Raw genomic sequence first — 144,001 nt, 5'->3', positions numbered from 1 at the left:
ATTTGTGATAGAAGAGTATCTGCAAGAATGAAAGGGAAAGTTTATAGGACTGTGGTGAGACCTGCGATGTTGTATGGATTAGAGACAGTGGCATTGAGTAAAAGACAGGAGGTGGAGCTGGAGGTAGCAGAGCTGAAGATGTTGAGTTTTTCGTTGGGAGTGACGAGGATGGACAAGATTAGAAATGAGTTTATTAAAGGGACAGCACATGTAGGATGTTGTGGTGACAAGGTGAGGGAGGCGAGATTGAGATGGTTTGGACATGTGCAGAGAAGGGACATGAATTATATTGGTAGAAAAATGCTGAAGATGGAGCCACCAGGTAGGAGGAAAAGAGGAAGGCCAAGGAGGAGGTTCATGGATGTGGTGAGGGAAGACATGCAGGTAGTTGGTGTAAAAGAGGCAGATATAGAGGACAGGGTGGTATGGAGACGGATGATCCGCTGTGGCGACCCCTAATGGGAGCAGCCGAAAGAAGAAGAAGAAGAAGTATTAATGTATCAAATTAAAGAAAAAACACTAAAGGAGAAGGTGTGTCCAAACTTTTGACTGGTACTAGCGTGTGTGCGCACGTGCGTGTGTTATTTAGAATACAACATAGGTGACATCAAATGTTTAGACTGAGAAAATGTATCAGTTCAAGGGAAAAATAATTTGATTTTAAATTTCATGGCATCACACTCAAGAAAGTTGGGACAAGGCCATGTTTACCACTGTGTGGCATCCTCTCTACTTTTTATAACAGTCTGCAAACGTCTGGGGACTGAGGAGACAAGTTGCTCAAGTTTAGGAATAGGAATGTTGTCCCATTCTTGTTTAATACACGCTTCTAGTTGCTTAACTGTCTTAGGTCTTCTTTGTCGCATCTTCCTCTTTATGATGCGCCAAATGTTTTCTATGGGTGAAAGATCTGGACTGCAGGTTGGCCATTTCAGTACCCGGATCCTTCTTCTACGCAGCCATGATGTTGTAATTGATGCAGTATGTGGTCTGGCATTGTCATGTAGAAAAACGCCCTTCCCTGAAAGAGACGACGTCTGGATGGGAGCATATGCTGTTCTAGAACTTGGATATACCTTTCAGCATTAATGGTGCCTTTCCAGATGTGTAAGCTGCCCATGCCACACGCACTCATGCAACTCCATACCATCAGAGATGTAGGCTTCTGAACTGAGCGCTGATAACAACTTGGGTTGTCCTTATCCTCTTTAGTCCGGATGACATGGCGTCCCAGTTTTCCAAAAAGAACTTCAAATTTAGATTTGTCTGACCACAGAACAGTTTTCCACTTTGCCACAGTCCATTTTAAATGAGCCTTGACCCAGAGAAAACGCCTGTGCTTCTGGATCATGTTTAGATATGGCTTCTTTTTTTAGCTATAGAGTTTTAGCCGGCAACGGTGAATGGCACAGTGGATTGTGTTCACCGACAATGTTTTCTGGAAGTATTCCTGAGCCCATGTTGTGATTTCCATTACAGTAGCATTCCTGTATGTGATGCAATGTTACTCTGCTCATCTTGACTTTTGAGAGACACTGCAACTCCGAGAGGCTCTTTTTATACCCAATAATGTTGCCAATTGACCTAATAAGTTGCAAATTGGTCCTCCAGCTGTTCCTTATATGTACATTTAACTTTTCTGCCTCTAATTGCTACCTGTCCCAACTTTTTTGGAATGTGATGCTCTTATGAAATCCAAAATGAGGCAATATTTGGCATGACATTTAAAAATGTCTCACTTTTAACATTTGATATGTTATCTATATTCTATTGTGAATAAAATATAAGTTTCTGAGATTTGTAAATTATTGCATTCTTTTTTTTATTCACAATTTGTACAGTGTCCCAACTTTTTTGTGTATTTTTTCGGAACTTTTTTATGGAAATATATATATTAGGGGTATAACGGTACACATATTTAAAAAAAAAAAACATTGTTAAAATCTGAGGAACGTATAAAGTGGCGGACTGCAAGTTAGTTTAGTCTCCGCCTCGCCTCGCACAAAAAAATATATATATTTATTTTTTATTTTTAGAATAGCACAACAATGCCAGAGGTATAAATAAGAATCTAGAGTTGGTGTAGTGGCACTGTCCCACTATTCCCTTACCAGAAATAATATTTGTTTGCGTATGTATGAAAACGTTAAAGAATCCATTTCACTAGCGATAGCCAATAACCAGGAAGTGTCTAGCGGCTCAGTCTAGCACTATGGATTCAATATTCAATATGTTTTATTTGTCACAAACATAGTTATATGCAGGAAACAACTTGCAGTGAAATGAAAAGTTGAAAAAAATAAACATCTTGAATCTTGCATCCATAGTGCTAGTGTTAGTCGTACTTCCTGGTTGGGCCAAGAAAAACTGAGGTACGTACCGAAACCGTGAATCCTGTGTACCGTTACACCTTTATGGTATACAGTATCTTACAAAAATGAGTTCATCACCTTACATTTCAGCAACCATTTTAGTATATCTTCTCGAGGGACAATACAATAGAAATGAAACTTGGTATATTTTAAAGTAGTCAGTGTGCAGTTTGTATAGCAGGACAGATTTACTGTCCTCTAAAAATAACTCAACACACAGTCATTGTTGTCTAAATAACTGCCAACAAAAGTAAGTACACCCTAAATAATAACAGCTGTACATGTGATTACAATTCTCTTTGGATGTTTAACATGGCATCTCATGGCAAAGACTCTCTGAGGATTTGAGAATTAGAATTGTTGTTCTCCCCAAAGATGGCCGAGGCTATATGAAGATCAGTAACACCCTAAAATTGAGTTACAGTACAGTGGGCAGGGTCATACTCGGAACAGGTCTCGCAAGGTTCGATCAAAGAAGTTGAGTTCTCGTGTTGTACGTCAGGTGCAGAAGTCTCTATTGCTTTAGGGTAGAGACCTGCACGGGACGGATTTGTCAGTCCCGCTCCCACGAAAAATAGGTTATTTTCTCCCACTCCCGCCCACAATTTTTAAGTTTTGTCCCACTCTTGCACGCAAAAGCCCGCAGGTAGTAAGTAGTTTTATTTTCAATGCACTGACTGCTTCTTCCTACTTCTTACTTAGGGTGTACTCACTTTGGTTGCCAGCTATTTTGACAATGATAGCTGTATGTTGAGTTATTTTCAGAGGACACTGCTACTGCTATATAAACTGCACATTGACTCCTCTACAATATAAGCTTCATTTCTATAGTATTGTCCATTACAAAAATGGTTGCTGAAATTTGAGGGGTGTATTCGCTTTTGTGAGATACTGTATATATATGCCCTAAAATAGTTGGCTCTATTTATGCATACTGAAATAACGGCTGTATTTTTGCATGTTAAACCTGTATGTACTACTTGTTAACTGATCTTTTTAAAATGGCAGTGATGCCACATACAGGTATTCTGTGTTGAGGCAGATGGAGGAGCAGAGACAGGAGGAATCTGATGAGGTACACATTTACACTGTTTTACTGATTCAGATCAGGAGGAACTAAAGAGATAGTTCTGCTCCGCATGCTAATTCTATGTCTCTGTGTTTATTTCTCTCAGGAGCTTTTGGAGTGAAACCAGGCATGGGGTGTTTTATTATTTTTTATTATTATTATTATTTTTGAGATTTTCTTCATAAACAGTTTGTCCTTTTCAGCCGTGGCTTCCTTGTGTCCTTAGTTTTAATGCCAAAACTATTATAGACTTCAAAAGGTCATATGGTTCTGGTAAACTGTAAACTCTGTAGCTGTAAATGGTAAGATGATTTATTAAGTCTGTCGTCAGAATCCATTCTAAAGCAACCGTAACATTAGAATCTATTACTATTACTTTTATTGTTGTTATGATGATGATGATGATGATGATGATGATATTACAGGAAACTAAAGCCCACTTTTTTGATGTTACTTTAAGGATTTGGATTGAGCAAAGCTCAAAAACAATTTAACTTGAACCTAATGTTTTCTACAGGTGGAAAGTTCAGGAATAAAAAATGTGTCACTGATAAATAGTCAAAATGTAACTGTATATCTTTAAAGATCTCTAATATTTGAATAGTTGAATCATGTTTAAAATGATCCCTGGCTGCAAAAGCTTTGCGAACTCCTGCTGCTCAGTATAATCACAATAATAAATTGGCTTGATCACATTATTATTTCTTTGTTTATTACCTCAGATTTTTAAGGAAGCTAATGCTGAAGGTTTTTCTTTCTTTATTCTTTATTGTGTGTTGTGTATTTACTATTCTTTTGCATTGTTCTGTCTCTGTTCACAATCAAGATTTGTGGACATTGTCTTATCAGGTGTCTTTATTTGGGGTTTTTGCACAAACTTGCTTTAGGTAAAGATTTTGCATTTCTGTCACTTTTGCTAACTGTGAAAACAGGCTGCTCTATGTCTTTGCTCCTCCAGTATTCTTATCCTTTAATATTAATTGTTAATTGAGATCCTGTATGGTTAGATAACTTACATATGGTTCTTTCTGTATTACTTTTGTCATTGTGTTTGTTTTATTATGTTTTACTAAGAATGTGAGTGTAGATTTAATGATGCTAGAATTGTATTGACTGATGTGCTATTGCTATAGATTGTATTAAATTGTTTGATATGTACATCTAAAACACTGAAAACTTTTATGACTTGAATATCAAATGTATAAACTCAGTAATGGCTGAGAATACTCAAGATTAAAGTTATTTGAAACCACATTGTTTATTTAAATGTTTAGTTAATCCAGTCTAATTAAATACAACTACTGTAATAAATGATGGTTGTTTATATACCGAGGCGGAGCCGCCGGGAGCGTTGCCACCTCACAGCTCCAGGGTCCTGGATACAATTCTGTTTGTAGGGTTTTTTCACATGCTGTTCCTGTGTTTCCATAGGTTTCATTTGGTTTCCTCCCACCTCCCAGAACAGTTTTAGCAGATGGATTGGCTAAGATATATTACCCCTAGGTTTCATTTAATGTGTGTGAATCAGAATAGGGATTTCCAGCCACTGCATCCCTGGTCAGGATAAAGCAGTTCCTTCAAGTGGATGAAAATGTTTGTATAGTACATAGATTGAAATATTAAATGATACAATATGTGAATGCAATTTAAATAACTAGACGAATGGCTATAAATTTGGCAGTTGGATCTCATGGACATGAAAAGACTCAAAACAAACAGTGGAGAAAAAGACCTGTTTGAGTTCAGGGTGTGTAACTTTTATGGTAGCTCCTGGTCTTATTGGTTTCTTACACTCAGACTTGTTGAAACGGCTCAATTCTGCCGGAAGCCCAGGTTCCTGAAATATGATATTTTTAAAGTAGTATTGAAGAGACCCAAGATGAAATATCAAGGTAAGGATCCTGTAACTTCTCTGGTTACTCAAGCTTTTGCTGCAGAAGCTTGTCGAAATCACCTTTTTGTATGTTTTTAGATTTGGCTTTTGCTGTCACTTTTGTAGTCATCATGGTCTTAGTATGGGACTTCTTTTATAAGGACACATTTGTTCAAGTGGAAGTGAAATGTTCGTATGTCACACACATCACACTTTTGGCTTATTGATTATTTTACAGAGATATTTTACAGTGTTTTCTTTCCCCTCTAAAACCTGCCTTTTCATTCAGGTGTGCACAAAATCGAAACTTCTCTTGGTGAGCTCTCTTGTAATGTAGCTCCCTGGTTTCCATGCGTAATGCCAGTGTGTTTGCATGTCGCTTTAACAATGTTTTGTTTGAGCTTCATCCAGGCTGCTGTCCGCATGACCACCAGTGCCCTGCAGACCACTTCCCCTTTTTTCTGCGCAGTGGGGCTGGCAGTATTGTCGGGCCAAAGATCTGCTTTAACAACCAGATGTATGTATTACGATTTTATGTTCCTTAATGGCATGTGCTGTATGCTTGTAATTTATATCTATAATTAAGTGCAAAAGAATAAAATGATAATTTATCTTCTACCTAAGTTTAAGTAACAGATATGTATGCTATGATATTGACAATGATTTCAAATGTGACAGTTCCCTGTAAAAAAAAATAATTCCACTACCCTTAAGTAGACAATGAATATCAATATGGCTCGTTTGCCCAAATTTCCTTTCAGTAACTGCTTGTGTATCTGGTGAACATCTTTTGGATAGATTATGGTTTCATGCTCTACCCCACATCACTATTTTTGCCATACCAGCAGGTCCACCCAGTGTCGTGTTAACTTCTCTCTTTTGAAACATCAAATTTTGGCATATCAGAATGCCATTTATTTTACCTGCTCCTTTTGAATTGACACTCCAGAAATTAAATTCACTATATTTTATGGCATGATGTATTAAGTGTTTAAATATTGTCTAAAAAACAAAATGATCTAAAAACACTGATAAATATTCACCTTATTGTTTGTGCAGCAGTTACAAATAGGTGTTGTTTCAGATGTCTATACTTTGCTGAGATTTACATTTGACATTCTAAATAGAAATTTGAAACTGGAATTATGGAATCTGGGCTTTGAATCATCCATTTAAAAACACAAACCTTGTTTTTTTTTTTCGTTTTTTTTTTTTTAAAGCCATTATAGTATTTGCCCTGTGCTCTCCCTTATTGTCCTGTTGGATCATATATTTTTCACCCTAAATGCAGATGTCCAGCTGACTGGAACCATTTCTGCAACAATTTACATATATTTGGTTCAATCCATTATATTTTCCATTTCCATAAAATCCTTTTTCTTACAAGGGCTTTCTTAGAACTGATTTCTTTCTGGTCATAGACACTGGATGTGTGAAGAGCTGATGATATTTCATCCAGTGAGCTCTGTATCCACATTAGTGTGGTGGCTGGACATTTCTTTGAGAATTCTTCTTCTTGCCTAAATACTCAATTCAGCCTTGGTTGTGCCTGGATTTCACAGTGCAAAGGCTCAAAGCTTTGCCTATGCATTTATAACCTTCACTTGCCTTTTTTTTTTTCTCCTAACAACTTCATCTCACAGTTTCGTGGGCAGTTACTTGCTCATGCTCTGCTGTTTAAGCTGCAAGACTTCCTAAAGTCAGTCATATTTATCGCACAGGCATTGGGCAAGTGGGTTTAAAATGAACACAGGTTTACCTTTTTCAACATATGTATGACTAGAGTTTAATTTGAAAAGGTTTTTCACTAAATTAGATTGCTAAAAGAAAAGCAGTGAATATACTGATCAATAATAATTTATTTATAACAAACAAAATACAGGTACATATAACACACAGAATGGTCAAGGATACAAACATATGCAATTAGCTATATGTCAATTTTTGTATTGTTCTCCAGTATCATGTCAGGAGCACAAAACAATGTTGGTTTGGGAGTGAACTTCGCAATAGTGGATGGTGAGTTTATAGATGTGAGCTTGATGATATGTGTAAGAGGTGCTTGTTGAATAATAAGAATATTTACTTAGGTATAATAATTATCATCATCATTTAAGCATTGTCTGTTTTTTTTGCAGGTGAAACTGGGAACATATTGAAGAGTGATTATTTTAAGATCCACTCTGATGGTATGTTTGCTGTGTCTACATGTTCTTGAAAAAATGTAGAATACCACAATAATAATTAGTACACATTGTTTTATTACTGTCACTACTGTTGCAGAATTGCTTGACTTTCTAAAGACAGTAAAAGAAGGAAATATAGTTTTAGTAGCCTCATATGAAGACCCTGCAGCACAGTGAGTATTACACTAAACACAGCCCACTACATTCAGATGCACAATAACACACGAGTTGATGTGCTTTTTAGCAATATGATCCTTGTGGTTATGTCGCCTCGCTCTGTGCTGCAGGTTGACAGATAAAGTCAGAGAGCTGTTTGCTGGAATGGGCAGCAGTATGGTCCACTCTGTGAAGTACAGGGACAGCTGGGTGTTTGCAGGGGAATGGAGACTAATTTGGGAGAGTCCATTTGAGAAGGTGTGACCCTTCTAGGATCAAATGTTTGGGGCATTTTTGTAACTCAGTACAGGGTTATTTTTGCTTATAGGAAGTAAAATGGTTTTTATTTCATTTTGTATTTAGTTTATTATTATAGTTTTTTTTTAAATACATTTTATAAACACACTATATGGAAAAGGTTTGTGGAAAATCTGTGATCCCACCCCACATTAAGCCCATTTTCAGTTCTTAAATCCTCCACTCTTCTGAGAACAGGTTCCAGATTTTGGAGTGTGTTTGTGTAGATTTGCCACAAGGGTGTTAAATTCAGGTTCTGATGAAACTTAAGGATACCTGAGGTGCATGCAGCATTGCAGTTCATTCCAAAGGGTTGAGGTCAGAGCTCTGTAGCAGGGCACTCAAGATCTTCCACTCCAGCCCGTGTAAACCATATCGTTATGGAGCCGTCTTGTTGTACAGGAGCATTTGGGTCTCCTAGATCATGTGAAGTTATGTTTTTTTTTTTTATATATGTGCCTCAAACTTTGTAGTAACAGTTTTGAAAATAAATCAGGGTGGAAAAATCAAGAGTTCCAATAATTTTCTCCATATGGTGTAGTTTCCCTTAAATTTTTATCTTTTGAACATCATTCATTTTTTATTTGCATATGGTTTTAGTTTTAGGTTCTAATATCTATATATATGGTAACACACTTTATATTTGTAAATGTGTTTTTGTAAGGTAGGATAAATGATAAAAAAAAAAATTTAAAAAAACAACACAAGACGACAAATTATCTTATATCAAGCTACAAAAATCACTCAGTAGTGATTTAATAGAGACCGCATGCAGTATTAAACAAATACCTTAAAATACTGAAACTGGAAAAATTACAGCTAGTTTTTATTTGACATACATATTTCATATACATATTTAGATTATGTATTTATTTCAATGTATTTAATAACATTTTTTATTTTTTGTGTTTATTCCTATTGCAGGTGGACAATTTTTCCTTTTTTTTTCATATATATATATATATATATATATATATATATATATATATATATATATATATATATATATATATATATAAAATTATTTTTTTTTTATTATTTTTTTTTTTTCATTTTTTTTTTTTTCATTTTTAACTATAATAAGTTAGATTTGGTAATGTTCTGCAGTGATCTTATACTCATAATGAAAGCGAATACACTGACAGCGTTTAGAGGCTGTGTAGTGTTTTGCTTTGAGCAGAAATGGGAATGAGATATTAACAGAATTCACATGAGATTACTGTGCATGCTGTTAAAATTGCCCGTGTGCACTGCCCGAAGGTGTTGGCAGTGTAGGAAGCATATTTACAACACGCTGGGCAAATTAATTATTGGACTGGTTATAATTTACTGATTAAAACATGTCGTTTCTTAAGACAAATGTTTTACAGATGGTGAGTAATGTGTGTTTAAAAGTTTATCCCAAAAAGTCTAAAGTCTTTCTTTAAACGTGCAGCTCATCGTGAATGATAAGAAGACGAATGCATATGGCGATTGGCCAGAGATGGTGGAGCTCAGTGGCTGCTTTCCCAGAAAGGTTTGATCAGCACTAAATGAGCCTGCTGCACCAGCCACCTGGAGACCATTAAAGCACAAAATATTACAACTGTGGGATGTAAATAATGACATTTTTAACGGTTATAAAATGTTCACATATGGATGCCTGTATGTATTAGCTATACATTGGCCTTCATTTAGTTCTTGATTTGTATCAGAAATAAACCCAAACAAAAACACAGTCCTGAGGCCATTGCTATCTTATTATTTTTTTTTGCTCAAATTTTTTTTCAAATTCTAAAGAGCTCTTATTCTTTTTTTCCCATACTATCATGAAAGTACAGTCATGATTTAGTGCTGCTTTTGGGTGTGTATTTTTTTTGTTTCCTGCAACTGCAGAATGAACCCTTAAACCTTAAATTCTGCAAGCAATCTAGACCAGTATCATTCATCCAGCACACACACACACACACACACACACACACACACACTACCTCTGCAAGTTTCTTTTCAGTACACTTTACTTCTGTCCTTTTTTTTGTTGTCAACTTTTACTTTAATTCTTGTAAAAAAAAAAAAAAAAGTATTTTGGAAAAGACTGAAAAGGCGAATACATAACCACCATTACAATAATGTCATTTGCATTAATGTAATGTGAGATACTTATTGTGATAAAAGCTTCCATTATGAGAAGAAAATGATCTGGAGAAAACCGCCATTCGTATATAAACATTTACTGCATCACGGATTACGCCCGGGGCAATTCACAAATTTCTGTAAAAAAAATAATAATAATAAATAAAAAATCTGAAACTTTTCCAAAATCCATTTGAGAAGTTGGAGTGATGCTGCTGTTCTCTGTCCCATATGTTATCCAACAGCAGATTATAGCCTTCAGCACCTGTGCTCAACCTGTGACCAAGTGATGCCATTTATTTGTTTTTATATTAAATATTCACGAATAAGTGTAAGACGGAATCTGCATAAAGAGCTCATCTCTCTGTCAGAAATACACAGCATAATGTACAGGTTCTAATCAGGTATTATATAATCACTCTTTTTCAGACTACTTCTTAGTTTTTGATTTAGACTGATCCGTTGTGAGATAGATGGAAGCATTTGGACCAAAATCACCTGCTGTTGCAGTGGACAGATGAGGGTTATTATGAAAAGCTCATTCAGCTAAAAAACAAAAAAAAAATCCCATGAAGGCCTCCAGGAGCTACTGGGAGTCCCCCTGGAGAACTGCGCATCACTCACAAAAGGTGCTAAACAGCCTAAATATGCAAAAGAACAGCCCAAAAAAAAAACCCTCATTGGTACAGTGCCTTGCGAAAGTATTCGGCCCCCTTGAACTTTGCGACCTACAGCTGTAAGTCGCTTGGGGTATGTCTCTATCAGTTTTGCACATCGAGACACTAAAATCTTTGCCCATTCCTCCTTGCGAAACAGCTCGAGCTCAGTGAGGTTGGATGGAGAGCATTTGTGAACAGCAGTTTTCAGTTCTTTCCACAGATTCTCGATTGGATTCAGGTCTGGACTTTGACTTGGCCATTCTAACACCTGGATATGTTTATTTGTGAACCATTCCATTGTAGATTTTGCTTTATGTTTTGGATCATTGTCTTGTTGGAAGACAAATCTCCGTCCCAGTCTCAGGTCTTTTACAGACTCTATCAGGTTTTCTTTCAGAATGGTCCTGTATTTGGCTCCATCCATCTTTCCATCAATTTTAACCAATTTTAACCATCTTCCCTGTCCCTGCTGAAGAAAAGCAGGCCCAAACCATGATGCTGCCACCATCATGTTTGACAGTGGGGATGGTGTGTTCAGGGTGATGAGCTGTGTTGCTTTTACGCCAAACATAACGTTTTGCATTGTTGCCAAAAAGTGCGATTTTGGTTTCATCTGACCAGAGCACCTTCTTCCACATGTTTGGTGTGTCTCCCAGGTGGGTTGTGTCAAACTTTAAACGACACTTTTTATGGATATCTTTAAGTAAGGGCTTTCTTCTTGCCACTCTTCCATAAAGGCCAGATTTGTGCAGTATATGACTGATTGTTGTCCTATGGACAGAGTCTCCCACCTCAGCTGTAGATCTCTGCAGTTCATCCAGAGTGATCATGGGCCTCATGGCTGCATCTCTGACCAGTCTTTTCCTTGTATGAGCTGAAAGTTTAAAGTTTGGGAAATTTTTGTATCCAAATCCGGCTTTAAACTTCTCCACAACAGTATCTCGGACCTGCCTGGTGTGTTCCTTGTTCTTCATGATGCTCTCTGCGCTTTAAACGGACCTCTGAGACTATCACAGTGCAGGTGCATTTATACGGAGACTTGATTACACACAGGTGGATTCTATTTATCATCATTAGTCATTTAGGTCAGCATTGGATCATTCAGAGATTCTCACTGAACTTCTGGAGAGAGTTTGCTGCACTGAAAGTAAAGGGGCTAAATAATTTTGCACGCCCAATTTTTCAGTTTTTTATTTGTTAAAAAAGTTTGAAATATCCAATAAATTTCGTTCCACTTCATGATTGTGTCCCACTTGTTGTTAATTCTTCACAAAAAATTACAGTTTCATATCCTTATGTTTGAAGCCTGAAATGTGGCAAAAGGTCGCAAAGTTCAAGGGGGCCGAATACTTTCGCAAGGCACTGTACCATCTTTCATTAATGCTGTTCATTTCTAAAACTTCGGGCTGTAAACAGAACTTTTAAAACTGTCAGTTACTTTTGGAGACCGTTGCCACACATTTGCTAAACATACCTGTTGCAATCTGCTCCAAATGGTGATAGAAGTTAAAGATTTTTCAAACTTAGTTTAGATTAGAAGAACTTGAATTCTGCTCTCTTTTTCCGCTAATGTCATGAAAGCACAGGATCCAGTAGCATTTCTTGGCTGTTGTTGGCCTCTAGGAGTTTTTTGTTACATGATTGGCTTCCTGCAACTGCAGATAGACACCTCCTAAACCCCCAATTCCACAAGATTGCCACACAGTTGCTAAACATACCTGTTGCAACATACTCAAGATGGGGGGGGGGGGGTGGGGGGGCTCATCCATTTTAGAATCGATTATTATTCCCTAAAATAAACCTGTGTTAGTGATAATGCATAATTCTAATGCAAATTTTCTATTCCACATATCAGAAGAACATGAATAACAGTAAGTGTGTATGACCTACAGTGAAAGGAAAACGTTAACATCTTTTCTCGCAGTTGGACCAACCCATTTTCTTCAACCGGAAGACAGCACTGAAGTAACCGCTTTAAGATCGACTAGACAATGTCTTTCATCAGATTCTGATGATGCGAAGTTCTCTTACTAGAGGGCAGTTGTGAAACTCTTGCACTGGATCTGGATCTGCCTGTGTGCTTTTATCTGATTCTTCTGAGGCTGATGAAAGTGTGGTTGTGAAGTCGTTGCAGAGGTAAAGCCTGCCTGAGCTGCACGGGTTTCTTGAGGCGTTTCCCCTCTCAGGAGCTGCTTAGAAGCTTCATACCTTGTAACAGTCATTCTACATGTATCCATTGTAGCAGGACAGACATGGTTTTTGAAAATCCTTAACAGGTTCCTTTTTTTTTTTTTTTTTACTTTGTATTTTTGACCTGTTCAATTTTGGTGTCAGTCACACTGATATCATTTAGAGATTGTGAGGTCCTGTAAGGGATGTTTATTTATGCAGATCAATTTAATTTATTCATGCGTTTAGTAAATAAGAAAACACTATGGATGAAAGGTTTAGACATCTGAGCATTAAACAAATATGTAGCTCTTCCTCAAACTGACAAAGTAAAGTTTGAAGCACACAAACCTCTTAGAAAAAGATTGTACTCCAGCCCCCATCACCCAATATCAGTACCTGACCTGACTAATGCTCTTGTTGATGAATAGGAATTCATCTCCACAGACATGTTTTAAAATCTTTTGATAAGTCTAAAGTTTCCTACAGCATAGAGAACACTAAATCAGGAATTGGAAATGAGTACATATGGTTGTGTTGATCAGATGTTGATCAGACACTTCTGGAACATCTGTTCCTGTCACTAACTTCTTTTTATAGCAAGATCTTCTGCTTTAAATAGTGTGAATTTTGTATTAAGGAGCTCTTACTAAATTGTGTCAAATAATGAATTGTCTATGTTTTGCTTTAAGCTGAATCTTGCTTAGTCTCAGTCTAGATGCTTTTGGCCGCACTCCTCACATTCACCAGAAACTGAACTGGACATTTGCTCAACAATAGTCTCCTCTCTTAATGTTAGTTTAGTATACACAGGGAATGTTCTACAACTATTTTCTTTTGTTAGTAAGGCATGTCAGAGAGACATAACTATGAAAACTATATATATATATATATATATATATATATATATATATATATATATATATATATATATATATATATATATATATATATATATATATATATACACAGTACAGACCAAAAGTTTGGACACACCTTCTCATTCAAAGAGTTTTCTTTATTTTCATGACTATGAAAATTGTAGAGTCACACTGAAGGCATCAAGGGCTATTTGACCAAGAAGGAGAGTGATGGGGTGCTGCGCCAGATGACCTGGCCTCCACAGTCACCGGACCTGAACCCAATCGAGATGGTTTAGGGGTGAGCTGTACCGCAGAGTGAAGGCAAAAGGGCCAACAAGTGCCAAGCATCTCTCGGGGAACTCCTTCAAGACTGTTGGAAGACCATTTCAGGTGACTACCTCTTGAAGCTCATCAAGAGAATGCCAAGAGTGTGCAAAGCAGTAATCAAAGCAAAAGGTTGAGACATGAGACAAATATATATATATATATATATATATATATATATATATATATATATATATATATATATATATATATATATATATACATATATTTGTCTCATGTCCATGTCATTTTCACTCACATATACTAACAACCATTGAAGATTAATAACTGACAAATGAGATTTGACAGATATGTTCCTCACGAGTATATTCATGGATGATGGATAAGATGTGCCTGTTTGTTGAATATGTTTGAAACACAGGAATGCCTGTTATACAGTTGAAAAGGTTTCCAAGACCTGCACCTTGAAACATTTTTTAATGTTTTTAGAAATCTGAAAGAAGTCATTAGTGCTTTGGATTTCTGAGCATTTAAACCTATTAACAGTAACAACGATTACAACACTGGTCTCCAGTAACTGATCAATGAATGAATAGGGTATCAACACTGCTCTGGTTGTTAACTAAATATAAGAACTAAGAAATAAGTTAAGTGGATCTTATCTTTAGAATATTAAATATTAAATGTAAAACACACACACACACACACACACACACACACACACACACACACACACACACACACACACTCACACATTTACCCAAATGGGGTCTAACAGATGTAAACAATTTCATTTTTTAATTTATTTAATTTAATTTAATCAATTTAATTTGTGCCAATTTATTAATAATTATAATTATACATAATAATACATATATTAAAATGTGTATTGCATTAATTTTGTTTATTTATTTTTTATTTTATTTTTTTTGTTTTTGTTTTTTTATTAAATATTATGTCATATATTATTTAACCAAGCAGGCATTTTATTTAAAATTGTTTTAAAAATGTCAAATGTTTAAATCTTTATCACAAATGTTAATAACAGTAAACTACATTAATAAAAAAAAAAAAAAAAAGACAAGGAATTTTATTCATTTTGTGTACCTTTACACCCTATTTCCATGAAAATAATAAGGTTATTGCCCTGTGTGCCTTTATTAGAATTATTGTTATAGCTCTGAATATTTACTCTTAAATAAAGCCCCTATACCAGCACATGGACACTTTAAGGAAAAATCACACTGGATTACTTTAATCTGTACTTCTGTCAATATCTGTCATACACATATTCATCCCCTTCTGTGCAATTTGTGTATATATACAGTATATATACAGTATATATAAAGTATATATATATATATATATATATATATATATATATATATATATATATATATATATATATATATATATATATATATATATATATATATATCCATTTTCTATTGTGTGTATATATTTATATATATTTATTTTATTATTATATTATTCCTAACATTAATTTCATACTTTTTAGCTACACTTATACTTTATATTTATTCTTTTATTTATTTATTTTTTATTCTTATATTATTCTATATATCCTATTTCAATTTTTTTATGTTTACATTGTAAAAAACCATTTCACTATATGTTGTACTCTGTATGAATGTGTGACAAATAAAATTTGAATTTAAATTTCAATAGGTTTCAACTGTGAAGTCTGCATTTACTATTGAAAAATATAAGCCAACATGAATTTCAGAGAATCATCTGTGGAAGAAAAGCAAGCCATTTTGAAACTAAGGAAAGAAAATACAATAAACAATACAACAATTGGACTGTCTTGAAAAATAAACCACTGCTGTACATGCAGCATGACATGAAATCTGTGAAGAATTTGACAGAGCGCAGGACTATAGAGGTATCACAATTCACTGTTCGAAGATGACTTCAAGAACAAAATTATAAAGGTCATATCGAAAGTTGCAAACTATTCACCATACCTCTACAAAAAGTTATGGGGAAAAAAAAAGATTGTTGGCTAATAATCCAAAATTCATTCATTTATTCATTTTCTCCCGCTTATCCGTAATTCGGGTCGCGGGGGCAGCAGTCTAAGCAGGCCCCCGCCTTCGACTGCTGCCCAATCCTCACAGCACCGTCCCTTACGGTCCCTCCTGCAGGTGGTGAGCCCACGGGAAGATAATCCAAAATATCTATTCAATTGATGTAGCTCATGACAGTAAGAGCAGGAAGGATTCAGAAATCTACAGAAACATTATGTCTGCCAATTTACAGAAAACGGCATCCAATCTAATTTGGAGGAACTACATCATGCAGCAAAACAATGAGCCAAAACACAAAAAAAGGACTCAAATAGAGGGAAAAAGGTTTTAGATTGGCTATGTCAATCACCAGACCTTAACTAATTGCAGTAGGAGTAGAGCAGCATTTCAAGAGACTTTAGGGGAAAATTTTAAAACAAACAACTGAAAGAATTTACGCCTGTAAAAGCACAAGCAAAAAGCAATATGCATAAGTTTAGTGATGGCAGTGGGTTGTAAGCTTGATGCAGTTATTACAGTTTTTCTCAAATGCTAAAACACAAAAGCCAATCCTCTAAACCAAATGACCAGTTGTCTAAACACATTTACTAAATCTAGCCATAATTTTCCAATATCATAAACACATTTCACATGAAGACACAATTCACAAAACACAATCCTCCGTTCTCATAAATCTTAACACATTTTTTTTTTTGCTAAAACACAAGTTGCAAAAGAACTCTGCTCATATTTTCAAATGAAAGCTCATGTGATGCAAAATGCTTGCCACAGTCAGCAATATTTGAACACAATGAACACACCTGGCGTCATTCATTACACACAACGACTCAAAATTGGAGACACTTGTTGCTAATGCTGTGACCACATGTTCAAAAGCAAGTTCAGAGTGCACAGTTTGCTGAAGATTCCAAACAAACACAATGGATGAAGGCAGAGTCAGGGGAAGAGGAATTCGAGTCAGAGGAGGGAGAAGAGCTGGCCATGGAAGAAGAGGAGCAGGCCAACGAGGAAGCGGAGTTCAAATCAGTGGAGGAAGAGGAGCAGGCCAACAAGGAAGAGGAGTTCGATTCAGAGGAGGAAGAGGAGCAGGCCAACGAGGAAGAGGAGTTCAAATCAGAGGAGGAAGAGGAGCAGGCCAACAAGGGAGAGGAGAAGGTCCAGGAGGGAGAGCAAGACAACCTCGCACCATCATTACGGACGAGATGCGAGCAACAGTCAATGACCATGTCATTGTCCATGGCATGACAATGGCTGAAGCAGGACTACGAGTCCGTCCAAACCTGAGTAGGTTCACCGTGGCCACCATTATCAGGGCATTCAGACAACACAACAGGTATTGTACTCTATTGCTTTCTTTGTCACAATACAATTTTACAAGCCTGTGAAAGTAGTCTATTGGTTTCAAATCAGTTGTTACTGTATTGTAAAACTGACAACACATGTTTCTTTCTTTAGTGTTGAAAGAATGCCACATAGAGGTGGGAGGGTTGCCATATTTACAGCGGCACAAGAAACCCTCATTGTGGATATGGTTCATGAGAACAACCTCATTAGACTCCGGAAGATCAGAGACAAAGTCATTGCCGATAATGTCAACTTTGAGAGCATTGATGATGTCAGCTTGGCCACAATAGACCGAGTTCTCCGGCGCCAAAAGATGCGGATGAAACAGGTCTATAGGGTTCCCTTTGAGCGCAACTCTGCGTGACACAAAGACCTACGTTACGAGTATGTGCAAGTAAGTATACATCAATGTTCACAGTACAGTTAGTGGACATACTGTGTTGCTCAGTGGCCTACATTACTTCTGGACAATACTGTGCTACCTGATTGACTGTTGTTCTGAACACCTGTGCACTTTCACATTTTCACAGAGGATATTACAGTTGGACACGATGGCCAGACCTCATGAGTACCTCTTCCTGTTTGGAGGGGCTTGTCCACCGGCATGCTGTCCTTGGGTCTTACAACACCCACCGTCTCCTCACATTCCTAGAGGAGCTAAAAGACATCCTCCTGGATCGCCAACAACACCATCCTGGGACCGCACATCAAATTTATGTGATCATTTGGGACAATGTCACTTCCACAAAACAAACCAAATCAGTGAGTGGTTCACCACCAACAGTAACCACTTTTTAAACATCTGCCACCCTACTCCCCTTTCCTGAACCCTATAGAGGAGTTCTTCTCATCATGGAGATGGAAGGTTTATGACAGACAACCATACACTAGAGAGAACCTCCTAAGGGCAATGGAGCTGGCCTGTGTTGACATTCCAGTGGAGGCCTTCCAAGGATGGATTTGCCATTCCAGGGCGTTTTTCCCACGGTGCCTGGCAATAGACAATATAGCCTGCGATGTGGATGAGGTGATGTGGCCCGATGCAGCTCAGCGTCATGATGCCGCACAGTGATTGTGGTGTGAATAAAGTAAATAAAAAAACTTCACACCCTGATCATGTTTTTAAGAGTACGGTTGTGTGCAATAGATTCTGTTTTTGCATTGAGTTGTGTTACAGTAGTGTACATGCAGAATTTACTATAGATTTATACTCTTCATATGAAACTCTCAAATCTAAATGCCTAATCCTCTGCAGAGATCTAAGAACATCCATTACTGTAAAGTTTCAAAAATATGCATTGGCAGTTATAAAACAAAGAACCTTCTAACAAATTGAGCATTGTGTTTTCAATTGTTTTGCTGTAGTGTGTAATGATGTGTATAGTGTTTACATTTTTGAAAGCTTCGAGCCGCTCTTTTGGTGTGAAAGTTTGAGTTTTGAAGTGAGAAGGTGTGGTTGTGTTTATGTAGCTTTAGAAGAGTGTTGTGTTTAGACATTGGGGAACATGGAGGAAACGTTTGTGAAATGTGTTTTAGCATTTGAGAAAAACTGTAAAAGCAATTGATATTCAACCAAATATAAAAACTTTAAGACTTTCTGGTTCTATCTGTTTACCTCAGAATTGCATAGTCTGCCTCCTACATTGTTTTTTTTTTATTTAACACGAGTTTATAAACTACAAGAAAAAATGACCTTGCTGTTTTAATATTTTCATAGGTGATGATGTGTTTGTTTAAGCATATTCTGTTTGACTTGAACACAGAAGCCACAGCGCTGCTTTGCATAGCACTTTGATGTGAACTTTATTTGTACTGTACATATAAAGTTTACAGAGTACACAATGCATAGACAAGAGGGTTTATTTTAGAACCTGCTACAAGATCCACAAGGATACAAATCTTTAACTTTTTCGTTAATCCATCAGTTTCCCATGATGCATTGCATCCATATATTGGTAGCTCAAAACAGCTTTTACAAAACAAAGAAAAGATAGTTTACAATATTCCAATGCATAACTAGCAAATAAATGGACATTTGCTTATTTTTAGATTTGAAATTGACCAGTGCAACAGACTTGTTAGAGTAGAATTGATCTTGGCAATTAAGACAAAATGAAACAACAGCGGTTGGCAAAAAAAGAACTTTGATAGTCGAGATGATAAAAGAAGACAGAAGTACAGTAATCCCCCGTTTATTGGTAAACGGACGCCACCCTGAAAAAATGATTTTATTTATACAGTATTGTACTGTATTAACATTTTACTCCATTTCATAATAAATAATTATATTTTTATTAATATATTTAATTATTTTAACATATGCAATTCTGCGATAAACAGGGGGCGCAAGATTCGAACCGCTGTAAAGCGGGGGATTACTGTACAAAGAAATACAGCTCAAGGTGAAGACAGAAGTGATGAAGGCTAAGGTTGGGGGAAAAAAAACTGGACTTTAATAAAGGACGAAATTACTTGAATCAGTTGGTACAGCAGGGAGACCAAGTGGGGACGCATTTGCTGCAGGTTCATTCAATGAACATACACTCGAAAATATTCTGACTACGGAGTCAGATAAAGAGTGTGTTGAGAAGGTTAATGCAGTACTTTGAGAAAATGAAGGAAATGACAGAGAGAGGGTTAGATGATGTGGATACATTGAATCAAGAACTGGGGGATTAGCAAGGATAAAGTGAGAACAGCTATGAAGAGGATAAAAAATGAAATGGGGGTTGGTCTACATGGCATCCCAATGGATGGATGGAGATGTTTAGGAAAACTGTACTTGTGCTGATTTTTAAGAATAAGGGCTATGTTCAGATTTCTGTTAACTCCAGAGGCATAAAACTAAACATAATGACCAAAACAGAACTCCATGCAGATATAGGACCAAAAAGTGGACTCTAGGCTGAGAGGAGATGATGGATGAGCAGCAAGGAAAAAAAAAAGGAGCACTACAGATGTGATGTTTGCTTTGACAATGTGAATGGAGATGTACAGATTGTATAAGTTTGTAGATTTGGAAAAAAAAGATGTGTTGTGGCACTATATGAAGAAATCAGAAGTATGTGGCAGAAATGTATATGAGGGTAGTGCAGGATACATATGAGGACAATGTGACAGCACTGAGGTGTGCGGTAGGAATAACAGACTCGCTCAAGCTGGAGGTGGTGATGGACTGGTTGACGGATGAGTTCAGACAGGGGTCTTTGAGGACTTTGATGTCGTTGTAATCTGTAGTGAGAGTAGGAAACAGGATAATATTAGCCAGGAGAGGAGGTCAACTGTCCATAATAATAGAGAGTGTGGTTGAGAAGTGCAGAAGAGAGTGTAGACAGTGTAGAGTGGGTAGAGAAGAATGGCAGGGTTGATTTATGAAAGGAGAACTTTTACAAGACGGCAGTGAGACCGGTTATGTTTTATAGTTTTGAGGCATTGGCACTGACAAAAGGAGAATGAGCTGGACGGGGCAGAGGTAAAGATGCTTTCATTTTTACTAGGAGTAATCGGGATAGACAGGATCAGATGTTAATACATAAGAAGAAAAGCCCAGGTAGGAGAGTTTGGAAACCAAGTAAGAGAAGAAAGATTGAGATGGTTTGGGCATGTGAGGGCATGAGGAATGCTGAGGCTGGAACTGTCAGAAGGAGAAGAGCAAAACCATGAAGGATGTTTATAGACGTGGTGAGGTAGGACAGGTGGGTGGCTGGTGTGACAAAGGAAGATGCAGTGGACGGAGTGACATGATGCAGAGGGAGATGGATGAGATGCCAGGAGAAGCTGGAAAAACGAAAGCGATAGTATAATTGATTTATACGTCTCGACACAATTTCTTGCTGGAGCATACTGGAGCAATAAATGTTGTTTTATGGAAATTTCCTAAATTGCTTCTTATACATAATAATATTCCAGGATACTGTGATTACAAATGCTAAGTATAACAACTTATTAATTAGCGTATTGATGTTTCAATGATTATGGAATTTTGCCTTTCTTTGTAGGTTAGACTATAAGCTGTAGGAACAGCTATCTGAGCACTTTTAACACTTCATCATTTTGAGCTATTAACTAATGACTGTTCTTTCCAAAACAAACAAAATATCAAGATAAAACTGTGCTAATTTTTTCACATTCGGAATCGCTTTGTATCTGCAAAAGTGGCCAGAGAATAGCTGAGACTTTCAAATCAGCATTGAAAACTTCAGTCAACAGTATACAAACAATTGTCCAAGTACTAAGGGGAAAATAAGACATGAATTCTAATTGCTTTTTACACCAAAATCAAAAGTGGCCCTCTATTAGTGGCAAAATACTTTGTATTTTTTTTTTTTTTTTTTTACATCATACAATAAAAGTTTCAATGCCTTGTTACATTAGCATAGTGATAATATCTAATGTTTGTCATCGCTTATGTAAACATTTATGAGGTCATGCAAATGTTAAACATCTTCTTTAAGGAGCACAGTACAGTACAATGACTCAAATCTGAGATCCCTGCTCAACACCAATGCCAACCAAATCCCTCAATACACCACTAGTCCCCCACAATATATGTATGACTGTATGGTCAATTACTCTGCAACACAAGTTGCTGTCTATCTTTCATTCACACACACAGAAAGCCTGCGTTCGGAAACAGTTGTAATATCTTGTGCTATATCTTTGTTAAAATTATATATCCTATTAGCTATAAACCCACAGGGATCTCATTCTGAGCCCTTCATGAAAGGACATCCATTTAGTTGCTCTCTTTTGACTTTGGAAAAGGGCTGCTGTCACACTAGATATTTTTTTTTATAGAGATCACTGGTTGAAGCACCTTCTTTGCTGAAAGGAAAAGAAAAGCTGATTTACACGACATGCACACAGTAACCATAACAACACTACCACCAATTCGTAGCTAGTAAAGGTTAACTAGCCAATAGTATTATTCATAATAAGAATAAAGACTGGATTTTTCTTAAACATGGTCTACAGAGGAGGCAGCTTGCCTGAGCTTTGGCTTGAGCAACAGTATTTGTGTGACTAGACAGCATTCAGACTATATATGCAAAGACTGGCATGTAAAGTTGTATATCAATGAATGTTGCAAAACCCAAATATTTGTTATCTCTAGTTAAACTGCAATATAAAAAACTGACATTAACTATCATAGATTGAAGATTACACTACATTATGTGGACAAACGTATTGGGACACCAGACCTTTCCAGCCTATGTGTTTTTTTTCTCCAAACTGTTACCACAAAATTGTAAGCGGAATTGTACAGTTGTCTTTGGATGCAGACCTTTTCCAGCATGACAATGCTCCTGTGCACAATCCATGACTTACATGGGTTAGAGCACAAATCTCTACAACTACATATTCCCAGAAGAGTGGAGTTTATATATATATATATATATATATATATATATATATATATATATATATATATATATATATATATATATATATATATACAGTACAGACCAAAAGTTTGTACACACCTTCTCATTCAAAGAGTTTTCTTTATTTTCATGACTATGAAAATTGTAGAGTCACACTGAAGGAATCAAGGGCTATTTGACCAAGAAGGAGAGTGATGGGGTGCTGCGCCAGATGACCTGGCCACCACAGTCACCGGACCTGAACCCAATCGAGATGGTTTAGGGGTAAGCTGTACCGCAGAGTGAAGGCAAAAGGGCCAACAAGTGCCAAGCATCTCTCGGGGAACTCCTTCAAGACTGTTGGAAGACCATTTCAGGTGACTACCTCTTGAAGCTCATCAAGAGAATGCCAAGAGTGTGCAAAGCAGTAATCAAAGCAAAAGGTGGCTACTTTGAAGAACCTACAATATGACATTTTTCAGTTGTTTCACACTTTTTTGTTATGTATATAATTCCATATATAATTCCACATGTGTTAATTTATAGTTTTGATGCCTTCAGTGTGAATCTACAATTTTCATAGTCATGAAAATAAAGAAAACTCTTTGAATGAGAAGGTGTGTCCAAACTTTTGGTCTGTACTGTGTATATATATATATATATATATATATATATATATATATATATATATATATATATATATATATATATATATATATATATATATATATATATATATATATATATATATATATATATATATGGGGACTAAATGTGGAATGGGATGTTTAGAAAACACATATGAATCTTATGGTCAGGTGTCCACAAACTTAGTCTATATAGTGTACAACATGCCCCAAAGTATGTGAATACCCAATTAGCATGCCCATATGTGTAGGTTGAACATCCCATTCTAGTTTTAGTTCCACTTTAGTCTCTCTTTCGCTGTTATGATAATCTCCACTCGTGCATGGAGGCACATTCAACCAATAAAGCATTAATAAGGTTAGCCACTGAGGATCATTTAAGAATTCCAGTCAGTATTCCAGTCCAGTATAGTGGGCTCAAGGTCAGGGTTCTTTGCAGGCCAAACGAGTTCTCCAACCATGACAAAACATCTCTATGGTTCTTAATTTGTTTTGCACAGTGGCTTTGTCAACAGATTTAAGCCCTTAAATCTAACAAAAGGGAAATGTAAGTACTACCGCCAAAAAAGACAATTCATTGCTTCAGAGTTTGTGGTCACAGTTGAAGAAAGGCCCAGATATAAGTATAATGCTCAGGTGTCCACATAATTTGGATTTTCCCAGGTTCTCTGGGTTCCAAAAAATACATGCAGGTGAACTGATTTTAAAGTGCCTTTATGTGTGAATGTGGGTGCATGATTATCTTCAATGAACCGGCATCCAATCCAGGGTCTGTTCCTGCTTTATGCCAGGATAGGCTTGGCATCCACCAATGATAAAGTGGTTACTGAAACTGAATGATTTTGGAATACTCCCTCACAATTTTTTCTCCGTGTCGTTTTTTTCTTCTTCTCGCTTACAGTTCCCTCCAGCTGCCCATTGATTGTTCAGGGGCTGAAAAGTGCTTGACGTCACTATGCATTTGTCTGAAAAGTTAATTTTCGACTTGGTTGAAAGCACTTTGCTGTGATCCAAAAACAGTGGCAGTGCCTATGGGGAATTGGGAAAAATGCCTAGTGTGAAAGCAGTCTAATGGAAACCTAGTCCCATGTACACATGAGGGAGTTCTAGCTTACAGCTTTGAATCACCATCCGGTGTTAAAGCCAGTCTGACACAAAATGCAGGGTCAAAGATGCGAACAGTGCACAAACCATTCAGCAAGGTTTTACACCATTGATTAAGGCAGGGGATTTAAGTGAAGCCTGATACTTTGTGGCATCCGAATTTCATAATCTCTCTTTTCAGTGCCAAGACTAACAAAAAAGACGTTTATTTTAGAAATGATATATCTGATATTCTCAACTACTTTCAGAGAATACAGTTGGAAAATAATCTTTCCATTCTTAGTAAAACACTATGATTTTCTTTGGCTGGGATACAAAATATAAAACATAAACCTGGACATAAACCTCAGTTAAAGGAACACTTGGTTCGGCAATGTTCAGTCCTCCCCAAGCCTCTGTTGCTGTCTTCCTCATTGCACGAGCTCCCTCTGGTGGACAGTTTGAATTCAGCTCTGGTGGTGATAGGCGTGTGTGTAATGGGATCTGCTGGCCTTCTGTAGGTTCTGCATGCTAGTAGGTCAGTCTCAGACCCTGCTGGTTGGTCTACAGCAGTATGCACAGCTTCTGACACTGTCCTGATCAGCACTGTTGCGCCGCTCATCAATATCCGGAGAGCCTAGTCAGAAATAACAGTATAACATCAAAGACAACAGCGATTCATATTCAATTTTGCTTAATTGTAGTTTCAGATTAAGCTAAAGATCTGGTACAGTATTTATAAGTTGTATGTGTGTATGCACAGATGTGTGGAAATTGTGTTCAAATCCAAAATGTGGGATTTAATGCACAAAATCCACATGCGTAAGCAAAGCAAAGGGGAAAATAATGAAATCTGGACTGGCTTTAATTTCAATTAATGTTAAATCGACTACAGTTTTGAGTGTAATTATTATTGTTTTATTATGTACTAACACAGTTGTGTTGTGTATTGTGATTTGTGGACATTTCTTAGCTGAAAGCTCTGATTTGTTTGTTAGCAACCACAGCCTATGCACTATTAAAACTAATAACAATGAATTTCAGTTGAAGCAGGAAACAAATTGCACATAGACAATCCCTGAACAGGTCTTTTAGTACAGTATTTTTAGTCATTTCTATTTTTCTTGGCCCAACCATGGATGGATCACCTATCAGGACTACTGGCAGTTATTTACAGGTTTCTATTATGCCAAGTCATGCACTATTACCCTTCCAGCAAGTTAATAAATTCCAGGCAAATGAGTGTGAATTCAGAATATAGAAGAAATTCTGAAATGTTTCTGGTGATTAATTTGGAATTTATAACCACTGGATTAGTCAAATAAGGTCATGATCGTTTTTAAACTGGAGCTAGTGAATAAGGGAAAAACACAGATAACTATAACACTGAATAAAGAGAAGAAATAGGGTCAAATTATTAAGCAAAATAAAATTGGCCGCAGAAGACTGCAGCCACTGCTGGCTAATGAGTCAGAAGCCTTCAATTCGATGCTTTCGGTTGATAGTGCTTAATGACTTATCACTTTACTAATCAAAATAAAACTCTGATTTAGAAAAAAAAAAAATTCTGTTTCTCAACAAGATGATGGAATCCCTTTATCAGGTGATGCAATGCTGCATATTTTCTGTGACCTGTTTGGATGGGAGACGAAAAAGAATATAGGCTTTTTTAATAAAAAAAAATAATAATAATAATTCATTCACACTATTGTGACTGATTGTTTCAGTTAACACTGGCAGCTAAAGGCAATGGAATGCCTTTTCAGTAAGTAAAAATACCTTGAAATACTGGTAACTATGCCATGTAAACACAGCAGGCTTTTTAGATTAAAATACATACTCATTTTCTCTGTTGAGTATTTATACTTTAATAAAATGTTACATCATGACATCCAGTTTTCAAAGCTGCTATTCTTGATTAAACACCATGGGCCACGAGATTAAGCAGAAAAACAATCATGTGCTGTACTTAGAATTGCTCCTCAAATTCTACTCAACAGTTAAACTCCTAAACAGTTAAACCACATCATTGTTTTTTTCAGATGTTAATGGACCAAAAGTACTTTTAACATCAAATTGTTTAAAGTGGTACTATCAGGTACAGCTGCCCACATCTCTGCTTAACCTGGTGAATGAATCATTAGCTATCTCACCATTCTCCTCCTCTTCATTGTCCTCATCTTCTTCCAGGTGGTGCTCTTTAGCAGGCAGGAGCAGATGTCTGTGGCAAGGGCTGGTGGTGGTGATTTGACTGGATCCCTCCAGGCTAGTCCCAAGCTGTAACCTTCTCATGTGCCTCACGACGGCTGTTGCATTAAAGGCTTGCTGGAAACACACCAGCATAAGATCAAAGGGATCAGAAATGATCACCTACAGTGATCCTTTAAAAGACTTTCCTGATGTATTTTTTTTTTTTCTTAATGATCAGGCATACAGTGCTTAGATTTATTTTATAATCTCTGCATTTCATAATCTCTGCAATATTTTGCTGCTCTTTTTTCAAAGTCTGTTGAGTCTATATTTAGTAGATGACACCTGGCCAATGTTATTATACTCTATCTAAATAAAAGTAAACTAGCAATATTTGAATTATAATCTATTCTACAGTACTATTGCTTGTGAAACTGATATTGTGGTACTGTAATTGCTGATTCCAGTAGATTACTTCAGGATCTTTGTTGCAGCCTAGTTAGTCTGTTATTGCATCATTAATTGTAAATCTAATACACAATTGTGGTAAATTAAAACCCTGTAAATATATACTTACCTTCCATTTACTCTTGGCAAAGTTCTTTTTAATCTGAGCACTGACAGATTCATGAATGTTCTTGTCGAGAGCAGTGTCTCCCGAGATCCTTCAAAACACAGACCGAAACACAGAGGAGAAGCTGGTGAGGGGGATTAGTATATGTACAAAGTGTTGTTTAACAAGTAGAGACAAAGCTTTCAGAAGCACTGTGAAATGGAAAGGGGGTTAGAGTCGTACCATGGGTGCTGTAATGCTTGTTCGCAAGTATATCTTAGCTCTGGATCTTTCTCCATTAGGTGGTATATAAAATCTTTAGCTGGAAGATGAAGAATGATCAACATTGGAATGTAAAACCCATTTATTAAATGCAAGACTGATCAAGAAAAAACATGTACTGAGGACAAATTAATAAAAAAAAATAAAAAAAACATTTAGTGTCAAGGTCCAGACGTATTGCACATTAGCATACACTGAACTTTGTACATTAGTAAACAACATTGTCTGAATACAGGAAAGCCATAAAAGTAAAAAAAACAACAACAACAACAACAACAACAACAACAGAGAATCACCTGAGTCTGATATATCATCCCAATATGGAGAATCAAACTCATATTCAGCCTTCAAGATTTGCTCAAACAGCTTGGCGTCATTTTCATCATAAAATGGTGGATATCCACATAACCTGCAAAATGCATTTGATAAAAAAACATGTTTTTGTACTTCATCGTTTCTTGACTTTAGAGGAAACTTTTTCCTAACGTGCTTTTTTATTAGAATGTATCCACATCTTTATACAGCATGTATAGTTACAGCAAGTTAACTGAGTTAACTGCAATACAATTAGTAAGACTTAAAATGACTTGTGTATTCAAACCACTTCAGTTTTTATTTGTCTTTTAAAAACGAATTTTACCTTTTTGCCCATGAGTTGAAATAAAGCTTTTAGGTTTGTTTTACAAAATCTATTAAAATTCAACAACTGAAATCTCTCATTTAGTTACACATTTAGACACTTTCTTGTAAATTACTGCTTCTTGTCATTATATTTCTGGCCCTTGTCATGCTGAATGGCCTCACTTCTCACCAGCTTCCCTGTCCCTACAATTTAAAAGCACCTCACAGCATCACGCTACCACCACCATGCTTCAATTTATAAATTGATGCAGGTGATAAGCTGTGCTTTTTTTTTTTGTTTTTTTTGTCCAGATGCAAGGAATTCAGACAGGAGAGTTTTACCCTTATGCACTCAGAGCTCTTTAAGTGTCTGCCCAATGTATTTTAGTCATGAGTGGCTTCTACCTAATGCTTTAAAAAAAATGTATATGTTTTCCCTATTTATGTCGCAATACGTTTCGATCACAAATCAAAGTAGAGTCGTTTGAACTGCACTTTGAATTGTAATACCTTATACACATAGTTGTATTTCTCTCTGAAACATGTTAAATCATTTGAATTTGATGGAGTTTGAATGAGATTTCTATCCCAAAATAATCAAAACCAATAGGATGCAACTAAAATCAACTTAGACCGCCTTAGTCAAGGATATAATTACGTAGTTAAATAAGATATTTCTGTTTTTGACAATATATTAAGTATAAAAAAATATATTAATGTAAATAAGTTAATATAATCTATTTTAAATTAAATCAAAAATTATGTGTAAAAAGTAAAGGGGTCTGAACACTTTCAAAAGCCATTGTATGTACAGTCTACCGTAGACATTTTAATTTAACTTCATGTTCAGCACGTGATTTGTGTTTGCAGACACCAACTCACAAAATGTACGAAATAACCCCTATAGACCAGCAATCCACTGCTTTGCTGTAGGGTTTCTGAGCCAGAACCTCAGGGGCTGATAAAGGAGAAAAGAAAAAGCGAAAGAGTAGAGTACCCAGAAGACCTTGCGATCAATATACACTCTACAATAATTTTCACTTCTGAAGAGAAGCAGCAAAGAGCTGCAGGCATAGAGAGCACTTCTGTATCACTAACAGCCTCACTCAAATCTCTTTGATTATTGCGTTTTCAGGAAAAGTGTGAATAAAGCTCAGAGAGACAGGCAACTCTTTATCATACCCACATATCCAGGCGTTCCACAGGCAGTTGACATCACAGTTCCAGAGTCCTCGATTTTTGAGAGTCCAAAGTCACTGATCATGATGTTGGAGTCTTCATCCATGCTACAATACAGAAGGTTCTCTGGCTGCACCAAGACATAGGAAGGTATGGTTTGAATTAGTTTTGAATTAGTTTTCATTTGCTATCAGTTTTTTTTTTTTTTAACTAAAATTCTTTTCTATCAGCTTTTTTTTTTTTATTTTTTTTTTTTTTTACGTATCATAGACAAAAGCCATTGAAGGGGTGAACTAGGTTGGATATTTTGGTTATACTTAGTGCCATATTGCTAGGATCATACTAATTCCTTGCGGCCAGCATTGTCAAACAGATGTTATTAGAGACCAGATAAAGAGTGATCTAAAAAAACAAGGTACAAAAATATAATTGTACCCTGCCCAAATTAGGATTACAGGGACAGATTACAGAGTCCCCGGCCCCCAGTATCCAATAAAACAGATATTCTGTTTTAGTCAGATGGATAAAGCAATGTGAATGCCTTTCAGACAGCAGGCATATGATAAACAGTCATATATGGACCAGATCTTTGCAATGAAAACTGTCACAATTTTCTCCGACGTCTGAAACAATGCAGTAAAATACATGAGTACAACACATGCATGGTCTAGCAGAAGTTTGAGCGAGAGATAAATGTAACCTCTTAAAGGACTGTCCATACTATGTATCGATTGAGGTTAGAGAGATAGTGTCTATATGGTACATGTCCAAGTCCTAAATCATATAGGAAGCTATGATGAATAGGCTGTTGGTGTCTGTTATGTCAGCAATCCTAAGATGCTCTGGTGGTCAATGTTGGTGAAAAAACCCCATCAAATTGACAAAGGTGGAAAAGGAGGTAAAGCTCACAGAAGATTTTTCTGATTCAATTAAAAAAGTCTAGAAAAGCCAGAAGGGCTGCATTAAAAGCTTCACACTTCAGGCCCTGTTGAAAAATCATTGCCAAGGTTCTGGCATTCTCCATCTGATAGTCACAAAGGAATTGCAAGCTTCAATCCAGAGATTAAGTGATTTCCTATTGGAGCTAGATGCTAGGCCGTTTGTGTAACTTGCCATTTTATCTAACAAAAGACAATGATAAAGTGTAGCTTCCACTTGAGATAGCTATTTGTTAGTCATCATTATACCCAGGATAGTTGGCAAATTGCACACATGGTTAAGAGCCAAAATACAAAGGTGCCATTTTGTGGCTTAAGCCAGCATTGCTGCTAGAGGTATTGACCTATCTGTTCTTGCAGATAAGACTGTGCCCAGGCCAGGTTATTGTTCAGAGAAGTCTCTTTTAAGTAGTTTGTGCTTGTGTGCTTTGGGAGTACCCTAAAAGGACCTCTCTGTCTAAAGACATGTTGCACACAGATACTGGAATACTAAAATGTACATATACTAAAATCATTCTTTCACTTTCCTTCACCAGCTTCTACATGAGTTTTATGACCCACTCCCTTGAGTGAATCCTTTGAGTGATTCTCATCTTTATTAAATAGAATCATAAATGGTACCATATGAAACCATAGTTCTACAATTAACTGGAAGGCTGACAGATCATCTGGGTCATTTCAGTTGATGCGAATGGCCAGAGGACAAGGCGCCGTTTTATAGCTATCATTGTCATGTGATCATGATTTTGCTATTAGTACTTGACATTGGAAACAAGCACACAGGAACACTCCATTGGTTCCAGACAGAAATCACCCTGGCAGTTCTTTAATTAGTGGACATAACTATAGTTATATACAGTATGAAGCCTATCATTTTTGCCCTATTATGAATTCTGTTTCCTGACAGGTGTCAGCATTTTAGTTGAAATAACCTAGCAGCCCTACCTTTAGATCCCTGTGCACAATGCCCACATCATGCAGATATTTTACTGCATCTAAAATCTGATGAATGAGTTTACTGGCATCTCTCTCTGTGTAGAAACCTTTCTCAACAATTCTGTCAAACAGCTCCCCACCAGATACCCTATAGACACACAGACACACAAATACACAATCAAGGTTATAGTTTCTAATATATGCAGAGCACTCTAGAGTTACTCAAGTACTCAATACTCACAATTGCATGACCAGGTACAGGTGTGTCTGACTCTCAAATGTGTCCTCCAGTGAAACAATGTTCTTATGTTTTATCCTGCAATAGACAGACATGTTTTTATTTTTTTCTAATTATATTTTATTAGCAAATAATTATTGCTATTTAAATTATTACAATTCAGACTAACTGTTAAATAATACTTATTTCTATTCCTATACCTTTGACATGAATGTACTGAGATTTCTTGTCAAGGCCATGATCATCCAGCATTAGCATGTTTATATGTGCCTTGCTCTTCTTCATCAAAAATCATAAACTATTTTTGCTTTTCTTATTTTGCACAGCATTTACCATGCATATAGGAAATCTCAGGTTTCATTAAGGCTAATTGGCTATAAATGTAGGCTTGAATATTAGAATAATAATTGCATATTATGATGTGCCTTGTACACGTTTTTTTTTACATTTGGTATGGCTGTCTTTTTAAAATGAAGGAGGTGTAGTAGGTACCTTAATTTCACTGCTGCCAATACTGATTTGTGCTTTAAGTTCTTATTTTATTCAAGTCATCATTAGACCTCACCTCATTTTCTTTCCTCAATATTGCAGTCTTGTTCAGTTGCCTTTATTGGTATGTACCACAGCCCCTAATCTGTTTACCTCTGTCTCCTATTTTCTTTTTCTTTCTATCTGTCTTTAATTACAGTATTTCTCCCAGCATCAGTAAACTCTAACTCTCTCTCTCTCTCTCTCTCTCTCTCTCTCTCTCTCTCTCTCTCTCTCTCTCTCTCTCTTTCTCTCTCTCTCTCTCTCACACACACACACACACACACACACACACACACACACACACACACACACACACACACACACACAGTGTCTATCTTTCTGTCTATTTTACCTGACCCCCTTCACTGTTTTTCTCCCGCCGCTTCCCTGAAGTGCTGAGGGAACCCTTCATACCATCTCAACCCCAGTGTGTTCTGTTTCCCCAGCAACTGAGACACTAAAAATAGGCCTGACTCCAATACTCCTGACATTTCTGGTGCATGCTTCCTCCAGTTCTACAAGGCAACACCACACTGTTTACCCCTGACATGTGCTCTTAGAAACAGCTTATCTCTCTCCAGAGTCAGGCCTTACTGGTGTTAAATGAAACAGCATGAATATGAGCCTGTATTAAGTGACATTACACCAAATCATTATCACAATCTAATTTTTTACATATGTTTTGTATTTTAAATGTTTCTTTATCATTTTAATTTGTATTTTGGATATATTTGTAACTTGTAACCCAGAAATGAAACTTTTTTACATGTTGTTTTGTCCTTTTTAAACCATCCTTCCAACTACTGCACCTCCAAAGACAGCATATGGAACATCTCAGATTGCCTCCCCAGACTGAAACGTTGTGCACCTCCACTTTATCATGAAAAGAGATCATCAGATATGTTTTGCCTCATAATAAAATATAGCCCTATAACATACTGCGTACCTGGGTGTTTTGCATCATTTTATACATCACCTGTGTAGCACAACAATCTCATTTTCGATACTGTTCTCTTTGCCCTCCAGTGCTTTCTTGGGGATGCACTTGACAGCAACCAGGCGCTGAGTATTCTTCTCTTCAGCCAGCACCACCTCAGAGAATGCCCCCCTGTAAAATTGCCAAGATGATGGGTGAAGGAAAGAACTCATGTGAGACCAGTTCGGCTGTTATGACTGTGCTGGTTTTGGATAATAGAGCTGGCCGTGGGGGCTGCATTAAAGGATGCCAATGACAGCCTGCAGTATATATGGGTACTGTAATATCTGTGGGCTGATATTCTGTTGATAAGTTCATTTACTTATCACTTTTGCATAAGCCGTGACAACTGTTCTGCCTGTCTCTACAGTATCAATTTGTAGATAAGGACCTTGGCTACAGATACACAAGCAAACACAGAGTAAGCATAAAAGTAAAGAAAGCAAACCGCATAATGACACATAATAACACTGTAAATGTACAGTAGCAAATAATTAATAATGAATAATTTTCCACAGCACACACATTATATGTATTATATATAATCATACATAATAAAAGAGTGACAAACAATAACTGCAAAAACTGTTGTTATTATTAATGTTCTATATAAAACAACAGATCATAAACTCTGACTGAAATTGATCTTAGACTGATTTATTAAAACACATTTAATAAACCTTCACAAAGAATAATTGTAGTTCAGTGCCAACATTAAAATTAATGTTCACCCGAAGTTAATGTGGAACAAAAAAAAGCTTATTTACAAACTTTTGGGGTTTGGCCTGAAACCATTTCTGACTTTAATCTCTTGGCGAAATATCTCAGTCAGTACGGTATATTAACTTGCATTGTTGACTACATGCCACTTTGTAATTGGTTATGTGTTGAAAGAGAGCTTTACATCAGCTTACACAGCAAAAACATCCTACAAACAACCTAGAGGATCAACAGACATGTTTTGAATGTAGTACTGTTGAAGGCCTGTTTATTCTCCAATAGCCTGAAATGTCAGATTATTAAAATCGATAATGCAGATCAAATGTGTGTGTGTGTGTGTGTGTGTGTGTGTGTGTGTGTGTGTGTGTGTGTGTGTGTGTGTGTGTGTGTGTGTGTGTGTGTGTGAGAGAGAGAGAGAGAGAGAGAGAGAGAGAGAGAGAGAGAGAGAGAGAGAGAGAGAGTTAGAGTTTACTGATGCTGGGAGAAATACTGTAATTAAAGACAGATAGAAAGAAAAAGAAAACAGGAGACAGAGGTAAACAGATTAGGGGCTGTGGTACATACCAATAAAGGCAACTGAACAAGACTGCAATATTAAGGAAAGAAAATGAGGTGAGGTCTAATGATGACTTGAATATAGCTGCAGACTGTTACAAATTCAGAATTATACACTGTAGAGGACAAGGACCGTTATCACATATACAGTGCTGTTAAAAAGTATTTGCCCCCTTCCTTATTTTTTTGTTTCTTTGTTTTATTTATTTGCATAAATTGTTACAAATAAATGCTTCAGATCATCAAGCAAATTATAACCTCAAGTAAATACAAAATGCAGTTTAATGATGATGAAGGGTAAAAATATTATCTAAAAATAATCTGTTTCCATCTGCCTGGCCCTATGTTACAAAGTATTTGCCCCCTAAACTTAACAACTGGTTGTACCATAATAACTGACAATAAGTCTTACACATCACTGTGGAGGAAAACTTTTTTACAGAGCTGTATGTTTTGGTTTGATGTATGAAAAAAGTCTACAATGTTCTGAGCATGCTAGATTTATCCTTAAAATATCACCGGGGTACTGTTCTCCCCATGACAACTACCAAACTGTCTACACACTAAAGCAAATGGATCTCTACAATAAAAGAACTACAGAACAAGCAGGATATGTGCAGACTGACCTTTCAGCACATGATGAATTTGCAGAAAGGTCATTCATCAGTGTTTAATACTGTTGGTGACTGGAGCAATCAATCAATGGGAGTGTTACTCCTACACTTATCTGTGCGCTTTATCCTTACCTTTATTTCATTTATTTATTGTTGCTTATTGCAATTACTGAAATAATGATTGAGCAGCAGCCTATTCAGAATGTATTCCCAGCTCTCACCCTGGTTCTGGTATAGGCTTTGGATCCACAATGACCCTGACCCTGACTCTGACCCTGACCCTGACCCTGACCCTGACCCTGACTGACTGACTGACTGACTGACTGACTGACTGACTGACTGACTGACTGATTGAATGAATTAATGAATTAATGAAATAATTATAATTATAAGCATTCTAAATGTGCAGTGAGTTTTCAAAATAATTTATTTATGCAGTGTACCTCATGGTGAATTGTGTAAATTTAAAGTTAATTCAGCCTAAATAATGAATCAACTCAATTACATCACAATGTTATTATGAATAATAATTAATAATTTTAACTTTTTTATGTTCTATGTTTAAGAACATACAGTGAATTTTTTTTTTCTTTTTCTAAGAAACACTTGGCAGACTGTTTTGGGAGCTAAGTTCCACAGTGAGGCTATGCAAATTATGCCGGAAACGACATCCATATATCATCACCCAGGACCCTAAAAAACTTTGGTCTCTACAGCTACCATTCCAGCCCTATAAGAAATCTCCTATACTGCCACCAGGGCAAACAGTCCTCTATGACCCCATCATGATTGTTCCATAAACATACTGAGTCCGCTGATTGGTCTGGCACAAAAGCAAAACAACAATGTGAATGTTTTTTCCAAAATCTGAGAGCATTGTGAGATCCCAAAGCATTTTGTTTCCTTAATTGTCCCTAATAGAAGAAGCACTGCTAGTTAAACACCTTATATGGTGTTTCACTGGTACTAAAATAATATTTGAAAGATGTGTAGACAATGGTGCCCTTTTGAACTTCTTCTTCTTTCGGCTTCTCCCATTAGGTGTTGCCACACCAATAATGAGTTATTATTCCCATACTCTCATTTGTCTTGTGTAGACAAAAGAAAACCCTTGGATTGTCTTTCCAAAAAAAAAAAAAAAAGATTTTCTACAATAAATCAATAAATCAATTTACCAAAATGAAATACATCCTGGGATGGCAGTTAATTGCAGGTCGCTATGCATACCCAATCAAACACTTATTCTCACCTTGGGGCGTTTCACTTTCGGTGGAATGAAATCAGAGAAACCAAGAAAATCACTTAGACATGGGCAGAACTCCATACTCCACAACTAAACCTAAGTTTAGAATTAAACCATTGCCCCTAAGCTATACCAAAGTTCAGCTGCACCACCTTATATACATAGTCACTTGCGTATGTACAAACAACATCTCTTCTCTGCATATTATTACAATGTAATGATATATTTTTTTTTTTTTGTATGATGTTTTTAAGCTTTAATCTGCACTCTGCCCATTTTTAATTTTGAAAGATTCTGCCTCTCTAAGATACTGTTGTTGTTGTTTTTTCACCAATCATGTTACTGACCTGTTTCCAATTAACATAATTGTTTATATAAAAACACCTGGTAGTGGCACCCAACCACAGTGGCAACTTAATTAATATCTATGCATCTGTATGGTGACATATTATAAAGCTTAATTTAAATGCTTCTACCCTAAGCCACAGACAGGAGACAACAGCATGCCCTTTTTAGTTCTGCAATCTTGCATCCCCTTGTACGTCTGCACTATCAGACACTGGGTGAGTTCCAGAAAAAAACTAGTATGCAGGAAAAACAACAAGCACACACATACAAACAAACACACTCACACAAACACAGACACACACATACGAGCACACGCGGCCCCTTTCTGTCTCATATGTCCTCATGCAGACACTAACATGCTGTGAGGATGCAGAGCGAAACGACAGAAAATGGGTATTCACCCACACACTCTGCAGTATAAATATAGCCACAGTGACTGAGGGCCGGTGCAGTGTTCAGGAGAATTGTAAGCGTGGCTCTCCTTATCTGAGTGCTGAGAGCAAGCTTCAGCTTCACTAATCACAATAATCAAAATGTCAACATGTCCCATAATATAGAATGATAAAAGACTGCTACAGCATCTGGAATATTACAGAACCTTTTAAAGCCAGAAAACTATGATGTGACATCATTATGCACCACTGCCATGCATGCAATGCTTGTGAGTATGGTTCACTATCTGAACCATAAAAAACATTTGTTCTTAATCCCAATCTGTCACATTGCAGTTCCAATACTGACTCTCAAACAAAACCATGCACTTCAGAAAGATAAAGGCTTAGAACAAAATAAAATCATTTGAAAAAATAATGGAAGGAAATTAACTATCTATTTGGATTCATAAGCAAATGGTTTATTTTATAAAACACTTACGTTCCCAAAACTTCTTTGAAGTCATAATTTTCCTTGATGTCAGTTGTCTTCTTTTTCCAGCCTTTTCCTTCTTCTAAGGGCATTGTACAGCTGGGCTGATGCTCCACTTGGAAGCTGAAAAGAGAGGATTAGGGATAGCCCAATGGATAACACAGGGGGGGAAAAAGCATGATAAGAGAGTGTGCCAATTCACACTGTATTCACATAAAGGAATATAATTGGGATTCAGGATTGAGTACCAGTCATACCATAAAATGTTTGACCAGAGCTAGTCAAAACCTCTGCTTTCCATAATTGCGTCGTGTGGAAAGATTTATTTTAAGGAGCTTGATAACCCTTCCACCAATTCCTGACTGACACTTGACAGCCAGGAGGAAAGTAGATCATATCAAGCTACTTCAGGTTAATGTGGCTCTGCTTTTTACAATATTTTGAGTTTTCTCATGGGTTCTCATGGGTTCAGGTTAAAGATGTAAATTACCCACAAGAAAAGCAGAATGAATTAGAGGAGCCAAAAAGCTCTTAGAGCTTATAGTCTAAGTTGGACGGTTGAGTGAGAATGTGAAATTCTCTAATTTGCATCGAACGACCATGCATAACTGATATTTGATTCACGATATTTAATGGAGTTTTGAACTCTGAAGAGCTATGGAAGGTTCAGTAGGCAAACACAATATCTAATGTGCCATATCTTAAGTACTTTGCACATCTGTGCTGCATATCTGCAGCGCCATAGCTTTCGTTCTGCAGCATTTGCAACTTACTCTACACCAATCATTCATTTTCCCTGGGGTTAGAAATACAATTTATTACTGCAGTAATACTTCCTCTTTTCACTCAGAGGAAGAAAAAAAAAACATCTTTATAAAGCTATACACTTTGCATTTTACTTTATACTGTTTTATACTGTTTTATACTTTAATTCAAAAGACTTGTGTTTACAATATAAGTTTTTTTATAATATTAGCATATATAAATTAGTACTTAATGTAATTTATTTTGTATTTTATATGTTTAATGTATTTTGTGAGTTTTAATATGTGTTCACATTTAAGTTTTTGGATTGCAGCTTGAATTTCCCTCTGGGATTAACAAAGTGATCTATCTATCTATCTATCTATCTATCTATCTATCTATCTATCTATCTATCTATCTATCTATCTATCTATCTATCTATCTATCTATCTATCTATCTGTCTGTTTAAAATTTGTGATATATGGGTGATAAAATGTGCAATGCATTTAAAGAAATGATGATGTCCTCTAATTATTACTTTATTTCAATTGACTTTGCTTCATGATAAAGCATGGTGTGAAACTTGATGTTGGGAGATCCCTCATGTAAAGCTTGAGCCAAATCCTGCATCTTTGGGTATGCGGGTTGCCAGGTCGATGAATTATCCGTCTATTTTTCTCCGCGCTAACTGAAAAGGATTAAAACATATATCTTGTGTTAGTTAACAGTTACTTCCAAACGTGTATAACGACTACCATAGTTTTAATGTGACCTGGTCTGTTTGCGTGGATTTTGTATCGTTCATTGAAAAGCGATTACGTGTTCGTTTTTTCTTCCTGGCAAACTTGATACGCGACTTAGGGGTTGTGTTAGTGGAGGCGCGCGCAGGGATTCCTAGGACATGAAGCTGTGAGCGCCCGCAATAGACCCTCATTGTGCAAATTTCTAAATGCTTCAGCCTCGGGAGAACATTTATAAAGATTTAAATACAAAATATACAGAGAGAAAAAAGAGAACAAGAATGATAAAGAAATGCCTAAATAGTACCACTGAATACCTTCAGCAATCTCAAACATCCAATAAGGATTGAAGAGGATGCAGTGAAAATGGCATCTAAGATAATGCATGAACCAGTAAATGAATCGATGTACTGTAAATTGTGCCATGGGGCATTGTGGTTGAGATGTGGAATGATCTTGGAATCTTTTTTCTATTCTGTAGTTGCGTGTGCAGAAGTGTCCCTTAAGAATGAAAAACATCATAAAACCTCTATTATAATACGCGATATTTGTAGAAACAAAGACAATGCTTATATAAACCCAGTTTTGGTCAATGCACCAAATCCCGCTCCCACCTCGTGAAGCCCAACTCACTAGATGCAGGATGGAAATCAGTGCTGGCAATGCGCAACTCATTTCTGCAAAACTCTGCTGTCATGCATTCAGGTGCAGCAATGTAGTAATGCCATGCTGCCTATGTAAGGACCCTTTGCCCGGTTAAACTGCTGATGCAAGATTGACCAAATGCAGGACTAAAGGATTTAAAAATGCCTAGTGTTTTAAAAATGTATAGTTTTTTATGAGAGGATGGTTTCTAAATGCCTACCTGTTCGCCTGATCTCGGAGCTGAATGCTTTGCGTGCGGTCTTTAGAGCTGATGTCGCGCTCGCGCTGCTCAGCCAGACCTGCTCTGACGTCACATGCGCTGCTGCAGGGATCCTAAAATCAGCAAGTTCCTCCGACATCCGGCAGCTGAGAGAACGTACAACATCTGGAGCAATGAGCACAGTCCCACAACTTGGAACTTAGAATCCAAAACAAGTCTTAATGTCTCGCATTGTGAAAGACTTGTTTTGCTAAGATTAACCTTTAATCGGTCCTTGGGGTCTATATGACCCCCAATCGACTTTTCCTTGATTAAAAAAAAAGGGTTCCCTTCATCTGAGTGGAATAATATTTTGTGACTTTTCCTACATAATCTATCTATACACACACAAAAAAACTGGGCTTGATTCGGTTGTTCTGAAGGTATGTAAAAAAATTTTTTACACTTCTGGTCTTCGGGGTCAATATGACCCCACATTGAAATGAATGGGAAATGTAAAAAAAACTCAATATTTTTTCTTCATTTGTCAAAAAAAAATCTATAAATCCAGCATAAATCAAAAATTTAGATCATCATTTAAGTGATTTTTTCATAAAAAATTAATATTTCATATGCAAGCTTATGGTGTAGTTGAGGAATTGTGTGGTAAATAGGTACAAAAGTACTTCATATCTCCCAAAACACAGCATTAATGAATAGATGAGAAGTAAACAAAAAAATATATATATTATTTGTATAATTAAAAATGTATATTTTTTGTATAATTTCTCTATCAATTGTTGGGGTCATATAGACCCCAAAGACCAGATTTGTAAACAGGAAACGAAGACCTTATGAGGGTTAATGTACAAGATACAAAGTGGAACAAAGCATCTGAGATGAAATGGCATGCTGACTACTCCAAAAATATACTGTCTACTACTGTCTGATTCATTAATAACCTTGTGAAGCAAATCCCACAATCATGCTCCAAAATCTAGAAACCCCCCCCCCCTCCCAGAAGAGTGAGATTATTCTAGCAACAACGGAGAACTAAAGCTAGAATGGGATGTTCATCAAGCGTATAAATGAAATGGTAATTTTTCCACAAACTATAAAAATAAATGGCCTAATGAGCCCACATGTGCGCATGACTAACTTTCCATTAAACAACATATTGTTACTGATGGTCTACTTATTCAATTTTTTGTTTTAGATGACTAGTTTCTTCAGATAACTATGCATATAATCGCAGACTGCATATTATAATTGGTTATTCATTACAATAACCGGCTTTTTTTCTGTTGTTTTTCTAACCACTGATAGATTTTTTTGTCTCCATACTTTATTCATGACAAAAACAACTTATATAAAATGGTGTTAACAAATACAAACACACTTGTAAAAAGTTTTGATGCTGTGTAAATTGTAAATTAAAAAAGTATGCAATGATTTGATAAACCCATATTTTATTCACAATAGAACACAGAAAACATATTAAATGTTTAAACTGAAGACGTGTATCATTTTAAGAAAAAAATAAGTTAATAGTGAATTTGATGACCACAACACATTTCAAAAAAGTTGGGATGGGGCAACAAAAGCTGGAAAAGCAAGTAATACTGTTGAGTGGCATCAGGTCAGAAACATGATTGGGTTTTGAAAGAGTATCTCAGACAGATTATTATTATTAATACATAATTCAAAAGTTTTTTTTAGAATCTGTGCAAGAGAAGCCATATGTGAACATAATCCAGAACTGCCACCATGTTACCACCATCTTTGGGTCAAAGCAAATTAAAAAAATACTCTGGCAAAAAAAACCTGGAAAGATGTTCTGTAGTCTAACATATTGGAATTTCAAATTTCATTTTGCACATTAATGGATGCCACATCTTATTGACTAAAAAGAAGAGGGGGTCATCTGTTTTTTTTTTATCAATGCCCATTTTAAATGCCTGCATCTCTGATGGTATGGAATTGCATTATTGCCTGTGGAATGGGTAGCTTTTACATATAGGAAGAAACCATCATGCTGAAAAGTATATACAGGTTTAAGAGTAAGATATGCATCTTTCCAAGTCAAGTCAAGTTTATTTCTATAGCGCTTTTTACACTTGACATTGTCTCAAAGCATCCAGATGACATCTGTTTTTAGGAAAGGCCTTGCATATTTCAAGAAGGCAATGCTTAACCACATACTGCAACATATTACAACAGCACCATGGAATAGAATAGAATAGAATAGAATAGAATAGAATAGAATAGAATAGAATAGAATAGAATAGAATAGAATAGAATAGAATAGAATAGAATTGTTTATTGTCATTGCACAGGGTAAATTAATAAATAAATAAATAAATAAATATATATATATATATATATATATATATATATATATATATATATATATATATATATATATATATATATATATATATATATATATATATATATTGCACATTTAAATATTAGGTATTGCACAGTCAATGTCTTTGTACAGATTGTGGTTGGGAAAATATAAATGAGAGGTAGAAGTGTCTGAAGTGTATAAACGAGTGTGTGTACTGCAAATAGTTCCAAGCATTCACTGACAGTGTTTCTTGGTGTTCAGCGTTCTAATAGCCCTGGGGTAAAAACTGTTTTAAAAACTACAGTAAAAAAAAAACCCTCTCAATAGATCAGCGATTGTAAGACAACAGCAGATTCTCTTGTACGTTTTTTTTCTTGAGAATCCTCAAGAACTGATGTTGTGCCTTTTGTACCAATTATGTAGTGTTTGTATTCCAGGTGAAATCATCAGTAATATGTGTACCAAAGAACTCGAAAGTAAAGTCCTTTTCCACACAGTCACCTTTGACGTAGTTCGGATCATGAACAGTGCTATGTTCACGGAATTCTATGATCATTTCCTTTGTTTTTGTGGTATTCAGAATGAGATTGTTTTCTGAGTGTTTTTACCACACTGACAGTTTTTGGACTGTTTCATTAACCTCTAAGATGAGACCAATCACCATTGTGTCATCTGCAAACTTGATTATGCTGTTGGTGGGATGCGTTGATGCAGTCCTGAGTATAAATGGCATAAAGAATAGGACTCAACATACACCCCTGTGCTATTATTATACCAATGCTAATTAGACGTCCCCATCGGAAGTTCATGTAGTAGTTAGTTTTGTGCTGAATACCTTGCCACACCTGTCATGGGTTGTTGTTGGTGAAGTAATCCTTGATTTTTCTCTTGTAGACCATTTTAGCCTCCTTGATGCCTCTTTTTAGGTTGGATCTAGCAGCACTGTAAAGGGCTCTGTCTCTGTCTCTGTCAATATTTAAGGCCTTTGGGGAGTGTTTTGAGCTCAACCAGGCTTTTGATTGGGGTACACCCAGATTCGTTTGTCCATCGTGACATTGTCAACACAGTTTTTCATATAGCAGAGCACTGTTGATGTATACACCTCCAGGTTGTTATCTATGGAGATCTATGATCGAGCAACTGTGAGGAACGCCCTTCAGACCAGATTTTAACAGTCATTGTGGTGGGGTGAGCTTTTCATTGTGGGGGCGGGGTATGTTGGAGTTAGAAGAATTGAGAGGTGGTCTGACAGGCCTAGATGTGGTCGTTGTATTGTTGTAAAACCATTTTCAATATATGATTTTGACTTTTCTCCAGCGTTTTTTTCCCTTAAGTGGCAGATTTTATGTGTTGTTCAAACTTGCCTTTAAGTCCACATGATTAAAATCCCCATCTATGATATGAACTGCTTTATGATGGTTTCTTTGATGTAAACTAATAGGTATGCTAATGCTATGCTAGCAGTGGCATCTGGTGGGATGTGAAAAGATGTAACTTTCCTCTTACTGGAGTCTTTGTTTCTATCCCAACGAAATGCTGTGCAGCCCGCTAGCTTAATGACTACATCTGGAATGGATAGGTGTAGCCATGACTCTGTTATTAGCAGAAACATTGGATGAGGGTTTAAGCTGTTTTATAATGGTGTGGATGGAAAGAGCAATGGTGTAGGGGTGATCCTGAGAGAAGAATTTAGACAGAGTGCAGTGGAGGTGAGGAGAGTTTCTGATTGGGTGATGAACATGAAGCTGGAAGTTGAAGGGGTGATGATAAATGTCATTGGTGTCTATAGTCTATGGAGGAGAACGAAAAATTTGTTAGATGAAGTGGTAGATGGTGTACCTAGGAAAAAATTGTGATTGGGGAAGACTTCAATTTGCATGTAGGTGAAGGGAACAGAGGTGATGAGGAGGTGATGGGTATGTATGGTCATAGGGAGAAGAAAGTGGAAGTGCAGATGTGTTAGATTTTGCTAAAAGGATAGAAATAGCGGTATATTTTAAGAAGAAGGAGGATCATAGGGTGACGTATAAAAGTGGAGGAAGGTGCACACATGTGGACTATGTTCTATGCAGGAGATGCAACCTGAAGGATATTGGAGACTGTAAAGTGTTGGCAGGGGACAGTGCAGCTAGACATCATCAGTTAGTGGTCTGTAGAATGGCTTTGAAGGTGAGGAAGAAGAGGAGGAGAGTGAGGTTTAAAAAAAGGTTAAGATGGTGGAAACTAAAAGAAGAAGACTGTAGTGTGAGATTCAGGGAAGAGGTTAGACGTGTCACTTGGTGTGACACGTGAAAATAGAAATTAAGACAAAGAGACGTGGTCTAGGAATTAGGAAGTGCAGGAAAGCATAAGGAAAAAGAGGTTGGCAAAACCTTTTTTGCCGAATTGGGATCGGCAAAAAAATTAGAAAAGTATGCAGGAGTACAAAGAGATCCGGCAGCAGTTAAAGAGGGATGTGGTGAAAGCAAAGGAAAAGGCATATGAGGAGCTGTATGAAAAGTTGGACACTAAGGAAGGAGAAAAGGATTTTAACCGATTGGCCAGGCAGAGGGACCGACCTGGGAAGGATGTGTTGCAAGTTAGAGCAAAAAAAAAGGATGGAGATGGAAATGTATTGACTAGTGAGGAGAAAAGGTGGATGGAGTATTTTAAGCAGCTGATGAACGAGGAAAAAGAGAGAGAGAGAGAGAGAGAGAGAGAGAGAGAGAGAGAGAGAGAGAGAGAGAGAGAGAGAGAGAAGGGTGGCTGATGTGGAGATGGTGAAGCAGGAAGTGGATAGGATTAGTAAGGAGGAAGTGAGAGCAGCAATTAAGAGGATGAAGAGTGGAAATTTGGTTGGACCAGATGACATACCAGTAAAAGCCTATAGATGTTTAGGAGAAATGGCAGTAGAGTTTTTAGCGAAGGATGTTCAACAAAATTTTGGAAGGTAAGAGGATGCCTGAGGAATGGAGAAGGAGTGTGCTGGTACCGTTTTTTAAGAATAAGGGAGATGTGCAGACCTGCAGTAACTACAGGGAAATCAATCACGCAATGATTAGTCACACCATGAAATTATGGGAAAGAGTAGGGAAGAGGTGACCATCTGTGAGCAACAGTATAATGCTACAGATGCATTATTTGCTTTTAGAATGTAGATGGAGAAGTATAGAGAAGGTCAGAAGGAGTTTCATTGTGTGTTTGTGGATTTAGAGAAAGCGTACGACAGGGTGCCGAGAGAGGAGTTGTGGTATTGTATAAGAAAGTCAGGTGTGCCAGAGAAGTATGTGAGGGTGGTGCAGGACATGTATGAGGACAGTGTGACAGCAGTGAAGTGTGAATGACAGACTGGATTGAAGTGAAGGTTAGATTGCATTGAGGATCAGCTCTGATCCCTTTCCTGTTTGCAGTGGTGATGGACAGGTTGATGGACAAGGTCAGACGGGAGTCTCCATGGACTATGATGTTTGCGGATGATGTTGTGATATGTGGTGAGAGTAGGGAGCAGGTTGAGAAGAGCTTGGAGAGGTGGAGGTACACGCTGGAAGGAAGGGGAATGAAAGTGAGTAGGAGTAAGAGAGTACATGTGTGTGAATTAGAGGGAGGGTTATAATATGGACTGTTAAAAGAATAAGAGATGCTACATAGTAGTAAACATAGCCCTGTCCCAACTAATTTGAGACACACTGCAGACATCATATTCAAGATTAACGTACATTGTTTCCATTAAATAATACATATCCTCAGTTTTATCATTTGTATATTTTTTTTCTATATTCTATTGTGAATAAAATGTGGATTCATGAGATTTGCAAATCCTTGCATTTTGTTTTAAGACTCTATTTTACACAACATTTTTTTGGAATTAAGGTTGTACAAAATATAAAAAGATAAATAAAAATATTATGTGTTAAATGCGAATAAATGCAAAGTGTGCATTAAATTTGGTAGTGAACATATTAGTAATAGATCATACCATTTTAAGATGTAAATGCAAGTATACTTTTAGATATGAGAAAATTAGACAATAAAAACTGTATGCATCTGTTCCTTGTTTTTCTTTTCATTTTCTATTATTATTAAAAACATTTAACCAACAAACTCCCCCCTTTTTGCTGAACCCCCTTTATAAACCCTTTAAGAAAAAAAAGAAAGAAAAAACGACATATAAATAATGAATGGTTGTATGAATACTCGACACGCGGAAGGCAGCAAATGTGAAGACTTTTAGCTGAGCGTACTTCCGGTGATGGAAAGGGGCGGGGTTTAAAATAAACGTTAGCTCGCTGGCTAACATTAGTAGCTGTTGCTGTGTTTTGTGGTGGAGAATTATCAACTGATTAAAGAAAACCATACATTTTTTACGGGTGAGTTTCGGTGAAGGGTTTTGTTTCTAACGCGAGGAAAGTAAATGTAGTTTTCGGTTCCGTTAGTGAGCAGAAGTGCTAAGCGAGGGCAGTAATGGTGTAGACCGGGCGCTCTTTTGTTTGAGAAGTGAGAGTAGGGGAAGTGTGTTAGGATTGGTGGAGTGTGTAGCACGAGCGCAAACGAAGAAAAGTGAAACCCAGGAGGCGAGTGAATGAAATAAAACACGAAAGCGTAGAAGTTCGTCATAATTCGAGAATTATCTTCACGTTGTCTCGATGAACAACCTGCATCCCACCGAGAGTATGCACACGTGAAAGAAAATGTGTCATAGTGACTGATCAGCAGCCTCAATCCTGATCCTTCTGTAGAATTGATCTCAACCAAGAAATCATGAACCAATCACTAGTAATGTTCACACACTTCTAGCTGTGTCACTTGTGTTACCATCATATCATTCATCCAGTGACATCCTTGTTTTTGCTTCCCCCCCTCTCCTCCTTTCATGGAAACCACTGATATTATTTATGTTAGATGTTCTGCATTAACCACCATGGCATATTTCCATTCCAACAGTATACACAAAGGTCAGGGGAGTTGGACCTCTACTAACCAGGCTGCTCTGTCTGTGAAAAAACGACTCCAGGTACTTTTTCTATGGGCTCCAAGAGACGACGCATCGCTTCTCCCTCCAGCAGTGTGAGTGGAGACTTTGACGATGCCACTTCATCGACTCCAGCCGGTAGCTGGAAAAGGAAAAGGACTTCTAATGCCACTGCTGTCGATCAAGTAAGTTCAAATGGGTTTTAAGTGCCAGATGCACAATATTGGGAAAAATGAAATCGCCCTATTTCGGCTGACTTTCACTGAATCAATTATATAAAGTGGGGAAGCAGTTCTTATTTAGTCTCAGCATGTTTAACGTTATATTTGTTTATTACAGTAGGGTATTTATTGTCGTTTCTTCCAAATTGCACTACTTTTCATGCAAACTCACACTTCTGTATACAATATTTATTTCATTCTATTCTAGATTGTGTACGTATTTAATCTCTGTGTATATGTTTGGACGGTCAATTTAACTTTTACATTCTAAATCGCACTCCTTCTCATGCAGAGCCACTTTGTGTATACGGAATTTATTTATTATAGTTTATTTAAATACTGTGTACACATTTTTGTATCCGTGTATATGTTTACACCTGACACCAAGACAAATTCCTATTTCTGTAAAGTGCTCTTTGCTGTACCTAGCAATAAAATCTTTTCTGATTCTTATTTTGCTTTTATGAGTGTGTAAGTAATGTTTTTTTTTATTATTATTTTTAAATCAAGTGGTCCAAAGCAGTGGTCCTCAACCCCCGGGCTGTGGGTCAATTGGTACTCGGCCGCACAGAAAGAATACATTATTTCCGTTTTATTTAAAATCTGAATTATTCTCTCCAACACATCTGTCTATGACTCCCTCTTGATGCATGTAAAGATGCCTCAGTCACATGTCTTACCTCCATCCGCTTCCTTCTTAAAGGGGCAGCTCTGGCCGTTAACACATAATACATTACCGCTTAATTCAAACCCCCAAGCTAACAAAATGAACAGAAATCAACACAGTGGATTCACATTTTTTTATTATATTTAGAAAATACCATCTTTTTTTGTATTGTGTTGTATTTATCCGCCACTCCTTAAAGGCCTGTCCGTGAAAATATTGTCCGACATTAAACTGGTCCGTGGTGAAAGAAAGGTTTGAGGACCGCTGATCTAAAGCACTTGATCAGCATCAGATTAGATTTGACTTTTTCCCCCCACTGATATTTTACCAGAACATCACTGATTAAAGGACACACACTGTCTTTTAAATTTGCATCCCTGTTTCTCGATGTCTTTTCAGTGTATATGTTGTTATTACCTTGGAGACTAACCACGTTCTGATTTTGTTTCAGATTGCTATTTGCAATGAATTGTACAACACAGTCAGGGACTACAAAGATGAGCAGGGAAGGCAAATCTGTGAGATATTTGTGCGTGCTCCAAAAAGAAGGTAAAAGGAAGTGTTCACAGATTGTTGATTTATTTATTTATTTTTATGTTTAAACACACACATTTTTAGCTCCAGGCATTAAAGGAACTAATGCAGTGAAGTGAATAGTTGGTGGTGGTCTTTGCCTAGTGATTCTAGTTATTTCGTTTGCATTTTAGGAATCAGCCGGATTACTACGAGGTAGTGAGCCAGCCCATTGACATGACGAAGATCCTGCAGAAGCTCAGGACAGAAGATTACCAAAATGCGGAGCAGTTCTCTGAAGATTTTAAGCTACTCATTAACAATGCCAAAGCTTACTATCCGGTAGCACTCACAATATTTATGGTTGTTTTGTTTGTCAAATGAGTTTTATTTTTGCCTATAGGCACATAAATATCTACTCTTATTACTGTACAACTGTAATAGATTGTACAACTGGGACTGATTGTCTTCTCAAACCCCCCCCAATTCTAGGCTGAGAGTCCGGAGTTCAGGGCTGCATGTACGCTGTGGGATTTGTTTTTAGCCACAAAGAGTAGCCTTCTTGGTAGAGGAGATGCAGAGGATGATGAGGACGAAGAGGAAAGTGAAGACGCTGACAACCCTGGGGTCTCTACAGAGGAGGAGGTAAAAGTTCCTCGTAATCCATTGCCCAGGTCAAAACTGAGAAAAAACTGTACATGAGATGTTTTATAGTGTTAAGACGTCTGTGTATGTTGGGCACAAATGCTGAATTATTGCACCATCTCTCTTCAATTGTGCTCAGATATCACCTAACTATATTAAGGGGGTCCTAGAGCAGCTGTTGGAGGCTCTTGTGTCTTCTACTGATCCTTCAGGGAGATTAGTCAGTGAACTATTCCAGAAGCTGCCCTCTAAACTGGTAAGAAATTTAGCTTTGATCTTTGTTTAATTACAATATGTTTGTTAGGGGGTAAACATAATGTTAAACATTGTTGTTGTTTTTTTTTTTTGTCTGTATGCAGCAATATCCAGACTACTATGCCATAATTAAAGAGCCAATCGATTTGCGAACAATAGCTCAGAGGATACAGGTGTGTGTTTCCTATTACCACTAATCATTGCAGTTAAAGAATTTCACAAAAAATTGCAAAATGAATAATATTTTATCGTTTCCTCACAGATGGGACATTATAAATCCATCAGTGCAATGGCTAAGGACATTGATCTTTTAACCAAAAATGCCAAAGCCTACAATGAACCTGGATCACAAGTTTATAAGGTAATTATTGTTAAATCAGTGGTGTCCCTCACATCAGGTTTAATGTCCAGCTGTAAACAGGACAATCCAATTTTGGTTTATTTTTCATGTTTGGAGTAACAGGTTCTCTTCTTTCGTTTAAAGGATGCAAACACTATCAAGAAGGTCTTTTTGCAGAGAAGGACTGAACTTGAACAGGCAGAACCAACAAAATCCAGCCTCCGCATCAGGTATCTTTATTACCCAGGTTTTGATCTTGATGCAATTAGCTGCCTGGTTCGATCCTGCGCTCTGTTTACTGTCCGTGAAAGTGTGTTTTTCTCATTCCGGGTTCTCTGATTTCCCGCTACTATCCATAAATGTGCTGGTAGGTGCATCGGTGGCGTTAAATTGTAGGTGTGCATGTCGTGCCCCATTCTCAAGTGTTCTTCTGATACAACATGATACAACCAGATACTATTGAAGAGTGAATGTTTTGAGCTTATAGTTTGTCTCTATCTGTGGCAGGAATCGGAGGTCTGCTCAGGGCGAACGAATGTCTGCTATTACCATGTCTCTGCAGCCTGGATCAGAGAGCGACGAAGACTCCATCCTCTCAGGTATTTTTTTCTTTTCTGACTGGTTTTATTTTTCTGCTATATTTAATGTCTTTAATCAAAAACTTTTTGTTCATTGAGATTTTTTTTTCAAATACTATGCTTGCATCTGCACTTCAGGTTCTGTGCGGTATGATGTCGGGGAGATGGAGTCTGAAAGTGGGCACACTCGACTAGCTACAGGGGACCCGATCTTCCAGTTGTACCAAGCTGTCCGAGGGGGCCGTAACACTCAGGGTCAGCTCCTCGCTGAGCCATTCCTCCAGCTGCCTTCACGTAGAGAGTATCCTGATTACTTCCAGCAGATCAAACACCCTATTTCTCTCCAGCAAATCAGGTATTAGAAAAGGGTGTAAACTATATCTTCAACGTCATCAAAATGCCATTTCACTCCAAAGCACCAGACCAGATGTGGAGCTTTGCATCTGCATTTTTGGGAAGTTGATTGATTTAGTTTTCTTGTGAAATCGCTGTAACATCATTTAAACTGTTGTTCACAGAGAAAAAATGCGAAACGGGGAATATGAGGGAGTCGAGCAGATGGAATCGGACCTTAACGTTATGTTTGAGAATGCTAAACGCTACAACGTCCCCAATTCTGCCATTTATAAGCGTGCTCAAAAATTACACCAAATAATGCAGGTGCGTATATATTTCATTTTTTTTTTGTATGATGAATGGAGAAAACATGCTTTTATTTGTGAAGCGTAATCTGTTGTACTTACAGATTTACACAATTGTCTGATAAAAGGTTTCAGTCTTTAAACTGTGTGTACATTATAATTTTACAATTGATATGTATCTCTTTTTTACCAAAAATGTACAATTTAATTAAGTATGATTCAAATATAAATTGCATATAGAAATGTTGCTTAGTGACATCAATTGTGGCTTTTAATGTGCATTTGCGCTGCTAAACTATTTATTTATTTGATATCCCATGTAGCATTAAAGTAATTTAACACCACCTTGCTTGTTTTGTCCAATACGCATGTGATAGAACTTTGTATCACAGTGTGTTGCTGTAAAAATCAGCTTATCTCCTTTCCAGTTGAAAAGGAGAGAACTTCGAGATGATGATGAAAGAGACAACTTGCTCTCCACCCTGACCCCTGACACAGGAAGCGCTAAGAGAAAAAGGTTATTATTATTGTGATCTGTAAACTTTTTTTATGCCCTTTTATAATGTTGGTAAAGATAGTTTTTCTTCTATCTAATAATTAATTTTCCAACATTATAGTCATAAGAAAAACACCAAGAAAAACAGGATGAAAGCGTTGTATGCAGCAGTGACCGAGGCACGAGAGGCAGGTACAGGCCGACGCCTCTGTGACCTATTCATGGTGAAGCCATTAAAGAAGGACTACCCTGATTACTACCAGGTTATCGTTGAGCCCATGGACCTGCGCACCATTGAGAGCAATATTCGCGCCGAACGCTACGTCAGCGACGACGCTCTCATGAACGACATGAAGCTAATGTTCCGCAACGCTCGCCACTACAACGAGGAAGGCTCTCAGGTGATTTTTATCATGTGATTTTCCTTTTTTTTTTTTTTTTTTTTTTTGTGTAAGAAAAACCATAATGTTCTCATTTTATTTTGTCACACCTTTTCCATTTCAGTTTGTTAGAGGGTAATGCGTATTTGTTTTTTAATTTGACTGCTATGTACAGGTTTACAATGATGCAAACATTCTGGAAAAGATTGTAAAGGAAAAACAGAAGGAACTTGGACCTTTACCTGAGGAAGAGGATGTTGGCTCACCCAAACTCAAGCTACGTACGTCACGTAACTAAAAAAAAAAAAAAAAAAAAAAAAAAAACTCGGGTTCTAGTTTCACAAATACAGTTATATGGTGATGGCGTGATGTGATGGCGCTTTCTGTATTATTGACGTTGTTGTTGTGGTCAACATTATTATTATTATTATTATAATTATTACCATCTGTTATGTATCCAGGGAGAAGTGGGGGTGCTGCATCACCCAAGAAGTCCCGTCCCCAGTCGTCCCTGCAGCAGAAACTGAGTGAGCTCTATGAAGCAGTTCGCAGTTTCACAGACAGCCGTGGACGCCGCCTGAGCACGGTGTTTCTGCGGCTCCCGTCACGCTCTGAGCTGCCTGATTACTACGCTGCTATCAAGCGTCCTATTGACATGGAGCGTGTGCGCAGCTACATGGTCCAGGGCCGCTACCAGGACATAGATTCGATGGCTGAGGATTTCATCCTCATGTTCAACAACGCCTGTACATACAACGAGCCTGAGTCTCTCATCTACCGCGATGCACTGCTGCTTCACAGAGCCTTCCTAGATGCACGCCGCAACCTAGAGAAGGAGGAAGACGAGAAGGAGGAACGAATGGGATCTAAGGTGGCCGTAGGCCCACTGGTTTGCGAGCTCATTCGAAACCTCTTTGTGTCAGTGATGGGCCATCAGGACGACGAGGGCCGCTGCTATAGTGACTCTCTCGCAGAGGTGCCCGCTGTGGACCCTGCCAACTTGGAGGACCCGCCTCTTAACTTGGAGATAATCCGCAACAATGTTGAGCGTGGACGCTATCGGAGGCTGGATGTGTTTCAGGAGCATTTCTTTGAGGTTCTGGAGAAAGCCAGGCGACTCAACAGGTTAGTAGCAGACATTTAACTGTCTCTCTCTGTTCACTGCTCATTATGTTTCTTCTGTTGATTTTAATTGTTAACAAAGAGAAATTCTTACAATTTATTAAAAAAAAAAGATAAATAAAAATAAATGAAAAAACTGTGATTAGCAATTTTATTTCATATTGCTAAAGTTGCAGTTATTTTTAAACACATTAATAATTATGTTTAAGTCTATATTAATAATATTAATAATTAAGTCCTAGTGTATATTTACATTTATGGCATTTGGCCGATGTCTTTATCCAGAGCGACTTACAATGATCATATTAATGCTACTGAGCAGTTTCGGGTTAAGTGCCCTTCAAAGGGCCTCAAGTGGTGCTGGGATTTGAACTCCTGACCTTCTGATCAGAAGTCTTAATCAGTGAGCCAACATTTTCTGTAAATTGGATGATATTTATTTTAATGTTAATGCTTTTCTAAAATTGTTTTGGAAAATGTATACAAATGTTTATTGGGCATTTTAAATACTGATATCCTTTTCATTAAAACATTTTAATCATAGTCTGGTGGTATAATCCAGCTATCAGGAGCCAGCACAATATTTGCTTATTAGAATTGCTAAGAATGTAAGCCCAAAAGTGCTCGACTGAAATTTTTTTATACTTAAAAAAAAGTGCACTGAAATGAGCTACTGTGCCAACAGAACTGACTCTGAGATCTTTGAGGATTCAATCGAGCTGCAGCAGTTCTTTATGAAGATCCGAGATGAGCTATGCAAGAATGGTGAGATCCTACTCTCCCCAGCACTGAGCTACACTTCCAGACATCTACATGCAGATGTGGATCAGGAGAAGAGAGAAAAGTTACCTCAGGAAATAGAGGAAGATCGACTTAAAGTTGAAGAAGACAGGAAAGGTATGGCATTCTTTAAATAATTTTTTTATTGTGTTTTCTTACATTGACTCATTGCACTAATAGTATAACTTATTTTATTATTAAAATGTTGTATGGATTACTGTATTATTGTAAAAATATAAAGTAGATCCTAATCCTTATCATCACACTGTTAATGCTTAAGTCCATCTGCACTCTTCTGTGAAGGCATTCCAATGGAGTTCACTTTGTGCCCAGGAGCATTATTTTTGCTGCTGGAATATGTTTGGGCTGTATGGTTGCTATGTTGTAAAACTTTACATCTACAGCAAACCAAAACATTGTAGACAATTATGTACTTTCAACTTTGTTGCACCAAGTTATGGGCATGATCTCAAGAATCCACAAAATATTTGGCCATATAGTGCATCTCTCTGCAATACGGTTCTTATGAAGGAGACACTAATGCCTTCAATCACGGCAAGTTTTTGCATTGATTAATGATTGTTCTTCCAGAGAAAGAAAAGGCAGAGGGCCTCCAGAACACCTATAGCCAAGACTGCAGCTTTGAGAACAGCACCTACAGTGTAGGAGACTATGTGTATGTGCAGCCATCTGAAGCCAACCTGCAGCCCCACATTGTAAGCATCGAGAAACTGTGGAAAGATGAGGCTGGTGAGTAAAGAAAAATCCTATTAAACAAATGTAGGTCTTGAGAATTTATTTGCACAACTAATTATTAGACAATATACAGACTGCAATAATGCATCAAGAACAACCGCAAATTTATTCTTGAAATTCAAAACACACACACACTGTTTAGGTTTTGAATGGTTTGCTTTTTATTGGCAGGTTATAGTGATTATATATATATTTTTTATATATCATCAGCGAACATTTTAGAGCAGGGGTGTCAAACTCAGGCCCGCGGGCCAAATCCCAGAATGCTTTTAGTGCGCGGGCGCGTCAGTCGAGACCGCTGAAAAACTCTGCCTACTCAGCGCTGAATTTACACGGTGATTTACCGATTTTGAAGCCCAGAAATGCAGATTTGAACTGCTCAGTAATCCGTTTGTAGTTGACGTGGGACGCGCACCAACCAACCTCCCAATAGAGACGATTGAACTCCAGTGTAGAGACACGCTCGCGTCAAAGTACGACTCTGTGTGTGCTGCACAGTTTCCATGTTTTCTTCCCGACACACTGCTCCAACTCCGTGTCCAAGCTGCTCAAATCTCTCTGTGTTCACCAGCACATATCTGTGTGTGTAACTGTTCTCTTTAATGAAGATGAACAAAACACCACTCAGGAGTCTCACTGATGAACACCTTCACTTAATCCTGAGGATTTCCTCAGCTCAGAGCCTAAACCCAGACATGATGTAGCTACTGAGCTTGAATGAATGCTGTCTTTATGCACTTTTTCTACTCCAAGGCATGGACTGTTAATAGCTGAAAGATTGTTTTTTTAATTGAAGGAAATTATTATTATTTTTGGTTGTTTTGTGGTTGGCCTGTGAAAAAATTTTTTACATAACAGGTAGTCGTCGACTTACGACCACGATTGGGACCGACAAATCGGTCGCAACACGTAACATTTGGTCGTAAGTAGAGTAGGCAATATGTACAGTACTGTGAAATGATGCCGGGAAGCTGGTACGCACTGTCGTACGCCGCGGCTAGTGATTGTGGTCGTAATGGTTGAATGGTCGTAAGTTGACGACTACCTGTATAAAGGAATTAGAAAGTCTATAGATAGACAGACAGACAGACAGACAGACAGACAGACAGACAGACATAAGAAACGAATACCACTGATGTGTGTGTTATTTTAAATGTAATTTCTCATGTTTTTATAATATTACACTTTGGTTGTTCCAGATTCAATGTTTATGCAAAACTAAAGTTTGTATCCATATAAAAGGGTTCAAGAAACTTCTGGATAGACGGAAAACATGCACAGTTGCAGTAAATTTTTCAATAAATATTGAGTTTGGCCCGTGACATCGTCCCAGTTTTTAATTTTGGCTCATTGTGAATTTGAGTTTGACACCCCTGTTTTAGAGTCAATTAAAGTCAACTTAAGCTCATTAAATTCGAAGTGAAAGTCTGAGTTGCAAGGCGGATCAAGTAAAATCAGACGAAATGAAACCTGATGTTAAAATAGCGATTTAATCTTCTATATATACACATCCAAATGCGTTATATGTGGCGTCTTTGTTTGTTTGATGCAGGTGAGCAGTGGCTGTATGGCTGTTGGTTTTACCGACCAGGCGAGACCTTCCACCTGGCAACACGCAAGTTCCTGGAAAAGGAAGTTTTCAAGAGTGATTACTACAACAAAGTTCCTTTCAGTAAGATACTGGGGAAATGCATGGTCGTATTTGTAAAGGTAAACAAACGAAACAAAAATGTTCCCTTTTGTATTTTTGCTGAAATTTATATGGATTTAATGTTTGCCTGCATTCCATAAGAGATTTTTTTTTTTTTTTTTTTTTTTTTCTCTAAGGATTTTTTTAAGCTTCAGCCTGAAGGCTTCAAGCCTGAGGACGTCTTCGTTTGTGAGTCTCGTTACACAACTAGGACCAAGGCCTTCAAGAAGATCAAGATGTGGACAATCCCACCAAGCTCTGTGAAATTAATTACTCGTGATGTAGCGTTACCTGTAGTCCGAGTTGCGTCAATGTTTGTCAGTGCTGCAAGTCGGGACCAGGACAAGATAGCAGACATTGCTGATGGCAGCTTCATTGAGAAAGTATGTATTTTTTTTGTTTTCTATTGACAGCTTCATGTCAGATTTCAAGTGTTTGTTACTTACAATTGTTGTACTTGCTACTTATAGGGAAGGGAGGCAGTTCCTGTAGAAGTGACAAGTGGTGAATCCGGATGTCAGTACTACGAACAGCTATGCTATAATAACATGTGGCTCAAAGTGGGTGATTGTGTCTACATCAGATCGCATGGATTGATACGGCCACGAATTTGCAGGCAAGCGAATCAAAACAGTTTTCATCCTTCTTTCCAATCTCATACCTATTCTTGCTGAATGTTTTCTGTTTTGGTCATTATGGGCAGGATTGAAAAAATTTGGGAGCAGGACGGAGTTCCCTTTTTCTTTGGGCCCGTATTCCTGCACCCTGAGGAGACAGAACATGAGCCCACAAGGATGTTCTACCAGCGTGAAGTGTTCCTGAGCAACCTGGAGGAGGCCTCCCCTATGAGGTGCATTTTAGGTACAAACCTCCCTTTTGCTGTATGTTCCGTTATGTTCAGTGATTTCTAAAACAATAAAGGTATGTTTAGAAAGTGTAAGATCTTGTGCTGAACCACATACTACAAACATCATTATTTATGATGTTCTGCTACATTTTTATAATTGTATCTGGTATTCTGTCTTCTCTCTCCATAGGAAAGTGTTTTGTCTCCTCCTTCAAGGACTTTATTTCCTGTAGACCCACCGAGTTTGTAGAGGAGAATGTACACGTGTGTGAGAGTCGCTACATTGAGAGTGAGAGGCAGATGAAAAAATTTAAAGGCCTCAAACGATTTTCCCTTTCAGCCAAAGTGGTGGATGATGAGATCTACTACTTCAGGTACTTAAGCATTTAATTTCTTAGTCAAAGCCAAGATAAGAAATATGTATTAGCTTTTTCAGTGTACAGACTACATGATATGAGCTATGCCATTAAAGTGTGCTTCTTCCTTTTATAGAAAGCCACTTGTGCCTTCCAAGGAGCCATCTCCCCTCCTGGATAAAAAGATTGAAGAGCTAGAGGCCAAATTTGCAGATATTGAAGACCTGGATGAAGATCTAGATGAGATGGAGGAGGATGATGACGAAGCACCAGCAACGCCCTCCATGACCCCGCATCAGGCTTCAATGACTAGCGATATGGACCTTCCTAACATACCATTGCAGGTCTCAACCTCATTGAGCTGTATACACACACTAAGCCTTCACATAAACATTATAGGCAGTGACTGTCTACACCTAAATGTAGCATGAGTTTCAGGTGAAGATTAACAGTAAAATAATTGTTACATAATGTTGATTATTGCACATTCCTTTTTTTATACACAGTCCACGCCGAAGATGATGAAAGGTCTGTCCAAGAAAGAAGGAGCCAAGCGCAAGATCAACATGAGTGGCTACATTCTGTTTAGCAGCGAGATGCGTGCTGTCATCAAAGCACGACATCCAGATTTCTCCTTCGGAGAGCTGAGTCGTCTAGTGGGTACCGAGTGGAGGAATCTGGAATCTACTAAGAAGTCAGAGTATGAAGGTAAATTCAACTCTTGGTTATTTTAAATAGTGACCGCCCGAGTGTTTCTTAAACACAATAAACGTACGTGGACTCCTGCATGGAGACCAAAGATTCCTTTCCTAATCAGTTTGCGTTTTTAATACTGTGTGTGATCCTGAATCTTCAGAACGGGCAGCTAAACTGGTAGAACAGCAAGAGCGAGAAAGGGCCCTCCAGCAGCAGCAGCAGCAAGCGGCCTCTTCCCCGAGATCAGGTACCTCAGTCACGTCTCTGATGGTGCCTCCCACAAGCTCTATGGGGATGCTAAACCAAGCCTTGGCACCTGTGCCACGTAACAGCAAACCCCCCCCTTATACCCTCTCCTCAAGACAATCAAGATGCAGCATCCGGGCACCCTACACATCTGTCATTACCTACTGACCCCATCCATACCCCGACTCATCTTCATCAGTTACCTGTCATTTCCCACCTCAGGAGCCCCATATATTTTAAATCATATTTCCAACTGTAGTTTCATTGTTGTGAATGTAATAGTATAATAATGCTTGTTGTATTGATTTATTTGCATGATTACTATTTTTATTAACCTCCACACATGGAAGCACTACAGCTACATCTTCATTCATAACTTTATTGACACCTTTACTTGTATTACTCTTCTCTCTCTCTCTCTCTCTCTCTAACTTGCTCTAGAGATTGCAGTGTCTTATGTTGTAGTGCATGACCAAACCCATTTGCATGTCACATATGCATGGATTCTTTTGTGTTTTCTCCTTTTTCACCCAAGGCATGATGGGAAATTATGGCCCACCCTTCATGCCTATGCAGGGTCCTCCTGATAGCATGATGGGTATGGGTGGCACACCTCCTCACCCCATGGGGGTGCCCGCGTTGCCACCTCAACACTACTATGCATCAGGCATGGCTGGGTATCCTGGTATGCTTCCTCTTGGTAAGATGCATTCACGTGTGTGCAACTTCACCCACCAACCAGAGGCCAGTATGTTCTGGCAAGGAACATTCACGATAATTATATCTGCATTTGGTTGAAATTTGCAGGTGGTGTGTTAGTGATGACATAATGGTAGTTCAATGGCAGGGATCTTTTTACTGTGACAAAGAGAAAGAGGGTCAGTCATTGATGCTATGATGGTTTCTGGTTTTCCATATGGCATTGAACAACTGTTTCACCAAACATTTATTTTTTTAAGTTGTTTACATAAATATTATGAAACTTTTGCAATTTTATGTATCATTAGAATTAAAATAATTATGATATATTTCATGTGGATAGTTGTTGAATTGTTGGTGAGGTATTTCTAAGTAAGAGATCATTATACACTTAATTTAGATGCTGTACTTCAAAAGAATAACAACTGATGTACCACAGCTACACAGTCAAGCTACAAAATCCATAAATGCCAATAAAAAAAAAACATTTACATGATTTGACATGTAAACACATGATTGTAACTAGACAGCTACATCCTTTGCTTCTTTCTCTACAGGGGGAATGGGACCTGGTATTAATGGTATGGCTGGAAGTCCTGGTCCAGGAAACCCTTACGGGCTACAGGTGAAAATCACATTCACTTTTATTTCATCTCTACTTTTAAACTAAGTTGTGTTGTGAGCTGTAATCCTAATGGTGTTTCCTCTTTAGATGGGTGCATATGGCCCTGGGCAGGTGGCTCCACCTCCATACCCAGGCCAGAGTCAGTTGGGTCAGTCTGCCCACCAACCACAAGGCGCACCCATGTTCGTAGCCCCGCCTCCCAGGCCACAGCGCCTCCTGCATTCAGAAGCCTACCTGAAATATATAGAAGGGCTCAATGCTGATTGCCCCACTATCAGCAAATGGGACCAGAGTCTTAAGGGTGAGATGTATTTTTTTATTTACATTTTTTTTTTAATGGCAAGATGTTTCTAAAATGACAATTCTGTTTTCTAACATATTTACTGTTACATTTTACAGCTCAAAGGAAAGATTCTCGCCTCACTAGAGAGCAGGAGAGCCGCCTTCCCTCTCATTGGCTGAAAAGCAAAGGCGCTCACACCACAATGGTTGACGCATTGTGGCGACTGAGAGATTTAATGACGAGAGACACTCTTAGCATCCGCCAAGCGTACAACCTTTAACCCTTACACTTAACACCCTGATACTCAGGACCCCCTATTTATGCAAGACGATACTTCAGCCAAATCGAATATAATTGTAAAGCAGCTGATTGTTCAGTATGTTCCACAGCAATAAAAAATGTCTGCTTCTTTTTTTTAATGTATGTATAAGATTTTAGTCATTTATATGGTTTCATATTGATGCACTGGAATGATCACAAATGCATTAGGTAACTTATAACTACTGAAATGATGGATAATCATGTTCCTGATGAACTTTTAGGACTGTTTAGATGAAATGCTAATGCTTAGCTAAATACGTCTGTTACAACTATCCCAGTTGAATGGATGTCTAGAGGAATCAAACACTGATTTAATGGAAAAGAAATTCTGGCTTTAACCACTTTTAGGTCTTATTTATGGTACAAAATCTCATTAGGTGGACTAACTGTAAAACAGTTGTATGTTACCAATATTTTATAATGTCAATAAGCTTTGTTTGTCTTTATTTTATTGAGAAATATTGTCATTTTGTTTGGTAAAATTATATATATATAAAAAAAAAAAAAAAAAAAAAGTGCTACTTTGTATTTTTGAGTTGATTTATTATCCCATAAATTTTGACATCCAAATAATAAATTGTTGATTTGATTTTATTAAACAAGAATGCATTGTGGAATTTGTTGCTGTGCTGATAGATATATGTGGGAAGGGAAAGGGTCAAATCGCTGTTTCTGGTAGTTTGAGGGTCTGGATGTTCACAAATATTATAAATATTCTTATGATGATGAAGATTTGCCTTTTTTAATGAGCAATTCCAAAGTATATCAGTCAATGAAGGAATTGCAAAAAAAAAAAAAAAAAAGAATTACACAAAAAATAGCGTAATATTTCAATATTGTTAACGTATTGGTAATTTATTTGGAGGATGAGGGGGAAAAAAAAAAAAAAATATATATATATATATATATATATATATATATATATATATAAATATTGCCGTCAAAAAGGGGTCTGAAGTTTAAGGTTTTAAATCAGGATTTATTCCAAGCACCATCAGCTTTCCGAAACCAAGCCCGGAAGTGATGTAATTACCGGAAGTGGCTGGACCATTTGGCGATTCTCTTTAGTGTTTGCCCTGTCTACTTTCTCTGCTCTACCTCACCTATAATTTAATTTCAACCCGCACTATATCACTCCCCAAAACCCGGAAGCTAATGTCAACGTGCTTTCTCATGGAGTAATTTCCCCGTGGAGCGAAATAAGGCGAGGTGAGGTGCTGTGACGGGGAAAGCAGGATGCACCGCTCTGCTCTGCAAACCAGCTAGCAGTTACTATTAGCTGTATCTTCTGCTCCATTTTTGGCTTTAATGATAACATGTTAAATTGTCCTTTCAATATAAAACCTGTTCGGTCTGTGTGTTTTGGGCGTGTGTCAGACATGCACACAATTGCGTTTGTTGTTTATTTTTCATTCCGGTAAACCCGTGCAGGTGTAACAATGACTTCCGATTACCGGTTTCGCCTCTGTGTACTGGCTAATGTTAGCTAGCGGAGGCTACACTTCATTCTCAGCTACGTTTTATTGATCCACCGCCGTCACTTTTCTGATAAACTGAAAGAGCCTTCCTCTTATCAACTCATCTCTATAAGAATACAGAAATGTCTGTTAGAAAAAGAGATTGTACTTACAGGATCAGCCTGAGACTGTCAAAGCATTCCTGTCATTGGCAGTGCTCCAATATACGATCTTTATATCTCACATTATGGAGTTTATTAGAGTTTATTATTTTACCTTGGCTCATTGAGAAAACGCGGTGATAAAGATTTCTTGTATTCTTTTTTTTATTTATGTTTTTTATTTCGCTTCTCTTGACAGGCAGGGCTTTGGAATCTTCTACGTGTCGGAAACACCCAGTCGCCTTTTCCTGAACCCGGGTCATTGTAAGAACTCCGACTGCTTAAGCGTCTTTCTGATCATCTGCCAAAATGTCCCAGCTTCAGTTCCAGTCTCCTGGCAGCCCTGCGCCCAGTTCTGCTCCATTACAGCTAGCACAGCCCCAACCCGGCTTCAGCATCCCTCCTGCTACTGGCTCCTTACCTTCAGAAAGTGCCAGTCACCCGCTCCGAAGCTCTGCCCTGCCCTCCGCCTCAGTCACACCCTTCTGCAACCCTACAGGTAGGTGTACGTTTGTTGGAAAACAAAGTGCATTCCAAATATTTGCATCTCCTCCGATCAATTTATTTTACCCTAAAGCCGTACACTAAAGTGGATTCAAATGGATGCAAATAGCTTTTTACACTTGTGTCCAGATTTTGCACCTTTTTTTTTAAACTTACACACTTCAGTCTTCTTAAAGAATTTTGGCACAGCTGGATTTTGCAGCCACTCCCGAAAGGTTTTTTCAGGCTGGAGAGAATGATGCTGTACTGCTTATTTTCTGATAGGTCTCTACCTAGAGATGTTCACTGTATGGTAACGGAGTGTGGCAGCCTAATATGTATATGTTCAGTTAGTGAGAAAAATGGTGTAATGGTAAATTGGTAAACTGGTGAGTGGGTAGGGAGTGATTTCTAATCATAAGGTTGTGAGTTCAAACTCCAGCACCATCAAGCTGCCCCTGCTGGACCTTTGAGCTTAATTATTATGGATAATGACATCTGCCAAATGCTATAAATGTTTGTCATTACGTTTACAAAATTGGCTAAAAGGAAAGTGTTCGAAATCTGTGTTAACCTGAAGCTGCACAGTCCTGGAATATGGAAGTCCTATTTTGCATGCGCATGTTGCGCATCGGTGTTTCGAAGAACAGGATGAAGGCCTGCCGTTCAAAGAGTCATCTTTGCATCCGACCACATCCTCGCAGTCTTATTCAGTGATTAGAGAAAGTTATTTCCAGTTTCTCTTGAAAATGTGCCTGCAGCCAAACGTGTTCATTTGAATGTAGAAAGGATTTACACAGGCATTGCATTTGTGCACCTTGTTTTCTTTCTCCTGCGCCAAACTCATCTGATTTCACCGATTTATCAGTATTGGTTTTCAGAATTGGTATCTGCTGACATGCATCTCAGAGAAGCAAATCGTAAGTTAATGTGTTAGCAGTTGATTTCTCCAACATGATCTGACAAGCCGTCACCTGAGTGAGCTTGTGTGCATAGTGAAAGGTGTGTGCAGCTGTTCACAAATGTAAGAAGTAGTTCATTTCGCTACATCCCAGAGTTTCTATCAAAAGCATTTGTTTAAAAGATTTGTGCAATCACTTTAAAAAAAAAAGCTAGTCATCATTTCAGAACGTGAACTTCATAAATGTTGTTGCGTTTGAGAAAAATGTGTTCATCTTTCTCTCAAACATCCAGTTCCTGCTGTTTAAATACTTTTTCACAACCCCGGTGCTGCCACCATCATGCTTCACCATATGAATATGATGGCCAAGGTTAAGAGGGGTGTCTGGTCGTTTTTAAGATGCAACAATGGACACTAATTAAATGATGGCCAAATTATTTTGCAATCAAATGTTTTCTGTGGCCTGTAGATGACTTGTATCAAGCTTGCTGCCTTGTTTTCAAAAATTGGCTATTGGCTATATGACCAACTGTAGGAAGAGTCTCAGGTCACAAACTTCCATTTAAACATTCATGGAAGCAACTGTGTTCATTTTTGTTTTTTGACACGGTTTTGTTTCGAAGGACTGGACACAATTCTTTGACTGCTTGGCTATTTGTGCTGGTTTGCACCGTCAGCTGTGGGACTTTATATCAGCAGAGATCGGTCTTTCTAAAGCATGTCACGATTAGAAGAATTTCTCACAAATGAGCTTTGGTTGAGAAACATCTCAAGGATGAACAATAGAAACTCAGTTTTGAGTTTTCTAATATACAGTGGTGTGAAAGTGTTTGGCATTTGTGAATAATGGCTCTCACTGTGGTTCGCTGGAGTCCCAAAGCTTTAGACTTTTATAACCTTTTCCAGACTGATAGATCTCCATTACTTTCTTTCTCATTTGTTTCTGAATTTCTTCGGATCTCAGCATGATTTCTAGCTTTTGTGGATCTTTTGGTCTACTTCACTCAGGTCCTATTTAAGAGATTTCTTGATTGTGAACAGGTGTGGCAGTAATCAGGCCTGGGTGTGGGTAGAGAAATTGAACTCTGGTGTGATAAACCCAAGTTTTAACAGGGGGGCAAAAACTTTTTTCACACAGGGCCATGTAGTTTTGGATTCAGTTTTCCCTCAATAATAAAGAAATTCATTTAAAAACTGCATGTTGTGTTCACTTGTGTTAACTTTAACTAATATTTAAATTAGTTCAATGATCTGAAACATTTAAGTGTGACAAACATGCAAAACAATAAGAAATCTGGAAGGGGCAAACACTTTTTCACACCACTGTATGCTATGGAATAAGGTGAATGTCATTAATTTTATTTATTTTTTTACATTGTATATAGTAGGTAATATAATAAAACTGTGAATGGATTCTGTGATGTGATCAGTAATAGCTCACAGATTATAATAAACGGACAAAAAAAATTTTTTTCTTGTTGCAGCTTCTAACATGGCAAACCCTAAAGAGAAGACCCCCATGTGTTTGGTGAATGAGTTAGCCCGTTACAATAAGATCCAGCCTGAGTACAAGCTGCTCAGCGAGCAAGGACCAGCCCATTCCAAGGTACACTTCTACCTCTTTTTGTTCTTCTTTCTGTCTTGGTGTACCTCCTTTTCTCCCTGCCCCAGTTACAGGTATTCTTCTCCTGCTCTTTCTTTCTGTCTAGATATTTACTGTGCAGTTGTCTCTGGGGGAGCAGCACTGGGATGCAGAGGGCACGAGTATAAAGAAAGCTCAGCACTCTGCAGCAGCCTGTGCTCTCACCCAGACCACGCTGCCCAAACCCAATAGCAGAATCCCACGACACCAAGGCAGGAACCCAGGTGGGTTCTACAGAGGCCCAGAGTGTATGTTCTGATACTTCTTTTTTCTTTGTTTAATATTGACCTGCATGTGTAACATTTCACTGTAGAGTCTGATCAGTATTCTGCACATAAAGCACTATGCCAGCTCTTTGACTAGTTTTTCTCTTAGCAGATAGCATGACCCACACTGTGGAGCTGAATGCACTTTGTATGAAGTTGGGGAAAAAGCCAATCTATAAGCTTATAGACCCCTACCAAGGAATGAGACCCACATTCAACTACAATATCAGAGCACCGGGGCCTTACGCACGCTCCATGCAACAGTATGTACACCTTCACAGTATAGGATTGAGTTGTAGGACAAAAGAAGTACACAACATAGTCTAAAAAGTTTTTGCCGTTTGCTATCCTGAGAAATAAAAACTGTGTGCTGATACTGTATGCAAAGTGAATTAACTACGCTTTAGAAATTATTTTCATAAACAAAATACAAATAAATCTGAGCACATATACAATACAAATAAATGAGGATTTCCTGCCATGTGTTTGACCACTGGGCTTTTACCTGATCAGGTATTATTATCCGTTTCCTCCCGTGGCGCCAGTGATGTATCACATGGAGCTGTCCATTGGAGGACATCAATTCCATGGAAAGGGCCGCACACGCCAGGCGGCTAAACATGATGCTGCTGCTAAAGCTATCAAATCACTGCAGAAAGAGCCACTGTTACAGCAGCTAGTAGTGGTAGGTCATTTAGGCCATTGAGTACTGAATTTGGTTGCTCTTCACTTTTTGCCCATCTGTGATGCGGGACATAATATCACTAATCGGTTGGTCGAGCAAAATTGTCACACAATCAAATATGTTTAAGAATATATATAAATAAGTGTATATATATATATATATAGGTCTTCTTTGGACATAAGCTTTAGCAGTAGTATAGTGACGGATATTTCTTTCTTTATTTACCCACAGTAATGTTGCTTGCATATTTTGTTTCCTACCATAGGTTGTATTATAATGCTATATCAACAGTGAATTGTTAAAAAAAAAAAAATTAATGTTTAATATTAGTGTAAATGAAATAAAAATATATGTATTCTGTTTATTGGTTAACTATTTTCTTTCATGCACTATGATTACCACTTTTTGTGCATAGATAAAAAAAACTGAAGAAGAAAACCTCAACAAATCTGAGATCAGCCAAGTGTTTGAGATTGCACTGAAGCGGAACATGCCTGTAAACTTTGACGTATACAGCAACCTTCAATTTCTTTCCTCACACAATTCAATATGTAAGATTTTAGCTTGGCACAGTAATGAACCCAATCGTCTGATCAGGTGCTGAAGGAGGCAGGACCACCTCATATGAAGAGTTTTGTGGTGAAAGTGACTGTTGGAGAGTTCACTGGAGAAGGGGAGGGCAAGAGCAAGAAGATCGCTAAGAAACTAGCCGCCATTGCTGTTTTGGAGGAGCTGCGGAAGTTGCCACAACTACCGGTCATGGACAAGATGCCACCTCGCATTAAAAAGAAAACCAAATCCATCATTAAGGTTTGTGTGGTGTTCATTTAATAACATTTTCCTTTATATCTATATACAGTACACACAAAAACACGAACATGATAAATAGAACATGTGGCTTTCCACGTTGTACAACTGTTATTATTTAGGGTGTACTCGCTTTTGTTGGCAGTTATTTAGACAATAATGGCTGTATGTTAAGTTATTTTTTAGAGGACAGTAAATCTGTACTGCTACACAAACTGCACATTGACTCCTCTAAAATATACCCAAGTTTCATTTTTATTGTATTGTCCCTCAATAAGATAAACTAAAATGATTGCTGAAATGTAATGGGGTGTACTAACTTTTGTAAGCTACTGTAAACATTAGAGGTGTAACGATACACAGAATTCACTGTTCGGTACGTACCTCAAGTCACGTTTTTTTTAAGTCACGGTTTGGTTTAATTTCAGTGCGGTTAAGCAGAAGAAATGCAAAACATAAAATTTCTTTTTTTTTTTATAACATTAATAAAAGAAGTTTATTATTATTAACATTTATGATCAACATTAAAACAGTTTACATTTTTTAAACAAATTTTAAATAAATGCTTGAATAAATCTTCTTCTTCTTTCGGCTATATGAGATATATGAAGTAGGCGTGTCCCTGACTAAGGATTTTTATAGACGAAAGGCAATCAGAAATGTAATTTACACAATGAAATTAGAAAAGAATAAGCCTGTACAGAATATTCCAGACATTGTTAAATATTTCAATCTGCCACCAAGATGCTCCTGTTTCAGTCACGGATCATGGAACGTGAAACTTAAATCTGTCAATGGGGGGGGGTAGATTTATTCATGCACGTAAAAAATATATTAAAAGTGTCTTTTTTTCACATTTGTATTTACAGCATTATCGTACCTGGCTGTATATTAACTTATTGTGAGAAAACCGGTAGTTTGATGCTAATTTCATATCACCTCTGCAAAGATTTGACTGTGAGATTGGTAGCCGAATCGGACTTCTTCTATATAAGCCTGGAGTCTTGAATTGAAGTAAATTGTTCCTAATTAAAACACATCAATGAATAATTAATGCTTGAATTTAAATGATTTTGGTTGTAAAATGTACTCAACTACATTTAGGGTCATTTTTTAGCTAGTGTAAATGCTAAAAGCTCTACGTCTTATATAGGTGTTGCCATGTTTTTTTTTTTTTTTTTTTTTTATTGATTAATTTAGTTTAATTAAAGCTGGAAGTATTAAACAACACCTTTGTTTTTAGCTGCAGACCAGTCCAGAATATGGGCAAGGAATAAACCCAATCAGCAGACTGGCTCAGATCCAGCAAGCCAAGAAAGTAAAAGAGCCAGAGTACATCCTGGTGACCGAGAGAGGACTGCCTCGCCGTAGAGAGTTTGTCATGCAGGTTTGTCATTTAATCTTTTTTTTTTTTTTTTTTTTTTTTGGTCATAAAGTAGCTATGAACTCATTTATCCATCTGGCTCCATCAGGTGTCAGTCACTGGTCAGACTGCAGAAGGTATGGGTCCAAGTAAAAAGGTGGCCAAGAGGAATGCGGCAGAGAAGATGCTGGAGCTCTTGGGATTTAAAGTGCCTCAACCTCAGCCTCCCAAACCAGCACTGAAAACAGAGGAGAAGGTTAATTCTCAAACATTTATGCACTTTTTGTGTGTCATAGAGAGGGGCAGAGATTGGAGATAAAACTCGGCCATGGTGGAAAGGGTCAGATTTTAGTCGGTTATGAATCTTTCATGCCTTGTTCAAACACTTGCCTTCCTTTTGTACCACTTGTAAAGCCTCCTCTGAAAAAAACTGGAGATGGACGTAAAGTGACCTTTTTTGAGCCGGGCTCTGTGGAGGAGGGGGGTTTGGGTAAGTGGCATTCAATTTTTCAAATGTTTTTACGTACTATAACTCTTCGGATTTCTTTTACTACAAATGTCCTCTTTATAGTCCCGAAGGAGGAGGATTTCCGTGTCCCCTTCCTTAGCCATCAGCAGCTTCCTGCTGGCATTCTACCCATGGTGCCTGAGGTGGCACAAGCGGTTGGTGCCAGTCAAGCACCACATGCCAAGGACTACGGCCGCCTCAACCAGGCCATGGCAACACTGACGGCAACGATTGCCAACGAGCTTCTGTATTCTGGTAATTCTCCCACAGCTGAAGGAATACTAAAGGGGAGTAAAAACCTAGCAATGAGACCCCACGGCCCCTTCACAAGACCATCTGAACGGCTTGGCTACCTGGCCACCGTACAAGGCCTACAGGTGGGCAATTAACAGCAACATACTTGTTTATCACAAACGTACAAGTAACTCCAGCAGAGTAAGAAATCATTATTGTACTCTGCTCACTACAGGTAGAATACAAAGACTTTCCAAAAAACAACAAGAACGAATTTGTCTCTCTCATCAACTGCTCTTCTCAGCCACCTCTTATAAGCCATGGGATCGGGAAAGATGTGGAGTCCTGTCACGACATGGTGAGCTTGGATGCTAAACCAAGAGAATATGAATTATGTTGAAGTAGTTATTAAAAAGCCTTTTAGCGATTCTCCTGAGTTCAGAGACACAATGATATTCCTATTGGAATTTTTTATTTAGCTACTAGGGATTTAGTCAACTAAAAAGTTTTGGTAAATTCCTAGACAACTACTGAGGGGATTTTAGTTCAATTAGAACCATGCAATTTGGTGCAGTCTTGTTATATTATATTTAACTTTAATGCATTGCTTTCTTCCACAGGCTGCATTTAACATATTGAAGCTGCTCTCAGAAATGGACCAACAGTCCAGTGAACGGCCAGCCAACGGACCAATTTCTGGGTCAGTCTGTTCGGTTGTAAGGTTTTGAGTCAGATAAAGGATTCCATACAACAGTTTGTTTATCAGTTCGGATATTAGGACAAATAAAACGCGTCCAAGAAAAAGATCCATTAGAACTGTTTGTCTATACTGTTACTGTAATAAACTGTTACTAACAGTTTATATGTAATAGGGTAATTGTCTTGTACCACAGTCTGTACTTGGTTTCATAACTATGGTCAGTTTAGTCACTATTCTATACGGTTTAGAAAAATTAAAGAACACTTTGAAAACACATTAGACCTCAAAAGGAAAAGAAAACATGCCAGATACCTATATTGATATAGACAGGGTAATGTGTTAGGAACGTGTGTTAATTAATGTTTTACTGTGTTCCATCGTTTGATAGAAATGAAAATGGTCAACCTACAGAGGACGCTAGTACAGCGGGCACGCTAATCAGTTTTGCTGAAATTTCAATGCAGCAACTCAAAATGGTACTCGGTAGTTTGTATACATGCATGCCAATGTCGGGGCATGCTCTTAATGAGACGACGGATGGTGTCATGGAGTATCTCCTCCCAGATCTGGACCAGGGCATCACTGAGCTCCTGGACAGTCTGAGATGTAACCTGGCAGTGTCGGATTGACCAGACATGATGACCCAGAGGTGTTCTTTTGGAATTAGGTTAAGGCGAGCATATGGGCCAGTCAATTGTATCAATTCCTTTATCCTTCAGGAACTGCCTGCATACTGTCACCACATGAGGCGGGCATTGTTGTGCACCAGGAGGAACCCAGGACCCACTGCACCAGCATAGGGTGTGACAATGGGTTGCAGGATTTCATCCCGATAGCTAATGGAAGTCAGGTGACGTTGTCTAGCATCTAGAGGTCTGTACGTTCCTTAATGGATATGCCTCTCCAGACCATCACTGACCCACTACTAAACCACCATGCTGAACGATGTTACAAGCAGCATAACATTCTCCACTGCTTCTTCAGACCCTTTCAACTCTGTTTTTTACAGATGAGAGCAGGTTCACCCTGAGCACATGTGACACAGCGCACCAGTGGCGGACCTGCCAATTCTGACGTGCTAGGGCAAATGCTAGTTGCGCTTCCCGGTACCGGGCAGTTAACACTGCCCACTAGAGGAGGTCGGGTCCACCAGAGGACGTTGGGTCCTCGGGCGACCCTCGTGAAGTCTGTTTGTGATTGTTTGGTCGGAGGCATTCATAGCTGCTGGAGGATATTTTGTAGGGCTATTGCAGTGTTCATCCTGTTCCCCCTTGCACAAAGGAGCAGATACCATTCCTGCTGATGCTAAAGACCTTCTATGTCCCTGTCCAGCTCTTCTAGAGTAACTGCCTGTCTCCTGGAATCTCCTTCATGCTCTTTAGACTGTGCTGGAAACACAGTAAACCTTCTGGCAATGGCACGTGTTGATGTGCCGTCCTGGAGTAGTTGGACTGCCTGTGCAACCTCTGTAGGGTCCAGGTATCGCTTCATGTTAAAAGTAGTGACACCGAACCTAGCCAAATGTAAAACTAGTAAAAAAATAGTAAGAAAAGATAGGGGGGGGGGGGGGGGTGTCTGTGGCCTCCCATAAAACCCATTCCTTTTATGAGGTAGATCAATATCCCAGAGGTTTAATAGACTTGATGCTATACTCTGAGCAAAAAGTGTTCCTTAAATTTTTTTGAGCAGTGTAAGTTACTTATAAGTAATCAGAGTAACACGGTCACATACAGAATGAGACTGTGATAAACAGCTCATTTTTACAACTACGAGAATAACGTTGTAGCAGCACTGACTGAAGTACTGCCCGAATGCATCTTTAAATTGATCATCCAGAAAAGTTCTTTAAGTTCATTAAATGTGCGTGCGAGAACAAGCTCTGGGCCGTGCACGTCACCCTGAACTGCAGAGAAACAGATGTGCGAATTGAACTGTACAAAAAAAAAAAAAGACTCATTTCCATATTTCAGCAATAGCGCCCTCTAAGGTCACAAAATGCGATGGTCACAGAAACTGCCAGTGTATCATCCTTTTGAAAAACATTTCCTCTTCGAATAGCACACAGATATAACTAACCATGGCGACTTTAAGGATACCAATGTTTCGTCTGCGTGCTTTTTGGAGAAATATCGGGGAGGTGTTTCTCGAGAAATAAGATACACCGGCAGACCAGTACTTCAGCCGGTAGAACTATACATTTATTCTCGTAGTGCTACCACTTTATTCTCGTAAACTTAGATTTAGCACTAAAACGCCATCATACATTTTTGCATGTCATTTAAATTATTTGGTAAATTTTGATAAGTTCAGTTTGAGGAACAGCAGGCGTTAACATTACCATGAAAGTATTGCAATGAGTTAATACAATCAGCTTCATTATTGGTAGAAAGTCTGTGACCATGATATAAGAAGGATAAGCCAAGCTGTGGACTATTCCTTACATAAAGGGAAGGTGTTGTAAGTTTGAAATAAAAAAAAAACTAAATGTCTTTTTGTTTGTTCTTTCTATCGTAGGTGCAGCAAACCTGATCTTGAAAGTGACACAATGCTCAAACCGGCTAACTCAAGCACCATGGGGAAAACTCTGGATGGCGCTGTGTAGAATATCTCATTGATGGCACCACTTAGGAAACACTAGAGAAAAGACAGGAGCAGAGTTCTTAGAGGCTGCTTTCCAAAGCCTTGTTCACACTGAATTTTAACCTTTCTAAAGTGTTCCCGCTTCACAGTTAAACAAGATTAACTGCGAGTGTTCTCCTTACTTGATGTTTAATTGTAATCCTAGTTGTTTTGCTTCATCATATCCAGTGGTCCTTTTTTTTTTTTTTTTTGGATTGCAAAAACAATGTGACCTATAACATGAATAGAGAGCTTTTTTTTATTTGTTAAAAGTAAGTAAGCCATTCAAATGTATTAAAAAAAATTTTTATGCATAATGAGAACATATAGAGGCTGTGCAGCTATTGTGATATGCAGTTTGAAATGATAGGTAGGATATGATGAAGCAAAGGCAAGAGCTCTCTGTCATATTTCTCCAGTGCTTTTAAGGTGGCAACCGTAAAAAAGCATTAATTTGCATTTCCATGTTGGACTGGGAAAGTATTTTCTTAATCCCTGTTTGATGTTTGTGAGTGAGAGTGAGAGAGAGAGAGAGAGAGAGAGAGTTGTTAATGTCCAGTTGTTGTGGTTAAAGCACGGTTCAAAACTCTCTCCTACAGTCAAAGTCTCACACCTTCCCTTCAGTGTAAACCTGTTTTTCTGCCAGTCTGGTCCCCTTTTTCATTCCCTCATGAAATGCAAGTAAAATTCTATTCTAAAATTGGTCTATGCGTGTCGCTATTATTTGTTACAGTCTTGGGCTATTTATTTTATTCAATAGTCTGTGATTTCAGAAAATGTTTGTTCTTCAGGATTTCACATTTTGTTACTTCACCCTGTTGTTACATCAGTGTTACGTTTCACTTCCCTCGTGTTCTTGAATATACTCATTTAGGATCGACAGAATTGTAGGAGTTTCAGCACAACCCGACAATCAATTACCGTAATTTCCGGACTATTAAGCGCACCCTAATATAAGCTGCACCCACTGAATTGTACAAAGATTTTTATTTTAAACATAAATACGCCGCACCTGTCTATAAGCCGCAGGTGCCTACACTGAAACTAATGAACTTTTCACAGGCTTTAATCAAAGACAGTGCCTGTTACACAACTTGTATCTAAACAGTGGCCTACCAAGAAAGTCATTGTTCACTGTCTTTCTCCTTCCTTTCACAACAATTTCTCTCAGGAGTTTACCTTTTGGCATCGTTGTGCATTTAAAAATCACCATCGGTGAAGTTTTTCTCCCGATGCTGCGGCCCGATTCAGTGGGAGCGCATCTGATTTAATATAAAGAGTTTTATTGGTTCACCTGAACCCGTTCGGCAATTTCATTGGTCTAATGTCATGGGGCTCAGTTTTTTTGGCTTGAAGTTTGTGAAACCGGGAAAAACCCAGGAAAAATCCATAAATTAGCCGCTTCATTGTTTAAGACGCGGGGTTCAAAGCGTGGGGAAAAAAGTAGCGGCTTATAGTCCGGAAAATATGGTACTCTCATCACGAGAATTACAGACTCGATTATGGGGATGTGGGTTGTGCAGGCATTTCTATGTTCCAAGACTTTGGTCTTATTAAAGTGTTGTCTTCACCATACAGGCATAGGGAAGGTTGTCATGGCTCAATGAAAGATTCCTGAGTACTTCATCAATGCACCAGACTTTATTTATTGTCTTCCACCAATCCATTAATAATTCGCTAATGATTCAAGTGTACAATAGATTCTCTAAACTAAACTTTCTTTTCGGCTTCTCCCGTTAGGGGTCGCCACAGCGGATCCTCCGCACGTTTGATTTGGCACATGTTTTACGCTGGATGCCCTTCCTAACGCAACCCTCCCCAATTTATCCGGGCTTGGGACCGGCACTAAGAGTGGCTGGGGATGGTTCCCTGACCGGGAATCGGTGGGAGCGCTGCGTCTTAACCACTAGACCACCAGGGGACAATAGATTCTCTAAACTGGTGAAGGAAAAAGCCCGATGTCCCACTAGAGGGCACAGGAAGACAATTCTTTCATACGAAGATAATTATTATACGCCATAAAGTGGTATAAATCCAAACTTCATTTAATAAGTTTGGAATAATTTAGAGAAATTGGAGCTGAGGTTTAATGTGTTTTTAACCATCATTCCACACTCCAAAGACTTTGCAAGGCTTGTTAATGAAAAAGTGGAAGTGTTTTATCAGACCCAAATCGAACATCAAAATGAAGCACATCATTTCATTTATGTCTTCAAATTTTTTTCCCCTCAGGCTGTAGCACGTGTATAATTTGTGAACAATTTATGTCAAGGCAGTAGAGAGTAGTACTTGGGGTTAATAAAAAGGTTTTATGTTTCCGGGAATGTGCACTCGAGAAATGAAAGAACTTTAATGCGTTCCCTTTTCTCCATTCTCTCAGATAGTTTTTTAAAGATACAGCTTTCTTTGTTATTCAGAAGCACTAGCAAGAGGTTTTATGTACTACATATATATACACAGGCATAACATTATAACCACATGCCTAATATTGTGTTGGTCCCTGTTTTTGCTGCCAAAACAGTTCTGCCCTATAAAGAAATAACAGCATTCACTTCTTCAGAAATTTGTTGGACCCCACGGTCCAGCCTTTACTCCTTACATGCATCAGTGAGCCCCTGGCTCAGGTTCACCACTGTTCCTTCTTGGGACAACTTTTAATAGATTTTGACCACTGCAGACTGGGAATAGCCCACAAGAGCTGCAGTTTTGGAGATTCTCGGACCCAGGTGTCTAGCAATCAGAATTTGGCCATAATCAAACTCACTCAAATCCTTACGCTTGCCCATTTTTCCTGCTTCTAACACATCAGCTTTAAGCAACAAAATGTTCCCTTGCTGACTAATATATCCCACCCACTAACATGTGGCATGATGAAGAGATAATCAGTGTTATTCACTCACCGGTCATAATGTTATGCCTGATCGGTGTATATTGGGTGAACAGATATCACATAGAAACTAAATTTGATGAATAATAGTGGCACAGCTGGTAGAATTGTCACATATCAGCTCCAGGGTCCTTGATTCTCCCCAACACTTCCTACCTACAAAAAAGCATGCCAGTATTAAGATGTAACTACTTAGTGTTCCTGGGATATGCTTCAGATATACTGGGGCCCTGACCAGAAAAAAGTGATTATAGTGAATAATAATAGTCTCAGTAGTCTGGCATTTGTTTTTTATTACTCCATACAATATTTGCAATAAACAACAATAAAAAAAAAACCAACACATTTTTGATTTTATATTTTATTCAATGTTCAGCCAGTCAAAATGGGGAATTGGGAAAAGGTTTCTTTTTGCTGGAAAGAAACTGAAAGAGGATCGGACATTTCGACAATTTTTTTTCCCATTTCATTACAAGACAAAGTATTATCACATATAGAACAAGATAGAACTCCAGAAGTACAACATGCTTCAAATGACATACTGTAACACATACAGAAACAACAGCATAGAAAGTTGACAGGTAGAAAGTTTACAAAACACACAGCCTTTAGACCTACAAACAACACCATAAAGGATTTTAGAGGACTCAGGGTCTAAACAATTTTTTGATTTTTGTTTATGTAAATTCCCTGGAAATTAAATAATGCTGATTTTACATTTATCAAATGCATATTCAAATTATTAGCCTACCTAACAATTGCCTGTGTAAGAATGGATAAAAATAACTAAAAGAAATTTAAAGGAAAGCTCCCAAGTACAGCTTTTATGGGCCAAGACAAAAATATGTTTTAAAAAAACTGAATTAAAAACAATGTATTAAATAGGCTAAATCTATGAAATATGATAAAACAATTAAAGTTTATGATTTTATTTGTGATTATGATTTTATCACAGTTGGATCCATGAAAGAGATGAATGTTTTCATATCCTTTACAATGTTTTGATTGTCATTACTGTTTGTTGACTGTTACCTCAAACATTTTCACACTGAAAATATTTATATGCAGTGTCTGACAAAATTCTGATTTGTTTTTTTGATCAATATTAAAAACAGCTGTAAAAGATCCACTACAGAACTCAAATCAAATGTCTCATAATAAAATAATGCTCTGCCAATAAGCATGGAGACATTAGAATTACAGTAGAAACATTATCAGGGACGGTTGAATTGCATTATCATTTCAGTATTTATAATTACAAACAAACAAACAAACATAATTCGAGTTTGGATCTCTGCCCTTGATATTAGGATATTGAGCTACTTTGCACAATGTACAAAACCTTTTTTTTAGCTTCTCATCTACAAATTTTATTAAATCTTCAAGAATATTTGCTCAAAGCATCACTTTTTTTTAAAGGATAATGCGTTGTCAAAACTTTAGTTTGTCAAAACTAGTTTAACAGACTTATGATTATGATAGCAAAGACCAAACAGGAAGTGAGGGCAACAAGTCTGCCTCTTTACACCAAATTTGATATACATGAATTTGAGGTAGTCATTTTGACACACGTCTTAGTAGGGGGCACTATAACATACCACTAGTGGTTTCCCTGGAACTGCTGTGTGAGTTGGGTACGCTACATCTGTCTGCTAGTCTGACTCACTCGATTGGTTGAAAAATATTTTGTCTGACAAAAGTCTGAAATGCTGTCTTTTGGTAAGGCTTAGGGATTCAGAATTCAGATCAAAGAAGACATAAAATAGTTCTCGACCAATGACTATGGACTACATACGAAGCAATTTCCTATTACCCATACACAAGAAACATTGAACAAATGGTATTTGTTGATTAGTAATAAAAGGAAGAAACTTACAAACTAATAGTAACAATAATGCAATTGAAGTGCATGTGGGTGCCCTATTAAAGGAAAGTAGTAGTTCTGTTATGCTTAAGGGGCATTTTGCTGGTATGGTTCGGGTTCACTCATACAGAGGAAGCGACGCTACAAATTTCCTAACAAATGAATTATCTTAAAATGAAACATGTTTCTTCAAGGATGACAATGTCCATTTTAACAAAACATGGGGGTATGCGACATGGATTTATCATATCTCAACCCACTTGAACACCTATGAGATGATTTGGATTGATATCTTAGATGTTCTAATATAAAAAATCATCAAAACACCAAATATGGGAAGATTTTTGCTTTTCATGCCTTCAGTACAGATCCAAATACTTATAGAATCTATGCCAAGGTGAACGTTTAATATCTTAGCAAGACGTGTAACACAATGGTTGACAATGGTTTGTGTTTACCATATATACATACTATAAATATGTGATGTCCTGACCGTTAGCCCCATATTTGCTTTTGGAACATCCCATTCCAAATTTAGACCCCTCATTGCTGTTATAATAATCTTCAATCTTATTGGATGTTTCTCCAAAATATTCTGTACTGTGTCTATGTAGATTTGTTGCCCATTCATCTATAAGAACATTAATGTGCTCGGGCATTGATGTCGATTGAGGAGGTCTGGTGGGTAAGTAAGTACGCGCAGTAAGCGTTCCAATCCAACAAAAAACACATAGGTGATTGTTGAGATCAAAACCTTCTTTAGATCACACCGAACTTGGCACTCCATATCTTTATAAACCTCGTTTTGTGTACAGGTGCATTGTCGTGCTGGAACAGGCTTGAATTAGACGCCATAGCTCAGGTAAAGAGAAATCTTAATCCTAAAACATTCAAAGACCTTCTAGACAATTGTAGGGATCAAACTTTTCCAGCAGTTTGTAGAAGACCCACATATTTCCATAGTGGCCAGGTATCCACACACTCTTAGCATTATCGTATAAGTAGAAATAGAAGTCATACTACATATAAGTTTCAATTAGACAAGTATGAAAGGTAATGCAATCATCTGACCAGAACTTTTTTAATAGGCTGACCCAGGATTCTGCATTCCTAGTTGCAATAATAGTGATTAGATGCTACTTTGTGGCCAGTCATCTTTATAAAATAAATCTTTTTGCTAATTTGCCCAGTGCAAAATAAAATAAGGCATTAAAAAAACAGAAGAATAAAAACAACAATGACTTAAGCAAGCTTGCATCCCCACAGTGTAAATGTCCATTATGGTTGTTACACAATTGACTGGCCCAACACAATCGATAATAATAAATGGTTCAATTTCTAGATATCTACAATGTTCAAGTCTATATAAAAATAAATCAGTTACACTGTATGTGTACAACTTTAAGAGTGTGTGCAGAAATGTAAAACATCACATATTACCATAAAGACAAACTCCCCGTATTGAACCCATTCACACACTCAGGCATCGTTGCTGTTCAGACATTCATACCTGCAATTAAGTAAGGCTAGTTTCTTTATAGGGATTGGGAATGGGATTGGGTTGCTCTTATAAACAGATTGTAATTTTAACTTGCTTGGTCTAAAGCCTAATCATGAAAGTGGATTCTGGGCAATGGCTGGATGACTTTGGCAGTGAATGACTGTCCCTGTCTGTTCTTTACAGTTATTTTCTGTCCGTTTAGTGTTGATTTTTTTTTTCATTCCTACTTGACTGCACAAAACTAATCATGTCAGATAAGTCAATTTTGTTTTCAGTTTACCTTTGGGTTTGCCAGTACAGGCTACCTAACACCAATGCAGCAAAGACACAAAAGTAGAGAGAGACAGGAAGAAAAATAAACTGTGGTACAATTGTGGACACTGCACTGAGCATTCAGGTTTACTATCTCATTTGCCTTTGCCTCCCTCCATGGTCTTTAATCTCTGTAGTCACTAAATGCAGTCAAATGTCTTAGAGGCCTTCATCAAAGGTGTTAGAACGTCCTTTGCCACCTCTACATCTGTGGAAAGCATCTAACGCCAAATGATTATCGTGACTTCCACTTGAATTGTTTCCCAGTGGGAATCGACAGTTCTGACCCAACAGCCTCTGTGCTGCCTCCAAGTGGTTGGTGCCCCTCTGGTAACTAATATTTAGATGAGGCTTGGTTCCCAGACCTCCAAGCAGACGGTCTGATGGACTGCTTTCTCTGAGATGTTCTTCATCATCAGTATCAGCATCAATGTACCTGTTGATAGAGGAATCGTGAAATGTGAAAATGGTGGGTGTAAGTGCAACTCCCTCTGGAGTTTTTGGTGGAGTCCTGCTGCTAGCTGTAGTGTAAATAGATACTTCTGGGCTGATCAAGGAGCGATCTGAAGGAGCGGAGCAGTCTGATAAAAGGCCACCAGCTGGACTCGAATCCCCGTAACTGTGATGATTCACTCTAAGAGAACAGGTTTTCAGACGATTTTCACTCTGATGTGAACCCTCTTTATCAGGAGGTTTTGCAGCTGAACACGGTGGAGTAAGCATGGATTCATGTTCCATGGTGGTCTGAAGGCTTGGATTAGCACTGACCCGTCCCGATAATCCAGAACTGTGTGAAAAACGAGAACTCTCTGGCAGGGACAATGGCAGGGACACTGCTGGACTAAAAGGGAATCGTGCATTTTCTTGGAAGTCTGTGGCACAGCTGATGTAGCTGTCAATACTGGACAGACTTTTCATATCCACCACTCCTTCATGAGCACCAAATGGACCAACTCTTTGACCTGGCAAAGTACCAAGCTCAATCTCATCCCTTCTGTTACCTGCTCGGTTTGAACTCCTGTCTTTGGTGTTGAGGTTGGGTTGTGACTGAGTCTTGGTCATCTGGTTGTACACTTCCTCCAATTTTTGTGAATTAAGCCTCTGAGGGCTGGAGGCCCTGGCTTTGCTTGGGGAACCCTGTTCTTGATTAAATGTGTGATTGGAACTGGTGTCTGAAGCAGCTCTCTTAGAGGACCATTTCCAGCGACTAGGTGAAAGATGGTTGTCTTGAAGCTTCTCTGCTTTCTCCATCACCACCACATCAAGAAGCTCTGCACCACGGGAAAAGGCATCCCTGACATTCATAGACACTATGCTGCCATTTCGTTTAGCTCGTTCTAAAGCCTCACGTCTCTTGACGGCTTTTTCTTGTCTCTTTTGCTCCTTATAGAACTCAGAGAAGTTGTTCACAATAATAGGTATAGGGAGTGCAATGACCAGCACTCCAGCAATGCAGCAGAGACCACCAATTATCTTGCCTAACAATGTCTTTGGATAAATGTCCCCATATCCCACTGTAGTCATGGTTATAGTAGCCCACCAGAAGGAGGCAGGTATGCTTTTGAACTTTGTGTCATCTTCATCCTTTTCAGCAAAGAAGACCAAACTTGAGAAGATCATGATGCCCATTGCTAAAAAGAGTATTAGCAGGCCAAGTTCATTGTAACTACGTCGTAACGTGAAGCCGAGTGACTGTAGCCCAGTAGAGTGACGAGCTAATTTTAGGATTCGCAAAATTCTCATAATCCGAAAGATCTGCACCACTCGCCGCACATTCTGAAACTGCAGTACACTTTTGTTGGACTCTGTGAGGAAGATGGTAACATAGTATGGAAGAATAGCCAACAGGTCAATGACATTGAGTGGACCTTTGAAAAACTTCCATTTATTGGGTGCAGAGAGAAAGCGAAGGAGATACTCCATTGTAAACCAAGCAATACAAACCGCCTCAACATGGGCCAGTTGAGGGTTGTCTGTGCTCTGGCCAAACTCATCTGTGTCCTGCAGTTCTGGAAGTGTGTTGAGAGACAGAGCGATGGTAGACAGCACAATAAACAATATAGAGATGATGGCCAATATCTGTAGATATGAAAAATCAGAAAACACAAATAGAGAAAATTTAATTAATGAGGGTTATGTTCTACAATTCATAGAGATTGCATATATAATTGTTTTATATGTTTAGATCAATGGTTCTTTGTCATGCAGATGTGTACACACAATGTCCACTTTAACAGGAACACCAGCTATGGGTTAAAAAAAAAAAGAAAAAAAGTGGGATCTCTGTGACAAACTGTGGCGTGGTAGCTGGTGCCAGTTAAGCTGGTTTGAGTATTTCAGAAACTGCTGATCGCCTGCGATTTTCACACACAACAGTGTGAAAAACAAAAATTATTGAGTGAGCAACAGTTCTAAAGAGTGAAAAAGCCTTGTTAAAAAAAGAGTCAGAGGAAAAGGGCCACATTGTTTTGAGCTGTCAGGAAGAATATAGTAACTCGTGTTAGAATTAGAATCGTAGGGAACAAAAAATGATCTCAGAATGCACTTTGAGGTGTATGGGATAGAAATACCAAAATGGTTTTACTTCTGTCAACCAAGAACAGAAACCTGATTGCATAATGGGCATGGAGGAATGCAAAGTGAAAAATTTAAGATTATAAAAAAAAACCTTCTGTCAGCCCAAACCATGATCCTCTGCAGCTATGATATACACATATATTTATATTGTTGCACCATTTTAAGGTAAACTATCTGTATAAAAACATAAAAGTCCCAGAAGATTTGTACTTCTTTTTAAGGATAGTCATAATTAGGGATACATACAATTCGTATAACCTGAGCTGAGAGCTCCACTAAGGTTCTGACAAATTCAGTGGACCAAACTTTACCTTCAACTAAAGTATACAGTATAGTAACGACTTACAAACATATATAAAGTCAGCAGCAGTGTCAGTTAATGTCAGTAAGGTCCACAAACAGTATATAATAATGTGATTTTGGGTGTTAGAATAAAAAGACAAACTAATTTATTTAAATAAAACACTTATTCACTCTCTTAAAAACTTATAGGATTGATACCTTTTTTTTAAAATCTTTTTTTGTGCATTCACTACCGAAATTACCGATCCCGTTTAAGTGATAATACAATAATATTTTCCTCAGAAAACAAATCTATCTAAAAAAAAACCCTGAAAAAACATGGCAGAATAACAGGCACTCAGAATATTATATATAGTGCTCTGGGTAGACAGAAGAGTTGACATGTATATTTTTAGGCACATTGCACAATTTTTTTTATGACAAAATACATTCTGTCAAAGGAGTGTAGATACACTGTATTTGGAATGGTTTTACTGTGCTGCTTGTCAGAGGTGGGAAGTAACGAGGTACAAATACTTCGTTATTGTAGATTTTTCTGGTATCAGTACTTGATTTCACTACTTATTTTTCAGACTTTTTACTTTCACTCATTACATTTTTACACAAATTACCGGATCTTTCTTTTTACATTTTCAAAACAGACTCGTTACTTTAGTTTGAATCTGTTTGGTGACATGATCAATATTGTTTCTTCTTACTGTGTGCCTTTTTTTTAGCACTTCAACCTATTTCCTGTCATTGCGTGGCTTTTTTAACCACCACTGGTGTAGGCAGAAAGCAGAAGGCAGCAAGAAATATGGGGCTAACGTGGATGAGACAGAGGGAGTCAGTGATGTAAACATGATTGAGAACAGAGAGATACCAGATCACCTGATCATCTTTTCTTTGCTTGTGTTTTATATGGTGGATGTTGAGCCAGGATACATTCATTAGGTAACAAAATTTAAAATTAGTTTTTTGTGTTAATATATTAACTAGGACCGTCAATATTCAAATCCATTTAACGGCACCAATTTTTCTTAATGCGTGATTAATGTAGCACGCATTTATATATATATATATATATATATATATATATATATATATATATATATATATATATATATATATATATATATATTTTTTTTTATATATATATATTTTATATATATATATATATATATATATATATATATATATATATATATATATATATATATATATATATATATATATATAAAAGAGGGGCGCAACATACATTTATTCATGACGTCCTATCTTCATGGGGATATACAGTATATATATGAAACTAACTTATAATTACTGTCTTTTTTTCATCGTACAGATAAAATCGATACATAATTCGAATCTGTAAAAAGTCAACTTTTTTTTGTATACACATTATAACAACAAAACTGTGTTTTGTAATATAAAGAAAAAAGACAGGGGGCGCTCTTTGCCATCTCTGTGGTCTCTTTACAGAGACATAAACAAAAAACATGGATCTCAGTGAATATATATATATATATATATATATATATATATATATATATATATATATATATATATATATATATATATATATATAAAATATTTTAATCAATTGACAGCCCTTATATTATTATGACATGAGGTCCAGTTACCAGCATGACACTAAAACAGGTAGTAGTAACGGCTACTTTTTACTTAACTACATGTCAGAGCTCAAAATTCTTTATTTTAACTTGAGTAAAAAGTATAATCAGTACTTGAACTTTTACTAGAGTCTTTAAAACATGAGTATCTGCACTTCTTCTTAAGTGAAGGATGTGTGTACTTTTGCCATCTCTGCTGCTTGGTATTATAATGGTTGCAAAATGCATTTAAAGGTCTGTTGCTAATAACAAAAGATCCTTATTAAAATGAACATTAAATTGATTAAATGCACATCTGTTCAAAGTTCCCCCACCTCTGCCCATGCAGAAACATTCTTATAAAAAAATGTTCTCTCTAACACATTCAGAAGAAAGCATCTCTCTCAGATGCAATTCACCTTTTAGCCACAACCAATCAGAGAAGAACAGCCCAGTTGCCATGGCAGCATGGCAAGATGTGAATGAAGAGCCTCACTGTTTACCTCTGCTTCACTATCTACTCGTTAAATTTTTTGGCCTTGTTTATAATAATTTTCAAATAATTATAAATGATAAACCCTTCTATTGCTTGTTTCATGTAACTTATTTTTCGTTCTTTATTTTTACAGTTCAAAACAATACATTTATAGCTAACGAACACTGCATATTATGGCATTTTGTATGCAGTAATAAATAGTCCTGAATCATATATGAACCAAAAAAAAAAAATCGGAACTGGTTGAATCAAACAAAGAGTTCTTTTTTTCTGAATTTTTGGCAAGTGTGTGTGTGTGTGTGTGTGTGTGTGTGTGTGTGTGTTCCTGTTTTAACAAACAATAAAACCAGCATGCATATTTGTAAGTACGTGCTAAAAAGGCTTACCCTCACCTTTGGCCATTCTATGCCTTTCTCTAGGAATTCTTCCTCTGACCTTGAACATGTTACTGCAGATCTGTCTCTATAGCAACCATGTCTATCCTACACATAAGGTCTAAGGCTTGTAAGTTCATAAAGATTTCATTCCCTGCCAGAGTATCTTCTATGTGTAGTCATCTGTATCCCAGTTTTGTGTCTGTATCTTGTATTCGTTGAAAAACACACACACCTTGAGTTCAGAAGTCGAAATACTTGTGTCTTGAATGACTGGCAGCTGTATGCTATGATGATGCCCTCATATTTTTGACTTCAGTTACCATCTTAATACTTACACAACTGGGAGCAGCCGACTGCTATCAATCCTTTTTAGCACAGTCTCAAATTGCAGATTAATAGAATTAATTCTGAAGGTTTATAGTAGGAAAAAATTGGTATTAAGTTAGGAAACTGTAAATGTATGGAGTTTAAGTTTATTTTGTAGTCAGGACATTCACATTGCGCATGACAGTCAGTGTGTTAGCAGACTGTTTCTAAGTATGCCTCCAAGCCCTTCAAAAAGTGACACAGTCTCCATGGTTACCAAGTAAAGACCATATTTTCCCCATTTTCCACAACATTTGAATGACAACGCATTCACACACGTACGCAAACGATCGTGGCAGTTCACAAAACCTTTTGAATGTCAATACTTCCAAGTCTTCACACTGCTTCATAATGCCAGAAAAATTAGATTTCTGTTTTGTTTTCTTGCCCTTGAGACATGAACCAAAAATGCAGCTGTGCACTGCAAACACACACACACACACACACACACACACACACACACACACACACACACACACACACACACAGCTGACCTAAATGACAGGTCTTTGGCATAGCCTTTTTCTCATATATTATTCATGTCACTGAGTGCTGGGGGAGAATCCTGTCTTGGGGTCTATATTTAAACCCACCCAGACAGTTAGAAAGCTATTTATAGTACAGTAGAGGGGACAACAGCAGTCTAGAAAAGAAAAGAAAATCTAGAAACTCTTTTTTCATGCATACACACACACACACACACACACACACACACACACACACACACACACACACACACACACACACACACACACACACACTGTTTTTATTCCCGTGTGAAGAATAATTATTAATTCAACTTATTATTATATTATATTTATATATTATATAAGGAATATCATGTAATATATGAGTAACTGATGGCACAGTACCAACATGCCAACATGTATGCGTTACTGTATCAAAAATGGCAAAAGTACACACATACTTCACTCAAGTGAAAGTACAGATACTTATGTTTAAAAAGACTGAAAGTTTTCACTCAAGTTAAAGTAAAGAAGTTTGGGCTCAGACATGTACTTAAGTAAAAAGCATTCATTTCTACTCCCTGTTTTATTGTCTTGCTGGTAACTGGACCTTTTATCATTTTAACATATTAATATGAAATTAATTACAAATTTTGTTACCTAAAGTATTTAGGTGGAACAACCACCATAAAAATCACAAGCAAAGAAAAGATGATGAGGATCAGGTGATCAGGAATGTCTCTTTTCTCAATCATGTTTACATCACTGACTCCCTTTGTCTCATCCATGTTAGCTATACTTCTTGTTGTCTTCTGACTTGCTTGTTGTTAGCTTCGAAAACTAGTCTACGTCGGTGGTGCGTGAGAGCCGGGAAATGATACACCAGTGGTATGTTGAAAAAACAGCTCAATGACAAGAAATCGGTTGATGGGCTGAAAACGGTGTAATAAGAAGAAAAATATTGATCACGTCACCAAATAGATTCAAAATAAAGTAACAAGCCTGTTTTAAAAATGTAAGAAGTATTAAGTACAGATATTTGTGTAAAAATGTAGAGAGAAAGTGAAAAGTTGTCTGAAAAATAAATAGTAAAGTAAAGTACTGATACCAGAAAAATCTACTTAAGTACAGTGAAGTATTTGTACATCATTACTTCCCATCTCTGTAATGTATTTTTGTTCGAGTGTGCAGAGATGTATGTACATAGAACAGAAAACATGCCTCATTCATGCTAACAGACTCTGAAAGAACTCACAAAAAACAAACACACCAGCAACATGCACGATATTTAAGTCATACATATCATCCCAACCCTACATACACGCAAGCTAATCTTGGTAGAGACAGCTGTGCGTCCAAGCATACGACACTGTTGCTATGGCGACACTGACGACAGGCTTTTTAGCATTGCAGAGATAGAAGTGTGCGTGTGTGCATGCATGCGTGTGTGCGCGCATGTGTGTGTGTGTGTGTGTGTGTGTGTGTGTGTGTGTGTGTGTGTGTGTGTGTGTGTGCGGTGAACGAGTGTGAGTGTGAAGATGAAGGCATTGATGAAAAACCAGAACAAAACCACTCCAGTTAAAAGGTGTAGGCAAGAGTGGTGTAAACATATAACACCAGAAAATATTTACATTTACTTGTATCTTAGCAGTTCACAATAACAAGAATACGTGTACATACTTTTCTTTACACGTCTTGTGCTACGATTATTCATGCACACTTACTTCTCCTATCTTACAGGTGTGACAATATAATAGTATGTCTCATATCTTGTTTGGTGAGTGTAGAACACATTTTTATACCAGGGCCAAAACAAAACCCACCTGCTGTGTTCAGGTCTAATGTGTTATTTTCTTCTAAATATCAGATAAATGCATAAATAGTTGAATCAGATTTAATGACCTCACCAAGGCAATGCGCATGAACACTTTCATAACTGGTGTTGTTGAGAATTCGATTGTCCAAATTACCACTAGGGCAATATGCGAATATAAGTATATAAGTATAGAATATAAGACTGTGTTTTCCGATGGACTAAAGTGCTCGTGGGGAAAGGTTCCGGATTTACCATGACCCTGACCAAAACCAAACAGTTATTCAAGATGAATGGTTTTGCTTACTCTAGGTTGTTGTTGTTTTTTTTTTTTTCAGATTTGGGGTTTTAGTCCAATCTGACCAGCCATAAAAAAATTAAACTTGTGTGAATACAATACACAAACAATATATGATTGAATATATAATTAATACACATACAATATATGATTAAAAGCTTATTAACAACTATCTATCACTCCCAAGTATAGACATTTGGCAAATCTTTTGACCCTAAAGTTGGAAACATACAGTAGTATAGATTGCTTTTGTATGGTGGACCATTACAATTTCCCTTCACTGGAACTACGAGTCCCAAACATTGTTTAGCACAGGTGGCATAGTCTTGTGCAATGGCCAATGAAGACATGGTTCACCTAACTTGGTGAAGGAGAGCTTGAGATGCCCTGTCAAAGGCCTGACCTCAACCCCATTTGAATGCTTTTGGGATGAATTGGAATGCTAACTGCACTTTTTTGCCTTACACCAGTACCTGAGGAAGCAAAACTACCCTCTGTACCGCCAAGCCTTCCACTGACCACAATGCATCAAATCTAGCTGTATTTAAAATGACCCTTGTTGACCTTTATATACTTTCTGAGTCACTGGTCTCCCTTAGCACACTACTAGAGAAAAATCCCATTCAGTGAAAGAAATGCACAAGTAAGTAAATGGCTGATGTAATATAAACCTTTGTAGTCAGACATTCTAGTCATTTTAAGAGAAAATATGACACTATGATAATATGCAAAAAATAGTGGTACATTTTAATTCCAGCAACATATTGGTATTCCAAAAACAAAGACAAAAACCATTATTATATCAAAACACTTTAATTGTAGAAATACTGACTGTACTGTCCTGTCATTTCAAATGACAGGACAAGGTTTTAAGGTTTAAGGTTTTATACTTTACTGCTTTGCTGATCCCATTTACTTATTAAATCACAAATAATTGAGTATAACCTTGAGAGGCAGTTATGTAAGAATTTGGACTCTGCAGCTTCTGTAGCAATAGCTGTCTTCACTATTTTCACTTGCAACCACATTTCTTTTTGAATGGCATTTTGAAATAATGTTATACACAAAATAAATTATTTAACAGCAGCAAACATACTGCATTGTATCTTTGGCTATGTTTTGCTCCAAATTCTTTTCTCACTCCCATGACGTCACAAAGAAACACTGAGAGTCACATTATAGACTCAGCACACACACTGCACACTCTTACTTCAGCACCAAAACACAAGGCATCACCATGGAAACCAGTGTAGTTCACCATGGAAACATGACTTGCATGTCAATGGTGGCGGTGAATGGAATTGCTGCGATTAAAGGTGCAAGTATTCACACAGCATTCATGCATATATTATGTGCACTTCAAAACCTTGTCAGCACTGACACAAATCAGCCATAACATCAAAACCACTAACATTGATTATCTTATTACAATGGCACCTGACAAGGTGTGGGCTATTAATGAATTATTGATTTTATTATTTATTTAATTATTTAATGTGAATTATACAAATTTTAAATGCAAAAAAACCCAAAAACAATTAACACCAGTATTGTGAGTCAGCTAAATACCATCTTGTGAGCATGCCCAAACATGACAATAGATTTCAACAACTCACAAAGTGGTACATCATTTAGGAAAAAAACACTATTAACATAAAGCCATCTTTCCCTGGAACCTCCTGAACAAGTTCTTGTCAGATTGATGCTGGATCTGGATGAAACGCCACCTAGGCATTTCACCGAACAACCGTTGCAAATGTGGTGGAAAGAATCACTTTGATGCCACATTATCTCAACATCTTAAGATTCACTGGAAAGATAAGTTAACTGCCAAGATAACTGTTCCAATCTCACAACTCTAACAGGTGGTGTTAAATTTTGTAGATGTTAAAAGTAGTACTTTATTTTTATGGATTTTCTGGTACAACAAAACTATATGTAATGCCCAAGAAGTAATTACATTGTGTATAGACACATCGCCTACACGCAGTCTAAATCTGCTGGACCTGTATATTATAATTTGCAGCCCTCACACTGAATCTGTGCATTCTGTCCCACATAGTTTTTCAAGATATCTACTGGTGGAGGCCTTCATGATGCAGAACTCTCTAGAGATTTCCATCAACCTACACTAAACCTCGGACCAATAATTGAAGCCCTTTTAATACCTTTTTAATTAAAGCCACAGTAATTACACATAGGAATATATGCCCAATGGAAAAACAATGCATTCATGGTGGCCTGGGAAAACACTTCATGGTGAAATTATGACATTCTATCACAATATCTGGAAACTGGTGTTGCTCTTTAGCATCTCAATCGCAAATAATGTAAAAACACTTTAAATTCTGGCTTTGCTAAAAGTAAAAAGTAAAAACAAACTGTGGAGACAAGCATTCATTCCATGTTTTGTAATAAAGTTCTCAATTGCAAAAAACATTTTATAGGTAAAATGAATGAATACATCAGAGTAAAATATTGTCCAAAAAAAAAGGCTATAACAAAGCAAGCACCATATCTTCTCCAGATTTATAATCTAATAAATTTGGTGGCACTTTGATTGAAAATAAGCAATCATTTTTATCACATCTTTCATCCACATCGACAGTGTCTCTGATCTCACGGATATCCGAATGAAAATCTTGTAGTTGTAGTAGAATACAAAGGAAGTACATCAGTTCTAGTGGACTGTTCAAGATCTTTTATAAAAACAGAGGCTTTGATAACAGAGGCATCTTTCCTTAGAACCTGCTCACCGAGCTCTTATAAGATTGATGGTGGATTAGGAGGCAACGCAGGCATTTCACTGAACAAACTTTTCAAATGTTGTGGGAGAAGGGCTTGGATGACACAATATGAGGAACCTTTTTTCTTAGGAATCACTGGAAACATATTGAAGATAACTGTTCTTTTTAAACAGCTTGGACAGGTGGTGTTAAACTTGTTGATAAAGAAAGAAGTACTCTATGTTTATGAACCTTCCGAAACAATAAGTCTATATGTTCACCATCTATTCACCAAACCAGAGAATGCGCTTCTCCTGCTTTTTTTGCTGAAATTTTCCAAAACACTTAAAATTCCTTTGCCAGCAACAGACTGGCAAGTCGAAACCTTAATGGACAGCAAAAGTGTGGAATCTCACTCCAGGCTCTTGAGAAATTGCGGCAGATAAAGGTGACTCGCTTTCAGAAAGGCTGTAATAAGTTTACGTGCCCCTAGAGAGATGCCATTTATTGTGTTGTGATGCGCTCCATATACACATTTAGCGTAGTCAGGGACTTGCTGCTGTCTAGCAGTCCCTGAAGAAAAGTTTGCAATTTGTCCCAGACCCATTTGCTGAGCAGCATTCGTGGAACAGCTTCCATTAAAGAAAATGTTGCCCTAGGAGCTCTTGCATTCAAATGTTTCCTGGAAATAAAAATACATATCGGAGCACCATTAGACTCTATACAAAATGGCAAAACTGACTGTAGATGTTTAGCTGCTACTAAAAGCAATAATGAGTGAAAGCAGATTGTTTACAGGTTTTTTCCCCCTAGATTTATTCTGACAGAATCTGTGCCATCATTGCTCTAAGATGCCTAAATGTACTCGTAATACAATTTCGGGTTATATATGCATATGATATAAAAGTCTGATATAATGCTGGTGGAAAGAAACATGATTAGTTGTAACTGTAGATCTGAAAGAAGAAATTGCACATTTAATTGCTGTTTGAGAAAGGAAATGTATTTACTTGCTCAACAGCAGACTGATGTATGCTTCCCTTTGGGTAGTAACCTAGGTGTTCCCAAAGTGTGTCTGAGCTGCATTAGAGAACCTGCATCAACAGCACCTGTGTATGTTCCATTATCAGGACAACTGGCTTCGGGGAAGGATAGCAGATGTTTAGCCAGACAAATGTCTTGATCATGCATGTGGAAATGCTAGGTCTTAAAGGTAATCACAATTCTTTGCAGACTGTTCAGTGGCTTAAGGCTTGACATTCATGCCAAACAACCCTTCTTGATAAAGCACTGGGACATTTCAATTATGAATGCAGGCAATAATTGCTAGAGGCCAAACATCGCTCAGTAAAGGTTTAGAAGGAATCTATATGTTATGTGTACATATAAAATAATGAAAGCGTGTATATAGCTGTTATTAATTTATTATTCATTACGTGAAAAAAATCTGGATTAAGTGATGAAATTGCAAGTGGCCACACATCGCCTATGCACAGCTATAAATCTGCTTGGACAGAATATTATAATTTGCAGCCCTCACAGTGAACCTGGGTATTCTGTCCCACATACTTTTTCAATGTCACCCAAATGTCCTGTTCCTGTCAGCCATATCACACAAGCATGTTCTGCAAAATTTCAGTAGCCCATAAGTGGTGTCAAACATAATGGAGCAAATCAATCCCATGGAAGAGTTTTACATTAACCACTGTGAGGCTACAAAATAGCAGATTAGGCAAGAATTCTCTGGAAGTGGAGAGTTAAACACCCGTTTTAAAAGTTGCCTACCTTTTATCATTTTACACTTAGGTAGTTTAGCTAAGGTGAAAACATATACAAAAGAGTGGACGTTAATCTGTTTGCTAACTCACTCACTCTTTGATGTGATTTAATAGACAGGGTAAAGACAAGCGCTTTAGGCCAGGATGCATTGGAACACAATTCCCCAACAGTGGGTGTATGCTAATACAGCTGTTTTGGATGAAGCTTCAGCATGCTCCATTGTTAATTGCCCCATTCTGTCTAAATACACCAGTCTTACCATAACTATATCTCAACCAAACACTGCAGTTTTATGCAGACGAATGTGATGAGAAACACTGGACCTGAAACTTTCATCTTGTAAAGATAATGTTCTGGAGCTTTTGCAAAGTCAAAAAGAATGATCCATTTCTGCGTCTACCTTAAAAATAGGTGCTGTAATCTATACACAAGGAGGTAACTACTGGAAGCTCATAAACTGCTCAAAACCTCTTGTGTGGAACATCACCTGCTGTTTGTGTGCTTTGTAAAACACCATAAAGGGTAACAGCACCATAAAGAAAACAGCTGCACAAGCATAATTCAATGAAGGTCGAGAGGTGCCTTTCTCTATTAAATGCCGATTGAAGCATGACCTCTTATAGCTGCCTCCTGGATGGTACTTAGTAGAGTGTCATATTTTACATTATTAATTGCACCATATACCTTTTCTATATTTTGCAAACTGGATGTTTTGAATGTGCTTAATCATATAGCCCATATGCTATGTGGAAATAAGAGCCATTTTTTCCTACTGCAAAAGACATATATTTTGCTGGTACTACTTGACAGTGTTGCTTCTATGATTTCAGTTTTTAAGTGTATGATTGCATCCCTGTACTAAAAGCTCAGCATACAAGAAAAGGAAATGCATTTTGATTGAATGAGGCTAGAACACATGATTTAAGGCTGAAATAAAAAAATAAAAAAACAAAAGCATGCAAAAATAGTAGCAATTATAATAATTATCATGTGAAATAATTATTGTAGTCAACAATGAGACAAACTTAAATAATCTTTCATACTTTCAAGAATCTTTCTATGAGCCAGGTGGGCTAACAGAGAATGTGGAGCCCTAGTAAAGTCGAGTTAAGGCAATGGATGAGACATTAGATATAGTCTTATTCTTCGTTATTCATATCATCTGCTTAATAATGTTCACACTCAAAATATCTGTAAAAATGTATGCATAAAATGCCCCTCATCCTCCCCACCCACTTCTAAGGTTATTTAGATCTGTGATAAACACTTCATGAAACTGAGAAAATGAGGCATTTAATAATTAGCAGTGTAGATAATTTAAGTCCCTTTCTAATTGCGTAACTGTCAAATTAAGATCAGTGGTTGTGATGGCTCAGCTTAAGCTATTTGTTCAAAAGACAGAGCATACTTAGTTCTCTGGCTTGTTGATTTACCTCAACACAACTAATGAAAATCAAGATATCTACTGGTTGAGGCCTTTATATTCCAGACCTCTCTAGAGATTTCTAAGTCTGATTCTATGTCTGACAACAACCTACAATGAAACCCTGGATAAATAATTGCAGCCCTTTTTATTACCTATTTAATTAAAGCCACAGTAATTACACTTTGAAATATATGTAATAATATTCCTAATTGCAAAAACCTTTTTAAAATAATGAATTCAAAATTTTTGAATAAAACTGGGATTATCTTAAGTTTATATTATTTTTAGAAAGCACACTACAGCAAGCAAATCCCATAGAATTATAACCTAATCAAATTGGTGGCATTTTGAAGAAAAACAATTAATCAATGTGATCACATGTCATCCGTCTCAGTCATATCTGGATGAAAAGCCTATAGTTGTAGTACTATACAAAGGGACTACATCCAGTTCTAGTGGATTGTTGAAGATATTTCGGGAAAACAGAGGCTTTCAGATTGGAGAGTGAGACCCTTTTTGGTCATGTAGGTTTCCTGGTCTTTTAACAAAAGCATGTTCAGCATGTTCATTTTCAAGCTGTTCAGGACACTGTTACCACATTTGAATTTATTAGACTTTCTTTTTAAACTTTCTGTTGTTGCTGAAAAATGACCAGGTATGATGATAGAATGTCTGTGAGCTCATCTAAGTCAAATGCAGTTGGAAAAAAAAAACTTCAGTCAATGATTCCAGTTCAATTATGCAGCTTCAGCGTTGTCTCTCAATTCAAATATCTTCTTGATCATAAACACCAAGTGAGAATATTTTACTTTTTGCTATTAGATTTGAATGCTTTCAATTTAATTTAAGCACTTTCCACAAAGCAGATTGAATGTGATACAGATGTGAATAGATTACAAATATAAATTTTAAATGTTTGAATCATCAAGATATATCCACGATAAACAAGCCAGTGGCAACAGTGACAAGGAAAAACTTCCTGAGATGGAATAAGGAAGATACCTTGAGAGGAACCAGACTGGGTGGACCTAAAGTTCATTCATTATAATTCCATCATTGTTGAGGTTATCAGCTTTTCACTGATGGACACTTGAGTGCAAAAACAGTTAATGACAGTTACAGTTAATGACAACTGTAGTCTTAAGCTAATGTTTAACTCTGCTCAGTATTATTTACTCATTTCTCCATAATAATTAAAAGAGCATCAAGAGCAAAAATGTAAACTTGGATTGGACTCATCACAATTCTTTTGCCAGTACCTCATAATTATCCAAAAGAGCACTACTGATACTTCTGCTACAACACTGTATGCCATTCTGTCTATAGTGTAACTGAATCATGGATTTTTGTCAGCTGGAATTTACACCACTTACCAACTGGATCTATTCATTTAATATCAATTTCATTATGGCATATAAACCCCTTGATCACCTAACATCCACTGATAAGGAAAGCACACTTAGCTAACAACTAAAACAATGTTATCAATTTCACTGCTAGGTTTTTAGGTTGGAATTGGGTGAAATAAATATTTACTACTTTAAACTATTTTACATGAAGAAAACCCAATATTTTGTCATTTTTACCTGTTTGCCAGACTCAGTGACTGAAAGGTTCTCTCAGGCCACCACACATATGGCAAAGGTGTCTATCCATTTACTAATAAATATCAATATATTATTCAGTAATCTATTAGCCACTGCTCTATAGTATTTACCATGTTCCATCCCAACTATCTCAATCAGCCAGTTTGCCTTACCTAAAGAATATTAAGTATATAAAAACCGAGCAGTCTGTTCAATGAAATCCTATTGAAAAGCAAATGAAAGCCACTTGACTGACCCACTGACACAAATGAGGTGCTGCGGTGAGATGATTAGACTTAATTGTACAATAACATGCCTTATGGCTTCCAGAAGCATTTGTGTTTAAAAGTGACTCAAAACATTACATGACTCATAAACATTGTAATATTTTGCACTAAAGTGTTGCCAGAAGTCAGAAGTCACCAAGAAAAAGATCTCATAGGTCATTATTGTTTGAAGTGGTTAGGCCAATTAAACCACTTACTTGGTAATTTACAGTGTTTAAACCAAATAAAAAATCAAATCTAATCTAATTTTATTTGTCACATACACATATTAAATGCAGTGAAATGCTTTGTCCAACTGTCCAACATCTAAGCATAAAAAAGGAGTGGAATTTAAGGGTACAAAAAATAAAGGAAAATTATTATTATAAATAAAATGTAAAAACTATAAAAAATATATGGAAAATATATGTATATACATGAATGAGTATGGCAGATCTTGACAGTACAAATTAAACTGATTTAGTTTAATTAGCCTTAAAGTGTCTATGTGCAGTATGGTGTGGCATAAAGCAGGGGTCCCCAAACATTTTTTGAGCCACGGACCGGATTAATGTCAGACAATATTTTCACGGACCGACCTTTAAGGTGTGGCGTATAAATACAACAAAATATATGATACGACCAGGATAAAAACTGGTATTTTTTTAATATAATAATAAACGTGAATCCACTGTGTAGTTTTTTTGTTTATTTTGTTAGCTTGGGGGTTTCAATTTAGCGGTAATGTATTATGTGTTAGCGGCCGGAGCAGCCCCTTTAAGAAGGTAGCGGATGTAAGTAAGATGTGACAGAGGCAAACATCTTCACATGCATCAAGAGTGAGTCATAGACAGATGTGGAGGAGAGAATCCTGTAATTTTCCAAAATAAAACATCGCTCAGAATCAGATAATAAATAATATGGAAACAATGTAAGTTATGTATTCTTTCTGTGCGTCCCGGTAACAATTGACCCACAGACCGGGGGTTGGGGACCACTGGTATAAAGTGACACTGTGCTGTGCAAGTTCAGAGTTGAAGTGACAATTCAGAGTTAAGGTGTCATAATACAGAGTTAAGGTGTCATAATAAACCACATGCAATGATATGTTTGTTCACATTCTTTATACTTTATTCTGATCAAAATCATATTGGATCTGGAATTTACTTCAGTAGACACTGGGGGCAAAGCAGGAAACTTAATTTCAAGAGCGATTTTACATAGTCAATCCATTTACGTTTTTTGGATAGTGGGATCAAACCTGGGACTCTGTGGCTATGTGGCACTAACAGTTTCTATGCAATTGTTTTGACCAGAAAAGCATCTCAGAAGGCTCAATACATTAAACCTTGAGATAAATAGGCTACAACAGCAGACTATGCAAAAGACTATATTGGGATTTACTTATTTATTGGGACTTACTTACATAAGAATAGAACCACTTGAATGTTGCTGACCATATGCATTTCTTTAGGGCCATAATTGACCCATCATTTAATGGCTACTTCCAACATGATAAATCCTATATTAAAAATCTCATAAACTGATTTCATGACCATGGCAATAAGTGGCCTGCTGAATTACTGCAGCTGAATCTAATTTACCACCTTTAAGATGTGGGAGAATGATTCACTTCAGGAACATGCACCTAAAACATCAGCAGGAATTGTGTTATGTGATCATGTCAGCATGGACCAGAATCTCAAAGTAATATTTCCTACATCTTTTCCTACATGTTTTGAGAGCAGTGGCATGCTCTATCCGGTATTAGTATAGTGTTTCTTATAAAGTGTTCAGTAATTGTGTACATTTGTTTTACTGATGTGGCAAGTCTCAATTCAAGAAACAAAATAAAAAAAAGCAAAAGTTCTGTTTCGTGTCCTGATGATTTACCAAATTTAAAACACCATAATTACTTTAAAACATTTACAAGAATATTTGGTCTTCATGCTCCATGTTAAGTAAGGTTTTACTAACAATAAACATACATTTGCATAAATCATCCATATTTGTCCATGCCCATGTTAATTAGAGAATTAAAAACTTGAAAAGTATTAATTTAAGGTACATTTAGAACAGAAGAAATGTGCAAATGATGTGCAAATGTGCGATTAATTGTGAGTTAAATCATGACAATCATGGAATTAAATCTTTGAATCGATTGACAGCACTAATATATACACTTTATTAGGTACACCTTACTAGTACCGGGTTGGACCCCCTTTTGCCTTCAGAACTGCCTTAATCCTTCGTGGCATAGATTCAACAAGGTACTGGAAACATCCTCAGAGATTTTGGTCCATATTGACATGATAGCATCACGCAGTTGCTGCAGATTTGTCGGCTGCACATCCATGATGCGAATCTCCCGTTCCACCACATCCCAAAGCTGCTCTATTGGATTGAGATCTGGTGACTGTGGAGGCCATTTGAGTACAGTGAACTCATTGTCATGTTCAAGAAACCAGTCTGATGATTCACGCTTTATGACATGGCACGTTATCCTGCTGGAAGTAGCCATCAGAAGATGGGTACACTGTGGTCATAAAGGAATGGACATGGCCAGCAACAATACTCAGGTAGGCTGTGGCGTTGACACGATGCTCAATGGGTACTAATGGGCCCAAAGTGTGCCAAGAAAATATCCCCCACACCATTACACCACCACCACCAGCCTGAACCGTTAATACAAGAAAAGATGGATCCATGCTTTCATGTTGTTGACGGCAAATTCTGACCCTACCATCCGAATGTCCAACAGAAATCGTGACTCATCAGACCAGGCAACGTTTTTCCAATCTTCTATTGTCCAATTTTGCTGAGCCTGTGCGAATTGTAGCCTCCGTTTCCTGTTCTTAGCTGTCAGGAGTGGCACCCGGTGTGGTCTTCTGCTGCCCATCCGCCCATCCGCCTCAAGGTTCGACGTGTTGTGCGTTCAGAGATGCTCTTCTGCATACCTCGGTTGTAACGATTGGTTATTTGAGTTACTGTTGCCTTTCTATCAGCTCGAACCAGTCTGGCCATTCTCCTCTGACCTCTGGCATCAACAAGGCATTTGCGCCCACAGAACTGCCGCTCACTGGATATTTTCTCTTATTCGGACCATTCTCTGTAAACCCTAGAGATGGTTGTGTGTGAAAATCCCAGTAGATCAGCAGTCTCTGAAATACTCAGACCAGCCCGTTTGCCAACAACCATTCCATGTTCAGAGTCACTTAAATCACCTTTCTTCCCCATTCTGACGCTCGGTTTGAACTGCAGCAGTCTTGACCATGTCTATATTTGAGTTGCTGCCATGTGATTGGCTGATTGGAAATTTGCGTTAACGAGCAGTCGGACAGGTGTACCTAATAAAGTGGCCGGTGAGTGTGTGTGTGTGTGTGTGTGTGTGTGTGTGTATATAAATATATATATATATATATATATATATATATATATATATATATATATATATATATATATATATATATATATATATAGAGAGAGAATTATTTTAGAAATAAGATCTGAATATCTGGAGATTGCAGTTGGAATGCACAACAGCTTTTACTTTGCACAACACAGTGGCTTTCTTTAGAAACACATGTATCTATTGTGAGTAAAGAGGCATCTGAACTGCATTGTGACATTAATATTAAATGATTACTAAAAATTTAATGATAAAATAAAAGCTGGAAGATTTGTAAGAATAAGAATAAAATCTGTACTTCCTTTCACTCTAAAAATCTAATATTGCAGTTTAATTAGCTTATAGACCAAATAATCATCTGTCTCTCCCAAATTGTTTATTTGTTCTGGTCCATCAAGCAAAGCAAATATGAATGAATAAAGACAACTTCAATATTTCTGTCTGTAATTAGAGTGAATATGCAATTGGTATTTGTCAGTGTAGCAACATACAAGCCAACATTCCTTTCATTCATCTAAGTTTTTGCATGATTCCTTGCCTCTTTACATTGAGTCCATGTGAAAGGCATTTCCCATTTAATCAAGGCCATCATAATTTCCACGATTTTGGATGACTCTTAAGGTGAACCTATGTACAGTAAGATTCAATGGCAGCAATTTAGCTGAGCTATACAGTGGCACAGTCTCAACACTGCATATGACTGCACCTAGAGACGGTGTCTCAGATATGGAAGCTTGACAAATACATGTGGACTTATTTTGCTTAAACTAACTTGATACAAAATTGTGATCTTTCCTTGTTGAGCTCTGCACCACCCTGCTAGCATATAGACCACAGACTCCTATTTGTGACTCTAAGATACCCAATTGAGGCCTTGGTTCCACCTTATCAACTAGATCTGCCACACAGCCCGATTCCCAAAATACTGGCCTTGTTTCAGCCAGCCGTTGCATGACAGCACTCTACCTGGCATATATCTGGGGTTATTGTGACCAGCATGTGTCCAATGGTGCTACCTTTACTGAACATTGGTCATCATTCCATTTACATAATGCCTATATGGCCATAAATATGGCATTAGCATCACACTTACTGTATATGTGGATCTTCCCCAAGCTGTTACCTCAAAGTTTGTAGCACAGATTTGTCTAAAATGTCTCTGCATGCTTCAGCATCTTAGATTTTAGATTCCATTAATGATTCTAAGGTGGTCTAAATATGTTCCAGTATTACAATGTCCCTCTGCATGAAACAAGAACCACAATGACATGGCTTGTCAAGGTTGGTGTGGAAGAAATTGAGCCCTGACCTTAATTCAAATAAATTGCAATGCTGACTTGTCCCATGACTCCTTACCCAAGATCAGTGCCAGACCACATTAAAACTCTTGTGCATAAATCCCATAGCCACACTCCAAAAAAGCACTCAAAAAGGATATAATTACGGCTAAAGTGTGACAGCAACTGTAACAGGATTTTCAACAAACATGAGAATGATAGGACAGGTGTCCACGTACTTACACATATTATGCAAGTGATTCTCTCCACTATTGGTTGTTTTACAAGGTGAAACTGAACTTTGCTTTTCTTTATATCTATAATACATGTGTAAAAGGGGGTGTTTATTTATTGCAATTCCTACAATAAAAGACACTCCTGCTTTCTAGCGAAAAGTTAATAGTGTCCAGTACCAGTCAAGACTCTGCCATGTAAGTGCACAGAAGAAAAACGTCAGCGATGAAATATGAGCAGACAGTAATTAGCAGAGATAGGCTGGTGGTCAGATGTAATCGCATTGTGCGGTATAGCCATCCAGTAAAATGTGATTTGAGACAGATGTAGACAGAGCTGGCCTGAATATGGACAGGATAGAAAGAAGAAGTTAAAAAAAAACAAAAAAAAAACAGAATGCAACACAAAGTCTCAGGGAGGATAATTAATGTGACATTTCCTTGACATTTAGCTGGAGATGCAGTGTAGAAGACTGGATGAAGGGAGATTGGGACACAAGGAGGGAATTGGAAAAAAAGAACAGAGAGCGAAGAGGAGTTATAAGAACAACAAAGATATATTCAAGTCAATGTGGTACATTGATCATATCTGTAGTGTGGAATGTTTAATAGAGTTTAATGAACACCCACAGTAATGAATCATGGGGCCCATTTTGGGTCAATCTAGATTAACATTAATCACACTGTAAGTTTTCCTTTAACATTTTGATTTTTGTATGTATATCAGTGAAAGAAGCCTGCAGTGATGAATCACCTACTTCAGTAAACAAACAATCTAACAAATCCCCTGCATTGTATCATCATTGTCAATACTTTGCTTGGGCTATTACTACCTCACACACAGTGATCAACAATCAACACCAGAATTATTGGCACCCTTTATTAACAATAACTAAAAATAGTTATTAGGAAACTTATATATAATACTGGATAGAACTATCTCAAAACAGCCTCGTTTCCTGGCATAGATTCCATAGATTAAAAACATTTCTAAGTAATTCTGGACCATGTTGATATGATTGCATAACACCATTACCTGCTGCTTTTGCAGGTGTGTTTTCCTGAAGTGAAACTTCCATTCTCTCATACAATAAAGGTGTTACATGAGATTTAGATTCAGTGATTGGGAAGGCCACTAAAGAAAAGCGAACTCATTGTCATGTCCATGAAACCAGGTTGCGATGGCTTTTATAAGTTGACATAACGCATAATCAGGCTGGATGGAGCCATTATGAGATGGTCAATTCTGGCCATGAAGGTATGCACATGGTGAGTACGAATACTCAAATATGCTGTGACATTCAAGCAATAATTGATGGGTATTTACAGTCATGCCAAGAAAACATTCTCCACACCAATAAACCACCTCCATTTCATTTACCATTCATTAACTATCAGGTTTCAGTGAGCTTGTACCCACTGAAGCTTTAATTTAACATAAACTTCTGCTGTTGTAGCCCATCTGTCTAAAAGTTTAACATGCATATCTGTTCTATAGGCCAATTTCTGACCTCTCTCATCATTAAGACCTATTTGGCTAAAAATGTGTTTTTTTTACTTCTTCATTCTGAATAAATTCTAGAGATTGTAATGTGTGAAAAATCCAAAAGATCAGCAGTTATTGCATGAATGAGTAGGTGTGCAGAAGTTCCTAAAAAAGTGTTTGGTGAGTACAATCTCTTTAGCAAAGACCTGCAAAGCTGATGACCTGCAGTCATCGTAACAGCTATTACATACAAAAGATGGTCAATAAAAATCCACAGGAGCACAAATCATATTTAAAAAGTTTCCAAAATTGTTAACAACTGAGCATTTGTTAAATTCTTGTTAAAAATTTGACCCCACAATACTGTCAAAACAGGATCTGGCACCTTTCATACAGAACTTATTTACCTGCAGAACTTATAACCTTTTTTCCCTTTAATTAACATGACATTAAATGATGAAATAATAAAATAATTTTATTAATATGGCCATACTTTATGTGGCACCTTCTTCCAAAAATAGTCACTTATATCCTTAATGACTAATTGGTAACTGGTAATTACAGAATACTTGTATTATGAGTCACTTGTGATCATGCATCACAGATATGGCCAAATTAAATTTTTCCTTTAAAAAAAAATGTTTTGTACTTTTTCTGAAACATGCTGGTCTATTAAGCCTAATATTCTTTGCAGGCAAGATTGATTTGAAGTTGGCTTTAGATCCCCAGGGACCTCGACTTATGCGTTATTGACGCTAGCTTTATGATGACATTCACTGAAACTATATTGCACAGAGAGCTTGAAGCACTATTGTGTACTATATATTCCAAGATTCCATTTCCCACCCTGTCCACTCAATATTTCACCTCCCCCTTGGTGATCCAGTACCTTATTTTTATTTAACTTATATTATATATGACTTTATATTATGTTTAGAATTTAGCATGGTCAGTAAATTGAAGAGGTCAGTCCACTCATGTTATAAGCACATATAGTATGATGCTAAAAGGGCTGCAACAGTATAATCTTGCCTGTATGTGAATTAGTATTTTGTCCCACCCTAATGAAGCCACTGGACACCGAACATTGGAGGGCTTTACCGGAATGCTGAGCATTTAAAACCTGATACCTTTACAAGCACATTATAACAACTATTTAAGATGTTCTTGTTTGAGCTGTTATTTATTTTTTTACACATATTGTTTTGCTTATTTTCTTTAAGTGTGTCAACAAATTGAGTTATCTATGTCCTGTGTCCCAAACTATTCTTAATGTCCTTTAGTTGGGAAGCATGTATTTTTATTTTTCATGGAACAGAATGACCTCAGTATTGAGAGTATCGTGACCACAATTGCATGTTAAACTGGTATCTACAAAATGCTAATGCAGTTTTGTTGTAGTATTTACCCCCAAAACACTCTAGATGTTTCTACTGCTAAAGAGCTTTACTCTGATGTGATTTCCACTACAACAGCAGTAATGAGAATTGCACTTTTTATATGCCCTTTTAAGCTAATTGCTGGGTTATAAATGTGCCAACAGATATGTGGACGTTGCGATTTTAGCTTGGCAGCGAGCATGATTTGACAAGGAATCAGGTCTAATGGTATTAGAAAATGGCATTATTGGATGCCTTGAATGAAAAAAGGAAAAACCCATCCTTAATTCTTATGAAGTCCATAACCACAGTCAAGCACTGCAGAAGTTGGGCAAAAGTGCATGATATTAAATCTCAGTTACGCACTGCTACTGGCCTATTGCCAGCAAACCCTATAATTGTGAAAGCCTTGGGTTTGCTTTATCCACGAGTGTGTATTTGTTCTCAGTGTGTATTTATGTATTTTAATGTAGGCATATATATATATATATATATATATATATATATATATATATATATATATATATATATATATATATATATATATATATATATATATATATATAGGGGGCGTGTGTGTGTATCCGTGCATGCTTGTGTAACTATGTGTCAGTCTGATCCTGATTCCTACACACACATGCACACAAGCAGACACACTTGTACATTGGTGCACTAGCCGGTTACTCTTATAGCTACCTTGGCTGCTACAGAAGAGCCGGGCTTCTCCAGCAGGTCCCACAGTTTCTTGCGCTTCTCCGAGCAGCAAGCGTTATCCAGCTCCTCACCCTCGCGCTCCTTCAGCGTGTCAGCCTCGCGCCGCAGCTCCTCATTCATCTGCTCCTTCTTCTGGTGGTAGCGCGCCTGGCAGCACGACTCCAGGTAGATCTCGTCCACGCCCCAGTAGTCCAGCTCCTGGCTAAACGAGAGCGCGCACATCTCCTCCATCATGTGCAACTTTCCCGTGCGGTAGAAGTTCAGGATGGACGTGAACGCTCCCGGATGCCGGTCAAAGAAGTACTCGTTCTCGTCCAGGTTGTAGTCGTCGCAAATATCCATGAGCGCCTCGTGCGTGGTGCACGCGCGGAGCTTGCCGAGGCGCGTACGCGGCAGCCGCTCCAGCGTGCGCCAGAGCACCTCGTGCGGCAGGCCGCCCACGTTCAGACGCACGCGCCGGTAACACGCCATGCTCCGGATGATCTCCACCGGCTCCGGGGGGAGAGAGACCGCCGACCGAGAGGCTGCTTTGCTGATCATGGCTGTCCGTTGGTTTTTGTGATTCGGCCGCAGTTTCGTAGGCTATGGCTTACTCCGGGCGGGCCGCGGAACCTGCGTTACCTCTCGAAGTCAGAAGCGCTTTCTTCCATCGCTGGAGGGAAAAGAAACACACACACACACACACACACACACACACACACACACACACACACACACACACACACACACACACACACACAGATGCGTCACGCAAATAGTGCCGCTCCAATGATTCAATAGCAAATGGTCAGGAAATTCGAGACGAATCAGAAGCACGCATGCACTTCACCCCCAGGAGTAGCAGCTACGCGTCTGAACGGAAAGATGCTCGAGATGAATCAGTGCTGGGCATTCCCATTCACTGCTCTCATTCAATGAAGTAGTAGACAACTGGTGGTTTTAAGCACGCGCCAGAATGTATAGTAACCGGAAGCTTTCCATTAGAGAAGTGCGCACGTGGTGATTTTGTTGGTATCAAACGCAAGCCGTCTCGTCTGAGGACCTGTCCGTAATTCAGCCGCTTATATCCAGGTAAAGTGCTTCTGCTTCAGCGTGTTTGGCGAAGAAACATAATGTCCCAAAAGCATTATGGCGCTAAATAGTTGACATCAGCTGTCCTCCCGCGCAGTCTATCCAGCCTGTAAAACCAGGAGGAAATAATCACAAAAAACACACATGCGTGTCACCTATACCATCATTACAGCCATTTAGACCCCCAACGCACACAAACCCCCGTTAGACTCAATCCGACTGAACACACACACACACACACACACACACACACACACACACACACACACACACACACACACACACACACACACACACACACACACACACAAAATCATTTGCGTAAATAATCCAGTGGGCAAATTCGGTGTTTTGAGTGACATCCGTCAAATCCAGGCGTTACGTTACCTAATTGCGTTGTTTTTTTATTTATTTTTTATTTCTGATTATTCAGAAAGAAGGATCAGGATCAAACCAAAGTGTGCACGGAAACAAATGTGCACAAGGAAGTCAATACAGGCTTTGATTTGTGCATTTGTTCGGCGTGTATAATAATAATAATAATAATAATAATGATGATAATAATAATAACAATGATAATAATAATGATTAATAATAATGATTAATAATAATAATAATAATAATAATAATAATAATAATAATAATAGCTTAAACCATACCTCTGTAGCTGAAGGATGAGAATGACGGAAAAGCCCATAAATGAGAAGGAAAACAGGAGGAGCGTCACTGCTTTACTCTCATGTCTAGTATTAAATAAAGCCCACGCGGAGGACCGCTATCTTCCAGTCTGGGCATATATGTCTGGTATAAGACAAATCGTCGCTGTTGTTTTTTTTTTCTATTGGAAGAGGAATAAATCAACAAGTCCAGCGGTAAATCTGTGGCGCTGATTTGGCGGCAGCGGTTTTAGTGTGCAGAAAAGGCAGGATCAGGGATTAACCCTTCACTAACCTGCACAGCGTCTTCCTCCCTCCTGCGCCACGGCCCACTGACCTCGGGCAAAATGGCGAACAGCATCTTTACACTGACTCGCCGTTTCTCCTGGATGGAAAAAGCACTGCTCATAGTTACCCCCTATTAGTGAACACCTGGAGGTAAACATTGAATTTACTCCAGTGTTCATGCACTATGGTGGGGTTTATCAGGCGCTAATACAGCACAGTTGAGTCTTTTTTGTGCTCCCATCTGTGAGTGATTAAATAGGACTTAAAGACGAGTTGCATATTTTGCCTCAAATTCGAAAAGCTGCCAGTAAAATATCAGCTAGGACTAACCCGACTTAATCCACCTCTTAATACCACTACTATGTCGCAATTACAGAAACCATCAATACTATACAAAAACACAACATAACAATGAGGGTGATTTTACTAAAGCAAGAAACCCACTTAAGAAAACTCCAAACCTCTACACTACCACCGCAACTGTGTCACCTACATCATCTGGATCAATCAATATTTGTCTAATAACATGACAAAAACATAAAAATGTAAATAAAATACAACCTACACAACAGAGATGCAGACTCATAATTTGCAGCGATCCTCAGAGGCTGTAGTCCAGTGGTACAGCTCGTATTCACTGGTCTGGAAGTGGTGAACAAACCTTTTTCTGGGCTGAAACAAGCTAGCTAGCTTTGGGGTTGGCCGACCTCTTCTAGCCATCTAGCTTTTCTTCAAAATGATTTTTAAGTATGTCCACGACCAAATAAATTTCTCTTCCTCCGTAGGAATAAAAATGTCTAACTCGGATGTATTCATGTGTGCAGAGCTACACACGTGTTTTGCAAGTCGAACTTGGCTGTAACGGGGGAGTGGTGGCTCCAGCGGTTATGGCGCTGGGTTGCCGATCGGAAGGTCGAGGGTTCAAGCCCCGGTATCGCCAAGCTGCCACTCTTGGGCCCTTGAGCAAGGCCCTTAACCCTCTATGCTCCGGGGGTCCCTTACGAGGGAAATATCAAGGTCCGTGACGTCGGAGTGACGTGGGGCCGCCTTCCCGTGGGCTCACCACCTGCAGGAGGGACCGTAAGGGACGGTGCTGTGATGATTGGGCAGCAGTCGAAGGCGGGGGCCTGCTTAGACTGCTGCCCCCGCGACCCGAATTACGGATAAGCGGGAGAAAATGAATGAATGAATGAATGAACTTGGCTGTAACATTTCCCTCTGACCAACCAATCAGAGGACGGAAAAATGCTGACGCTATTCTGGGCTAGCTAGCTGCCCTGTGGGGTGAATTTGAAATCTCATTGGTTAAAGAAACAGAGTTATTTATCAAGGAGACTAGGGTAAAAAGGCCAGCAGTACTGACTTTAAAGGCCCTGGGCTGATTAGATTGACATGGCAACACATAGCTGAAATCTGATTAGACAAAACATCTAACATCCACAGACACGTACTGGAAGCAGTGCAGCAAAAAAAAAAAAAAAAAAAAAAAAAGCTCCAAAATAAAGAGAATAAACTGTTGGGAATAAATTTATAAAATTTCATGGAACAAATATTAGAATTTAGGTTGTAAAAGTAGGTCAGTGCTTCTGATAATGTTTAGGCCAGCAGAGAAGGCTTTGCTGGCCCTGACTGCCTGCCACTGGCTCTGTGAACAGAAGAATAAACTAATGATGTGACTAACTATAATGAGGTCAGGTATTTGGTTGTTAATTTAGACCTACACCCCAGTCCACACATGCATTTGTGTCATACGGGAGTATAATTTATACCTTATGTCTTTATTTGTATAAAGTGAACTGAAATCCAAATACACTTCCCTTGCTTGTACACATTTGTGTGCACTTTTGTTTCAGTTAATTTACTGGGATTTACTTACGGTGGGCTGTACGTTTATATTCAATGCTTCATTTCCCCCAAATTTTTCTCTTTTAACACTGCCTGGTCAGAAAAAGTCACTTACTCAAATAAATAATTGGATCTCCTTTTGCTTTGACTACAGAACACATTCGCCATGCAGTATTTCAATAAGCGTATAAAATGTCATTTGCAACACTGCAACATTTATTTTCCTATTCAGAGTTGCACTAATCTTCGGCCAAAATCTTGTACTGATGTCGGGAGATTCAGACTGCTGTGTAAAATGTTCTCCAGCACATCTCAAATATTCTCATTGGGTTAATGGTCTGGATTCTTTGGTGATTTATTTGTGTGTGTAAAAATAATGTCTCATGCTTTCTGAACCACGCTTTCATCATTTGAGCCTGATAAATGCCTGGCATTGCTATCTTGAAATATGACTGTGCCATCAAAGAAAAATAATCCATTGTTGAAAAAATCTTATCACTCATGTAGTCAGGCAATTTTGGGCAAATAATATTGCTCAACCCAAATCTGACCAAATAATTCAATCCCAGATAACACTGCCCCCACAGGCTTGAACTGTAATTACTTGTCATGATTGCAACACTTCATCTGCCTCTTTTCTTACACTGATCTGCACATCACTCTGGAACAGGGTAAATCTGAACTCATCAAAAAACATGTCCACTCTGTATGCTCCCAAACAAGGATTTTTTTTTACTCCTATTAGCTTCATTAATAAGAGGTTTTCTTAAGGCTACACAGCTGCATTGTGTTGGAGAAAATGCTCTTACTTTCAGTTATAAAAATTTTGGTTTTGATTACACTAAACATTTAAATGATCTTCAATCACAACCATTCAAGATTTTTTTTAAATAAAGGAATTATGGTTCCCCACTATCCTTCCTGGTTTTAATAATGTGTTGGACAGTGGTATTTAGTTGTATTAGTAGTTTCAGTAATCTCCTTAGTTGTTGTTTTTTTCTTCTTTGCTTAACGTAGGCTAATAATTAGACCCTTCTGAAACAGAGTAGCATATTTTCCATGACCACATGATATGTCTTCTGACTGTTTAAGAATTGAGAAGCTCACTGCATAAGTTAGGGTTTAATCACTTGCTGCCAGATGAAACAATCACAGGCAGAAATTATTCCGATGTAAGTTTTAACTATGTGCTTGGTTAAATCCAGGTGGTGCCATTTTTTGGTGAAACAGTGTAAACGATTTGGTCAATAGTTTTTTTTATTGAATCTGAAAAGTTTGCAATACTTCATCATGAACAATGCACGCAATTGAAATTCTAAAACAGCAACACTTTTATTAAAAATTATAAAAAAGTGCAAAACACTGTCAGCAGTATAGCATCTTAAAAACTGTACATTAGAAATTAGAGAATGAATGACCTGTTTTATTTGAATAAATAACAGGTGATATAATGGAGATGCAAAGTAATGGAGAGTGTGTTAGAGAAGTAAAGAAAAGAGTGCAGGCAGGGTGGAGTGGGTGGAGAAGAGTGGGAGGAGTGATTTGTGATAGAAGAGTATCTGCTAGGGTGAAAGGAAAAGTTTATAGGACTGTGGTGAGACCTGATATGTTGTATGGTTTAGAGACAGTGGCATTGAGTAAAAGACAGGAGGTGGAGCTGGAGGTAGCAGAGCTGAAGATGTTGAGGTTTTTGTTGGGAGTGACGAGGATGGACAGAATTAGAAACAAATTTATTAGAGGAACCACGCATGTAGGACGTTTTGGAGACAAGGTGAGGGAGGCGAGATTGAGATGGTTTGGACATGTGCAGAGGTCATGGAGGATGTTTATGGATGTGGTGAGGGAAGACATGCAGGTAGTTGGTTTGAAAAAGACAGATGTAGAGTACAGGGGGGTATGGAGACGGATGATCCGCTGTGGTGACCCCAAATGGGAGAAGCCGAAAGAAGAAGAAGAAGAACAGGTGATATAATGACGTCACAAAAACAGCAAGTAGCAATAATATCAGATGCTTAAATACAATGATGCTACATTATTTTAATTAGTTTTAATTAGTTCTTTTAGTTTATAGCGGATTTCCAAATCCCCATCTGGTTGGAGAATTCCAAAACCATAACAGTTGGGGTCCACTTGTGGCATGAGTGCATTACAGTCACACAGCTCCAGGTCAAAGTGTGTAAGAATCATGAGCACAAACCTAAAAAAAAAGTAGGTTAAGAAGTTTAGAAATGAATAGTAATAAAATAAAACATCTGAGGGTAAATCTCATGGAAGTGTTTTTTATTTTGTTGTATGTAAGAACTGTTAAAGAATCAAATATACAATCATACTGTTGGAGAAAATAGTACTGAAAAGCACTGAAAAACATGAAAAAATCACAGTGTGTTTTCTTAATACTGACCTTTTTAAAGTACAAGAAGCAAAATCACGTGCTGGGCACAAATTGCTCCCTGCTCCCCATGGCAAGCTACCATCAATCTGCTTTCCCTCTTTACTGAAATTGCTCTTCTTTTTTCCATCAGAATTTAAGAAGCGGTCAAACTTGAACTTCTGAAACAAGCAAAAGCAGATATACAGACTCAAATATAGCTCTTCAGAAAGTGTCTGATCATTCTGAAGAAGGCTGACTGCATCTCAAAAGTGATTATATGAGTATCGTACAGAATGTAGGCTCTTGATATACACTCTGAGCACTTTATTTGGAACAGCTGTTCTCAAAACACATTCAGTGCAAATATCTACATCGGTCGTGTGGCAGCAATGCAATGCATACAAACATCATGCAGACATGTTTTTCTACAACTTCTGATCTCCAGGGATTTTCACACACACAACAGTCTCTAGATTTTACACAATAAATTGGAGGAGCTGGTGTAATGTGTTACATAGGGCCTGTTATTACCAATCAGTCATGGCTTCAATGCCACAGCGTATTTAAATGCTACAGTATTGTTGCACAGTGAATCTGAATCCAAAACCTTTGGGATATAGAGAAATTGAGAAGATCTGAGAGGGCTCCTCAAAAAATCTGCAAATATTGTGTGACGCAGTCATGTCAACATGTACCAGAATCTTAAGGAACCTTTCCTATGTATTCTGAAATCCGTGCCATTGGAACTGAATTGAATTGAAGCTGCTTTGAGAGCAATGGCAGGTTCTACCCAGTGTTATTGAAGTTTTCAGTGAGTGTATGTTATTGTTTGGATGTTGTAACATGTCAGAATCATTATAGCAAAACTGATTTGGCCTTTGGGAATGTTTGAAAAATTTATGTTGCTTAGACAGATCGTAGCAATTAATTATGTATTATAAAATGACACGAAGCATACAAATGTAGCACTCATTTACATTTAGCAGACACCCTTCTGCAGAGCGAAGTACAAAAGTGCTTTGAAGTCTGTATTAATGAATAAATCAACACTGGTTGAACATTCAAGTCATGGCAAAATGTAACCTTTGTTAAGGGAAGCAGTGGCCCTGATGATAAGTCGAGTGTTCATCCTATCTATTTTTTTCTAGCCTATGCTCTATGGCTTATACAGACTTCATCTATTATCCACAATTCAATTAAACTAGTTACATAATTATTTACAATATCTTGGTTCAGTTCATTTGATTTTAAAACAACCATGGCTTTTCATATTCAACTCAATTTCTTTTAAAGTTATAGCATATTATGGAGTTAATTATGCTAATTATGCTATAGATCATGATATATCTATTTGAATATAACTCTAAAGTATTTTATTCACATGTAATTTAAGATATGTTGCAACTATTTGATGTATTCTGCTTATTTTCATTTTAGATACCTCAGTAATTGCGGCAATGCATATCACAAAAGCAACCATCAAATTATATAGTTGATGGCTGTAGGACATCCATTTCTGTAGCCTGATGTTTTTTTAAATCGGTGTCTTCCTTGTTTTTAGGTATAAGTCATCCAACCAAATGTTAAATCTTTGCCTCATGGCCTAAGGCCAGCTTAAAGTGTCAGACTAAAATTTGAAACTTTTTGGTCAGAAAGTATGAATTAGTTTTGTATACCTGCAAGATTCAGAAAACAGTTTTGGCTGTAACACGAGCGATGGATTTATATCAAGATGCTTGTTCTAATATGTTATTATTTCTATGGTAACAGCTTATAATTAGAACACTTATAAATCAGACTCTTTACATAATCTACCACGAATACATTTTCTTTTAAATCTGTTGCTGAACAAACGAAGACATTTGGTTAGTTTATGCCATAAACTAACCAAATGTCTTCGTTTGTTCAGCAACAGATAAAAAAAAATTCTTTATGCTTGCTCTGCTATGTTTTTTTTTTACTTGCATAGAGAAACTGAAAGCGAAAAGGTTGATAATAGCACCCCGCTTAAAGGTGTGCCACATGACACCAGCCTGGTGTTACTTCCTATATAGTGCCAGACCTGCAAACTTTAAACTAAACTTTTTAGCCATCGTGCACTGTGTATGATATTCTGACAGGATTTCTTTCAATTACATAAAAAAAAAACTATACTGATTGTTTGATCGAAGTTTGATCGGGGTTCAACCCAGAAAACAGAAAAGAAGAGGACAGCTAAGTGTTGAGATGCTTTACCTCTGGCTCATAATGGATCTGAGGATCCATCTGAGGACTAAGTAAAGGGAAGATACAAAGGCGATCTCCATGCCGTAGAGTATATTCTTGACCGCTGCTCAATTGAACAATTTTGTCCTGCATCACATCTCTGGTAATAAGGGCAGCTGCTCTGAGGCGCAGCGTCTCGCTCAGAACACTGTCTGTAAAAGCAAACAATTAAATGGATTTTAAAAGAATGCAGACATTATTATAAAATCATATAAAAATAAACCATTAGAATAAAGTATGTTATTTTATTACACAAAATATCTACACATAAATCTTCAACAATTGTTTAAACAAGTTGCTTGAGTGGTATGGAATGAGCATTTTTGTTAAAATGTGGATTAATTCTTGTACCAACGCCTCTGAAACTTACCTAATACTGGTGTTTCTCTTTTGTCCAGCGGGAGGTGCTGTAGGCTAATCAGCTCCTCATTTACTGCTTTCAGAGCCTTTGGGTGTGTGAGCAAGAAGCCCAGCATCCAGAATGCTGCAGGGCCAGCATTCCCCTACACACACACACACACACACACACACACACACACACACACACACACACACACACACACACACACACACACACACACACACACACACACACACACACACACACACACACACACACACACACACACACACACACACACACACACACTTTTTTAGTTCCTTAATTACAATTTCTTAAGTGTTTCCTTCTTCAACATGTGCACACCAAAATTTCTTAAATGTCACAAAACATGCTAGTTTGACCACAGCTGTAATTTCTCCTGAAACATCAAAGAGCAACTCTGTATTGTTTTTATAATTGATGCAATGAACTGAATTATCAGATATTAAACAAGTGCCATAGGATTGGTCAAGATGGGTCATGTGACTGATCACTGATCTTAGTTTCACATGATTATCAACAATGGATAATCTATAAAAGATAATGCTATCTATACTCACAGAGCTGTACGTGTCAAACTGAAAATGTATGAGACTCAGACACATGAACATTAAAGGACATAGCCAATGAAGGCTAAAACCAGCCTAATAGTGGTTACTTAAAGTGAAGTTCTCTTTCTAAATCAAGAAACATTATTTTTATTTAATTTATGTAAACACTGCTCTATATCCTGCACTTGGGTCTGGTTAGACCCAAACTGCAATTCATTGCCTTGTAAATGTGTAATGACAATAAATTTGAATCTAATCTATTCTAATCTAATCTAATCTAATCTAATTATTCCTGTAATTCAAACATTTGTGATAAAAGTCTATTTGTAGAAACTTTTAAGTTAGTTAAGATCATTTTTATATGGTTTCCAGTGTGAATATATTGTACATCATCACTATGGCATTATCTTCTCAATCATGCAGAGCAGAAGGGGATCTGCTTTACATTTTGTGTGTGAACATTTTGTGTTATTCCATTTACAATAATCAGTTATTATAGTCAGAGGTAATCTGATAAAACCTTTGACTAACAAAATATGCAAACTTAAATATTTGTTTTTAAGAGATTCTGTTGGCAGCTCAGATGTTGCCCTCCAGAAAAGTTGGCACGCTAATGCAAATGAGCAAAAATAAAAAGGAACAACATGTGCAGTGTCTTCTGAGCTCAATCAAAAGATTACGGCTATTTTAATCTGCAAAGCACTGGTTGCACAACAATCAACACCCATAAAATTAATATTTTATGATGCCTAACAAGGTTTAACTGGGAGTGATCTGTGCAGAACAATTTATGCGTTTTTCTTTTTTTTTTTACAGTCTCAGCTTTGCTTTTGCATTTCACTATCCAATTCTGTGTTCTGTGTCTGGCTCATCACCTACTTAAAAGATCTGTAGCCAAGTCTGAATCTCCTGACAGAAGCAAATAGGTTTGGGGATAAAAATATATTGTCACCCTGAATCACCAGACACGGAACAGGTCCAAAGCATCAACAATCCATTTTTACAGTAAAATCCCATGTATACAGTATAATTTTTTCAAACACGTTAGTGTATTAGTTACACCTTACAATTAAATACAATAACGTAAATGTTATTAGTGCACACTGCATTTTGTAAGCTCCTCTCAGGAAGGGCTTCTTATTAGAATGTTTGACAATCTTTTTTTAATGGCAATTTGATGCATTTTTAAAAAATCCAAAAATAAAAAAAAAGGGGTATGTGTGTGTGTATGTATATATATATATATATATATATATATATATATATATATATATATATATATATATATATATATATATATATATATATATATATATATATATATATGTGTGTGTGTGTGTGTATATATATATATATATATATATATATATATATATATATATATATATATATATATATATATATATATATATTCCTGTTGTTTTAAAGGAATCTTTGAATTATTGTATATTATATAAAAATATAATAATACTACTACTAATAATATTAATAATAATAAAAGAATAAAATTGTCACATGTACATTTCGGCAGAGTGCAATTTCTCTGTTATATATCCCAGCATATTAGGAAGCTGGGTCAGAGCACAGGGTCAGCCATGATACATTGCCTCTGGAGCAGAGAAGGTTAAGGGCCTTGATCAAGGGCCCAACAGTAGCAGCTTGGCAGTGTACTATTAGTTCTTTTCCTTAAGCCACTGTTTGACAAACACTGTGTTATTAGGGCCTTAGCAGATCAGGTGAACACTGTTCAGCTATTGCATCATGCTCTGACAGTTAAATAACCATGTCACATTCCTTCTTGTTTGCACTTTCTTTGCCACTTACTCCCACTCTTTGTCACACATGCATAAATACACACACATATATAGGTATGCTTGGGCAAATGAACTGAGGCCAGGAATTTCCCCCAGCTTTTTCTAGATTTTGTTTCCTGTCTACCTTGTTTGTTTCAGTGTTGCAAAGACAAAGCCGAGACATTATAAAAAAAGGGAATAACTCCGATATGATCTTGGACATGTGCATGCGTGCATGTGAGAAACAACACATTGACCCTGCTTACCTGTGTAACCCACAGCTGGAGAAGCAGGGCTCGCCTCTGGGTCTGTAGGTCCAAGCCCTGCTCTTCTAAGTGCTGTAAGTAGGTCTGTATCCAGGATTGGGCCACTGCTTCCGTGAAAAACCAGTTTGGACACAACAGTTCCCATAGTCGATTTTGTGCTGTGCTGGCAACTTTCAGCTCATCTAACATGCATTTACATGTGCACACAAACATTTCGGTAAAGTTCAGTACATCATGTTTCAGAAAATAAGGAACACGTTTTTTTTCCTGCTTTCTCTACCTTCGTTTAAATAATGATAAGAATGACAAGAGTGACAAAAGTTCTTTCCTATCCTTATTCGAAATACCTTTATTTGCAGAACAACGCGCCAGTTTGGGCAAAATCTTGTCAAACTGCCGAAACTCATCATAAACCACAATGAATTCAGCACTATTATTATTCTCTGTGCTGAACAGGGTTTGATATCCGGCCCTAGAGGGAGAAAGAGATGTCAATATCAGATTACTCTGATGGCCAGAACTGATATGAATAAATGCAGAAGCAGTTTCTAAAGATTGTGGTTACTAGTGCCACTGCAGCAGTACTCATCTATATTGGTCTGGTGAACTAAAATAGCCTGACATAAAAAGCAGCCAAAACACACCCTGCAAATTCTTAAGTTAACACTCAGGGTTTCTGCAGGTTGTGTGTGTGTGTGTCACTATTATAGCACTTGTTTGTTGGCAGAAAATGAAGGTTCTCACACTTCCTTTGTCTTAAATGCCTCATACTATAACATACTTGAAAAGCAAGCTGTAACAGAAGTCAAAAAGTTTGTCCTTTTTCCATTCGGTTGGTTTCTGTGTATTCACAGATGACAAGAGGAACTGAAGATTGTTCTGCATTGAGCTACAGAGTCGGGCCAGATTGCCTGCAAAGTATCTAAAAACACATACACACAAAACACATGGTTATAATCTCATTAATGGCATTATTTAACAAAGAAATTCACATTTCTATATAAATTGTTGAAAGTGCTACAAATTATTGTAAGACTGATATATGAAGATGAATAAAATGTATACAAAAGTAAGCTATTGTACGCAAATTTGTACGGTTTTGGAGTGGAGTAGTCCAAAACATTAGAAATGCATTAAGGAAGGAGGAATCAAGTCTAGTCTCAAACACCCACTTGTCTATTTTGCTTCTCTCCGATACTGGGTCATGATTAGGCAATTGAAGTTTAAAGATTCTGCTCATTAAAAGCTGGCTATAGCGAGTCAGATCGAAGGATTTGGTGTCTGCCAGCACATCATCATAGCAATTGGAGTCCAGCAGGACAGTCACATAACGCCCAGCCACACACACCTGTAGAATAAATCAGAACAGTAAATTGTAAAACAAACCGAAAGAGTGACAGAAGAGTATTTTTATTTCCGTTTCGGTGCACTCTGTGTAAGAAACCAGATGATATCATCTCTTGGCAATGCAGCTGAAAAGTTGACTAATATTGACGCCTTGTATGACACCATTCCAAAAAGCAATCACTGCAACTATCACAAAACCTGAAAAGTTGGTTAATATGAAATGTAATCAAATACAGCAATTGAGTGTTTCTCACAGTTTTACACTTATTCAAGTCATTGAACTTTGCTTAGCCGTTTCAGCAAAAGAAGGCATTTCTATCAAAACTCTTCAAAGTACTTAAATATGCAATGATCATAATGAGTCCTTACTTCTCTCACATGTAGATTGATGTAAATGTGGAGTGGATTATTTCAATATGAACACCAGAATAGACAGAACAGAATTGTCCGTTTAAGAAAAAACCTCATATAGAAACGTCTGGAAGAAACTTACTGTAAAAATGTCTCCATACTTTTCTTTCATGCGTGTTAAAAACTTAGCAGCATCTTTCCCAAACTCAAGGGCATGGCCAAGCCAAGGAATCATGCCTTTATCCAGAGGAGGCTCGTTTCTTTGCCTTTAGAAAAGAACAAACTACTTCAAATACAACGATCTATGACTAGCTTCATTCTACACTGATCTATAAGTATTTTATGGTAAATTATTGCAGTTTGAATGAGTAAACAAATGAAAGATTGTTTAAAAAAAATCTACAAACAGCATCTCACAGAATATCACACTACAGGGCATTACTATGGAGTGTAACATGAGCTGTAAACTCAGTGCTTAGAAGTAAAACCTGAACACTACACAGTTGGTTGATGTTGCTGATCTCTGCCTCACAGACTCACCTGCGTCTAGTGTAAAGTAAAAGTACTGCGGAAAAAACTCCCACCAGGACCAGCACCAGTACCAGTGTAAACGCCATACTGTACAGCTCGCGCGCTGCGTGTCAGAATGTTTGCACGCGCCGTACAGTCGCATTTAAACTGCAGGCGGTTTGAACTCACGTCACTCATTATTACGAAATAAGGGACTGAAAGCTGAAAGGGGCGGGGCTTCAGGACAACAGGCTGTTATTGTGAGAAGGTGACACATGGAGTGAAACTAACGAAATCTCATGATGCTCTCAAGCCCATGAAAGTTCTGAAGAAGAACAACAAATGAATTTTTGCATTTATCATTTAACTTCAAAAGTGTGTATATATATATATATATATATATATATATATATATATATATATATATATATATATATATATATATATATATATATATATATATATTATAAACAAATTTTGCACCTTTTTAACTTCCCCCTCACAGTCACTGAAAGCAGGATTATTGTGCAGCAGTTTTTATTATTATTATTTATTTATTTTTTTTGTCTTAAATTATCTTCATAAGTTCATAAGTCATTATGTAATAAGTCATTACTCCGTCAGGCTTTTGAGTACACAGGAACTTAAGTGTCAATTGAACAGTTTTGGTTTCTTAGTACCATATATGGGTTCGGCTGTTTATACTTTCTAAATGGGGAAACACTCATTTGTCAGATTTTATGCACACATAAACATATAAAAGGCTTTCCCCTTTAGTGATGAAAAGAAAGATAATAGTAATTTTTGTCCTACAATGTGTACTTACCATAATAATGAGAACTCTGCATCTAGACACTTACTTTCAAAAACTATATGCTACAACTATTGTACTATTGTGGTAACAGTAGCTGAGAGGCTAGTGTTGCTTTCTGTTAAAAGAAAGTGTCTATGAAGATGAAATTGTAATAATCTGTGATTTATGTAGGCTGTTAGATGAAACGACAGGATAAATGTCTGGATTTATTCTGCTAGGGACATTAATCATAAAAGGCATTGACGCTTTCATTGCTTTTGGACAATTGATGTAGTATTAAAAGCTAAAATATCATCTTTCCCATGGTATGAGTCACAGATTTACCTGAAAATTAAAAGGCACACACAAGCACACACAAACATACACCCCCACAAACTGCGAATGGTTATTTTACTTAGCTCACTTGTTCACATGAAGCCCAGCCTAGCCTTAAGCGACTTCTGAAAAAAAATGAATTTTGGATTAAGGTAAGTTATACCTTTGCTTTTGCTGCCAATGTTTGGGACTGCAAGTCTGGGCAGTAATTGTAAAAAAAATCGCACTGACGAATTTGTTCACTGAATTAGCATTTGTGCCACTAGGTGGAGACTGTGCTGCACTAAACTGAGAGTTTTGACCAATGCGTGCAAATTATTCCGGCTTTTAGAAAACTGGAATACACCAATGTTCATTCGTCTTAGGTTCCTTTTTCTTTTGCTATAATATAGTGTATACACCCTTTTTTGTAGTGGAAGGTAATGGTTATGGGCAAATTTAAATGTTTTACATTTTGCTTTTTATTTTCTTGATCTTTTATGCCCATTCTCAAAATTTTAGTTCTACATACCAGACAAGCCACTTTATGGTGGTTATGATACCACCAAGACCTGCTAACCAAGCACAAACATTTTTTCTGAAGGATCCAAAGGATCCCAGGCTGATCACCTAATCCATCCTTGCTACCTTTTTATTTATAGCCAACCAGAGCTATACCCCTATAAAAAGTATATATAGCTGACATAGTTTATATAGAATTGTTTAGGTAGCTATATAACTGTTGTTATCCATCAATATGTCCCATTCTTTGACCCTGAGATACAATAGCTGACAGCCCTTTTATAACAAAAAAAAGCTGTTATAGCTTATCATACCCTTCATACATTTCCAGCAGAGAGCTGGCCTAGCTTTTGACCAAAGCAAGAGATAACTAAAATTGTCCTGATAGAGAGGTGTTGAGCATTTAGAAATATTTAGAGATTAAATGCAATGGACATGTCCTATAGTAAAATTCATTCATTCATTCATTTTCTCCCGCTTATCCGTAATTCGGGTCGCGGGGGTAGCAGTCTAAGCAGGCCCCCGCCTTCGACTGCTGCCCAATCCTCACAGCACCGTCCCTTACGATCCCTCCTGCAGGTGGTGAGCCCACAGGAACCTATAGCAAAATCTGATAATAAAATTAGATTACACTGGTACCCAAAGGTGTATTAAGTAGACTTGATAAAGTGCTTCACTTTTGAATGTAGGAAAGAGTCAAATGAGGTTCTACTGTTCTAGTGACTTTCATTTTCCCCCCACTTAATTTTCTTGTTCATCTTCCTTAATCCGTGTTCTTCTCTACTTCAGCTGATGACATGACTGTGCAACAAGCATTGCAAAGGTATTACAAGACATTACAACTGAAACTAATTTAAATTCCCTTATCATCCTAAAATGTAGGACATCCATTGACATCACTAGCGCTTGAAATATGAAGGATTCTGGACTAGTGTATAAATTACAATGTTATTAAACTTTTGCTTCTATTTATGTTTAAATTAATAATATAAATGTACATCAGGAATCTAAACTGATAACACAGTAATGACAAACCCAATGGAAAGGACTTACACAAAAACATGTCAACAATCATGTATGAAGCAAATCATATATGTAGCAGACTTACATGTATGTACATGTACTGTACAGTACATGTACAGTACATGTATGTACATGTACTATACTGCAAACTCAACAAAAATTGTGAATTACTTGTCATAAATGTTTAATTTACTACTTTAAATGAATAATAAAATAATACAATCTTTTAAAAAGATTTGTATGTAATTTATTAGTACAAACTCTGTTTTTAAATGTTATTCCAAACTTTCGAGCCTCTCGCGGCTTCTCGCGAACTATCAGATTTTTCTTGAGTTACTCTTAAATATCGAAATCGCAAGTGTCAAGGTCACGAGTATTGAGGTTCCTCTGTGTATGTCTGTCTAGCTGGCTGGCTGGCTGGTTGCTATCTGGCTGTCACTAAGTAACCTCCTGTTTGTTTGTTTTTTCCAAATGTATCAGTTTTTTTTTTTGTAAAAATGTGACTCTTTTTCAGGTCTCTGCCTGTACTGATCTGTTTCCATGACTCAAAAACCAAGCCTACAACCTGTATGGAAGTGTAAATTATGTATGTGGCATGAGGATTAGTATAAATTGTATGTGTTAGTCACCATATGTGGTGTGGAATGCTGGGATTATACTATAGCTAAAAACTATTTTTGATAGCTGCTCTATGCACAATCATGGAGCACAAGGTACAAAATCATTTATATAATCTATTAAATATTTTCAACTATTTATAATTACTGTAAATTACTGCAGTGTAGCCTAGATACTACTATGTCCTTGTGTTTATAATTTGTGTATTGTACACTGTATGTAATTCCACATGGACACATTTATGGGAAAGCTGAATAGCATGTAAAGGCAAGGGAAACATATATGCCTCAGATTTGTGTATTTTTGGGAGTTTCGATTATGTCCATTTAACAGCGAGAACATGACACTCATACACTTGTATGGAGAAAACATTGTAAATAAACAGTTAAGGGAAACAATCCATGGATTTGTGAGGAAGGAATTATAAGGTATGATAATGATGTTTACCAATTTTTGGTGAACTTGTTAAATTGTTTATCAGAAAAACTTTGAAAAAACCTTAGTAAACTTTGGTAAATTTGATCAAATTCATTGATATTATTGTGAATGTCTAAAGCTAAAAATAAAAAAATGCACAAGCGTATGACTGTAAAGCCAGGTGGCCAGGTAAAGAATAAAATGCTGCTAAGGGCTACAACAAGGTCAATGTATAAAAACATTATTCATGTGCAGGTTTATTTTTATTGAAGATGGTAAACTTCATTATAAAGGGTCAGAGGGACAAATAATCTAGGATTTAATGGCCAGTGAGCAGGGAGTGTTGATGGATTGCCTTGACAATTTTGTTAATACAGGACATCAGAGGAAAGAAAGAGAAGGGCATAAGGACAGTGATGATATTGACAATAAGATAAATGCGTCTGTTTGTGTAGGTGGTTTTTAAGGCAGTTTTTACACAGGTAATTTACCCCTGGTTATTGTCACAGTAAAATATTACAATAGTAATTACATTTCCAGGCCCAGAAGTATCGGTTTGCTAAATTAAATGTCTTGATGGATTCAACATTATGTCATTTGTGCAAATTATTATACTCATTTATGTATTTACATATTGCTCAATGTTCAAGCTGTCAATAACAGGACACAATGAAAACAACTGCTAATGTTCTGGTAGCAGGGTGTTTCCATGAAGCAAGATTATGTATCTGGGACCATTACCTGATACACCTTAGGGATACAATTATACTCATTATGTCACACCTAGGAAAAAAAAAGACTAGTAGTAACAAGTCTTATGGACAAGTTTTTTTTTTATTATTTCTAATGCCTAATGCCTAATACCAAATCCTAATTCATCATAGTTTGGGGGTGTGGTGAATCCTCCTGCATGACAAATAAACATCAGGGAATTTGAAAGCACCTAATGTACAGTCAACAGTTTGTACTGATGCCAGTGCCACTTTAGTGAGTTTTGGTGTAAAGTGCTTTTCACAGTCAATCATACAGATACCATCATCATCATACAGCATGCAGTATAAGTATAGTCAGATTTGTTTTTAATAGAATAGAGTAGCCTTTATTTGTCACATATACATTACAGCACATTGAAACTCTTTCTTCACATATACCAGCTTACTTGGAAGCTGGGGTCAGAGCGCAGGGTCTTACATGATATGGCCTTGTTCAAGGGCCCAAGAGTGGAACCTTGGAGATACTGAACCCCCGACCTACTGATCAGTAACCCAGTTTAAAACCAGTTGTTGGTTATTTAATTTCTGAAAATAATTTGCAATTTCGTAAGGGTAGAGGATTGAAGAGCAACTGATAAGAAATCATTGTTGCCCAAGACTTCAAAAAGTTCTGCTGACACTTTTGTGCACCTCTGTTAATGATCTTTGACAGAAGACTAAACAGTTTCTTAGCTGAGGATCAAAGTTTACAACACACAAAGATCCACCAATTAGATTAGCATGTGGCACAGCAGATAGCGTTGATGCCTCACAGCTTCAACATTCGGATTTTGATCCTGAGCCTGAATTTTTATCTCTGTGGAGTCTGCATATTCTCTGTGTCTTTGGGAGTTTCTTCCAGACATGACTTTTTAAAAAAAATCTCCCTGTAGCTGACTATTCAAGGTGTACCGAGGTGTCCAGGTTCTGGGCTAAGTCGTATTAGGCCCACCTCTTCAGTTCCAAATCTGCGTTGTACTTGAATGTAGTGGGACTGTAAGAGTGTGATTACGGGTCAGCGCCCCAGGTTCAAGAGACGCTAGCCCAAGTGTTCTATTGTCCCTTCAAGACCGACCCCGAAACTGCCCACCAAGCCCCTTCATAACATGTCAGCGCTGGTGGGTAAGGGATATATATATATATATATATATATATATATATATATATATATATATATATATATATATATATATATATATATATATATATATATATATATGGGTAATGGCAGTGTACAAGCGTATCAGGCTGACCTGCTTCGACAGCTAGACGTGGAGGGCATCTCGGGCGGGCAGGAGCTTCGCCGGGCTTTGGCTCTTAGGGGCTCAAAAGAGACCTCTATGGCCGTTGGACTGTCTATGGCCTCCCTAGTCTCCACCGAGAGGCACCTATGGCTCACTCTATCGGATCATTTTGACAGGGGCAGGGCCGTGCTGCTCAACACCCCTCTATTGCCGAGTAGCCTTTTCCACAAAACAGTCGGCAGCATTTCAGAGGTTCCTTCCTCCAGTGAGCTCACCGGGAGGTTTAAAAGCAGAGGCCAAAGCCCTGTGGGGTGACATGGGACGTTCTGGGGATTCTGCCAAAAAGGAGCAGGTTGCACCTCATCACACAGTACCCGCCCCGGCACCCCCAGGGACCTGGTCTGTTTACTCTACCATTATCAGTGCTTCAGGGCACGGGCAGATCCAGTGATCACTCTCCTCGGTTTCCGCCCGGTATCATAGCGGACCTGGGGGACTCGCTGCCTGCTTAGAGGCACTGCTTAAAGACTGATACCCTTAAGGGACTTCCTGGTAGCAAGGAAAGCTCTGCCAGATGTGTCTCTGTGGGTCCTGAGTACTGTAGACAGAGGCTATACGATTCAGTTCGGGTCTTATCCGCCCTGGTTCGACAAGGTACATCCCACTTTGGTACAATCAAGGTCACGCGGTGAGCCCTACGTACATAGATGTCTCGAGTTCCTGTCTCAGGGCCTTGTGTTAGGATTTCTAGGTCGGTGTGTAACGCTAGCGAGATGCTTCTCTTATGGGTTGGGGAGCGGTCATCAGTGGCACATTAATTGCCTAGAAATGCTGGTCCGTGCTTCTAACCTTAAAGCATTTTCCCCCGTTGCAAGAGTTCTGGAGAGAGTTTGCCAGGATGCAGTCCACCTCCTCCTGGTGGGCCCATGGTGGCTGGGCAGACCATGGTAGCCCTTGTTGAACACCCTCCCTAGGAGATTCCTCTCGAGAGGGATCTTCTCTCTCAGGCAGGGGGCACAATAGTTCACCCCTGCCCAGAGCTGTGGAGACTCTGGCTGTGGCCCCTGAGGGAGCACAGTTCCTCCTTTTCAGGCCCTAGACCAGGAAAAGCTAAACCGGCTGAGTCTGATGTGAGCACTGGACATTTACGACCACAGAACGAGTCTGTGGTGGAAGTCGGAACAATAATTTATCTGCTCTCTGAGGAGAGGCATCCCTGCGAACAAGCCGCTGCTCAGCAGGTGGATTGTGGATGCGATTGCACCCTTCTATGAGTCCTCCGGTTGCCCTGCTCCTTTTGGGGTCAGAGCGCACTGAACCTGTAGTGTGGCAGCCTTTAAGGTTTGGTCCTCTGGAGTTTCCTTACATGACATCTGCAATGCTGTGGGCTAGTCCACCCCACTGACCTTTGTCAGGCTTTATAACCTTGACCCCAATGCCACTCCTGGCCCCTCTGTTCTTCGACCTAGCTGTGCTCTTACACACTAGGCAGGGACTGGTCAATCTGGCGGTATTGGACTCTCATTCCCCAAGCGTTGTTGACACAGCTTGAGTTCCTGAAAGAGAACGTCTCCAGGTTACATATGTAACCCTGGTTCCCCGGCGGAACGAGACTCTATGTCTCCATGCCACACTACCGGCATCCCTGCAGTGCTTCCTTCCCTTTCAGAAGCTAGCACCAGCTTCACTCTATGTGTGTTTATAGCTTCCTGGTTGTGACATCACCCCACTGGTTTTTCATTGGACACATTAAACAAGTGATTCAGAGCGCCTTGTTCCATTAGGGAACCAGGGTTACATATGTAACCTGGATACGTTCTGCAGCAGGCTATGAGAACACACTTTAAAAAGAGAATTAAAAGCATATGATAAACATCTCAGATCCTAGATTGCTTTCAATACACACAGCACAAATGAATACCTTAAAAATAGTTATATCATTGTATGACTCTCGTAATGCTTTTAGGTATTTTAGGCAGGTCCCGCTTAGACAAAAATGCTAATTTATATGGCAAAAGGACAAAATGTTTTTGAATATCTGATCTATTCATATTCCAGTGTGAAACTCCTTGTGAAAATCCTTGCAATACCCATCCATTTTTTCAGACTTGAATTCACTGGTTGTTGTTCTACTGAAATTGTCATACAGTGAATTAGTCTTTTAGATTTTCACACTCCTAACACATCTCAATGATTTACTAAAAAATATTTTCGACCATCTAGACAAATAATTGACTTTACACAGATAAATTTTTTTTACAAATCTATACAAAACTAATATGTTGAGAAAGTAGATTTTTTTTTAAATAATATTATTAAGAATGCATGTAGCATTTGTGTAGCTGCTTGATAGTCATGTTATAACACAACAGAATACATGAAATTCAGGTATTGGTGATTAGTTGCTTTCAGGATGTGCATTAATGTATTTCCGATTATGTTTAATACATTTAAGTGCAATATATATCTTATATAAATTTGGCTCATTCAGAGGCATTACTTTAACCGATTCTGTAAGTGATAAGCAAAGCCAGCCATTCAAGCAATTAAACCAATACTGAAATTTTCCATCATTAAAAAATGCTACCAAAGTACAATATTGGAAGCATGGTGTGCTTACTGTACATGTTTATGGGTGCAATGGATGCATGCAGAATTCTGCCATTTTCTTTAAAAACAGCCTGAGACAGTAACAAACTGAAGTGGTTTGCATTGTTTGTAAAAAATAATGAAAGCAGGTGCATTTTAAGACAGGAAAGCATTCCTCTACATACATACATGGTGGTATCAAAAGGTTTCGAGACTAGCTCTGTTTACAAGCAAATACTTTATTTATCTACGTTTACACACTATCACTTTCAAAATAGTGTGGAAGTGAGATCATGTGGATTGTTCACTGACGATCATCATACACAAGTTGGCAAATGGTTTCGACATTTTCAGGGGTTGAGATTAAAGGTCTTCCTGATTTTTCGTCATCTTCCGGTGGCGTTCTTACCCTGTTAAAGCCCACATGCCACTCAAAACACCCCAGATAACTCATTTCAGCATCGCTGTATGTCAAAGGTATATCAGGTCAGGCGTCTCTTTGGCAGTATAGCTCAATTCCACGAAATATTTTACGTTTGCTCTTTGTTCACACTTGCTGTCCAGGTTGAAATTGCAGACAATTACAATATTATTTGGAAATGATTTACAACAGGTGTACATGCAGAAGTAACAGGCAAAATTGTAACAAACTTCTAAAAAAAAATGTCAGGAAAGTACATGCTTCACTTTTGATGGCTGAAGCTTTGGATTCAGGTATAATGCAAGGGAGTTGAAATGTCACACAAATCATAGCTTTTTTTTTCTGCCTAGAAAATTATGTTCCACCCTCACTCACATTTATCATGACCCACAGCCTCCTGTTTTCAGATTTTTTTTTTTTTTAGAAATTAAATGTAACAGGTTCTCAAGTTAGATCCTGAGCCAGGGATGCTGCATGTGCAAAATTTTACAAGCTCCGCTCAGATGTCTGGATTAATCCCACCGCACATAAACGTGATAGGTGTGAACAATTGTGCAGATTTTTGTAAGCATGTTGCCCTGTGATGGATAGTCAAGATGTATCGTTTTCTCATGCAGCATGTTTTCTAAATAGGCTCCATTTCCAACACTGCCTAAGATAAAAAAAATTAAATAATAATTTAGACTGAACTCAATAAATGTATTTTAGGCCAAACGAATGATGATTGAATTCATTAAATCTCAAAAAATTTAATGAACAGGGCTTTTGCCATGATTTGTTTAATTGTGATTGGAGTAGAATAGAGCTGATTCCCGATGTGGAGTCAGCCTGGATCTTTTTCCGGGATAGTTTTTTGCAAGTAATAAATAGACACGCCCCACTAAAGAGATTTAGAGTTAAGGGGCGGGACAATCCCTGGTTTTCCTCTGAGCTTGGAGATATTCTTCATGACCGCAATTTAGCTTGGGCCAAAGCAAGAAAAACGGGCTCTTCGTCTGATTGGCTTGTTTTTAGGCAGTTAAGAAATAAATGTTCTTCTTTTATTAAAAAAGCAAAATCTGACTTTTATCTGTCAGCCACTACTAATACCTTAAATGATCCCAGAAAATTTTGGAAGGCTATAAAATTACTTTCTTTAAACAAAGATAGTATTAATGTTCCTTTTTTTATTATGAAAGAATCTGTAGTAGTTCATGACAAGCTGGAGATATTGAACCATTTTAATGAGCATTTTATTCAGTCTGGTTCTTTGTTTGACACTGCTTGTCCTTACACTGTGACATCTTGTAGAGATGTACCAGTCTCTACAAGTGTCTTCAATCTCACTCCATTCTTAGTGGCTGACGTTCAAAAAGCCCTAAAAGGGCTGGCTCCTGAAAAACCTCCAGGACCTGATCTTATAGAGCCCTACTTCTTAAAAATAGCTGCTGATTGTGTAGCACAGCCTCTAACGTACCTTTTTAATCTTACTTTAGAGAGCAATACTATTCCCAAAATATGGAAACCTGCATTTGTTTGTTTATTATTGAAAGGGGGTGACCCGTCAAATTTAAATAATTACAGGCCAATTTCTAATTTGTCTGTTTTGGCCAAAACGCTTGAATCCCTGGTGAGTGATCAGATGGGAGATTTCTTGCATGTACAGGACATTTTATCCCCAGTTCAGTCAGGTTTTAGAAAAAAACATAGTACTATCACAGCTGCAATGAAGGTGATAAATGACATCTCTGTTGCTCGTGACAAGAAGCAGCACTGTGCATCACTTTTTATTGATTTGTCAAAAGCTTTTGACATGGTTGATCATGATGTTTTAAAGATTAGGCTTCTTAATTCGGGGTTTTCAGAGAATACTGTCTCTTTGTTCTCAAAATATCTTAGTGACAGAAACCAGTGCATTAAGTATGATGGTGTTCAATCTGGTATCTTACCAATCCTTAAAGGGGTTCCACAAGGCTCTGTGTTAGGCCCTCTTTTATTTACTATTTATATAAATAACCTTAGTCAGCATGTGTCTGATGCAAACTTTCATTTTTATGCAGATGACACAGTTATTTACTGTTGTGCACCCTATACTAAACAAGCCATTGCACATTTACAGAATGCCTTCACTGTGGTCCAAAACACGTTGCTACAGCTGAAACTTGTGCTCAATGCAGAAAAAACCAAATGTATGATCTTTACGGGCCCTCGGAATAGACCACTGAATGTTCCCTCAGTGATTACTCTTGACGGACGTGAAATACAGACTGTTACAACTTATAAGTATCTTGGTATTGTTATTAATGATTGCCTATCATTTAAGCCTCATGTTCACTGTCTAGTGAGAAAGCTGAGGCTAAAATTGGGTTTTTACTTTCGAAATAAGCTGTGTTTTTCTTTTAATGTCAAAAAACGGTTAGTGGCATCCACTTTTTTATCTGTGCTGGACTATGGTGATATATTATATATGCATTCATCTGCTCAATGCCTTCAAATGATTGACGCAGCCTATCATGCATCGCTGAGATTTATCACTAATTGTAAAGCTCGCAGCCACCACTGTGAGCTGTACTCTCGTGTAGGGTGGTCTGCTCTGGCCACACGGAGGCTTTGTCATTGGTACACATTTATATATAAGGCTATTCTTGGTGTGCTTCCATTCTATTTATGTTTACTTCTTATGAAAAAAAGTGCTGGTCATTACTCTCTCCGTTCTCAGGCTGTTGTCTTGCTTTCTGTCCCACATGTCAGTACTGAGCTGGGTAAAAAGGCCTTTGTTTATTCTGCTCCCTTTACATGGAATTTGTTGCAGAACAACTTAAAACTTAGTAAATTGATTCCTTTGAGTGTTTTTAAGTTAAGAATGAGATCTTTTGAGTTGGACTCCCTCACATGTCAATGTTTTTAATTGAGATTTCATTGTAAGTGCATAATTGGCTTTCAAACTGTTTCTATTAATTTATTTGTCTTTATTTTCATGTTTTTTTGTGTGTCTTTGTACGTATGTAATGATGTGATGTAATTCAGCTGCCTATCTTGGCCAGGTCTCCCTTGCAAAAGAGATTTTTAATCTCAATGGGCTTCTCCTGGTTAAATAAAGAATAAATAAAAAAAAAAAAAAATAAAAAAAATTAATCAAACATTGTTATGTAGGTCCCCTGGTGGTCTAGTGGTTAAGATGCAGCGCTCCCACCGCTGCGACCCGGGTTCGATTCCCGGTCAGGGAACCATCCCCAGCCACTCTTAGTGCCGGTCCCAAGCCCGGATAAATTGGGGAGGGTTGCGTTAGGAAGGGCATCCAGTGTAAAACATGTGCCAAATCAAACGTGCGGAGGATCCGCTGTGGCGACCCCTAACGGGAGAAGCCGAAAAGAAAGTAATCAAACATTGTTATGTAGATTTGCCAATATTTAAGAATAGAATGGCAAATACTTTAAATGACTCAACATTAAAGTTAATCCCAAATAAAAAATAGCAATAATATAAGGATTAATATCTGTTTCACTTGTAAACTGTCAGCCTTCCTCACCCCTTTGATTAATCCAATTTGATACATTTGTTTCTAAATAGGTGTCCTATAAATAGATAGACTGCAATCCCATCCAGGGCACCCTAGTGTTTCCAGAAGAGGTTTTGGATCCACCTCAAAGAATGAAAGAGGTTACTTAAGGTGAATAAAAAACATCTCTTTCAAATTGATGTCTGTCTATTGTTACACAAATTATAACTGCAGCATCAGTAAGTGGTTCTACTCAAGTACAGATGTTTTAACAATGTATTTCCTGAAATTTTATGTGGCAGAGATTATTGCAACATGTAAAAGACGAAGATGTTAAGACCAAACAATGATACACAGCACGTGTTTCCTTTTTGATAATCTTTTTCACGTTGTATGTGTTATACATTTAATTTGAATCTAGAGGTGTCTGTTTCAGAATTTTTGTAGCACACCATTTGGGGGAAGTGATTGCTTAAAAGTTAAACTGTTTTTTTTAATCAAAAGGCTGTGAATTCAAATCCCAGAACCACCAAGCTTCCCCTGCTGTGCTCTTGAGCAAGGTACTCTACTCAGGTGTACAAAATGTAAGTCACTCTGAATAAAGCCTTCTGCCAAATGACCTAAATGTGTAGAATTCAAATGTATAATGTTATTTCTATGTACAAAATGTTGTTAACCTTAAATGACAAGTTAGGTGTCTGTAGGTAGTTTCTTGCTTTACACTGGAGCCATAAAACTAATGTTTCTGGTCCAGCAAAAAAAGGAAGCTTAATGCCACCAGTTTGGCATTATTTTACTGCCTGGATTGCAGTAGGTGTTAAGAAAGGAGACAAAAAGGCACATTGTATGTTTTTCTTTTTCAAAGCACTCACTTCTAGGAACCATTTAATCCTAGACCTACTCAGGAACACAGAACGTCTAATAGAAATACATTCTGCTACATTCACACACACACACACACACACACACACACACACACACACACACACACACACACACACACACACACACACACACACACACACACACACACCTTGTAAAAAACGCTATAGAAATAAACCTGACTTGACTAGACTTATTTTATACAGAATTTCTTATTAATAAAAATATTTTAGCCAAACAGTTACAACAGAACATTAAATGAAAATAATATTTGAGTTATGTTATCTTTAAATACAACATTCAGTGCTTGTTTCTATTACTATAATATAACTAGATTAAAACTTTAATGTGAACAATAAGTAGACCTAAGTATTTCGTATAATGTTCGTAATATAAAAAATACAAAAGTATACTTGAACATATTTCTTCTGAAACTCAAAAACACACTGTATAAGATTTATTGGGTAAATTCACCTCATATGTAGAGAAAAAAATACATGGACAGGGAACTGAAGCAGACGCCTTCTATTTTATTTTTATTTGATCTAATTGCTGCTGAGAAAAAAATTCAAACAGGATAACAAAATCTCATAGTTTTTCCTTGGGTTTGTCACAAGATAACACTGATTTGTCTTATTGTATTATAGTCTAGGATTGTTCTGTTTTTTTTTTTTTTATTGCAAACAATATTTATGTATTGAGGTTGTAATAAAAACCCTACTTCATCATTTTACACTGGTCTAATAGTCTACAGAATGTATATATTTAGAATTTTTTTTTTGTTGCAAAAATAAAATAAAATTTACAATTTCATAAGCACAAAGTATTTCTTACCCAGGCACATGGTATCATGGTATTGAATATTGTTAATATCGTTTACTGCTTACTATACAGTAAAACTGACTTCGACATGGCATGTAGTGACAAAAATGCAAAACAAAAAATACAACAAAATTAATGTTGGAACTATTGCTAGTGTTACTTTGCAAGGCCAGAAGGAATGTTCTGATGTACAAGTGACTAATAGAATAGCAATACAAGCCAGGCTTTTGGTATTTTACTGAGGTGTAGTGGTGTAGGAGGTATGTTATGCTTTTCATTTCTTTGACCTTTAAATAATGTGAAGGCACACACACATAGTGATTTTTGTTAAACTTCCTCACTCGTTTCAGACTAATATAACAGCAGCCTGGTTTTTTGGTACATGTATGGCTATGTTACTATGGTAATATAGAATCGTTTATGATAACAGATAAACAATTTTTTGCACATTTATTTTTGAGTGGCGGGCATATGATGACTGAAACAGAATGTGCTCTCCATGCAGAGGAAGAACATATTACAATATTGCCATGTGTTTAATTTAATTACCTTACAGGGACTGGCGCTGCATCGCAACGCTTTGGGAACGCGAGCACATTGTCCACGCTATGAAAATATGTATATAATTAGTCAAATTGGACGCGCAGCATCACCTGGCAGGGGTCATGTACACACAATGATATGTACATGATATGTACAGCTTGTGTGTGTCTTGCTTGGGAGTGGAGCATGCACTGCGCTTGCATGTCCCTGTGATTGGTCAACTTCCGCTGGGCACTCTTTGAGGAGTGCACTTCTCTTGCCGAGGCAGAGTGGCAGGGCAGCTCTTGAGGGTCACAAATACACCTTGCAGAGGGTTTTAAGACGGGCTTGTCCTTATTTCCGACCTTACCTGTTGGTTTAGCACTCATTCACAGGCTTTGGAAGCACACCCTGCGGCGGTTTCTTTACCCTGTGACGAGGGCATGCAGCTCCGCCTCTCTTCCCCTGAAGAGGGGGTGGGGAGGGGGCGACACTGAGGTCAAGTTGCTTATGGAGGTTGTGACTCGAGGTTGCCAAGCTCGACCTATCTTTGCTGGCCGATGAGCAGAGAGCACCTAAGTCGAGCACCTACATTTTCTCCCGAACCTGAGAGATCACCACTTGCTGATCCAATCGGACAACACCTCGGTGGTCTTGTACATCAACTATCAGGGAGGTCTGCGCCAGATCCTTCGCGCTCCTTACATGAGAGCAGCTTACATCCTGGGCCGGTTAAACGAAGCAGCAGACATCCTGTCAAAACAGGGGTTGAGACCCAGGGAATGGCGGCTCCATCCTCATGTGGCAAAAAAATCCCAGGTGGCCGAGGCTACATGTACACATTTCCCCTGTCACGCTGCTTCCAGGAGTTCTGGAGAGAGTTCTCATGGACAGAGTCTGTCTCCTCCTGGTGGCCTCAAGGTGGCTGGGCAAACCATGGTTTGTGGACATGCTAACCCTCCTCAAGCACCCTTCCTGGGAGATTCCTCTGAGGGGGGATCTCCTCCCTCAGGATGGGGGCACCGTAATTTATCCCCACCCAGAGGTGGTAGAGACCATTCTCCACTCCAGAGCTTTCTCCACGAGGTCATATGCCACGAGATGGTGCATGCGTGGTGTGAGCACTAGCATTTGGATCCAGTCCACTGCCCGGTTGGTTCAGTGCTGGAATTCATCCAAGTACAGTTTGCCAAGGGGTTGGCTCTGTCCACCATAAAAGTCTATGCGTCCACTATTTTGGACATGGTCATTGTGTTGGAGGCTCTGTCTGAGCCCCCCTTCGAGCCTCTGGCCGAGGCACCTTGGAGGCACCTCACTATTAAGGCTGTGTTCTAATTGGCCTTTGCTCTCTAGAATGAGTCTGAGATTTCCAGGCCCTCTCTGTGGGCCCCGTTGATACTATTGCATCCTCTTATGAGTCTTCTGGTCTCCCTGTTCCATTCGGAGTCAGAGCTTACTCGACCCGAAATGTGTAAACTTTAAAGTCTTGGTCCTCTGAAGTGCTCCTCAAAGACATCTGCAACGCTGTGGGCTGATCCAACTTGCTGACCTTTGTCCTTGACCTTAGTGCCACTCCTAGTTGTGCTGATACACAATGGTCAGGGACTGGTCAATCTGGTGTGATTGGACACTCATTACCAAGCGTTGCGACACAGCTCGAGTTCCTAAAAGGGAACGTCTCTAGGTTACGTATGTAACCCTAGTTCATCAAGATTCAAAATACTGTTGTTTCTCTATTTTTTTCATACATTTTCGTAAATTTTTTTTTACATTTTTTTCCCCCAGACATTTTGAAATAAGACATTTTCTACATAATAAAATAACAAAGGGAACCTTAAAGATTTTGTACATTTGGGCTACTGAGAAATCTTAAGCTTCATCTGAAGCATAAAACAGTGATGAATAATTTACCATGAGCATTAACGTTTGCTTGTGGGATAAATACAAAAAAAATACATTACTGTCCAAATATGTATGCAATGTTATATTTTAATCACTTGCTTAGGTTCTTATTGTCAAACATTAAATTTACATTTATTTTAGCTAAGCAATATGAAAATTCTAACAGTGAAAAAATGTTGGACTGCTTGGAAAAATTTTAAATTTGCCAGCATTTTATTTATATTTGCTAATATTCATAATACACATCCACAGATAGATAGATAGAGAGAGAGAGAGAGAGAGAGAGAGAGAGAGAGAGAGAGAGAGAGAGAGAAAGAGAGAGGGAAAGAGAGAGAGAGAGAGAGAGAGAGAGAGAGGGGTGGGGGGGGGGGGGTCTCAAATAATAAAATAGCACGTTTTTATTTCACTGACCTGAGGCATGTCAATAGCACTCACACTGAGACTGAAAACATCATAATTTCTTACAATGCTCTAAAAAAAATAAAAATATGCTGTGTTTGTGATGAACAAGAAACTTAGAGCAAACAAGCAAACAATATGTTTTAGCAGTGTGAGCTGCTGCTCTGTAATTGAGCATTTTAAATTTAAAGTAAATTCAATTAAAAAAACTATTTATATATTAATATTAATATAAATATTTATATTCCAATAGGATACAAAGGCAAACAAAAAACAATAACTTTTTAAACTGCAGTGAATAAGTAAACAGTTTCTTTCATTAAGTATGCACCACAGTATAATATTCTACCCCCCTAAGCTTTGAAATTGACTTCAAAGAGATGTGATTGCAGGCAAAGATAAATCATCCCAGGATAGTATTGATTTAAGAGTTAGACATAGACATAAAAAGTGCCTTATTGTGCTTGCAGCAAAATACCACCAAAATTCTTCTTCTTCTTCTTCTTTCAGCTGCTTCCATTAGGGGTCGCCACAGCAGATCATCCGTCTCCATGCCCCACTGTCCTCTACATCTGCCTCTTTCAACCCAACTACCTGCATGTTTTTCCTCACCACATCCATGAACCTCCTCTTTGGTCTTCCTTTTTTAGTCCTTCCTGGTGGTTCCATCCTCAGCATTCTCCTACCGATATACCCTATGTCCCTCCTTTGCACAAGTCAAAACCATCTTAATCTCGCCTCCCTCACCTTGTCTCCAAAATGTCCTACATGCGCTGTCTCTGCAATAAAAACATTTCTAATAACACCAAACAAATTCAAGTAATGTAGTCTTTTTTCTAAATGTAACACTAAATAATGAGAAAAGTGTCATTGTGTGACAACAGATCACCCTTACTAATTAAAAGGGGAAGTGAGAATCACCTGGATACTATTTATTTGGCCTTCTATAGTGTGTGTGTGTTTGTGTGCGCATGCATATGTGTGTTCTATAGTGGCACTTTAAAAAAAGTTTGGGTAGGGTGGACATATAGGGCAAGGAAAACCTTACATAAGTGAATCAAAAGACTTAACTTTGTCCTCAAGATGCAAAATAACCGATACTTAGTCAATTGACATTGCAATGCTTTATAGATAACATCTTGATAGCACCATGATACACTAGGTACCTGAGGTGGGATCTTACTGTTTTGCTAGATATCCTTAAGGTCTCACTTGAAAATCCCACACTGTACCTAAATAAAGAAACTAAAATGTATTTAATTTATTGTGTAGCAAAAACTGTCAAAAAACAATTAGGAGGCTATATAGAAATAATTTCTTGTATTGTTGCATTAATGCCCAAATGAGTCATTTTGTGGTCAAGTGGCTTATACATGGGCTGCCTGGCCACTAACATGACATCTGCTTTGTGTTTATGCTGCATGAATTAACAGTTCCCCCTTCCACTGCTGTGTGTACACTGTGGTTTCTTCTGACAGGGGTACAGTTACAGTACATATGCTGGAATGACAGCAAATTTATTTGAAATACTGTTTCATGTCTTTGCTAGAAGATATCGGCGAACATAGTTAACACTATGCATAGGATGAGATTTATATATGCAACTTATGTTTCGTTATAATTTATAGTAATAATAATAATAATAATAATAATAATAATAATAATAATAATAATAATAATAAAAGCTTTTCTCTGTTACACTGTACAATAACAGAACAGGAATAGGCAAATGTGTTTGTGTCCTTGACTAAATTAAATCAACATTTTAAATCATGCACATTGAATTAATTATTTTATAGAGCTTGTTTCATTTATTCCTTCCCTAATGTGTAAATACATATTTATTAATACTTCAGGTGGTCATAAGACTGTAAGTTTATGCTTTATTAGTTCACAATTATATTATATTAATTTATGTATTGCATGGTTATCTATGTACTGTTACTGTAAAGTGTATAATTGTATAATCAATTAAGTTTAACTGTTTTACACACTGGCATCAGCAGCCTAGTATATGACCAAAATTTCCTCTGCTGCTCAGTCCTGGACCTCACTGTGACTCATACAGATGCACTTACATTATCCACTGGTGATGTACAGTATATAGTACTCTACAACAGGATACAATACACTAATACAATCATCTCTATTATAGATTTTTTTTTCTGTTCTGTTGCAAGCAGTATAATTAGGTTTAATAGCTAAACCCTTCTGGCTCACTCTACTTATCAATTAATCAAATACCAGTCATTATCATCAACGCCTGAGACCAGTGGACCAAAATATTCTTACAATAAATCCTAATTCTGCAACCCAAAATCTTTATTGCTGTTTTCATAAATTTGGTGAATCTTTGTTTTTAAGAATACACTTCGGCTTCTTTTTTTTCCATTCAGGATTATTAGAAATCATTTAATATGGAGGCTGGAGATACCTAAACACAATAACTTTCCATGAGGTGACATTTAGAAGCAAATAGATGGTAGTGAGGTAATAACTGAATGGTGGAAGTTAGTGTTAGTGTTCTAAGATGACATTTATGTGGAACATGGCATTCTTTGATAATTGCATTTTTCACAATGGAATTCTAAAATGTCATTTGGCATGATCAGGTTTTTTTTTATATATATACAAACCACTGCCTTTGTGGAATCATCATAGGGGGCTTATAAGAACTTCATGTGTAACAGTTACCTGCATAAGCTGTCATGAAATAAAAAAAAAAGAAAAAAAAAAGAAAAGAAATTGCTATACTCTCTGTGCCAAAAACATAGGCATTATAGATTTCAAATAAACTTAAAATGCTGACTGCTGTAAATACTTTAATTTATTGTAGAGCTGTTTGTTACAGTTGTTACAGTATTACCAGAGTTGCTGAAATGTACCTACATTGTTCAAGCAAAATATGTTATCACAATATACACTATTAGGAACATCTGTACACTTGCTCATTAATGCAAACCAATTGTGAGCAGCAGTGCTGTGTATGTAATAAATACCAGCTAGGAGCTTTGCATAATGTTAATGAGGCATGATTGTTGATTAAGCATTTCAATATCTGTCTACAGAGTTTTTTATTAAAATAGTGCAATAAAAACAAGAAAAAACATCCGGTGAGCAGCAGTTGTGTAAATGAAACATAAACAGTAGTCAGGCAAAACTATCAAAACCAGGATATTAATACACAGAATGATCATTTCAGTAAGGTCGAGAATTAAACACCACGCATTACATCAGCAACCATAAATAATTGTGTTTTGTTTATAAACAGGTGCATGTAGTCAGAAGGTTAGTGACTGTGAATGTGACACTGTTTGTATGTTCTTTGGGAATGTAGTTGGGAACAGCCATGTTTATAGTCTACAATGTCATCTTAGAAACTTTGGATGATACCAAAGTTGACCTGACAACCCTTCAGAAAAGAAACATGGATTCTGGTGAGAGAAACAGACACTGCTTTCTGAAATCTAACAGAGCATTTACCAGACATTTAACCAGGGGCCTACAGCATTATAATCTACAGATAATAAAATAAAATGTTTCTGTTTTGATTATTATTTGAATTAGCATAAATGATGACCACTATAGTGATGTACAATACAGATACAAGTTATAAAACGGCAAAGCTATAAGCATTCTAATAATGCTAATATACAAATGATACTACATAAGGCAGTATAGCCAAATCAGTACAGTAAGACAGAAATGAGGAAAACACCAAAAAAATGTATTGAATTTTGTAGGGACATCTTTATCATATGTGCTTTGACTTGGATTTCGGGACAGATGAGTGACTCTGCTGTAGTGTGAAGGTCATTTGGGTTGTCTAGATTTGGTCTACTTGTCTCTTGGGATGGAAACGGCACTGAAAAATTTATTCTGTTTAGTCACCTTTATTGTTTGATGAAAGATTTCTGTACTGGTCTCTCTCAGGATGACACTGCCAACATATACAGGGCACAATGGGTCACTGAATAGTTTGACAAATATGACAGTGATGTACATCCAGCAATGCAGCTTGCAAAGCCGACAGCTCTTAAACTTTAAAACAGCTGTGGGGCATTTTTGAGCAATATATATGTCAGTGCTCTCCACTAAGAAAATGTCTTTTGGAGGAATATTACAGATCTCTATAGTATATACGAACTTGCATCTAACATGTTGTAGTGATTTACTGTGGCCCAACACTTTAGTACAACACTTAATGTTGATTTTATTAGTATAAATTTCAGTAAGAGATCTGTGGGAATACTGACCTTGTGAAAGATTTAATCATTTATTATTGCTTGCACTCCACTTTATAATAATTCATAAACATTCTCATGTAAAATGCAAAACCCTAATGGAGGTTGAAGATCCACTTGTTTCACTTTTGCATGAGTGTACTTTGATATCAGCATTGCAAAGCTCAAAATGTAACAACAATAATAATGGTCTCATAAGATGCCCTTTCCTGTAAATAAATTTATATTGCTTTCAAACTGATCCAAATATGTGCACTGTTCATATACAGGGTGTCTGGAACGTCTCCACACAGGGAAATATACATTTGAGCAAAATTACGTATTATTAATTTATTATTATTTATAAGACATCCTCTGCATAATGGCTCCCAGTTTCTCTATAGACTCATGTGTGATGTGCTCAACATGTTTCTTTTATGAAGGTCCATTATTGCCTTGCAACATCTTTTTCATTGATACCTTTTTTTGGTAATTTAGCAAGTCATTTAGCAAAAAGAGTACTAATTTCTGCTATGTAGATGAGGAGGTTTTTGGAAAACGCTGTAGTAAAGCAGTCAAAAATTGTACCAATAATTGTCTCAGTGCTGTGATCAGGTGTCACATGTAAAGTCCCAAAGTTGTCTCCTCTAACATATGCAAAAAAAAAACGTTTGGACGTTTGCCTGACTGCAAATGGCACATCTTTATGTTCACTGTAAGAAGCTTTTTTAAGAAATGATAGCTGCAGTGATCCATTATCTCTGAAAAAGCTGACAATTCATATAGTGTCAATTTTCCCATGAAAATTATATAGAATTCAGTCTAGTTCAAGCTCTTTTGGTGTAATAGCAGAATTCAGAAATCACAGAACTGTTGAGATGCCTACCCACTCTGACAACTCCATCCTTTAATTGTGGAACCAATTTAGACAGACGACCTCTTTACACCTTTTGTTGCCTTTTAAATAACATTCAGATTTATTTTTGCAACCTATAAATGAATTTGATCATCTCTCTTGTCACAAGCTTGTCTTGCCTTTGATATTCAGAGTATGTCTGTTCTGTAAAGTCTCATCTCAAAGGTGCTGCAGAGGTACCTGTGAGACATGTTCAGCAGACATCCAGCTTCATATGTTTCTTACTGAGGTACACATGTTATTGAATTTTAGTCTTCAGTGTGTACCAACCAAAGTTGTTTTGCATGTTCAGAGCATCTATGTCCTCATTACCCTGTGCAAAAAGTATTTCCACTGAGCATCAAACCATATAGTCATCTTTTTGAACTAATGAATCTTAAATGCTCAGGCTCCCTGAGGCTAGGAGATCCTGCAGTGAGTGTTATGATGTATTTCCATATTGAAACACAACAGCTGCATCAGTTATATTTTTCTGTACAACAACTTGTACTTGAGTAAATGTCTGAAATAAAGCATTTAACACAGAACATTTTCAGAAACAAATGAAGAAACATTCTGAGTGAACTGCTGTGTCCCTCTGCTGTGTTCACAGAATCATCAAAAAGTAACTCTTTATGGTTTTTTTTAAGCATTTCAGTCCACAGTGAACTCAGGAGGCAATGAAACATATGGAAATTTTACACCAGATTAGGTAGCTGATCCAATGAACTTCATTGGCTTACAGTGAGCTCTGTGGGCAAATATTGACTTCATCTGTCACACAGCTGTTAAGTTCTGTTAATACTTTTCATTCTTTTCTCTCTTTTAGAGCTCCTGCTCTAACTATCAAAGCTGATTTGTTTGCATCTTCTTTCAGGCATGCAAAAAAAAATCTTAAGATGCTGAGGATCTATTAGAAAAATACCCAGAGATAGATCCATTTGACTTGAACTACAGGCAGATCACAGGATAAGATGGTGTAATCAAATGGTGTAAATTATCTGTCAAGCACCTGCAGCAATTTGATATGCTATTTAATCTCCTCTCAACCAAAAACACATAGCCTGCTTTCTCTGGTCATTTTCTTTCATATAGAAGCATAGTCTCTACATTACTATATTTGCACTATAATAATATTACTATCATTTCCCTTATGTAAGTAAATTTTGTTTAATTTTAAAGTTTCTATTTTCAGCTACATTTCAGACAGATACCAACAATGACATTAAATCGATTTTTAATAATGTGGATGATAAAGTTAGATACTGCCTTGGTATTTCTGACAACAGACCATTTCACAGAGAATTTCATTTTGATATCAATAGTAATTAAAATTCCTTTTCAGTGACGAATACACAATATTTTTCAAATATGACAGTCTTTATAATAAGTCCTTTGTTTTTGACTGAATTATAAATAATATATTTGACCAGTTGTATTGACTCCTAACAGCTTTAATCTAATCATCACACACTGTAAAAACTTGTTTTGACTTGTCCAAATATTCAATATCATTAGTCAGCGTCAAGATGCTTTAGGACTTTTATTTGTCTACTAATTTATCATTAGAGAACTATGGATTTTCCTTTAGTTCTTACTTTCTTACATAAACTTGTTTAAAGTCCAAAAATCTATTTGTTCCAGCATTAGTCAACTTCATACCAAAAGCTTGCTTTGTGTATGTTTTTTCCTTAATCCTTTTCTTTGCTCCTGTGTGTCACTTTAAATAAATTGCTCTGCACTTGCACCCATCACCACCAAAGAGCTGTAAACAATAATAAACTGTAGAAAGCCAATGTATTATATGACAACCCTTTTTCATTGACAGATTATTTTCATGTACTTTATGTGCAGTGTTTAAAGATTAGTGGATGTACTTTACTGATCCCAAGGGGAAATTTGAGAAATAGCCTTTTTTTATTTTTTTTGCAGAACCACACCTGCACAAATTTTCACCAAAAGTGATTAAGGAAAATAACCGGTAAGCTTTAGTGAGCATCCTAGAGAATATTTTTTGTGTTCTGGAAAGTTCTGCTACATCTGCATCTGCTCTCTGTATGCAAAATTCAGAAATGCACATTTGTTTGTAACATTTTATATTTTATAGTATATTCTATACCTTCAAAATGTATACTTTAGAACAGGGTGCCTAAGGTCTTTGCACAATACTATAAATATAGCTGTGCAGGATATTTGTACTGTATATCTAAGTATAATGAATAATGATGATGCTTCTATTCTTTATAAAGCTAGACTAGGCCAGGTTCAACTTTAGCTTACTTAGAACACTGCCATTCCAAAATCCAAATAAACACTGTGTGTTTGCCTGTAAAATTAACCTCCTAAGACCCGAGCTTTGGTTTGGCTTGCATTTTAGATTCCTTCCAGCTATTTGGGGTTAGGAAGAACCAATAACTATAATAACCATATATTTTCTATGAACATGAAGCTCTTTTTGGAAAATAATTATGTCCGCGTAAGTGGAAGTGGACATCAAGAGTCCACTTCTTGGTACGGACACTCATTTTATGGTAGCTGATCATCCTGTCTGTAAGGTCAACCCCACCTATCTTGTTGTTGTATTTACGAACAATATTTGTTCGTCTGATAAACACATATTTCTCTGTCCTGCTCAGTTTCCTTCTCAGGCTCAAACTGGGCTAGGTTTGGGGTCAGTTGAGCAGCCCTCCAGCGCACTCCTCGTCCTTGCTTGGGTTGTCCTTGAAAGCTTTGTCCTGGTTTTGGCTCTTTATGGTCATTGTTTGAGCCATCAACCCGCTGGGTCCGGTGTCTGGGAGTGCACGAAATGGCATTGCTATGGTCTGGGCAACAATAGGTTTCACCACGGCGGCGTTTACGTCCCTGGCTAGCCACAGTGGACTGTGGAGTGGGGTCTTCATCCCCACTACTCTTCTCCTCCTGTCCCCAGCAATTGACTCCAGTACTAATTCCAGTGCCTTTGACAGAGGAATACATTTTGGAAATGATATCATGATATCATGATATCAAAAATAAAATCAAAATCAATGTAAAGTTATTTATCACACATGCAATGTCAATTTATACAGTTGTAACCTATTGTAAATGTATGTTTTGTAACAAATTCTTCCCAAACTATGTTTTAACAGTTACATTTTTTGCTAACATTTTTACATTTTTAATGAAGCTAAGTCCCATTGTCCACATAAGTGGACTTCAAGTTAAGAGGCATAATAAATCTTTACTGTTACAAAAATGTGTACAATTTTTCATGCCATATTATTCATACAACACTATTATGCATAACCTAACAAGAATCAACAATGAAAATTTATTAGAGTTTTTACCTTGAGGACGTTTTGGTCTCATGTGACTGTCTGACTTTTTAGGTGTGTTCTCCACCATCTTGAAATTTCTATGTAAAGAGTTTTTCCTTTCTGACACCACTAGGTGGCATTGTAAGTGTTCACGTTTGTGTAGAACAGGTTCCAGTTACACAGACTTAGGTATTATGGTGCACACAACAAAAAATGTAATGTGCATGTATGTGGACACCAGGTCATAGGAGGTTAAGTTACATCTTAATGCTATAATATCGTTTAGTACATGTCAATACAAATAAACCATGACATGTATTTTAACAAATTCTTATGTCACAAAAATTAAGCCATTCAATATAACTGGAACAAAAGCAATGCATTCCAATAGACATTGAAAGACACAAAGACAGACAATTGCACTTTCCAAGCCCCGAAATTTGTCTATACTAATATAGTATTTATTTTGATTTGTAATGACACTGATCAGTTGAACAAATGCCACGAGTACTACCTTTGAATGTTGTCATAATCCATAAATGATTTAATATAAAGATGTCATGAAGTGTCACAGTTAAGTCTGAAACACTGACACATGCTGTCCCACTGCCATGTTTCATTTTTATACCTTTAAATGGAACACGTTTTCACTATTAAATCATCACATATGTCAGATACATTCGTGTTATCTAAATAGAAACTGCCTCTTGCTTAAGGCTGCCACAGTGTAGGTATTATGTAAACGTTTTTATGGTGTTGATGATTACAGTACAATTTTAAGTAATACAAACACGAGAGAAGAATAAAAACACGAGAAGAGAGCATTCACTAAAGTCCTATGCTTTGGCCTCCTGTCGTTCCAAGTTTACATCTGGCAAAATGAGGGTTCAACTTAGGTATGACAATAAACTTTCTTTCGGCTTCTCCCGTTAGGGGTCGCCACAGCGGATTCTCCGCACGTTTGATTTGGCACGCTGTTTTTACGCTGGATGCCCTTCCTAACGCAACCCTCCCCAATTTATCCGGACTTAGGACCGGCACTGAGAGTGGTGGATGGTTCCCTGACCGGGGATCGAACCCGGGTCGCAGCGGTGAGAGCTGCATCTTAACCACTAGACCACCAGGGGACCTCAACTTCTGTATGACAATGCAGCCTTTAATTTCTGAGGTATTATATAACAAACAAAACCTTGAAATTCTTTGTTAATGGTGATTGACAGTTAACTGATCTTGGGTCTGGTGAGCAGTTATCCTTGACTTACCATTGTCAAAGAAAACTTTAATGTGCTCTATAGAAAGCAAAACATCTCAGCTATTACTGCTATGCACCAGCCTAAAAATGTCAGTAAAGAACCTGTGTCTCCACATAGTAAGTAATGTTGTTTGTACATATCAGTTTCAATGCAGTGATCTGGTGAATTTATCTGGAAAATGAAATTTTTTTATGCCATACTGACAGACAAAAATTTGTTTTTGAAGCATATAATAATAAAATCATAGAAAAAAAAACATTATAAACACAGTTTATTCATACTGGTGGCAGTGTTATGCTGCAGGAGTATAGTTCTGACAAGGTTTGGGTGTATCTATTCATTTTGAAAGAGGACCCATTAGAGAATATTGTTCATATTGGTAAAGCTTATTGTCTTTTATTATCAATTTTGAAATATAATGTTAGTTTGTTCCATTTTTTTTAAATGACAGATGCAGCCTAATTGGGATTTGAGTAGGAATCAGGCTTTACTGACCCTAACTGCTTGTGCTCTGACCTGCTCCAGAGAATTCTGAGCAGGATGTTTGCATTTGCATCTATAAAGAGATTCTGCAAGCACACTCAGCCATCTCTCATGTGTTACAAACAAGATTAATCAACCAACCTCCTCTCACTCACCCTCTCTCTATCACCCAAACTTAATCAATATGTATGTATGTCATAAGCTGTATATTCCAAATTATGAAATACAAGGTCTCCCAACTGGAGACTCATATTTGAGTATGAGAGAATAATTTGATCCCTGATGGACTTGCAGCATTAAACAAGCTTGGCAATTGATGTGAAATATCTCATCATTAAAATATATATCATTTTAGGGAATAAAAATTAGCCATATACAATATAAATCACTGT

The 144,001-nt window shown here is 37.5% G+C and overlaps 7 protein-coding genes across 18 annotated transcripts in view; 4 read left to right on the top strand and 3 right to left on the bottom strand.

Annotated features, from left to right (window-relative positions):
* Nucleotides 1-9,670, top strand: part of LOC310720410 (protein FAM3C) — a 12,777-nt gene extending 3,107 nt beyond the window's left edge. Inside the window, exons 3-11 of one of the 2 annotated variants that reach the window (XM_083530963.1) lie at nt 3,381-3,447; nt 3,548-5,333; nt 5,414-5,503; nt 5,604-5,831; nt 7,275-7,333; nt 7,453-7,503; nt 7,598-7,673; nt 7,788-7,914; nt 9,389-9,670. In XM_083530963.1, coding sequence (XP_083387089.1) covers nt 5,665-5,831; nt 7,275-7,333; nt 7,453-7,503; nt 7,598-7,673; nt 7,788-7,914; nt 9,389-9,475 — 567 coding nt within the window. In that variant the 5' untranslated portion in view covers nt 3,381-3,447; nt 3,548-5,333; nt 5,414-5,503; nt 5,604-5,664 and the 3' untranslated portion in view covers nt 9,476-9,670. Of the gene's footprint in view, nt 1-3,380; nt 3,448-3,547; nt 5,334-5,413; nt 5,832-7,274; nt 7,334-7,452; nt 7,504-7,597; nt 7,674-7,787; nt 7,915-9,388 lie in introns of both variants that reach the window. The other variant, XM_083530962.1, reaches the window with a different exon arrangement.
* A 6,930-nt stretch (nt 9,671-16,600) lies between these two features.
* Nucleotides 16,601-17,641, top strand: LOC310720472 (uncharacterized protein). The gene is made up of 2 exons (XM_083531045.1): nt 16,601-17,425; nt 17,557-17,641. The coding sequence occupies exon 1, from the start codon at nt 17,017-17,019 to the stop codon at nt 17,335-17,337; it is 321 nt and encodes a 106-aa protein (XP_083387171.1). The 5' UTR covers nt 16,601-17,016; the 3' UTR covers nt 17,338-17,425; nt 17,557-17,641.
* Nucleotides 17,642-24,323: 6,682 nt separating this feature from the next.
* On the bottom strand, nt 24,324-39,834 carry camk1a (calcium/calmodulin-dependent protein kinase Ia). 3 transcript variants are annotated; one of them, XM_083535318.1, is made up of 12 exons: nt 39,668-39,834; nt 37,327-37,440; nt 32,974-33,105; nt 31,470-31,544; nt 31,238-31,376; nt 29,358-29,484; nt 29,058-29,133; nt 27,851-27,963; nt 27,516-27,594; nt 27,297-27,384; nt 26,683-26,854; nt 24,324-25,166 (listed from the first exon to the last, which is right to left on the bottom strand). In XM_083535318.1, the coding sequence occupies exons 2-12, from the start codon at nt 37,407-37,409 to the stop codon at nt 25,075-25,077; spliced, it is 1,176 nt and encodes a 391-aa protein (XP_083391444.1). In that variant the 5' UTR covers nt 37,410-37,440; nt 39,668-39,834; the 3' UTR covers nt 24,324-25,074. The 3 variants fall into 3 exon arrangements, with proteins under 3 accessions (XP_083391444.1, XP_083391446.1, XP_083391445.1); XM_083535320.1 differs by having other exon boundaries at nt 31,470-32,216; nt 32,274-33,105; nt 39,668-39,738; XM_083535319.1 differs by lacking the exon at nt 39,668-39,834 and adding an exon at nt 37,575-37,626.
* A 6,370-nt stretch (nt 39,835-46,204) lies between these two features.
* Nucleotides 46,205-60,703, top strand: pbrm1l (polybromo 1, like). Of its 4 annotated transcripts, none has more exons than XM_083528787.1 (30): nt 46,205-46,345; nt 46,990-47,132; nt 48,287-48,384; nt 48,543-48,690; nt 48,841-48,993; nt 49,133-49,249; nt 49,353-49,421; nt 49,511-49,609; nt 49,733-49,818; nt 50,096-50,187; nt 50,305-50,521; nt 50,685-50,826; nt 51,236-51,324; nt 51,425-51,704; nt 51,859-51,964; nt 52,145-52,808; nt 53,491-53,702; nt 54,177-54,335; nt 55,894-56,051; nt 56,169-56,414; nt 56,502-56,647; nt 56,735-56,892; nt 57,069-57,252; nt 57,371-57,578; nt 57,741-57,942; nt 58,091-58,177; nt 58,712-58,876; nt 59,433-59,500; nt 59,588-59,801; nt 59,900-60,703. In XM_083528787.1, the coding sequence occupies exons 2-30, from the start codon at nt 47,001-47,003 to the stop codon at nt 60,061-60,063; spliced, it is 4,863 nt and encodes a 1,620-aa protein (XP_083384913.1). In that variant the 5' UTR covers nt 46,205-46,345; nt 46,990-47,000; the 3' UTR covers nt 60,064-60,703. The 4 variants fall into 4 exon arrangements, with proteins under 4 accessions (XP_083384913.1, XP_083384912.1, XP_083384915.1 ...); XM_083528786.1 differs by having other exon boundaries at nt 51,185-51,324; XM_083528789.1 differs by lacking the exon at nt 58,712-58,876.
* Nucleotides 60,704-61,104: 401 nt separating this feature from the next.
* On the top strand, nt 61,105-72,630 carry stau1 (staufen double-stranded RNA binding protein 1). Of its 5 annotated transcripts, none has more exons than XM_083529943.1 (15): nt 61,106-61,313; nt 61,922-62,221; nt 64,591-64,712; nt 64,816-64,996; nt 65,127-65,277; nt 65,528-65,699; nt 66,115-66,207; nt 66,297-66,509; nt 67,750-67,893; nt 67,979-68,125; nt 68,284-68,359; nt 68,441-68,754; nt 68,847-68,969; nt 69,232-69,311; nt 71,826-72,630. In XM_083529943.1, the coding sequence occupies exons 2-15, from the start codon at nt 62,032-62,034 to the stop codon at nt 71,911-71,913; spliced, it is 2,094 nt and encodes a 697-aa protein (XP_083386069.1). In that variant the 5' UTR covers nt 61,106-61,313; nt 61,922-62,031; the 3' UTR covers nt 71,914-72,630. The 5 variants fall into 5 exon arrangements, with proteins under 5 accessions (XP_083386067.1, XP_083386069.1, XP_083386071.1 ...); XM_083529945.1 differs by having other exon boundaries at nt 61,107-61,313; nt 64,816-64,972; XM_083529944.1 differs by having other exon boundaries at nt 61,107-61,313; nt 64,816-64,972; nt 65,124-65,277.
* A 2,532-nt stretch (nt 72,631-75,162) lies between these two features.
* Nucleotides 75,163-105,129, bottom strand: kcnb1 (potassium voltage-gated channel, Shab-related subfamily, member 1). Of its 2 annotated transcripts, XM_083527342.1 has the most exons (4): nt 104,795-105,129; nt 103,894-104,242; nt 103,047-103,716; nt 75,163-80,573 (listed from the first exon to the last, which is right to left on the bottom strand). In XM_083527342.1, exons 3-4 carry the CDS (start codon nt 103,602-103,604, stop codon nt 78,654-78,656), a joined length of 2,478 nt encoding a protein of 825 aa, XP_083383468.1. In that variant the 5' UTR covers nt 103,605-103,716; nt 103,894-104,242; nt 104,795-105,129; the 3' UTR covers nt 75,163-78,653. The 2 variants fall into 2 exon arrangements, with proteins under 2 accessions (XP_083383468.1, XP_083383467.1); XM_083527341.1 differs by having other exon boundaries at nt 103,047-104,242; nt 104,795-105,121.
* Nucleotides 105,130-108,163: 3,034 nt separating this feature from the next.
* Nucleotides 108,164-116,932, bottom strand: ptgis (prostaglandin I2 (prostacyclin) synthase). Its single transcript, XM_083530354.1, has 10 exons — nt 116,791-116,932; nt 116,393-116,516; nt 115,725-115,900; nt 115,334-115,474; nt 114,900-115,024; nt 114,553-114,734; nt 111,931-112,063; nt 111,531-111,712; nt 109,326-109,474; nt 108,164-109,121 (listed from the first exon to the last, which is right to left on the bottom strand). The coding sequence occupies exons 1-10, from the start codon at nt 116,865-116,867 to the stop codon at nt 108,962-108,964; spliced, it is 1,449 nt and encodes a 482-aa protein (XP_083386480.1). The 5' UTR covers nt 116,868-116,932; the 3' UTR covers nt 108,164-108,961.
* Nucleotides 116,933-144,001: the final 27,069 nt, after the last annotated feature.

The sequence above is a fragment of the Silurus aristotelis genome (assembly GCF_946808225.1).
Source record: "Silurus aristotelis genome assembly, chromosome: 2".
NCBI lineage: Eukaryota > Metazoa > Chordata > Actinopteri > Siluriformes > Siluridae > Silurus > Silurus aristotelis.
This window is presented reverse-complemented; position numbering and strand designations above follow the sequence as displayed.

What these genes read in the sequence shown, in the direction of transcription:
- kcnb1 (XM_083527342.1), bottom strand. Translation starts at nt 103,604, where the DNA reads ATGATCAGCAAAGCAGCCTCTCGGTCGGCGGTCTCTCTCCCCCCGGAG. An exon ending in GCTCTTCTGTAGCAGCCAAG is followed by an intron (nt 80,574 to 103,046) that starts GTAGCTATAAGA and finishes TCATATCTACAG; the next exon opens with ATATTGGCCATCATCTCTAT.
- camk1a (XM_083535318.1), bottom strand. Translation starts at nt 37,409, where the DNA reads ATGCCCTTAGAAGAAGGAAAAGGCTGGAAAAAGAAGACAACTGACATC. An exon ending in CTGTACCTGGTCATGCAATT is followed by an intron (nt 31,377 to 31,469) that starts GTGAGTATTGAG and finishes GTGTGTCTATAG; the next exon opens with GGTATCTGGTGGGGAGCTGT. An exon ending in CAATGAAGAGGAGGAGAATG is followed by an intron (nt 25,167 to 26,682) that starts GTGAGATAGCTA and finishes ATTTCTGACTAG; the next exon opens with GCTCTCCGGATATTGATGAG.
- stau1 (XM_083529941.1), top strand. Translation starts at nt 62,032, where the DNA reads ATGTCCCAGCTTCAGTTCCAGTCTCCTGGCAGCCCTGCGCCCAGTTCT. An exon ending in AAACCAAATCCATCATTAAG is followed by an intron (nt 66,510 to 67,749) that starts GTTTGTGTGGTG and finishes CTTTGTTTTTAG; the next exon opens with CTGCAGACCAGTCCAGAATA. An exon ending in TGGAGTCCTGTCACGACATG is followed by an intron (nt 68,970 to 69,231) that starts GTGAGCTTGGAT and finishes TTTCTTCCACAG; the next exon opens with GCTGCATTTAACATATTGAA.
- pbrm1l (XM_083528786.1), top strand. Translation starts at nt 47,001, where the DNA reads ATGGGCTCCAAGAGACGACGCATCGCTTCTCCCTCCAGCAGTGTGAGT. An exon ending in GGGTCTCTACAGAGGAGGAG is followed by an intron (nt 48,994 to 49,132) that starts GTAAAAGTTCCT and finishes AATTGTGCTCAG; the next exon opens with ATATCACCTAACTATATTAA. An exon ending in AGAAGCTGCCCTCTAAACTG is followed by an intron (nt 49,250 to 49,352) that starts GTAAGAAATTTA and finishes GTCTGTATGCAG; the next exon opens with CAATATCCAGACTACTATGC.
- LOC310720472 (XM_083531045.1), top strand. Translation starts at nt 17,017, where the DNA reads ATGAAGGCAGAGTCAGGGGAAGAGGAATTCGAGTCAGAGGAGGGAGAA.
- ptgis (XM_083530354.1), bottom strand. Translation starts at nt 116,867, where the DNA reads ATGGCGTTTACACTGGTACTGGTGCTGGTCCTGGTGGGAGTTTTTTCC. An exon ending in TTACTTTACACTAGACGCAG is followed by an intron (nt 116,517 to 116,790) that starts GTGAGTCTGTGA and finishes TCTTTTCTAAAG; the next exon opens with GCAAAGAAACGAGCCTCCTC. An exon ending in GCTTCTTGTACTTTAAAAAG is followed by an intron (nt 109,122 to 109,325) that starts GTCAGTATTAAG and finishes CTTTTTTTTTAG; the next exon opens with GTTTGTGCTCATGATTCTTA.